The 110764-nt window shown below is 37.0% G+C and overlaps 9 protein-coding genes and 2 pseudogenes across 11 annotated transcripts in view; 4 read left to right on the plus strand and 7 right to left on the minus strand.

Annotated features, from left to right (window-relative positions):
* Positions 1-1270: 1270 nt before the first annotated feature.
* Positions 1271-2674, minus strand: LOC149006785 (pectate lyase-like; annotated as a pseudogene).
* A 2296-nt stretch (positions 2675-4970) lies between these two features.
* On the minus strand, positions 4971-6369 carry LOC149006786 (pectate lyase-like). The gene is made up of 2 exons (XM_089166092.1): positions 6185-6369; positions 4971-6105 (listed from the first exon to the last, which is right to left on the minus strand). The coding sequence occupies exons 1-2, from the start codon at positions 6367-6369 to the stop codon at positions 4971-4973; spliced, it is 1320 nt and encodes a 439-aa protein (XP_089022218.1).
* A 2306-nt stretch (positions 6370-8675) lies between these two features.
* On the minus strand, positions 8676-10075 carry LOC149006787 (pectate lyase-like; annotated as a pseudogene).
* Positions 10076-21750: 11675 nt separating this feature from the next.
* On the minus strand, positions 21751-23153 carry LOC149006788 (pectate lyase-like). The gene is made up of 2 exons (XM_089165869.1): positions 22969-23153; positions 21751-22885 (listed from the first exon to the last, which is right to left on the minus strand). Exons 1-2 carry the CDS (start codon positions 23151-23153, stop codon positions 21751-21753), a joined length of 1320 nt encoding a protein of 439 aa, XP_089021995.1.
* Positions 23154-26128: 2975 nt separating this feature from the next.
* On the plus strand, positions 26129-27231 carry LOC149006789 (uncharacterized). Its single transcript, XM_089165870.1, has 2 exons — positions 26129-26352; positions 26457-27231. Exons 1-2 carry the CDS (start codon positions 26217-26219, stop codon positions 27206-27208), a joined length of 888 nt encoding a protein of 295 aa, XP_089021996.1. The 5' UTR covers positions 26129-26216; the 3' UTR covers positions 27209-27231.
* Positions 27232-29954: 2723 nt separating this feature from the next.
* LOC149006790 (uncharacterized) lies at positions 29955-31009 on the plus strand. The gene is made up of 2 exons (XM_089166982.1): positions 29955-30169; positions 30282-31009. The coding sequence occupies exons 1-2, from the start codon at positions 30037-30039 to the stop codon at positions 30899-30901; spliced, it is 753 nt and encodes a 250-aa protein (XP_089023108.1). The 5' UTR covers positions 29955-30036; the 3' UTR covers positions 30902-31009.
* Positions 31010-31366: 357 nt separating this feature from the next.
* LOC149006791 (alpha-amylase 3, chloroplastic-like) lies at positions 31367-85673 on the minus strand. Of its 2 annotated transcripts, XM_089164701.1 has the most exons (16): positions 85385-85673; positions 79461-79608; positions 75323-75369; positions 72272-72598; positions 72021-72151; positions 71772-71826; positions 71575-71697; positions 71361-71481; positions 69845-70200; positions 55201-55910; positions 54669-54858; positions 51882-51988; positions 49320-49569; positions 34645-34767; positions 32332-32499; positions 31367-31906 (listed from the first exon to the last, which is right to left on the minus strand). In XM_089164701.1, the coding sequence occupies exons 4-16, from the start codon at positions 72533-72535 to the stop codon at positions 31748-31750; spliced, it is 2757 nt and encodes a 918-aa protein (XP_089020827.1). In that variant the 5' UTR covers positions 72536-72598; positions 75323-75369; positions 79461-79608; positions 85385-85673; the 3' UTR covers positions 31367-31747. The 2 variants fall into 2 exon arrangements, with proteins under 2 accessions (XP_089020827.1, XP_089020828.1); XM_089164702.1 differs by lacking the exons at positions 75323-75369; positions 79461-79608; positions 85385-85673 and having other exon boundaries at positions 72272-72767.
* PIN8 (Auxin efflux carrier family protein) lies at positions 76298-78461 on the plus strand. Its single transcript, XM_089164703.1, has 6 exons — positions 76298-76941; positions 77498-77669; positions 77748-77833; positions 77938-78095; positions 78187-78263; positions 78345-78461. The coding sequence occupies exons 1-6, from the start codon at positions 76434-76436 to the stop codon at positions 78409-78411; spliced, it is 1068 nt and encodes a 355-aa protein (XP_089020829.1). The 5' UTR covers positions 76298-76433; the 3' UTR covers positions 78412-78461.
* Positions 85674-91972: 6299 nt separating the features above from the next.
* Positions 91973-97819, plus strand: LOC149006793 (mitochondrial outer membrane protein porin of 36 kDa). The gene is made up of 6 exons (XM_089164846.1): positions 91973-92154; positions 92272-92339; positions 93208-93318; positions 93815-93901; positions 95496-95704; positions 97149-97819. The coding sequence occupies exons 1-6, from the start codon at positions 92106-92108 to the stop codon at positions 97453-97455; spliced, it is 831 nt and encodes a 276-aa protein (XP_089020972.1). The 5' UTR covers positions 91973-92105; the 3' UTR covers positions 97456-97819.
* A 765-nt stretch (positions 97820-98584) lies between these two features.
* On the minus strand, positions 98585-101384 carry LOC149006794 (hypersensitive-induced response protein-like protein 1). The gene is made up of 6 exons (XM_089164845.1): positions 101278-101384; positions 100450-100646; positions 100087-100207; positions 99908-99999; positions 99614-99710; positions 98585-99250 (listed from the first exon to the last, which is right to left on the minus strand). Exons 2-6 carry the CDS (start codon positions 100636-100638, stop codon positions 98889-98891), a joined length of 861 nt encoding a protein of 286 aa, XP_089020971.1. The 5' UTR covers positions 100639-100646; positions 101278-101384; the 3' UTR covers positions 98585-98888.
* A 9314-nt stretch (positions 101385-110698) lies between these two features.
* The window catches only part of LOC149006795 (hypersensitive-induced response protein 1-like), a 5592-nt gene continuing 5526 nt past the window's right edge, over positions 110699-110764 (minus strand). For both annotated transcript variants that reach the window (XM_089166508.1, XM_089166509.1), the window contains exon 6: positions 110699-110764. This exon is cut by the window's right edge and continues 603 nt beyond it. The gene's annotated coding sequence lies outside the window, so the exon portion shown is untranslated.

Below are 110764 nucleotides of genomic sequence, written 5' to 3' on the forward strand. Positions count from 1 at the left end.
TCTAAAGGAGATTTGAACTCATGCTACTTATTGCCTTACTCATCTCTGTATGGGATACTCTGAAGATCTGAGGCAAGTCTCATGGCTAACTTGGTAGGCCCAATAAGGTATCAATACTAGCATATATTCATTCTTATTAGGGATAATTACTATTGCCCCCTTATACTTTGGTTTTATTACTGATCAAACCCCATTCATTGTGAAATTACTATTGCCCCCTCACTTCTAAAGGTGTTATGTGGCTGTTAACATCAAATATGAAATGTCTATTTTCCTCTTAAAATTAAGAAGTAAAAAATATGGCATTACCCTTTTTTATAGAAAGTATATTGCATGTCAATTATATCCTTAAAATCTTATATTCTAAAATTAGTTTTGGATTTGGTGGGACCACATACTTATGATTGTTGAAACTATCACATTCCACTTAAATTTTTCATAATCACAATGATGAAAGTTTTACAAATAAATTAGCATAAAAGATCTAATTGATAGAAAATTTGGTAATATACATAATGGTCAACATATATTTGGTGATTTACAATTTTCAGCTTTGAATTAAATTTGATATTTCTTAATATTTTAGTTTCTATTTAATTACATCTTTCCTTTTTTTGGTGATTTATTTTTAGAGAAAAAAAAAACACATATTTCCTTTATTTGGTGGTTTCTTTTTAAAAAAGAAAAGTTAAATTAAAGTTAATTTTTTCCTATTTAGGGTAGTATTATAACTTGAAAAAAGAGCAAATAAGTAAAAAGATAATTGCAGGGTTATTTTTTGAATTTTGAAAAAATATATAGATGCCACATCATCAATAAACTAACGGAGATTAACGGTAGGGGGCATTAGTAATTATTGACAAAATTAAAGGTTGGAATAGTAATTTTAAAAGTACATCGGATAAAGTAGTAATAAAATCAAAGTATAAGGGGACAATAGTAATTATCCTTTTTGTTATTACCATTTTGTGTAGAAAGCATAAAAGCATAGAGAGATATACAGATTGATTGAAGAATAGAGAAGTATTAGCTATATAATAATCGGGTTCTTAAATTGAATCACTAATTGGTACAAATCAGTAAAAATAGACGACTGCCTTTAATGTTTTTTTTTCTTTCCATTCAGTTTCTTCTTGGCGCATGGAACGAAAGCCAAAGAGGAACAAACATAATAAGTAGAAAAAACAAGAAGAAGAAGGAAGAAGATCAAGCAGAATCCTCTGAATACCGATATACATGGAACCACTGAGGCAGAATCAGCAGAACCAATTTAGCAAGGCTTGCCTTCGAAACAGTTAAGACAACCAGCGAAGCGGGTAAGCCTGGTAACGTAGGTACCTGGCTTGTGTGAGATCACATCCTTTGTAGAGAATGGTTTGCGGCTGAAAGGAGATCCAGATTGAACAAAGAAAGCACCATTCATAAACAAATCTCCTTGAGACCTCCATGTCCAAGACTTCCAAACATCCTCGGTTGCATAATCCCTCTTTGTCACTTCTTTTCGCTGCCAGATTTGGTGGTGCTATGAATCTGTTACCTTGACTCACAATTGTCGGATGCCGACTTCCACCAATTGCATACATTTCCCAATGAGTGTAATCATTGTTGACAACATGAACAAATCCCCATCTGCATCTTGGCATCCTCTCGCACCAAGCCTCTTCCAAAATGATTGAATGCTACGATGTCGCATCTTCTCATCAGGGGAATAGCTATCACTTGCTCCAAAAAGCATCACTTCGTTGTGATTTGTGATATGGTTGTTGGAGATTGTAATTGCAAGTGGAACCCATGATTGCATCTATGATTCCATCGTTGCATTGAGACATGGACATGTGATCAATCCAAACATTGGTAGCACCGAAGAGGGAGATACCATCGCCGTCACTAGGTGTGCGAAGACCGTAATGATTGACGGAGTCACGGATCAAGCCACCGGAGCCGGAGACGGTATGGTGGATGTGGAGATTAGTAAGGATTACATTGTCGACGTATTGGAGAGTAATTCCCGCACCATAGGCGATATGAACAGTAACACCACGGCCATCAATGGTTTTGTTGGAAGTCACAATGAGTTCTTGATTGAGACGGATGTTCATGCTACGAGCAAAGATGATCCAAAGGGGTTCTGGTTGAATGACGGCATGCCGAAGGGTACCGCGTTTTGGGTTCACCAAATCATTGTCCGAAGGATCAGTGACCATATAGTAACGTCCCTTCATGCCTCCTCTCGGTTTTCCCCGCCAAAACCCGTAACGCACTTGGCATAGCTCTTTCGGTTCTTGTGCCAATCAGACTTGCATCTCCAAGCATCTATCAATTGGGTTCGTAGCCATGCATGGTCCGTTGTACTTCTTCAATTCTCTTCTAGTGCTGTTGCTCTCCGGTGTAATGAGTTGCTTTCAATGCACTGCACAACAGAGCAGTATGTTAGTAAAGAAAATTGCAAACAAAAACAAAGGATTTGAAAATTTTAGAGAGATACCCACTTGTCTACTCTGGTGACGAAACTGCTTGTGATCTTCTCTGGGTTAGGATCATAGTTTCTGAGAGTGCGTTCCTCGGCTTCTTTGGCACGTTTCTTCCACACCTCATCAAAATCTGCGATGTGGGCATTGACGACATAGGCCAAGAAAATGAAGGCAAATAAGATGTTAACCTTCATTGACTCCATTATTATCTGTGTCACTTATTCTCACTCTGTTTCTCTCTATTCCTATGAAGGATTTATAGGGTTTTCTCGTTTGGTTTCTTTTACTGGGAATTTAGTTTTTCTTGTTTCGAACGATTGGAATGCAAGAGACCGAGAAGGTTGTATTGGAAGGATGATGGCTATGGTCTTAAGACTCCTAACCGCTCCAGATCAGTGTGATTAGATCCAACAGTGAAACACCTTCCAATGAATGATACCCACTTTTGCCTTTCACAATGCAGAAAACATTTATGCTTATTAGGCTTGATGTGTTGAGTGATGAAGAACAACAATAATCCATCACTTTTTATATTGCAAAAGATAGCTAAATCTTGGTAAAGTAAAAGAGAGGTGAGATGTTTCAGGCGATAAGTCAGGCTATCTATTAATTTGACATATGTAACTGCTTCGTCTCTTTAGCTGTGCTTTCTCGTCTTAGAAATAATTCCCCGTTTTGGTTGTTGAAGAGAAGGGATTCAAACATTGAAGCTTTCTTGTTTTGCTATAAAAAGTTGAAACAGTGGACACTACTACGTACATCTTAATTATTTTATTTCACTATTTGATGAGGTCAGAATGTTAATTCAATATTTAGACAAAAAATGTTTTATACCAATAAATAAATAAAAAATGATTTCTATGCATGTGCAAAATTCAGTAATGTTTTCCTTATTAATAATTCTCTTTTATTTTTTTATTATATTTATTTCTGATTTCTATATATTCGTATCCCTTCTCAAGAGTTTCAACTATTTCTCCTTACTCAAAAAATTGAATTTTTTTAATTATTTTCTCTTTCAAACTGAATTTTTTAATTTTATTTCTTCCTTTTTTCTTGATTTTTCTATATATATATATATATATATATATATAGAGAGAGAGAGAGAGAGAGAGAGAGAGAGAGAGAGAGAGAGAGATTGGGTAAATGGGTTGAACCATTGGGTCAGGTCGTACCGTACTGTCGAGGCATAGCCATGCACTCCCTACATAGACCGAGATCAATGATGAGCAGCTCAAGTCCTCTATTTCCACCACTAATCTCTAAAAATGGGCCATTTAGGTCGCCCACCAAAATATGTTGATACAGGTCCATCTTCAAAATTTGGCACAAGAATTCAGATTACAACATAACAATGTCTAAATCCAAGTAGAGCAAAAAAGAGGACGTGAAATATTTCAGACAATAGGTGAGGCTATCTACTAATTTGACATGTATGTATCGTCCCCTGTGTTGTGCTTTCTCTTTTCTTAGAAATGATTTCCCAGTTTTGATGGTTGAAGAGAAGGGATTCAGAAGTTGAAGCATACTTGTTTTGCTATAAAAAGTTGAAACGATGAATACTACTACATACATCTCACAAATTTTATTGCCCTATATGATGAGGTCAGAATTGTAATTCGAGTTCAGTCCATGAGATTTCATAGAGCACCTTCAAATTTTCACAACTAAGCTCAGGGATGTCTCGAGTCTCAGCCTTATTATAGTTATGCAAGGAAGGTTTAAGACATTGAAGGATCTAACCACCTGAAATCAACCATGAGATTTTTTTTTTTGGTGTGTGAGGTTCATTTGGACCAGCTTGCGTGCAACTCGATTGCATTCTTAGAGGGAGCTTCGTCGTCTGTAAGGGTCAAACCCATGACCTCTCTATTGAGAAGTATGGATCTTACCACTCTACCAACCCTTCATTAACATTTCAGTGGTGGTGAATATCATTTTAGAATAGTGGATTTCATTTGATTGGTTTCTTAGCTGTCTTTCTCAGCTGTCTTGGACTTCCTTGTAGAAATCCGAAGGAGACTTTTTTTTTTCTTCCCTTGCTTTGATCAAAGTCTAAAGGAGATTTGAACTCATGCTACTTATTGCCTTACTCATCTCTGTATGGGATACTCTGGAGATCTGAGGCAAGTCTCATGGCTGACTTGGTAGGCACAGTGAGGTATCAATACTAGTATAGATTCATTATTCTTATTACCATTTTGTGTAGAAAGCATAAAAGCATAGAGAGATAGACAGATTGATAGAAGAATAGAGAAGTATTAGCTATATAATAATCGGGTTCTTAAATTGAATCACTAACTGGTACAAATCAGTAAGAATAGACGACTGCCTTTAATGTTTTTTTCCATTCAGTTTCTTCTTGGCGCATGGAACGTAAGCCAAAGAGGAACAAACATAATAAGTAGAAAAAACAAGAAGAAGAAGGAAGAAGATCAAGCAGAAGCCTCTGAATTCCGATATACACGGAACCACTAAAGCAGAATCAGCAGAACCAATTTAGCAAGGCTTGCCTTCGAAACAGTTGAGACAACCAGCGAAGCGGGTAAGCCTGGTAACGTAGGTACCTGGCTTGTGTGAGATCACATCCTTTGTAGAGAATGGTTTGCGGCTGAAAGGAGATCCAGATTGAACAAAGAAAGCACCATTCATAAACAAATCTCCTTGAGACCTCCATGTCCAAGACTTCCAAACATCCTCAGTTGCATAATCCCTCTTTGTCACTTCTTTCGCTGCCAGATTTGGTGGTGCTATGAATCTGTTACCTTGACTCACAATTGTCGGATGCTGACTTCCACCAATTGCATACATTTCCCAATGAGTGTAATCATTGTTGACAACATGAACAAATCCCCATCTGCATCTTGGCATCCTCTGCACCAAGCCTCTTCCAAAATGATTGAATGCTACAGTAATCTGCATCTTCTCATCAGGGGAATAGCTATCACTTGCTCCAAAAAGCATCACTTCGTTGTGATTTGTGATATGGTTGTTGGAGATTGTAATTGCAGTGGAACCCATGATTGCATCTATGATTCCATCGTTGCATTGAGACATGGACATGTGATCAATCCAAACATTGGTAGCACCGAAGAGGGAGATACCATCGCCGTCACTAGGTGTGCGAAGACCGTAATGATTGACGGAGTCACGGATCAAGCCACCGGAGCCGGAGACGGTATGGTGGATGTGGAGATTAGTAAGGATTACATTGTCGACGTATTGGAGAGTAATTCCCGCACCATAGGCGATATGAACAGTAACACCACGGCCATCAATGGTTTTGTTGGAAGTCACAATGAGTTCTTGATTGAGACGGATGTTCATGCTACGAGCAAAGATGATCCAAAGGGGTTCTGGTTGAATGACGGCATGCCGAAGGGTACCGCGTTTTGGGTTCACCAAATCATTGTCCGAAGGATCAGTGACCATATAGTAACGTCCCTTCATGCCTCCTCTGGTTTTCCTGCCAAAACCCAGAACGCACTTGGCATAGCTCTTTCGGTTCTTGTGCCAATCAGACTTGCATCTCCAGCATCTATCAATTGGGTTCGTAGCCATGCATGGTCCGTTGTACTTCTTCAATTCTCTTCTAGTGCTGTTGCTCTCCAGGTAATGAGTTGCTTTCAATGCACTGCACAACAGAGCAGTATGTTAGTAAAGAAAATTGCAAACAAAAACAAAGGATTTGAAAATTTTAGAGAGATACCCACTTGTCTACTCTGGTGACGAAACTGCTTGTGATCTTCTCTGGGTTAGGATCATAGTTTCTGAGAGTGCGTTCCTCGGCTTCTTTGGCACGTTTCTTCCACACCTCATCAAAATCTGCGATGTGGGCATTGACGACATAGGCCAAGAAAATGAAGGCAAATAAGATGTTAACCTTCATTGACTCCATTATTATCTGTGTCACTTATTCTCACTCTGTTTCTCTCTATTCCTATGAAGGATTTATAGGGTTTTCTCGTTTGGTTTCTTTTACTGGGAATTTAGTTTTCTTGTTTCGAACGATTGGAATGCAAGAGACCGAGAAGGTTGTATTGGAAGGATGATGGCTATGGTCTTAAGACTCCTAACCGCTCCAGATCAGTGTGATTAGATCCAACAGCTAAACACCTTCCAATGAATGATACCCACTTTTGCCTTTCACAATGCAGAAAACATTTATGCTTATTAGGCTTGATGTGTTGAGTGATGAAGAACAACAATAATCCATCACTTTTTATATTGCAAAAGATAGCTAAATCTTGGTAAAGTAAAAGAGAGGTGAGATGTTTCAGGCGATAAGTCAGGCTATCTATTAATTTGACATATGTAACTGCTTCGTCTCTTCTGCTGTGCTTTCTCATCTTAGAAATAATTCCCCGTTTTGGTTGTTGAAGAGAAGGGATTCAAACATTGAAGCTTTCTTGTTTTGCTATAAAAAGTTGAAACAGTGGACACTACTACGTACATCTTAATTATTTTATTTCACTATTTGATGAGGTCAGAATGTTAATTCAATATTTAGACAAAAAATGTTTTATACCAATAAATAAATAAAAAATGATTTCTATGCATGTGCAAAATTCAGTAATGTTTTCCTTATTAATAATTCTCTTTTATTTTTTTATTATATTTATTTCTAATTTCTATATATTCGTATCCCTTCTCAAGAGTTTCAACTATTTCTCCTTACTCAAAAAATTGAATTTTTTTAATTATTTTTTCTTTCAAACTGAATTTTTTAATTTTATTTCTTCCTTTTTTTCTTGATTTTTCTATATATATATATATATAGAGAGAGAGAGAGAGAGAGAGAGAGAGAGAGAGAGAGAGAGAGAGAGAGAGAGAGAGAGATTGGGTAAATGGGTTGAACCATTGGGTCAGGTCGTACTGCATCTTGTCGAGGCATAGCCATGCACTCCCTACATAGACCGAGATCAATGATGAGCAGCTCAAGTCCTCTATTTCCACCACTAATCTCTAAAAATGGGCCATTTAGGTCGTCCACCAAAATATGTTGATACAGGTCCATCTTCAAAATTTGGCACAAGAATTCAGATTACAACATAACAATGTCTAAATCCAAGTAGAGCAAAAAAGAGGACGTGAAATATTTCGGACAATAGGTGAGGCTATCTACTAATTTGACATGTATGTATCGTCCCCTGTGTTGTGCTTTCTCTTTTCTTAGAAATGATTTCCCAGTTTTGATGGTTGAAGAGAAGGGATTCAGAAGTTGAAGCATACTTGTTTTGCTATAAAAAGTTGAAACGATGAATACTACTACATACATCTCACAAATTTTATTGCCCTATATGATGAGGTCGAATTGTAATTCGAGTTCAGTCCATGAGATTTCATAGAGCACCTTCAAATTTTCACAACTAAGCTCGGGGATGTCTCGAGTCTCAGCCTTATTATAGTTATGCAAGGAAGGTTTAAGACATTGAAGGATCTAACCACCTGAAATCAACCATGAGATCTTTTTTTTTGGTGTGTGAGGTTCATTTGGATCAGCTTGCGTGCAACTCGATTGCATTCTTAGAGGGAGCTTAAGTGCCTCGCAAGGGTCAAACCCATGACCTCTCTATTGAGAAGTATGGATCTTACCACTCTACCAACCCTTCATTAACATTTCAGTGGTGGTGAATATCATTTTAGAATAGTGGATTTCATTTGATTGGTTTCTTAGTTTGTCTTTCTCAGCTGTCTTGGACTTCCTTGTAGAAATCCGAAGGAGACTTTTTTTTTTCTTCCCTTGCTTTGATCAAAGTCTAAAGGAGATTTGAACTCATGCTACTTATTGCCTTACTCATCTCTCGTATGGGATACTCTGGAGATCCGAGGCAAGTCTCATGGCTGACTTGGTAGGCACAGTGAGGTATCAATACTAGTATAGATTCATTATTCTTATTACCATTTTGTGTAGAAAGCATAAAAGCATAGAGAGATAGACAGATTGATAGAAGAATAGAGAAGTATTAGCTATATAATAATCGGGTTCTTAAATTGAATCACTAACTGGTACAAATCAGTAAGAATAGACGATTGCCTTTAATGTTTTTTTCCATTCAGTTTCTTCTTGGCGCATGGAACGTAAGCCAAAGAGGAACAAACATAATAAGTAGAAAAAACAAGAAGAAGAAGGAAGAAGATCAAGCAGAAGCCTCTGAATTCCGATATACACGGAACCACTAAAGCAGAATCAGCAGAACCAATTTAGCAAGGCTTGCCTTCGAAACAGTTGAGACAACCAGCGAAGCGGGTAAGCCCGGTAACGTAGGTACCTGGCTTGTGTGAGATCACATCCTTTGTAGAGAATGGTTTGCGGCTGAAAGGAGATCCAGATTGAACAAAGAAAGCACCATTCATAAACAAATCTCCTTGAGACCTCCATGTCCAAGACTTCCAAACATCCTCGGTTGCATAATCCCTCTTTGTCACTTCTTTCGCTGCCAGATTTGGTGGTGCTATGAATCTGTTACCTTGACTCACAATTGTCGGATGCTGACTTCCACCAATTGCATACATTTCCCAATGAGTGTAATCATTGTTGACAACATGAACAAATCCCCATCTGCATCTTGGCATCCTCTGCACCAAGCCTCTTCCAAAATGATTGAATGCTACAGTAATCTGCATCTTCTCATCAGGGGAATAGCTATCACTTGCTCCAAAAAGCATCACTTCGTTGTGATTTGTGATATGGTTGTTGGAGATTGTAATTGCAGTGGAACCCATGATTGCATCTATGATTCCATCGTTGCATTGAGACATGGACATGTGATCAATCCAAACATTGGTAGCACCGAAGAGGGAGATACCATCGCCGTCACTAGGTGTGCGAAGACCGTAATGATTGACGGAGTCACGGATCAAGCCACCGGAGCCGGAGACGGTATGGTGGATGTGGAGATTAGTAAGGATTACATTGTCGACGTATTGGAGAGTAATTCCCGCACCATAGGCGATATGAACAGTAACACCACGGCCATCAATGGTTTTGTTGGAAGTCACAATGAGTTCTTGATTGAGACGGATGTTCATGCTACGAGCAAAGATGATCCAAAGGGGTTCTGGTTGAATGACGGCATGCCGAAGGGTACCGCGTTTTGGGTTCACCAAATCATTGTCCGAAGGATCAGTGACCATATAGTAACGTCCCTTCATGCCTCCTCTGGTTTTCCCCGCCAAAACCCGTAACGCACTTGGCATAGCTCTTTCGGTTCTTGTGCCAATCGGACTTGCATCTCCAGCATCTATCAATTGGGTTCGTAGCCATGCATGGTCCGTTGTACTTCTTCAATTCTCTTCTAGTGCTGTTGCTCTCCAGGTAATGAGTTGCTTTCAATGCACTGCACAACAGAGCAGTATGTTAGTAAAGAAAATTGCAAACAAAAACAAAGGATTTGAAAATTTTAGAGAGATACCCACTTGTCTACTCTGGTGACGAAACTGCTTGTGATCTTCTCTGGGTTAGGATCATAGTTTCTGAGAGTGCGTTCCTCGGCTTCTTTGGCACGTTTCTTCCACACCTCATCAAAATCTGCGATGTGGGCATTGACGACATAGGCCAAGAAAATGAAGGCAAATAAGATGTTAACCTTCATTGACTCCATTATTATCTGTGTCACTTATTCTCACTCTGTTTCTCTCTATCCCTATGAAGGATTTATAGGGTTTTCTCGTTTGGTTTCTTTTACTGGGAATTTAGTTTTTCTTGTTTCGAACGATTGGGATGCAAGAGACCGAGAAGGTTTTATTGGAAGGATGATAGCTATCGTCTTAAGACTCCTAACCGCTCCAGATCAGTGTGATTAGACCCAACAGCCAAACACCTTCCAACGAATGATACCCACTTTCGCCTTTCACAATGCAGAAAACATTTATGCTTATTAGGCTTGATGTGTTAAGTGATGAAGAACAACAATAATCCATCACTTTTTATATTGCAAAAGATAGTTAAATCTTGGTAGAGTAAAAGAGAGGTGAGATGTTTCAGGCGATAAGTCAGGCTATCTATTAATTTGACATATGTAACTGCTTCGTCTCTTTAGCTGTGCTTTCTCGTCTTAGAAGTAATTTCCCGTTTTGGTTGTTGAAGAGAAGGGATTCAAACGTTGAAGCTTTCTTGTTTTGCTATAAAAAGTTGAAACAGTGGACACTACTACGTACATCTTAAATATTTTATTGCAAATAAGGTCAGAATGTTAATTCAATATTTAGACAAAAAAAAAGTTTTATACCAATAAATAAATAAAAAATGATTTCTATGCAAGTTCAAAATTCGGTAATGTTTTCCTTAATAAAAATTTTCTTTTATTTTTTTATTATATTTTTCTATTTTCTATGTTCTATTTATTCGCATCCCTTCTCAAGCTTATTTCTCCTTACCCTAAAAATTGAATTTTTTAAAATTATTTTTTCTTTGTTACTTATTTTTTTACATTTTATTTCTCCCTTTTTTCTCAATTTGCCTTCTCTCTTATATGGTCACGTTCATTTGCACAGTATCTAACTAGTGTATATATATATATTCACACACAGAGAGAGAGAGAGAGAGAGAGAGAGAGAGAGAGAGAGAGAGAGAGAGAGAGAGAGAGAGAGAGAGAGAGAGAGAGAGAGAGAGAGAGAGAGAGAGAGAGAGATCTAACTAGTGTATATATACCGTATTGTCGAGGCATAGCCCCCGCACTCCTTCCATAGACCGAGATCAATGATGAGCAACTTGTCCGTAGGTGCTGTAACAACCCTTGTTTTTCTAATTTGTAATCCGTATTGTAGGTCCGAGAACTCGAAGGTCTAGTCGGATTAAATTGTGGAGTTTCCGAATGGAAGTCCTTGATCCATAGGTTCTGGATTCTCTTGTTGAAGAACCTGCCTTACTGGGAAGTTGGATCTCTGGTAGAAAGCAAGTGGTGTTTGGAGATGAGCAACCTCTCCCATGTGGTTATTAGGGCTAGTTTGTGTTTGGGTTTCAACCCCCTGAGCAAATCACCCTTGTATAGCAATATACCTGGGGGCGGTTGATAGTAGCGGTTGATTAAACCAAGCGACCGCTCGGTTCTGCTTGCGGGAAAATGCCCTATTTTGCCCCCTGTTCGTTATAAATAGCATCCCTCGCCCTATTAACGCATTATTAGTTCGGGATTGCTATTTTGGGCGATTAGGCGGCAGTGGAAACGTGCTGGAAGGTGGGCGAAATGCTGTTAATGATCTGGAACATTTTCCCTTCTATTCTTGGTGATTTTGATTAAGGTACTGAATCTCCATCTGCAATTCTCTTCTTTTTAACCTCTAATTGATATGAACCCATCCCCATTTTGTTAGTGGTTACCCAATTGATTAGTTGTAGCTCTCTTTCCAATGTTCTTGATGAGATCCTGTGTAGAAACGAATCCCTGCATTTGTTAATGGATGGATCTCATCAAGGGGAATGATTTGGGTAATAAATTTTTGTTAATTTTAGGGTTTCTTGTTACCCCTTTGTTCTAGACCTATTAAGATTGAAATTCAGACTAAGATCATCCCAAAACGGATTGAAATCGGATGATCAAAAATCTAATTTTCAGAGTTGGAAACTATCTGAAACAGGGACGGTCGCTTATGGAGGTCGCTTAACCTAAGCGATCTGCACAAGCAACCGGTTGGTTTCCAGAGACTGTGTAGGTTTGATTTTGGATTTGTTTTGACTCTTGACTCTTATACACTCTTGTAACCCTGCATATAGGTGTCCTTTGTTTCTACTTAAAGTTTTATAATTGTGTTTGGATAGAAATTTAAAGGATTTCTACTAAATTACAGGTAAGGACATGCATTCTTATTTATATGCAATTACATATACATGATGATTCAGCTGTTCTATTTACTATTCTTTGATCATGTAACTTGCTATAATTGTATAAAGCATGTGGATCTTATTGTATACTTGTTGTTTGTGGTGTTCCTTGATGTACTTCATCTTTTATGATATTGCACAACTGTTTATGGTATGATAAAGAGTGATGTAGTGTAGTTGTGATGGAAAGGGTATTCCATTGGGATATCTTGGCTGGAGATATCAAAGGGCTGTGGTATGGGACACATGCTCACTGATGCCTCTAGCACTATCATGATTACTGGATGATATACCTAGGAGAATCTAGAATTGCATGGCTAGGTACCCCACATGCTATTACCCTTTCGGCAGGGGAATTGAAGCTGGGTGACCCGTGACAATGGTGACGTGACTCTATTTCATCCTACAGCGGTAACCAGTCCCGTGCGGAGACTCAGTGGTCCACTATTGGTCATGCAATGGTAGGGTTGCATATGTTAGGGTTGGGCTCATGGACGTCCAAGGAGCGGACCAGGTGTCGTGAGGAGTCATTAGAGCATCCGCCCCAATAATATATGGATGACCATAGGGTTAAGGAATGGAGTCCAACAGCGGAAGCCAGTCCGTGAGGGTTCTCACTCCTAGGTTGCGAAGGATACTGAACCGAGTTGGTTGGTGCCATAGGGGAAGTATCTGGACTTCATATAGCATGTTACCATTATGACTTGCATTGGGTTAGAAACCCCGACATGCGCCAGTACTCATTGCCAATTGTCGTGGTGAAAGAGTGTTGACTTATCCCCAGCCATGGTTTGAGAGACAGGTGTGGACTTACCCCTTTGCCCACGATCCCTACAGAGGTAACCAGTCCTTGTCGGATCAGAGTGACTAGACCTACCTAGAGGAGGGCTAGTGTATATCTTAAAGCATGTCAGCTGTTAGAGACTTGCATAGTTATATCTTAGTAGCATTCATATTTCTGCATACCATCCATATCATTTCATATATGCATTCGTGAATTGTATTGACATAGATATGAGAATTGTCTGTTCCTTACTGAGTTCGTCAGAACTCATTACTTTCATTGTATATATTATATGAGTTGTACTGATGGTGGCACAACATCAGAAGCTGGAGATGATTCGTATGAAAGAGTCTTCTCATATGAAGCTGATGTGGCACAGACAGTGGTTCATGAACTTGCAGAGCAGCGAAGCCTTCTGAAGATGCTTGATGTGCGCTTATAGCACCCATTGATGGCCGACGGAGGCAGATTGCTAGGATTTTGATGATCGTATGGAGAAAGATTGGAGGACCTCCTTTACTTGCTAATTTAGAAAAAACCAGTTTTTAGATTTAGAAAAGAAAACCGGAAAGAGGATTATTTATTTTGCTTCCGCTGAACTCGATATTACATTTGATTCTTGATTCTTTCATTTGATTCTTTCTTGGATATTTATTGGAGTATTTAGACTCTTGTAACCTTTTTATTAATTATTGCAATTATTCTTGCTCTTGATTGTCTATACTTGTGTTTATTATTATTGATGGGTAAGAACGTGGATCCTGTGATGGTTCACTCCCACGGGTTGTCGGGCGGATAACTGAGACCGGCAAGTGGGGTGTGACAGGAGCAGTCAAGGCACGAGCACGAAGCTTCGTGCACTTTCACTTCTTCCTCAATTGTATCTTCCAAAAAGCTTTCTTGCAATGAATCCTCCACTTGAAAGGGGGCCTCATATTCTGTAGAGAAACCTAAAGAAACATACACAAATAAAGGAATGAGTTCCACAGAACTCAGTGAAGTTAACTAACATCCATATCATGCATTCATCCAAATTTCTACGTCATATTCATAAGATAACCATGTATAATAATATAAATAAACTGATGCATGATTATGATATGATGTTCTTAACTCTATCATGTAGTCTCTAAGGTATACATGCATTAAATCTAAACATCAATTTCCTTTGGGCAGTCTCAGTCACTCTCCCTCAACAAGATAAATCTATTGGGTTCTTCGCGGTTGGTGGATAAAGTCTTGTCAAGCCATGGTTGGGGTATAGGTTACCACTCTCTCGCATCACCATTTGGTATGAGATTTGGCGCATGTCAAGGATAATCCTAGGCTCGGTGCAAAATCATACGGTCTCGTACTACATATGGTCCGGGTATCTCCCCTCATGCCTAGTGCCATTTTGGTTCGATTCCTTCCCACCTATGGATGAAATCCTCAACAGGAGGCATCTGTTAGATCTCATTCCTTAACCCAGTGGTCATCCACATATAATGGACAAGCTGCTCTCCATGTCCTCTCACGGGTTGGTTACCGGTCTTGAGCGCCATGAGCCTTTATCTATAATATGCAATCATACCGCTCTATGATGATAGTGGGCCTGCTCTCATGATCCAACCACTAACATCACTGGTTAACTGGCTTCAATACCCCTACTAGAAGGGTAGTAGTAATCATAGGAATTCTTAGCCCAACACTTCTAGACACCTATCATTCATGTAGTTTGGTCTAGATGCAATCACATTAGGGTAATGGGCTAACCTACAACCCTAATTAGTAAAATAGGATAAGCGAAGTAATATCATTCAACGTCATTCATCTTATACATTCTCATATCAATAATATAAGATTCAAGATAAAGAGTAAAGCTCAATCATTCCAACCTTACCTTCCGTTCGCGCAAAATTACACACAAGCATATCATGATAGGTATCAATTTAAAGCAATTTATATCACCAATAGAATTCAAAATAGCAACACTTAATAATACAAAACATAGTTAGTCATTCCTCACTTTTCAATTCGATTCCTTTCTCCAAAGTCCCAAATTTCACTCTCACAAGTTGGTGATTATAATCAAAATAAACATAATCATGTAAGAGAATTAATAAATATAAATTAGAAGTCAACTAGGTTTCAAAAGGTAATCCAAAAATCATCCCACAAAAACCCAATCTGACAACTAGGTTCAAACCCACCGTTCTCAACCTAATTCGGCGAAAAGTCACTATTTTGCCACCGATTTGATGTCGAATTGAAATGAAACGTTGGGAAAGTCTAATTGGCAGCAATAGGGTCTTAAGTACCTTCAATTTGACCCAATTCGTTTTAAAACAAAAAGCCCCAAAATTAGCTCTCTAAATTGCCCGCAGGTGTCTTAGAAAGTCAAAACGCGAAATCTTTTGCAACGATTTGCACAAACAACTCACGTACTAAAGGGAAGCATTAATACAAATATTTAAGAGCATTAAATATACCTAACATGCTTCAACTACCAAAATCCCACTTTCAAAGTAAAGAAAACCCCACAAAATTATGTTTAAAGAAGAGTGTTTAAAGATTCTCACCTTTTTCAATGTTCTCACGACGATCTGAGACACAAAGCACCTTCGGTTGGATGGAATCTACTGTTCTCCTTGGTTTCTCCTCTTCCCCAAGCCTCAGCCCCACTCTAGCATTAGAAAATGCATTTAGGGGTGACTTGAAACATAAATTAGGGTTTTAAAACCCGAAATCCCGATTCTGTCCTATCACTGGGGAGGGGAGGGGGTTGGGTCACCCAACCGGCCACTCACCCGGTCCATGTTTGGACTCCCATCCAGAGTCTGATTTCAGTGATTTTTGGCTTGAAAGAAAGGTCTTCCAATTATCTACATTTGGATATTTTTACCTCGTCAATCGGACTCTCCATTACCGGTCTATGAACGTGCCAAAATCGTCTTTTAACGTCGTTGTAATTGACCTTCTCTCTCCTCTTAAACTCCTAGAGAGATGTCGAATCATCATTAGGGTAATCCACAATCATTGGGTTCACTTTTGGGGCATGACTCGAATGGGCCATAGTTGTCGCCAACTTGAGGCCTGAGTTTTCGGTTCTGAAATCTTGGGCTAAAAAGGGTTAGAAATCCGGGGGATTTCACTATCATAGCTATTAGTCTGATGAAGCACCTCAGGCTTTAGATGTTATGCATTTGAATCCATAGGAGTCTGCATAGTGGTTCCCTGATTCTGGAGCTACGGATCATGTTACAACTGATCCAGGTAATCTATCTTCTCTTATTTCATTTCAAGGTTCTGGTTCTTTGATGGTTGGCAATGGGGATCCTTACCTATTACATATACTAGTTCTGGTTTTGTTAAATCTAGTCTTTCTTCTTTGCCTATACAAAATGTGCTTGTTGTTCTTGCTATCAAGAAGAATTTGTTCTCTGTGTCCAAATTAACAAGAGATCTTGGTTGTTTTGTTGAGTTCACTAATACTGGTTCTTCTGTTAAGGACCTTCACAATCAGCATGTTTTGGCATCAGGGAATAAGTGTGGTGATTTATATGTTCTGGATGGTGCTAACAATGTTTCTCTTTGTGGTGAAGTATTCTATTCTTCACATTTTTGTGCTGTTCTGGAGACTATTTGGCACAACAGAGTAGGTCATCCATTTTCTAAGATCACTGCTCTTTTGAAGAATAAGGGTTTTATTACTGTTACTACTAAGTCTACTACTGCTTGTTCTAGTTGCTATTATAGCAAGAGTTCTGCTACTACTAAGTCTACTACAGCTTGTTCTAGTTGCAAGTATAGCAAGAGTTCTGCTTTTCCTTTTGTTACTTCGTTTACTCGGTCTGTTGCCCCACTTGATTGAATTCGTTGTGACTTGTGGGGCAAAGCTCCTGTTACCAGTGTTCAAAAATATCACTACTATGCGTTGTTAGTTGATGACTATTCAAGATATTCTTGGTCGTATCATTTAAGCTATAAATTTGATTTTTTTGGCTGCTTTCTTCTTTTCAAATCTTTGGTGGAACGACAGTTTGGGACTCCTATTAAAGTGTTTCAATCTGATAGAGGAGAGGAGTTTTCTCTTGGGAATTTTCAGAAACATCTTGTTGATCATGGTATAATACACTTGTAGGTAATAACTCCATGTAATTTTCAATTCCATAATTGATAGGGGAAAGATTATTACCTGGATTCACTTTTCAAAGTATGAAGTATCTGCTGCGGAAGTAAATTTGGATCCACGTCCTCGTTCCTCCACCAAAGCTTCACCGGGATGATTCTACAATCACTAGGAAATGGAATAAGTTCCACAACCCAAATGCCATGTGGCAAGGATGGAAGAGTGATCTAAAGCAGGGAACTCTTTTCCTACATTTCTAGGAGAGAGGGAGAGAGAGATGGGAGCCGCCGTTTGTGGAAAACTTACGTAATGCAATCACACTCAATTATGCGGTGGTTACCAAAATATATAACCCTATTTTGTAACCACCCTAATAGTGAGTTTCCAATATTGCCATTGGGCATATAATTAAATTAATAATTATAAATTCCCAACATCACCATTTGTCATTTCCAAAATCTTCAGCTCAGAATGGGGTAGTAGAAAGGAAACATAGGCACATTGTAGAGTTGGGTCTTGCTATGCTTTTTCTTGCATCAGTTACTCTTCGGTTCTGGGTTGAGGCTTTTCTTACTACAATTTTTCTCGTTAACAAGTTACCTTCCTCTGTTATTGGTATGCAATCCCCTCTTAAAGTACTTTTTCATCAAGATCCTCAATATTATGCTTTTAGAGTGTTTGACTGTGCTTGTTTTCCTTGTTTGCCATCTTATGCTTCCACTAAGTTTGATCCAAGGTCATTGTTATGTGCTTTCTTGGGATATAGTGATAGACAAAAGTGTTATCGCTGTTATCATAAGTCTACTAGCAGAGTATACATTTCCAGGAGTGTTGTTTTTTATGAACAAGTTTTCCCTTTTACTGCACATTCTGATTCTGTTTTTCCTGGTGACGATCTGGATATTTGTACTTTTGAGGGTTGGATTCCTATATCGAACCTTTTGTTTCTCCATCCTCTGCTTCCTCTGTTGGTTCTGCTTCTGTTAGGCCATGGTTTGTAGTTGATTCTAGTGGAAATGGTAGTGATGGTAACTCTAATGGTGCTGTTGTTGTACTTGCTGCTGACTGTTTTTCTATGCCTTATCATGGTTGTGCTACTTCCAATTGTGGTGATGTGGCTGATGGTATTACTCGACTTGCTGCTGATGCAGTTATTCATGGTGTTGCTAATGGTAGTGTTTCTAATTCTGGTTCAGTTTCATGTAACAATTTGATGGGTTCATCTGTTGTTGATTCTACATTGGATTGTATTGGGACTGTAATGGACTTAAATCAATTTTCACCTGTTCATAAGAATGTGGTTCAGCCCATTACTAGTTTGGACCCATCTTCTTCTCTTGATTTAGGCTTTACAGTACCTAATATTCCTATGATGAAGCCATGAAGGAAGAAATGATGGCTCTTGCTCAAAATAATACTTGGACCTTGGTGCCACGAAAGTTTGAGATGAATATTGTGAGTTGTAAGTGGCTTTTTAAAGCCAAAATAAAAGTTTATGGTTCTTTGGAGAGACTCAAGGCTCGCTTAGTTGCTCGTGGTTTTACCTGACAAGAAGGTATAAATTTTTTTGAGACTTTCAGTCCCGTGATCAAACCGGGTACTATTCGACTTGTTTTAAGCATTGCAACAGTGTTGGGATGGTCCATTAGACAGCTTGATGTCAAGAATGCCTTTCTACATGGCACCTTGACTATACCAGTGTGTATGACACAATCCCCTAGGTTTATTGACTCTACACGTACTACGAATGTTTGTCATCTTCATCATTCTTTATATGGCCTGCGACAAGTGCCGCGGGCTTGGTTTGATCGTTTCAGCAGTTTTTTATTGGACTTTGAATTTACATGTAGTATTTCGAATAGTTCCCATTCATCTACCGGTCCCGTGGGAAGGTTCTTTTGCTGCTCTTACATGTTGATGATTCAATTTTTATGATGGATTCTATTGATAAGCTCCACTCTCCTTTTGCAATGAAAGTTTTAGGTGAGTTGCATTATTTTTTGGGTATGAAGTCTCTCATTCTCCAAGTGGGCTTTTTCTATCTCAAAGAAAATATGCTTTGGATCTTCTTCGTCGTGCTCATATGGAGGATGTTAAGCCTATGTCTATGCCTTTTTTTGTCCCGACCTCCTCTTTTTCAATTGATGCTTCACCTTTTACCAATGTCACTTTGTTTCGGAATATAGTGGGTGGTCTTCAATATTTGACGATGACACGTCCTAACTTGTCTTATGCCATGAAGGCGGTTTGTCAATCCATGCATAAGCCAATGGTGGGTGATTTTGTTCTTGTCAAACGATTTCTTCAATATGTGAAGGGTACTTTGGATTATGGTCTTCATATCTGACAAGAGAGTTCTTTTAAGTTGTATGGGTTTTCAGATGTCGATTGGGCTGGGATCCCATTTCTCATCGCTCTACTACCAGCTTTTGCACTTTCCTTGGGTTTAACTGTATTTCCTAGAGTGCAAAGAAGCAGCCCACTGTCTCTTGTTCTAGTACAAAGGCGGAATATCGGGTTATGGCATCCACTATAGTGGAGTTGACTTGGCTCAATTTCCTTTTACGTGACATTGGCATTCCACAACCTTCCGCTACTTTGTTATTTTATGATAATCTAAGTGTGCTGCATATGACGGTGAACCCGGTGTTTCTGCACGCACGAAACACATCGAGTTGGATTTATCATTTTGTGTGAAAGAAGGTCGCCCTAGGACATTTACAGACTCGATTTGTTTCTTCATCACAGCAGCTGCAGATCTTTCTATAAAGCTTTTGCCACATTGAGAGTTTCAGGTTTTGTGTTCCAAACTGGGCCTCATACACTAGCCTAGTTTGCGCGGGGGGAGGGGATAAGGTGATAAGCATGTATTTACCATTATTTATTTGATTTAATTCCCCATACTTATTTAATTAAAGAGAGCTAATTGAGTATTTTTGTGTATTTTTTAGGAATAAGGTGATTTTGGTTATTAGAGATAATATGAAGTAAAGTTGGCAAATATTTTAAATATTGGTGGATTTTAAATCATGGCATTCAATCTTGCTGCCCAAAAAATCATGAAAAGTGAGATCCTTGCCAAATTGGAAACAAGTGGAGGCCTAAGGAACAAAATTGGTAATAAATCTGAAAATCGGGTAAACAGACCTACCTTCAGTATTTTGAGCATGTCTCTCTCGTATGAGCTTGGATTGCAGTGATTCAAGATGCTATGGAACGATATTGCAAATCTCTACAACTTTCTAGTTTTGAGTTTTTCCAAAATCCGAACAAATAAAGGTCAAATCTATGGGTAAAGAGAGGGGATTCATTGTGTGTGGGAGACATAAAAGAGAAGCTAGCCACAGAGAAGAGAAAGAAGACGGCGAACACAGCTCTCATCTCTCTCATTGCTGAAGAAGAATACCACACTCTCTCTCTCTCTCTCTCTCCCTATGTTTCATCTTTATTTTTCTTATGAACTTTGTGACAATGAGTAGCTAGTTTCTTTTCTTTGGGATGTAGACGAACCATGCTTATTTTATTAATTTGATTGTTCTATATCTTCTAGTTGATTGTGTTTGAGTTTGGCCAAAGATGTTCTATAACTCAGCAAACTAAGCGTGCCAAGCTTCCGCGAAGGACGATAGTCTTGCGAAGATAGGGCATATCTAGGAAGACCATCCCTAATTTGCTTTGAAGTGTAGAGTTATATTGGTTAGGAAAAAACATTGGGGATTCGAAATTCCAAAGATCTTCACATATTCATAGTTAATGTTTTTGCATTAACTAGTAGATTTAGTTTAAATTTAGTTTTGTTGAATTCAATCTTAGTGACTTAACCTTTCAGTTCCCCAAGTTCGACCCTGTGCTTTCTGCTTGCTAGATTAGTATGGGATTTTATTTTTGATTGGTTAGCGATACGATCATAAGGGTAGTATTGTCTTTTCAAGTATCTATATATTGCTGTAAATAGAACAGAATTATCAATCAAAGGATTAAATCTCAAGTCTGGTCTTTCACATTCTCAAGTATACTTCTTCTTCTTTTTTCCCCTATTTCTATTTTGATCAAAGCCTAAGGAGATTTGAACTCATGCTAGTTATTGCCCTGCATGCTTATGTCCGCATGGGATACTTTGGAGTTCGAGGCAAGTCCCATACGTGACTTCTACCTAAGAAAAAAAGAAGTCCCACGGCTGATTGATAGGCACACTAAGGTTAATTTTGGTGATTATTATAATTTTATTTTGTTATTATTATTATTATTTTGGTTGGGGTGAGGTGGGGGATGTGGAGAAAGCGTAAAAGCATCTGAGATATGGAGACAGATCGTTAGAAGAATAGAGAAGTATTAGCCAAATAATAGTCAGGTTCTTGAATTGAATTAGTAACGGGTGCCAATCAATGAGAGTAAACAAGTGCTTTCAATGGTTATTTTTCCTTTCAATTTCTTTTTGGTGCATGGAACGAAAGCTAAAGACGTACAAACATGATAAGAAGAAAAAGAAAGAACACGATAAAGTATAAGCCTCTGAATTCTGATATACACGGAAGAGTGAAGCAGCATCAGCAGAACCCATTTAGCAAGGCTTGCCTTTGAAACAGTTGAGACAACCAGCGAAGCGAGTAAGCCTTCTAACAAAGCTCCCTTTCTTGTATGAAATCATATCACTCTTGGAGTATGGTCTGTGGCTGAAAGCAGATCCAGATTGAACGAAGAAAGCACCATTCATAAACAAATCTCCTTGAGACCTCCATGTCCAAGACTTCCAAACATCCTCAGTTGCATAATCCCTCTTTGTCACTTCTTTCGCTGCCTGATTTGGTGGTGCGATGAATCTGTTACCCTGACTAACGATTGTCGGATGCTGACTTCCACCAATTGCATACATAAGCCAATGAGTGTAATCATTGTTGACAACATGAACAAATCCCCATCTGCATCTTGGCATCCTCTGCACCAAGCCTTTTCCAAAATGATTGAATGCTACAGTAATCTGCATCTTCTCATCAGGGGCATAGCTATCACTTGCTCCAAAAAGCATCACTTCGTTGTGATCAGTCATATGGTTGTTGGAGATTGTAATTGCAGTGGAACCCATGATTGCATCTACGATTCCATCCGTGCAGTGAGACATGGACATGTGGTCAATCCAGACATTGGTAGCACCGTAGAGGGAGATACCATCGCCGTCACTGGCTGTGCGAAGACCGTAATGATTGATGGAATCACGGATCATACCACCATTGCCAGCGGAGATATGGTGGATGTGGAGATTAGTAAGGATTACATTGTTGACGTATTGGAGAGTAATTCCAGCACCATGTGAGATATGAACATTAACACCACGGCCATCAATGGTTTTGTTAGAAGCCACCATGAGTTCTTGATTGAGACGGATGATCATGCTACGACCAAAGATGATCCAAAGGGGTTCTTGTTGAATAACGGCATGCCGAAGGGTTCCACGTTTTGGGTTCACCATATCATTGTCTGAAGGATCAGTGACAATATAGTAACGTCCCTTCATGCCTCCTCTGGTTTTCCTGCCAAAACCCAGAACGCATTTCGCATAGCTCTTTCTGTTCTTGTGCCAATCAGGCTTGCATCTCCAGCATCTATCAATTGGGTTCGTAGCCAGGCATGGTCCGGTGTACTTCTTCAATTCTCTTCTGGTGCTGTTGCTCTCCAGGTAATGAGTTGCTTGCAGTGCTCTGCAACAACAACAGGGCAATACGTTAGTAAAGAAATTTGCAAACAAAAACAGATAATTTGAAAAATCTACGGAGACACCCACTTGTCTACTTTGGCGACGAAACTGTCTGTGATCTTCTCTGGGTTAGGATCATAGTTACTTAGAGTACGTTCCTCGGCTTCCTTGGCACGTCTCTGCCACTCCTCATCAAATTCTGCTATGTGGGCATTGACGACATACGCCAAGAAAATGAAGGAAAATAAGATGGTAACCTTCATTGATTCCATTATTTTCTGTCTCTCTGTGTTTCTGTCTATCCCTCTGTTCTGAACGAAGGGATTGCGAGAGACAGAGAAGGTTGTATTGGAAGGATGATGGCTATGGTCTTAATCGCTCCAGATCAGTATGATCAGAACCAACAGCCAATTACCTTCCAATTATACCCACTTTTGCCTTCTACAATGCAGAAGACGTTTCTGCTTATTAGGCTTGAGTGATGAAAACAACAATAGTCCATCTCCTTATATACTGTAGAAGATAGCTAATTCCATGTAGAGAAAAACAGAGGTGAGATATTTCGGGCGATAGCTGAGGCCATCCATTAATTTGAGAGGTGACTGTTTCATCCCTTGTTTTGTGCGTTCTGTTCCTTCTCCTGGCCCAGAGATGATTCTCCGTTTTGATCGTCGAAGAGAAGGGATTCAAAAGTTGAAACATTCTTGTTTTACTATAAAAAGTTGAAGCACATACTCTTACAAATTTCATTACCCTATTTGATGAGGTCAAAAGTGTTATTTAAATTCAATCTCTCTTATATGGCACTTTCATCATTCCACTAGGATGTCTCGAGTCTTAGCCTCATCTTGGGTGTCGACGAGGATTGGAAATTGGAACTAATTCAGTTGATTTCATAATAATGCGACTAGCCCAACTTAATCCTGAGCCTGGTCCTTATTTTAATTTTTCATCCCAAAAGGTAGATTTGGGTTACAAAATAACTCGGGTGGGGTAGGTTTTAAGTTTAGCCCTCAAAACAGACCCGAACAAACCAGCCTGGCCATACCCAATCATGTATTAATTAAATTAACTTATAGTATATGTATATATTCACATTTGTATGTCATTAAATTTATTTATTTAGCTTTAAAATAAAAAAATACATATTTACCCTTGCTAAATATTTTTATAAGTGAGAAAAAATAAAAATAAAAACTTAAGATTTAGTCATGGTTGTTCTTCACGCGCTCGTCTTTTCTCTTTCTTTTTTAATTTTCTTACGAGTTTGAGGGTAAACAAGGGCAATTTAAAAAGTCATCACTTAACCCCATTATTCTAACAGTATGGGTGTGTTTGATACATACGTTGAACCATACGGGATGAAACATAATTGGATAAACTTCAGGGGGTGTAATACAACTCCAAGGGATTAGCTTATATCGCAAAGACCAACACAAGAGTTTAATTTTCAATGGGGACACTAAGCCATGCTTGGTCAGGGTAAATCAAAGTAGGTAAAACTTCGAAGAACCTTGGGTAAGGTTTGGTTTGGCGGTCGTGCTTCAGTGCTGCGCATTAAATGCGCAGAACTGTGAAGCCAACTGTCGAGGTCGAAATCTTGACGGAGATTTCGATCTCAACCGTCCGTCTCGGTGTAAAAACACCTCGAGACGGACGGTCGAGATCGAAATTTCGATCGAGATTTTGATCTCGACCGTTTGCTGCATATGCTGCGCATTAAATGCGCAGCATACAAGTCACAGCGTTGGTTTGGGAGGTTCTTAAGCCCTTGTAAGATTGGAAAGGGCTTGGGTTTAGGTCTAGGTCTTGGCCCGACCAAACCAGGCCCATAAACACCCTATATAATACAAATAGGACACATATGCAAGTGCTGTCCAATATTGGGCCAACTCAAAGCCTAACCCGAAGCTCAAAATGTTAGTGCGGCTGGCTATGATGGGCTTTTTTCTGACTTGTCCTACCGTACAATAAATAAGATGGGCCTTCCAAGCCCAAGTGCCCATCCAATGCTTGGGTTTTTTAAACAAATGTGGTCCCTGGATTCACATCCTCCACAACTCCCACCCCCTGCAATTTCCTATAATTCCTATTTGAGATTGTAACATGTGGTAGTTAATTATCCAATATTCAAAATTAAAACCCAATTAAGAACTAAATCTAATAAATTCCTAAAATTAAGGTTGAAGAAAAAAAGAGTAAAGACCCACCCTTCTACGGGGAGGTCCTAGGTTCGAACCCATTCGGCAGCGTATATTAGTAATTTAGTTCCTACCTCATAGTAACAAGCTACCTTTCAAAAAAAAAAAAGGAGAGACGAAATTGGAAAATTTTTTTGGGATTTATTAGATTCAATTCTTAGTCGGGTTTTAATTGTGACGGTTGAATAATTAGCTATCACATGTCACAATCCTAGATAGGAATTATAGGGAATTGTAGAGAATGTGAAAGCACTGTGGACTTGAACCCATTGCTTGCATTGTGCCATTTTAAGAAAGAAAAAAAAAAAAAAAAAAATTTATTTCAGCACGTGTCTTTTATGCATGTAGGATAAGAGCTTGAACCCATTGGTTGCATGGGTGGAGATTGCAAACCCATTTTAAGATTTAAGAAAAAAAAAAAAACATAAATTTTCCTTTAAACGCACGTGTCTTATTATGCATGTAATATAAGAGTTTTAGGGCCTGTTTGGTTACATGAGTGTGGAGATTTTAAATATCTAGAGATTTCAAATCTATAGAGTTATAATTTATAAAATTAGATGTTTGGTTGTGGAATAAAATCTTTGGATTCATCCTAAAAAACTATTTGATCGACGTGATTTTTGTGAATGTGCAAATGTATAACTTTTTTGAAATCTCTGGATTTCACCCCTTATTCATAAATCTTCAGATTCACGTTTTTAGTGTAAAAAAATGAATCTCTAGATTTCATGGAATCTAGAGATTTTTACAACCAAACAGGTATAATTCTTAGATTCATGAATCTAGACATGTAACCAAACAGGCCCTTAGATCATCCGAAAGCATAAGAATATTGTGGTCCCCTCAAGTTACGTAGAAACTACAATGGGAAGAGAGACCACCGACCCTTAGCTAGAAGAAATGTTTTGGAATAAGCATCATTGATCCTACAAGAAAAGCTATTGAAATTGGAGATAATACGTTTTCATGCTTTTACAAGATGTGACCCTCCTCTCAATATAAGAGGATTTAAACTCTGAGATCATTCACAGGTTCACCTCACCAGGTATCCGTGCCAACTTAAAAAAAAAACCCTGATATTACAAATTCTGAAAGTCTTTTGAGTTCTTCTTAGTTCATCAAACAGCTTTCATGAAGACGAACATCAGAGGAAGAAGAGGCGCTGGAGAAAGAACCAACAGCCGTCAGGTTGTCTATGAGGATTTTCAACCAGTTTCAGATTGGACCAGTGACTCAAATAGCCATGTCCTCCTTGTTGATATTATTGGTATGTAATTTCATTAACTAATACATAGCTTCCATCTGTTTTGACTTAACAAAGTTAATTTTCCTTCTGGAAACTGATCTCTCTTTCTGTGGTTCTTAACATAGGCTTCAAGAAGGAACAGCTAAAGGTAGAAGTGGACAACAATGGTAAATTAGTTGTCAGGGGAGAGAAGCAGTTGAGTGAGAACAAATATAAGAGATTCGAGCAGGTTCATAGCTTGCCGATAGATTCAGACACCGAGAAGATCGAAAGTAAATTTACTGATATTGTTCTTTCTGTGATCATCCCAAAGAAAGGGAAAGCACCAAAGGAGCAGCAGCCTGTTGCAGATGGAATTGCTGAGGAGCAAAAAGGAGGAACATCCGAAACTAAAGAAAAGCCAGAGGGAGGAGAGCCCAAACAGGAAGCGATAACCAATGCTGAAGAGAAACCAAAGACAAGTGGCAAAGACACTGATGTTAAACATGAAAATGAAAATGGGATTCATGGGGAAAGGAAGAGAGCAGAAGGGAAAGATGGAACAAATGAAGGCACAATAAGAGAGAAGGAAGAGAGAGAAATTAAGTTTGGTTCTGCAAAAAGTGCAGTTGAGATGACCATTTGGAACAAGGGGATGATGGTCATAGCTACCATCTTAGGGCTTGTAGCAGTTGCTATATATTTAGGAATTTGGATTTCATCCACCCAACTTTATGTTTCACAACCCATCACTTATTGTCAGGTGGACTGTGAGACAAAATTTTGGATGAAAGGTGCATCAGAGTGGAGAGGACCTGGACTTTATATTGGATTTTTATTTGCTATAGCGGTTGCAGCCTGTGGCAAACAGTGGTTGGGATTGTCACGTGTACAATAATAGATCTTACGATTATAAATCAAATGCAGGACTAAAGTATAAATTATACTTTTTCTTTTAATTTTTGAAGAATCACATACTTCAAATTTACAAGGCTGTGTCCCTAGATTGGATTCAACCTCCCTTGAGGAAGAACGTAAAGACCGTCTTTGACGAAGAAATTCACTCCCATCCATGGAAACCCTCGCAAACCTTAGAAGGATCCAAAACCAAGCAATGGCTAAAGAGGATTTTCGGCGGAAGACACCATTTTACCGACGATCGTGAGAAACCCTTTATTGCTGACAAATCCGTTGATTGGTTAGAAATCAATAGAGTTACAAGTCAATATGGTTTAAATCCTCAAGCTTTTCACCAGCTGCCCCAATCCGTTGTGGATTTTTTATTTGCCAAGGCTGCTTCAAAAACGCCTTCTTGTCCGTGGATCTGAACTAAGCTTCACAACTTGTCAGCCCTGCTGCCAAATCTGAGCACATCTGCAGTTACATTTCTCAATTACTTCTTCATTCATCAATGAGGAAAGGTAATCAATGTATATTTAAGTTTAATTCACATAATAGGTTGTGATGACACTGGAAAAATAGAATCCGACAAGCTTGAGCTTCATACTAAACCACCCAAATCTGCATCTATCTTTTGTTTGAAACACACATGTTTTCTCACAGGACAAATAGTATATCAATAACATCACATATCAACTGTTTGCTACAAGCTATAGCTGTTGCAGCAAATAAAAATCTCTCTATATCTACCTAATAAACTCAAACCAATTGATGTGACTGAAAATAAACCAGCTGGCCCGACCCAACCATGCATTAATTTTATTAAACTATCATGCAAATTAAATATACACCCTTGAATTTGCAAACTATTATATTTACATCTTTTTAAATTTATTTTATTACAAATGCCTCCCTATACCTAACACCATTAGCTTTAAAATAGAAAAAGACATTCATCCTTGTTAAACCTTTTTATAAGAGAAAAAATTTTGGATCTACCAAATTATAAGAATGCTCTGAGATTCAATCATAAACCACTTTGCCTCGGTTGTATGTAAACCCCCCAGCCACCGGTTCCCGTGGTTTATAGAATGATTCTTTCGTCCCAATCCATATGTTTTGGTGGGGTGAAAACAAAAAATTCTTAAGAATCAGTCATGGTTGTTCTTCACGCTCTCCTCTTTTCTTTTCTTTTTTTCCTTCTTTTTTTTTCCCCTTGAAAGTCAAAGCAAGTTTGGGGGTAAACAAGGGCAATTTGAAATTTTTTGAAAGTAAAGAAAGATGTCGAGTTATCATTTAGCCCCATTATTCTAATAGTAGGAATGTGCTTGATATATACGTTTAAACATAGGAGATATAAATGTAATTAAATAGATTTTAGGGGGTCTAAACATAATAACTTGCAAACTTAAGGGTATCCATATATAATTTGCTTCAAATTATGACTATATATAAATTGAGTTTGAAAAATTATTTAGCCAAGTATTTCATTAACTGCCACTCCAAAGGATTAACTCAGTTGGCAAAGACCAATACTTCATTAGTAAGATCGAGAACTTAATTTTCTTTGGGCCCACTAGCCCATGCCTCTTGTTTTGTTTTCTATAGAACACAGCTTTGTCAGGGTAAATCAAAGAAGGTCAAGCTTTGAAGAACTAGTGGTAAGGTTTGAGTTTGGGTTCTTAAACCCTAGTAAGGAAAATTGTGAGATAAAAGGTAGATTAAGATGGGAATGCAAAATGCAGATTCGGTTGATTACTTTGTTGGTCATTCATTAACTTCGTCCATCTGCTTTGATTTCTGAAATCAACCTAATAGACAAAAAAACATGCAAATTAATAATTAAGAGAGTGATTGATAGTTGAAGGTAAGGAGATAACATGATTCTGTAAATAAAGAAAACAGATAGAGAAGTTGCAAAGTTAACAACCTTACAAAATCAGTCTTCAACAATGGGTTTGAAACAAGAGGTAGAAGAACGAAAGTGAAATAGCTAAAAGAGTATTCTGGCACTAGGTATTTGCCTTCTGAGGTGAAGAAGAGGAAGAGCTTTCTTAAGCTTATTGGGATCTCAATGTTATTAAAAAAGTGATGGAATTTCTACAATTATATTCGAATCAAATTTCCACCACTCTTTTTTTGCCTCTAGGGATTTTCAGCTGGAGAGCTTTATATAAGCTTACTTTTGGACGAAAAAAAAAAAAATTATCGAATATTGAAGAGTTTTCCAAGATGAGCGTAAGAAAAATAAGAACTATTTGTGTTTTTTTTTCTTTCAAATGAATATTTTTTAAAGTTGGGCCTACCACACAATAAATAAGATGGGCCTTCCAAGCCCAAGTGCCTAACCCAAGCCCAGCCAATACTGGGGGTTTAGTTTTTAAACAAATGTGCATGGCGCTGACTTTACCCCCACTGCTTGCATTGTGCCTTTTTCAGAAGGCAAAAAATAATCTTAAATTTTCCTTTAAACGCACGTGTCTTATTATGCATGTAATATAAGAGTTCTAGACAGTAGGAAAAGCATAGGAATATTGTGTTTCCCTCTAGTTACGTAGAAACTAAAATGGGAAGAGAGACCACCAACCCTTACCTACAGGAAATGTTTTGGAATAAGCATCATTTATGATTCCACAAGAGAAGCTATTGAAATTGGAGATAACACGTCTTCATGCTTTTTCAAGATGTGAACCTCTCAATATAAGAGGATTTGAACTCAGAGGCCATTTACAGGTTCACATCACCAGGTATCCACACCAACTTAAAGAAACACAGATATCAAATTCTGAGTCTTTTGAGTTCTTCTTAGTTCATCAAAGAGATTTCATGGAGAACATCAGAGGAAGAAGAAGCGCTAGAGAAAGAACCAACAGCCGTCAGGTTGTCTATGAGGATTTTCAACCAGTTTCAGATTGGAGCAGTGACTCAAATAGCCATGTCCTCCTTGTTGATCTTCCTGGTATATAATGTCATTAAGTTATATATATATATATAGCTTCCATCTGTTTTGAGTTCACAAAGTTACTTTTTCTTCTGGAAACTGATCTCTTTTTCTGTGATTCTTAACATAGGCTTCAAGAAAGAAGAGCTAAAGGTAGAAGTGGACAACAATGGTAAATTAATTGTCAGGGGAGAGACGCAATTGAGTGAGAACAAATATAAGAGATTCGAGAAGGTACATAGCTTGCCGATGGATTCGGACATCGAGAAGATCAGTGGTAAATTTGATGCTGGTCTTCTTTTTCTGATCATCCCAAAGAAAGAAAATGTTATAAGGGAAGCACCAAAGGAGCAGCAGCCTGTTGCAGATGGAATTGCTGAGGAGCACAGAGGAGGAACATCTGAAACTAAAGAAAAGCCAAAGGAAGGAGAGCCCAAACAGAAAGCTACAACCACTGCTGAAGAGAAACCAAAGTTAAGTGGCAAAGACACTCATGTTAAACATGACCATGAAAATGGGATTCATGAGGAAAGGAAGGGAGCAGAAGAGAAAGGTGGAACAAATGAAGGTACAATAAGAGAGGAAGACAGAGGATCAATTAAGTTTGGTTATGCAAAAAGTGCAGTTGACATGATCAGTAGGAACAAGGGGATGGTCATAGCTACCATCTTAGGACTTGCAGTTGGTATATATCTAGCTAATAAACTCAGACCAAGTGATGTGACTGAGACCTTTGCCCCCACTAGTTAATCTCAAATTAAGAACAAACCCCTTGCCAAAGGCTTCTGCACACAAGCAGAGGCAAGTGTAAGGTGAGGGGTGTGAGATTCTATTTCTGTAATATGTGAATTATGCAAAACAGTGAATCCTTGTGAAAATAAAGTAACTGATTCTTTGGAAGATTCCTGTTTGCTTTCTTTTCCTCTCTCTTTAGCTCCTCACAGAATGGCGTTTCTTCAAGCTCTGCCATCATCAAAACTGAAAATTTTTCACAAAGCAAGGGAAAAATTAATCGAGTTGAGAGTGTCCCTCATTGCCCTGGTTTCCATATTACATTTCTGAAAAATAATTTTGTCTGGGTTATGCCAGATGGGAAGAGAAGATGTAACAACAACTACCTGGTGCAATTGGTGAGCCGAGGTGCTTCTAAGGCTCATGCTCAGCAGAAGGCCTTAGCTTACCCACCCCCTTAAACTACCCATAATAAACACATTCACTGCGACCAAGATATCTGGGATCTATGTATTTATTCCAATAATTAAAAAATGATAAATACATTTTTGTATCTTTGTTTAACGAAAGCTTTTTTGGGGTGGAGGGGTTAACAGCAGAGACAGTATCCACATCATATGTATTTCTAGAAGGCTTATTAGCCCCCTTCAGCATCTGTATATGCAATCCTCTCCCAAGTTGATATTATCCACTCAAAGCCCTCACTTCAGCCAAAGCCTGGTAAAGGCTGTGGCAGGTTGAAGCATAACTGCTGTATTATCCTCCAGATGTAGTCTACGTTTATTTTCCTGAGCGTATCAATGGATCTTCGAAGCAAAAATGTAGACCAATTGGAGAACATGAAACTAGGGCGAACAAAGAGTGTCATAATGCCTCCCAAACCTTATAATCAAATCCTTGAAGAACCAAAGCCCATCTCTCTGAACCACTAGGAGGCTCATAATGACCAGGTCCAATCTTCATCGCTATTTTCCCATCAATGATAGCGGCATACACATCATGTTCTGCCTTGGCTATCTTAACCTGGATCACACAAACCACAAACAGAAGTTGAATAATTTGCATATCAAAAGACAAGTCCCTTGTGTGAATGTATCAGAAATTCGCAGTTTCAAAAAGAGAACTCATGTGGACCATTAAAGAACCACGTGCATATATAGAGTGTCCTACTACTGCATGAGGCTCCTGCTACCACAGGTTCTGGGATGAGAAAGCAAATGCACGTAGCCTCTATTTCCATGTGCATCAGGTAAATGTGAGAAAGCATTTCAATGCATCAAAATGGGAGGAAGAGACTTTGCAATTGCTAAGAGATAGATGTTAGTAATATTATGACATAATTAAAATGCTCGGTCAAATGAATCCTAAATTCTTACTAAAATATCAATATTACTAGCAATAGTTCACAACACAAATGGAAAGTTAAATGAAAATTGCAAAATACATACTGTGCTGCGACAATGGATCCCCATTTGACGTCGGAGAGATATAAGTGCAGAAATTTCAGACTGGTAATGAGAGAAAATGTGATCGTAAAAAACAGTTGGTGTTCCAGGGTGTGTCAGGATGTAGGCATACCCCTGCATTTCCGTTCCACCAGGGAACCTCCAATGACCCTTCAGAGAAAACAAAAAGGCCCAGTGAGTATATTGTTTAACAATACTAGCCAGGGATGTCAGCATTAGAAATCTCAAAGGACTTTCCTCTTCTTATAATTGATGAGTCAAAAATGATGATCAGTAACCAGATCAGGGCATGCTATACCAAGGCAGAACCAGTTAAGATGAAGCTGTCATATCATAGTTACCAAAGTGACCAAGGAGTTGGAAAGGGTCCAAAAGCAAGGCAACACCAGCAAGGTGAACCTCAGGGTGCCTGCCTAGACAACCAAGGAGCCTGCACACCTAGGCAACACCTCGAAAACTATGCATAAGATAGTTGTTTCAAGCATTGCATGAGTTTTCTATTCTGAACAGCATAAAATGCTCTTTGCTGGTTTATATTAATCTACATTGCTTGTTAATGACTTGAACTAAACTGTGCACTCAGCAAGACTCATCTTTTTTACGAGCCAGCTAAATTCAAATAAGCCTTTTGCCAACTTAATGTGGTTCATGTACCAAATTCACAATTCAAATCTAAGATTATGTTAGTTGTCAAGCCAAAGCCCTTCTTATCTTTTCTCACTTCTTCCCAAAGTCAATTTTAGTATAGCCCTTACTCATTTAACTCCTAAATCTGTATCAATCATTTCTCTTCACTGCTTCACTCAGCGACCACAGTTGCAAATTCCTATAAATAAGTTGTTCAACTTGTCTCCCATTAGGGCCAGTCCTAAAGCACCTTGACTTTTTTTTTCTTGTTCTTATCTTTTCTAGTTTTTCAATTCATTGATTAATCCATTCATATCCAAGCTAAGCTACCTCACTTTATCAAAGAGCTTTTGTTTCTTCAAACATTCAGCTCCATATAAAATTGCTCATGATATATATCTGTCTACATAAGGAAACCAGTTCTAGTGGGATACATCTATAACATAACATTGAGGAAGTACCTTTCAACTTCACCCATCCTACATTATTACTGTTGGCAACATCTTATTCAATTCCTCATTTTTTTAATTGACGGTTGATACTAGTAGTGGAAGCTATCAATCTAAGGTATCTCCACACAATCAGGCCTAGACATTAAATTGCCACACACAATATTACCATATTTACAGTCATTATATCCCATTTTAGTCCTCATTCTATAACATTTTGGTTCCAGCATATTCGTCAATTGTTGATTTGGTATCTGTGCCTTCCTTTGTTTCAACAAACAAACTATACTGTTAAGCAACCAGGCTTATTCTTGACCACACAAAAAAGAGATATCTTTACCATCTACCAAAGAGTACATGTGCTCATTAACCGAGCTTGGCTTGTTTGCGACCTCAAGTCACCTAGATTTGTGACTATTTTACCAAAACCCAAGTACCAGGTGGCCAAGGACATTCAAAAACATGTAGATGGGTCATTTTCCCTGATATGTGATGGACAACCTGTGCCTGTGGAGAAAGAAAACGCATATTCCTCAAGTAATTAGAAAAAACATCAGATGATGTGAAAATATGTCAAAGTATTATCTGGTGAACACAAACTTTTTTTTTTTCCCTTTCAAAATTCATCTGATCCTGTAAATGTCAAACTGCATAAATTGTGGTTTTACTGCACAGTATACATTCATCAATGGTGCACCCACCAACTATCACTCGCAATAAAATTAAACACCTCACATTTTCTACGAAAGGAGAATATTTACTTTCATTTGGGGAGAACAGAAAATGGTAGTTTCCACAATTTTCAACCATATATATGCACGTAAATCTGAAAAGCACCACCAATCCTAAGAGAACATACACTCAATTGCAAGCAAAATTGAAATTTAATTGCTTTCTCACCATGAACTGGTCATTTGCTTTTGGAATGGGAAAATTTTGAATAAAGAGAAAGACCCATGGAGGAGTATCTATTATTTATCTATAGGGAAATTATCAGCACCACCCCTTGGGTTACCCCCTAATATCAATGTCACACTCAAATATTAGGTAGACCCCCTATCAACAATTTATTTCTTAACAATAGACAAAATTACCCGTCCAATAATGTGAAGTACCTATTTCACCCTTTTGCCCCTTATAGCTATTCAGATATGTAACATGAATATCAGGAAGTAGAAAGCATGACTTTGTGGCATACTAGGTGTAAAGAAATCCAAACCTGAGTTGAGCCTGTATCATGGTTCTCTACAAAGGTAACAGCACGTGATGGCCACCACCCGACAACACCGGGAGGTTTTCCCTTTTGGTCTGACAATCGCCAATATTGGCATCTTTTTATTGCCTATTTAAAAGAAGATGTTTTGTGTAAGTCCAGCTTGGCACTTGATGGAAAATCTCAAATATCAAAATATCAATCCCAACATATAGATATGAATGCAGAATGCCAGAAATAACACATAAAAATCACAGAAACTTGTTTTACCAATTATAGTTGCATCATGCATAAGAAGTGAGCAAGGATTATTCAATAGAAGCATGATGAAACTGTCCTGCAAACTAAAGTTAGAAAGAAGGAAACTGAGGAATTAAGTATTCTATGCAGAGACCCCAAAAGAAGGCATGCGAGTCCACCAAAAGTGAGGGTACATGCTTCAATCACCTTTTAGGACAAGTAAATCTAATATTAGAGAAGAATTGACCCAAAAGCATTACAATGGAGCCCAAATAGGTATTGACAGGGAGATGCTTTAGTTCTTCAAAGTTAAGAGTCTTTCAGTAGAGTCCATTAGTTGTGGTCGGCAAGTCAAACTATCTCATTATTTGGACACAGAGAGAAAGAAAATAAGCATTGAGAGTAGCTAGAGCTCATATAATGAGGGTACTTCAGGAACTAGGGTATTGATTAATTGCCTTATAGAGTAATGCTACTTTTTTTCACCTGTTACCTCCCAATGGAGGCTTATGCAATTCGTCTTTTTGGCATTAGTAAAGTAACATAGGTGTGATGGAGACAATACTCCAACACACATAACAGTCGATGAAACTCTTCTCTTCTATATTTCTTTATCTTCTTCTCCCATCGTCTTCTCCCTTCTTTTCTTACATCTACTACTCGAATTCCAACTTGGTCTTAGTCCTTTAGTGTCAGAAAATATGATATCTTTTCCTCTCTTCAGGACCCTAGGGTACAAAGGGTACCGACAAAGAGATGAGTATGGGCATTGATTGAAGCAAACAACAAGACCTGCTGATGAAGTATGAGCTCCTTGTGTTATGAAACACAATGTTTGGCTGAATCGCTTATTGATCAATGATCTCAAGCCCTCTATTTATAATTAAGTAGAAGGTACACTATTACAAGGAATAAAATTTTACATGAATACAAACTCTAATTTAACTCCTATACAAACTCTAATTGAACTCCTAATAGAATCCAACACTCCCCCTCAAGTTGAGGCATAGATATTAGTCATGCCCAACTTGCCTACAATAGGAAGGAAATCTCTTTCTTTCAAACCCTTAGTGAAAACATCTGCTACTTGGTCTCCAGATCTTACAAAAGGCATGCAGATGAGCCCTTGTTCCAACTTTCCTTTGACAAAAAACCTGTCAATTTCAATGTGTTTAGTTCGATCATGTTACACCGGATTATTAGCAATACTAATAGCAGCCTTGTTGTCACAATATAACATCATAGGGTTTGGAACTTGGACTCCAATACCTTGCAGCAAACCTTTCAACCATAGTAGCTCACAAACTCCACGAACCATAGCTTTATATTCAGCTTCGGTACTAGATAAAGCTACCACATTCTGTTTCTTACTTCTCCAAGTAACTAGATTACCTCCAACAAAGATACAGTAACCTGAAATGGACTTCCTGTCTGGAGATCCAACCCAATCTGCATCAATGTATGCTTCTACTTTTAGATTATCAGTGGGTGACAAAAGTATTCCTTTTCCAGGAGTTCCCTTCAAATATTGTAGTATTCTGATAATAGCCTTCATATGAGCTAAATATGGATCATGCATGAATTGGCTCACTATACCTACAGCATAAGCGATGTCTGGCCTAGTGTGGGACAAGATAAATAAGCTTCCCTACCAGCCTTCGGTATCTTCCTTTGTCCACTGGTTCTCCCTCTTTTTCTTTAAGTTTAGCTCTAGCTTCAATAGGGGTATCAACTGCTTTACACCCCAAAATTCCCACTTCTGATAATAAATCTAGGACATACTTTCTTTGGGATAGGAATATACCTTTCTTTGGTCGAGCCACCTTAATCCCTAAGAAATATTGTAACTTCCCTAGATCTTTAATTTCAAACTCTCTGTCAAGAAAGTCCTTCAACTTTTGAATTTCTTCTCCATCATTCCTTGTGATGACAATATCGTCTACATAGACAATAAGAAGTGTGATGTTAGTACTTAACTTCTTGACAAATAGTGTATGATCAGCATTGCTTTGCTTGTACCCAATAGAAGTCATTGCCTTGAGGAGGCATCCAAACCAGCATCTAGGAGACTATTTTAACCCATAAATTGACCCCTTCAACCGACAAACTTTCCCTGCAGTATTGTCATCGGAGAAACCATGTGGGATTTCCATATAGACCTCTTCTGCTAACTCCCCATGTAAGAAGGCATTATTTACGTCTAGTTGGTGCAAGTTCCAGTCTTTGTTCACAGCTACAGACAACAGAACTCTGACAGTGTTTAGTTTCGCAACAGGGGCAAAGGTCTCCTAATAATGAATCCCATAGGTCTGGGTAAACCCCTTTGCAACTAGTCTAGCTTTCAACTTGTTGACTGATCCATCCATATTTTGTTTAACCACAAATACCAATTTGCAGCCCACTGGTTTTTTTCCTGGAGGAAGTGTAACCAGCTCCCAAGTGTTATTTTTTTCATTGCCTGCATTTCCTCTATCATAGCTGCCTTCATCTCTTATCAGCATAGGCTTCCTGCCAACTTTTAGAAACAGATACAGATGACAAAGAGGATATAAAAGCACGGTAGGAGTCAGACAAAGAGTTATAAGAAACATATTTAGCTATGGGATGTTGAGTACAAGATCTGACCCCTTTTCTAACAGCAATAGGAAGATCAAAAGAAGATACCTTAAGGGGAATAGTAGAATCCGATTCTGGAGCAGGAGACTGAAGTGGTAACATATCACATTTCTCCACCTGCTTTAGCCAGTTGTATTTCTTCCTCTGATAAGTCTGCAGCTCCTTATTTTGGTCAATCTAGTTTTGAAAGACCCCAACAATGTGTCTCACAGGAGTGGTCTCCCCCTGGCTAAGTTCTTCACATGGTTCAGAAATCAAAGGGGGAGAATTAGAGTCCTTAGGTATACTGGCCGAAGTCTCCCCTTGGTCAGGAAACTCTTCTAGGACTCTTAAGTTGTGTTGGTGTGTGATAGGAAGATCTAGAGTCGGAAAGAACACCTCTCCTCTAGGACTCTCCCCCTGGAGAGGTGTATAGTAAAGGCAAAACTCATGAAAAATTACATCCATGGATACAATGGTTTTCCTGGAAGGAGGATGATAACATTTGTACCCTTTCTGAGTAGCAGAATACCCCAAAAATATGCAGCGTAGGCCGCGGGGAGCCAGCTTACTCTGGTGGACTGTGATTCTGGCATAACACAGGCATCCAAAAACCTTTGGGGGAATAACAAAAGAAGAGGCTCCCTGAAGAATCTCATTAGGACATTTAAAACCAAGTATTCTATTGGGCATCCTATTCATAAGGTAAGAAGCAGTGAGTATAGCATCACTCCAGTATTGGTCAGGTACATTCATAAAAATCATAATGGAACGGGCTATCTCTAAAAGATGCCGATTCTTCCTTTCGGCCACCCCATTTTGGGCAGCCGTATCAATGCAACTAATCTGATGTATTATGCCAGAGTCAAAGAGATATCTTTGAAATTCACCATCAATATACTCTGTGCCATTGTCACTGTGGAGGATCTTCACAATGCCATTGAACTGAGTTTTAATCATATTATGAAAATCACGAAAACATCGGAAAACCTCATTTTTTTTGTTTTAAAAGATATATCCATATAGAACGAGAGTGACAATCAATAAAAGCAACAAAGTACCTATGGCCAGTAATAGACACACATCGGTAGGGACCCCACACATCAGTATGAATTAGCATAAAAGGAATAGGTTTTCTATTATGAAGAGAAGGTAAATAAGGTAGAACAAGTCTGCTTCTCAAAAATGCATGCTTCACAAAAAAAATTATCCTCATTACAAGAAGAAACCAAATCAGGAAATATTTTCTTAAGAGTTCCTAGAGGGGGTGACCTAGCCTATGGTGCCATTAATGAAGGTCTAATATTACCGAATGGACCGGATTAGAAGATGTAGTCAAAGCAAACACAGATTCTCCAATCGGCTTGAGCAAATAAAGTCCATTGTCTAGTTTACCACGTCTAATCTCCTTCCTTGTGACCAGATCCTGGAAGACATAGTAAGATGGGAAAAAAACCACTTTACAATTTAAGTCATGTGTAAGACTACTGATAGAGAGCAAGTTAGTAGAAAAAGAGGGAACATGTAAAACTTTAGACAAGGAAAGTGATGAAGAATGCTGAATGGTCCCTTTTCCAGCAATGGAAGAATAGGAGCTATCAGCAATTTGAACTTTATCCTTTCCAAAAGTTGGAGAATATTGTAAAAAAGAGGAGGATAAACCTGTCATATGATCTGTGGCTCCTGTATCAATAATCCAAGGAGTAGAAACTGAAGAAGCTTGAAAGCTTGTAAAAGTTTTACCTGAAGTAGCAAGGTAGGAGTTGGTATGGGTAGTAGAGGAAGCAGTGGTCGGGGATGTACCGGCAGTAGAAGACTGCAGAATACATCGCAGAGTAGAGAACTCCTCCTGTGAAAAACCAACGTCTGCAGAGGGTGTGGTGGAAACTGTCTTAGAAAGATTAGCCTTTGGTTTTCCCTTTCTTTATGCTTGTTTTTGCTCAAAATTAGCAGGCTTCCCATGCAGTTTCCAACAATTTGCCTTGGTATGATATGGTTTATGACAGTGCTCACATTTGACAATCTCCTTAGCCGAATCAGATTTAGTGTGAACAGACTGTAAAGCTGATTTCTCCATAATGGAGTATGAAGCATGGTTAATCGACGACTTCCCTCACACTGAACAAGAGCATAAGACTGTTCTAGTGTAGGAAAGGGAGAATGACTTAAGACTTGCACTTTGATCTGATAGTACTCCACGTTCAAACTTGCCAAGAAGTCATATACTTGAATCTTATCAATGTGCTTCTTATAAGTCGCCACATCATCTGGATTAGTGGGGTGATAATCCCCATAATGATCCAACTCTTGCCAAAAAGATCATAACTCAGCATAATAGTGGGCCACAGTCAATTCCTTTTGGATAGTCTCATGAAGCTTCTTTCGTGGCTCATAAACCTGTGCATCATTCCCTAACTGTTCATATGTTTCAATAGTAGCCTTCTAGATTTGGGCAGAAGTATCAAGTAATAGATATCCACGAGCAATATTTGGAATCATGGAATTCAAGAGAAATGACATAATAAGAGAGTCATTCGAGATCCATTTATCTTGTGAAATGCCTGTGGTAGTAGGTTTGATAGTGGTGTCCGTAATGTGTTCAACAAGTCCTCTTCCAGCAATAGTCAAGTAAGCAGATCGGGACTAGCAGAGGTGATGTCGATGGTGATAGTGGAGGCGATGGTGATGGCAGGCGATGGCGATGGTTAGATGCAGAGATCGATCGAAACTCAGAAGATGTAAAAGGCTGTAAAGCTATCGTTACGATTTACGAAACCAGAATCGCGATGGAGATGGAGTCTAGTTTCAGAACTGCGATGGAGTTTGCGATGGAGATGGAGTATGGGTTTAGAATTTCAGAACAAAAGAAAACCAAAGAAGAAGAATCGACACTCTTTCTGCGACAGCGACAGCGAGAGAGAGGCGAGGAGGTAGGTTCGACACTCCCTTTTTTGTTTTTCTCACTTCCCTAATCGTATTTAGGCTTTGATACCATGTTGTGAAACAGAATGTTTGGCGGAATGGCTTATTGATCAATGATCTCAAGCCCTCTATTTATAATTAAGTAGAAAGTACACTATTACAAGGAATAGAATTTTACATGAATACAAACTCTAATTTAACTCCTATACAAACTCTAATTTAACTCCTAAAAAAACCCAAAAAAAACCCCAAAAAAAAAAAACACCGCGGGGGGGGGAAAATAAAACTCCTGGGCCCCCCGGGGGGGGATTGTCCTTTTGGGGGGGGGGGGGTCAATAAAAAAAAAAAAAAAAAAAAAAAAATTTTTTTTGTTGGTAATTAATAAAAAAAAAAATTATAATATTATAAAGGGTAATAGTTCTTTTTTTTTTTTAAATTATTTTCTTTTTATTATTTTTTTATTTTTTTTTTAACACCCGCAACTAAAGCATAGGGGTAGTCTTGGCATTTTGTATTGATATTCAAATAATTACCGTTAAAAGCCGAACTAGTATGGGATTAACATAGTTACTAGGATTTATTTGCTAAATTCAATCATAGGTTGAGAATTAGCTAGATGGTTAACAAGCTCCTTGAATAAAGAAAGAGGTCCAGGGTTCAATGCCTCATAGCTACATAAATTATATTACACATTTTGATATTGTTTGCATGGAAGTCAAAAACATTGCATAAATAAAAGAATGATTAAATGATAAAGAAAATAATGCATAAATAGGGAATAAAAGACAAATCAAATATTGCATAAGAGATAAAATATGTAATCAAATAAAAAGAGGAATCTAATATTGAGGGAATCAAGTATTGAGAGCAACTAAGTATGGGAATATAAGGAAAACCTGGGAATTCAGGAGGAGATGGTTGATGGAATCGTGGAGGTTAAGAGGAGGGAACATTGAGGAGAGAGAAATGGATGGTAAGAGGAGGGAATATTAAGAGGAGAGAGAAATTGATGGTGAAAGAAACGTGGAGTTTAGGAGGATTTAGGTGTAGTTTAGGAAGAGACAATATTGAGGAATCTTGAGGAATATTGAGGGGAGAGAAGAAAGATGATGAGAACGTGGTATATTAAAGAAGAGAATTGAGAGCCTATATTGGTTATTAAAGAAGAGAATTGAGAGCCTATATTGGTTATGCAAGAATAGAAAAGAAAGACAAGGGTGCAGAGAAAAGAAGAAGATAATTTAGAGCGTTGAAGGCCCTCTATCGAAGGGTGATATTCTTTTTGTGATTTCTCCACTGTAAGTACAATCTTCACACTTTCAATATGTTATTGTCTTCTTTTTCTATGATCTAATTTATAGTTTTACGTGACTTCTTAGTGATTGACTCTTTTATTGAATTTATAACTTATATTGATTATTAATACGTTTTATATGATGTTTGATTTACATAGTTTATTGGTATATGATTTATTTCTTTGATTTAATAATTTGATTTTGAGTATGAATACGTTTTAAATTTTGTCTATCTTGATTTATTAGTATCTTGTCTTTGAGTATATAAATATGTATTCTTTTAGATTATATTTTATGAAATTATTATGATCTATCAATAACTAATCTCTCCCTTGAATTTATTAATCTTTTCTATAAGCATGAATGTATCTTTATATTTGTGTTTTATTGGGTTATTTATTATTGTATTATGCATTGATTTTTATAATGGACTATATCCAAAATTCATCATTTTCATATGATCTTGCATTGTTTGCATATGATTCATCAAGACATGTCATGGTCATATTAGCATTATGTGTGATGTTGAGTTAGTAGATGTTTTGGATGAGAATGTATGTTAAGGCTGTGTAATGCGCGCAGGCCATGTAACGGCATGGAACATACATTGATTCTAAAACATTTGGTTAAGGTAGATGGATGTTGGGCTGTGTAAACTCGCACAGCCATGTAACGGCATGGGACATCCGATCTACCTTAGGCCATGTATGCATGAGAGATGGTAGTTGTGTTTTTGGATGAGAATGTATGTTAAGGCTGTGTAACGCGCGCAGGCCATGTAACGGCATGGAACATACATTGAGTTTGGAAACATTTGGGTTAGGGTATATGGATGTTGGGGCTGTGTAACGCGCATGAGCCATGTAACGGCATGGGACATCCTATCGACCCTAGATCAGTGAGGGTGTGGTTTATTTCTTTCTTCTTGGCATCATTGAGTCTCATTCATATCATTGGGCATATCATGACTTTATTTTCTCATTTATACATGTTAGTTAATTTTATTTGTATAAGATTCTATTTAATTAAATATTAAATATAAAAAGAAAGGAAACTGTTGATATGTGTTAGGTTGTACTTGCTAAGTTTCTTCCCGAAACTTACCCCTTACTTCTACAGATGATGGACTTGATCAGGGGGATGATGGATATTCAGAGGATGAAGATCAAGATCATGTCTACTACATCTCTTAGGATAGATAAATATTGAAATTTCCTATTAGTTGTAAATCTTGGATTCTAGACCTTTACTTGGATTTCATTAAAATTATGAGACAATTCATGGAAGCATTTTAAATCACAATTCATGGAAGCATTTTGATTTATATTTGAATATTTTCCGCTGCGATCATTTGTAGTTTTGGTGGATTTTATTATTCACATTGTCTGTGGAAACCCTCTTAGTGTATTTTGGTTCACTACCTAAGTAACGTCGATCCTTGATCAATGACGACTTTCTCCTTACATGGAGATTGGGGCGTTATAGTTGTTTCCTGGGGTCTTGATAGTTCTTTACTTGTGCCCTCCAGGTATTTTTAGCCTGGTTCCCCCCCCCCTTCCCCCTCCCCCTTCTCCTCTTTCCCCCTCATGTACTTTCTTCCCCTTTAGGTTGTTTATATTTTTATATCCATCCAAAAAAAGATCACCTGTATGTAGATGCATATACAGATGTTGACAGGGTAGGCTCGCCAGATGATGCATGTCTACATCAGTTATTGTTCTCACTGTTGGTGGAAACTTGTAGCCTGACAAAGCTAGAAATAAGCTTGTCCTAGTGCAGAGGCAAAATTCCATGCCACAGCAGAAGAGTAGCTCCAGGGTTTTCTACAAGATCTTTATGTTAGCTCTAGTAATCCAATGAAGCTGTATTATGACAGTAAATCTAGTATTAGAATTTCCCACCATCTAGTTCTGCATGACAGAACAAAGCATGTGGAATCAGATTATCATTTCATCAAGGAGAAGCTCGACCAAGGACTTTTTTGTATTCCATTTGTTTAGTGTGATCACTTGGCTGAATGTCTCGCCAAAGGGCTTAGTAGTGAACTTTTCACTCTACTGTGAACATTGGGCATGTGTGACATCTATGCCCCAACTTGAGGTGGACTACTCTGAGGTGAACTATCATACTCTTCGCTAATCCTATCTCCCCAATCTACAATCAAAATTTCACCTAAGTGCAAATCCAACATCATAGTACTTATGTTCATGGTGGGAGATCTCGCGAAATCACGCAAGATATCTCGCTATCATCAGATAGCGAGACTAGAGGGCCAGCAAGAGTGGAGAGATGGGAGATCTCGCCATCTCACGAGATCTCGCTAACAAGACAATTTTGAGTGCTTTAGGGGCTTTAAAAAGCCCTTGTCTCGCTTGAGAGAGGTGATGCCTCTCTCTCGCCCTTCTCTTGCTGGAGCTTCAATTTTGGCCGGAAAACTCGATTTTTGACCGGAATTTGTTGGGGAATCAACATAGCAACATCATCAACTCATCTACAACAGCAGATTCAAGCATATTTCAAGTGATCTTCAAAAAATGTAAGATTTTCCCCCAATTTTTTGAATTTTTTCAAATACAAGGTTCTACAATGGTTGTATGAGTGTGGTATAAATATATGTTGATGATCAAGATTTGATCTACACTTTCATGGAAAAAAATTTTAATTTTCTGTTATTAATTTTTTTTTGAATTTTCGTATTTAAAAATATATTATCTAAAATTTTAAAATTATAAATTATAAATAAAAATTTATGATATGAATGTGATTATTATTTATGTTAAACTACATTTAGAGGGCTACAATCTCATGTATTAATATTTTGATTATCATGCTTGCTGCATTTATTTAAATAATTAAATAAAAAAATTATGAAAAATTATATTTTATTAAAAAATTATCTTCTTCTTTTTTTTAAATGATGCTTATATTATGTAGTTTATTTTAAAAATACAAACATGTCTGTTTGAGCATTGTATATATGTTATCTTAAAACAAAGTGTGTTTTGTTGTTTTATAAATTGTTTTTACATGTTTTTATGTATCTAAAAATTATTCTAATGATTATTTGGGAACGTTCATGTATGTATTTCAGACTTTCAGTACTGTACATTTGAATCTTAAATGGCAACTAGTGGGAGTGGCGGCACTGGTAGCGGGACTCAGGACATTGCTTGGCAACATTAGGATCCACTAACTGCTGACAAGAAGAAATCCCGATGCAAGTATTGCCTCAAGACTTTGAATTCTGGTGGTTCGACCAGATTAAAGCAACATTTGGCTGGTGCTTACAAAGATGTTTCCAAGTGTCCCAAGGTTCCTTATGAAGTGCAAAAAGCAATTGCAGCAACTTTAAGGGGAGGGAAACAAAAAAAGGACGAGATGACACAAAAGCAAAGGGAATTTGAGGATACAGTGCTATCTAGACCTATTCTTGATGTTGATGAGGAGTCAAGCGACGATGAAGAGAGGAGGGTTATGGGTGCTGAGTCACGGGCCGAGTGGAGACAGATGAAGGTTGCAATGGAAGCTAGCAGACAGTCCTTACATGTTGAGAACGTGAGGCAATATGAACAGACAAGGGGAGCAGGTGGTTCGGGGTCAGGGGCATCCATGCCACCTAGACATAGTTTTCAGGGAACTAAGACTAAGAGGACCGAAAGGAGGAGGAAGAAGACTAGACATTATGATTCCACATTTGACCAAGACCCTCCCTCTTCAAGCAATAAGACATCTATCAAAGAAGCATTCCATATATGTTTGCTGGAGGTAGAGAAGGCAGTAGGGAGGAGGAAGCTAGGTTAGCAATCAGCAAATTCATGCTCCAACAACATTGCACCCAATGTAGCCAAAACACCATACTATCAGGGGATGATCAATGCAATTGCTAGGGCAGGTGTAGGGTTAAAGGCCCAACAGCTTGGGAAGTAATGAATAAATATTTACCCAAAGTAAAGCAAGAGGTGGATGAATACATTGGTTCATTAAAGGAAAAATGGAGTACATATGGTGTTACTATGATGGCTGATGGATGGACTGGTCCTACTAGACAGTCCATCATTAATTTCATGGCAAGCTGCAATGGAAAAACATCCTTCCTTAAGTCAGTGGATGCCTCAGATAAGATCAAAGATGCTAACTACCTTTACAAGCTTCTTAAGGAGGTGGTCCTCGAAGTAGGGCCAAAGAATGTTATCCAAATTGTCACAGATAATGGTGCTAACTTCAAAAAAGTTGATGAAATGTTGATGAGGAAAAAGAGCAACAGGATCCACCTCTTTTGGACACCATGTGCAGCACATTCGATTGATCTTATGTTGAAGGACTTAGGGAAAAGAAAGTCAATCAATACTGTGGTTGAGAGAGCTAGAAGGGTTAGTAATTTTATTTATAACCATGGTTATGTGCTGAAGATGATGAGGAACCACTGTAAGGGTGATCTAGTCAAACCTGGATTGACTAGATTCGCCACCAACTATGTAGCTCTGAAAAGCTTTCAGAAGAAAGTGGTGGGTCTACGACACATGTTTGCAAGTGAGGAGTGGTTTGGTAGAGTGGATCTAGCCATCCTGATGCAGTACTAGCCCAACAAACCATTGCTGATGATTCCTTTTGGAGGCAGCTGAATAGGACACTGGGCATTATAAAGCCTATTGTGTTTATTTTAAGGATGGTGGATTCGGAGAAGAAGCCCACAATGCCCCACATATATGCTGCCCTCCAGAAAATGAAAGAGTTGGTTAGAGCTGCTGACCCTAGCTCCTTCAAATCCTACAAGAGGATCATCGATAATAGATGGGAGATGCACTTGATGCATTCTTTGCACTTGGCTGGTGAGTCACTTTTAAGTCTGTAAGTTTTTGTTGTATACTTTAATTTACATTCTTAATTTGTTATAACTTATAAGTTAAAATTTATAACTTATAATTTATAAACAAGTAAACAACCAAATCATTAAGTCACTTTTTATTTCCACAATACAAGCTTACTACCTCAACCCAAAGTACCATTACAAGAATGATCTAGGGCTTGATGTAAAGTTGATGAATGCGGTGCAAGACGTGGTGGAGAAGCTTATGTCAAATCCCATCATGCAAGGGACAATTAATGGAGAGGTGAGAACTTATTCAATTGTTTCTTCAACTTCTTACATTAGTGCATTAAGCATATACATAATACAATAATTGAAGAATTGGTGTACAGATCAGGGAGTTCAGGGATGCCTTTGGGAGTTTCGGAAAGCCTTCTGCAGTTGCAACTAGTCAAAAAAATGATCCTGGTAAATAGTCCATTACTCTATAAGTCATTAAGTCTATAAGTTTATAACTCTATAAATGATAACTGATAAGTTATATAAATATAAAGATTTACTTGCCAAATGCATTCTTAATTTTGGTTATGCAGCTGACTGGTGGGTGCTATATGGAACTAGTGCACCAAATCTCAGGGACATAGCAATTAAAGTACTCTCACGAGACTTGCTCATCCTCTGGTTACCAGAGGAACTGGAGCACCTTCTCGCTCATCTATAGTAAGGTACGGAACAGATTGGGGAGTAAAAGGCTCAAGGACTTAGTGTATGTGCATTACAACATGAGATTGAGAGTAGGGCACATACAAGATGATATAGATGACGAAAATCGTGAACCGATTGAGTTGACTGATATATTCTACGAGCCCCCTACAGAAGATGAGGAAGATGATGTCATATATCAGTGGGTTAGGGATCGAGGTGGCCCAATGCTGGATGGGCCAGGAGGGCAGCCTAATCCTACCATTCCTGCTGCTAAGGGCCCAGATGGTGTGGTTGAGCATGTATCTTCTGATAAGGGTCGGATGGCTGTAGCAACATCAAAAGGACCAACTGTACCATTTGTGGAGCCACCTGGTCGACTTGAAACAATTGAGGTGACAACTAGTAGTGGGGATTCAAATGATGCCAATGATACCAGAGGGCCAAGTGGCCGAAGTCAGCCATCGAGTTCGAGACATGGAGGCAGTCAGGCTGGTCGTGTTTCTGGTGGAAGTCAGCGTCAACAAAGGGAGTCACCTCCACCAGGTCCGAGTCCATCCGACACATGCAAGCCACAGTTCCCCTATCTCTCGGACTTATGCTAGGAGTAAGAAGAGCAGATCAAACCAAGGGCAGGGGCAAACGAACGATGATGCGAGCATGCATGATCTTGAATTCAACATGGGAAGCATGAGCCTAGATCATGGTCAGAGTGATTCACAACAGCAGAGTTTGGACAGTTGGCAGTTATCGGGGTACCAATACGGGGATCACAGCACCAGGTCAGATTACAGTGGGTATTCTTCTTATGGAGGTCATACTATTCCTCAAGACCCTGCACCTAGAGAGTACACATATGGAAGTGAAGATGGGTTGTTAAATGAGTGGTTTAGAAACCCCTACCCACATACTCAACAACAATATGAACAACAACAACAAGAATGGCACTTTCACCCACCCACGATTGACGGTTATCCCAGAGAGCTATTCCTCCAGAGATTCGACATGGAGACATATTAGTTCCATATAAACCGATATGTGACATATACAATGATGGGTTGACTTGGGAGTCATATGTGGCGACCGTTCAAAATCAATTGATGCAGAATGCTGAGTGATACTCTTAGTCTTAGTCTTGTAAGTTGTAAGTTGTAATCTTCTAATCTTGTTACTCTTATCTCTAGTACTCTTGTGATCTTGTCAGTCTTGTGACTTGTGAACTTATGGATTATGATTTATGACTTACTAAAAGTCTAAAACTTCTTAATTCTTATGGTTGTAAAATTTTGAAGACATTTAACAATTTATTACTTTGAATCTTTGATATGAACTTTGATCACTTGTTGACTTGAATACTTGATGTGTAATGTTATTGTATTTGATACTTGATAGTTGATAACTCATTAACTTGAATTACTTGATATCTTTACATTACATGTTGTCTCTAACCTTGCATTCACAGAACTTCGGTTTTACACATAGGGTCGACTTATGAGACATAGTTAGGGTTATTTTCTCACAAATCTAAGGCCACCAATGTGTTCAAAAGGCCTTAAATAGGCTAAATACCAAGTTTCAGCCCAACCAGAGCCCTAAAACCCCCACCGAGACTACGCCATTTTTTTTGTAGATCTCGACCGAGATCTCGCCATCTTGGTCGAGATCTCGCCTTTTCTTAGTGGCGAGATCTCGCTAGAGAGCAAGATCTCCCACCATGCTCCTGTTAACCCCCAATCCCCATGGCAGCCCCTTCCATCCAAGCAAAACCCTAATCCGTTGCTGCCCGAGATTCTTAAAGCCTCAGCCTATACCCCTATACCCCTTACAGCCCTAATGCGAGACCTCTAAGACCTTAACCCTAGCCCCTTCAAGCCCTAACGCAAGGCCCTTAAAACCCTATCCCTAATTCCAGCATACAAGGGGACTATTCCAGCATTTGGGCATCTAAAATTTTTCAGAAAACAGAAATCTTAGATTGAGATCAGACAGGAATTATGACACTGTTTTGAACCTAAACAGAACTCTTGAAACCCTTTTTATTCTTACTGCTGTGTCTAAATATCTTGGACTTTTGGCCCTCATAACTTGAGACTACATTATAAACATAACTAGAATCTTACATCATGAAGGATGCCTTTTGTAGTGACATCAAATGCCCCAGCTGTCCCTTTGGTAGCATTAATCCAGTCAATAATCCTCTGTCGGTGTGCATCTTGATTGTAATCCAATTCTCCATACTTATAGCTGAGAGAATCCCAGTATTCACCGACTGCAAAGTAGGGTCCACTCGCTTCCAAGTAATCCTTTACGTAACCACCCCAGAAGCCTCGAACAAAATCAAGCCTCCACCCGTCATATCCAATCTCTTTCCTGCATTTAAATATCAGTGGCAAGCATACAACAATCATCTTTAGTATAACCAGATATGAAAGGAAACATGAAAAAAAACATGGGAGATAAATCAAAAGCAGATTAATAGGATGAAGATGTGTTTCACTCTTGAATCCAAGAGTTATATATAAAATTACAACAGATCAAAATGGCAAAGTTACATTTTTCCTATTGAGCTTGTTACAAAATCAGATTATACAACCAGAATAGAGGAAGAAAAGAAGAAAAAGAGAGACAGAGATAGAAGGGAAGAGCTCATAGAATCTGAGCAGCGATGAACGGTAGCATGCATTAATAAGAACCTTAATCTATGAGAACAAGATAATGCCCATCGTAACTTGAACACCACCATAGTTTCTGAACAACACCATGATTCAATAGAATACCTAAACACTACCAAAAAATTATAATCGTCAACACGAACACCAAAACATCACCACATATTTAACAAATCTCAAACATAGCTTATCATTTTGGACAGTAGATTTTTATCTCTTCCATATCGTTTATTAAGATGTGGAAGTATTATATTGTTTCCCAGGGCTCACACACAAATTAAGACAACAGCATTGTTCTAAACTATTTCAAATGTTGACAAAAACAGCTCAATGGGGGTTCTTTAATGAAGGGCAAACGACCCGATTTTAGAATCCTGCCACTGGTTTGAGAACCCAGGTAGAGTCAAGCTGAAGATCACCATGTTTCAGCTGGCTAGGTGATGGATGGATGTGTCCTAAAGAGTCCTGGTCCAATATATTCTAACTCCAGTTTCCAAAAGTCCAAAAAAAATAAGATTGATAATCCCCCACCCCACCACACCCCCACCCCCCCCAAAAAAAAAAAAAAAAAAAAAAAAGAGAGATGGATATGAAAAAGGGGTGGGTTTCCTCAGTGACCACTCGCCCAGATGGCATGATTGGACGGAGCCCAAAGTTTGTTGATAGTTGATTCCAACGTCCAGTGAGGACAAGTCAATTCTCATCCTAAAAAGAATTTGCAAGTGGAAAAATAAATCACTAAAAAAATCACACCTGCCAAATTGGTGGATGGGATCATGGGACTACAAGTTGGATGTACTAATATCAAGTTATATTAGTTGTATTGGATATAAAGTGAGAAGTGGTGGATCAGTCTCTTACTTAAATAGGGGCATACGTTAGGAGTTTTATTTATAAATAAATATAGAGCCCAATATGTTTGGCTGACAAAAATGGCTGGAAAAGGAAAATAGGATATCAAAATTCTTAGCATGCTGAAATTCAGATCATGACCATATGTAAACTGTCAATCAGATGGAATTGGCTCGTCTGTCAATTGGTTTCGGAATGGATCTGGCTCCATCCACCTTGAATTTGATTTGTTGAAATCCTCAAACTAAGTGGACATATTATCCACTTCATCTAATAGTCATGGATAAATTTTTGGTCTCTCTAGCTTTTAATTTTTCGTCTCTCTAGTTTTTCTATGTATAAATTCAATGCTCTGAGAATTGTATAAGTCAAGACTGCTTGGGCTTAACAAAAGGAAAAGTGAACACAACAGCCCCAAGGTTGACATAGGCATCCATGTTTTTCAATGTCCTGTTTAGGTAAATCCCCAGCAATCAGCTGTTAATAATAACTGTATAGTCTATATAAACAATCCCCAGTATCTGTAACCAGAACCAGAAAGAGAGGAGAATGAGAGATTGAGAGAGATTGAGAGAGAAGAAGAGTAAACAACTTGAGAACAGACATGGGCGATAGAATATTTCTTCTATCTTACCACCCACCACATGTATATATATATAATAAGCTAAAACAGACTTACATAAGGAATATGAGTCCTAACTCTTATCTAAGTAAGCCTAAAGCTTAACAGTAAACTCACTTAGACTGGGAAACTAATATGTGAAGACCTAAAGCTATAAAGAAACCACGATAGGTGGACTCCCCTTCTCATCATCTCTAACAGTCTACATCCCAAAAATAGATGACTAAGCCAGGAAAATTTCTCGCTTTGCTGGAGCCCAGTAGTGGATGTCCCTTTTGTCTCTCTTTTACTTCATTATTTTACCCTTTTCTGCATTTTAATCATTTTTTGCATATCATGCTGGTGTGAAAAGTTGATGGGTTGACAAGACCGCTAACTGTTGACTCATGAACTGGTCCTCAACCAGTCAACACATGAGCCAGGACTGGAAACAGTCCCTGTTGTTTCACAGCATAGGTTGAGAAAGAAAATTTAGTAAATAAATATATGAAATATCAAAGTGATTTTTAGAAATGACAAGAGAGTAGACTTGGAAAAACCTCAACCAGCAGAGCCACTCTTTCAGATCGTCCCTCACAAACGCTTGTGAATGATCAATATTTGGAGCAGCATGGAAGCTATCCCCACTACTTTTATTGCCCCTGCCCTGTCAGACAAAAAAAAATGACAATCTTATTGATCCCAGAATGCGTATGCAAAGAAAAGAATGTAGAGACAATGGATGTACAAAATGATGGTTTATGACAGTTTTTACTGACAAGAATGATGAGGGATTGTAACTCTTGATATCCAAATAGTATGGTTTACTGAGTACATGTGACAAGACTGCCATGAACAAACAAAGGCTACCCATTAAAATATCCAATATTTGGTGGAGGTGACAAGAGCTTTATGTCTTAAATGCCAACAAGCATAATATATGCAAGTAATATGGAAAACAAGATATAACTAGGAGCAATTGAAAATGATATATCAAAAGACAGACCAGAAAAATAAACTTACACTGCTCAGATCAATCATTAAAAAAAAAGGTGTACTGGATTCCCTCGTGTCCCTTTAATTTTGTATGGTTCTTCCCAGAAGCAACACAAAAGGAAGAAATTACAATGGACCAGCAGAACTGAACAATCACAAGCCATCTGATTTTTATTTAGAAAGGACCTAAACCTTGGTGCAAGTGCCGCTGCTCGCTTAATGAGCAGACTCAGCAGAGAGGTATGAATGGGAGGTGCAAGTCCATCTTGCTTAGGTATACTGGATCCGCTCGTACCTTTTAATTTGTGTGCTGCTACTCAGACACAACAACAAAAGAAGTAATTACAACACTCTTCAGATTTGAACACAAGCCATCTGGTTTCTATTTTAAAAAGACCCAAAGCTTGGTAGGAGTCCCGTTTGCTTAGTGAGCCGAGAGTTATTACCTGGAGATTCTCCAAACCATTGGCATTTTGCATAAATTAGTTGTTCTCCCACTTGAATCAGCATCCTCAAGCTGACCACCAGAGCTTTTACCATCACCAAGTGAAGGCCCTAGGGTTATATTTCCTGATGCAGCTAATACCAGAAATAATTACCACCTCACTTACCAGTCAATCCAGGTTCAGGGATCCAAACGGATGGGTGACGATGGGTGGCATGGTACCAAAAAGAAACTAGCTACAGTCCTACAATAATTAGATCATAGGATAAATCAACTTAAAACATGATGATAAAAGGTCAGATTCCCCCTCATGTTGTTGGTGAAGACCAATTTTGCTAAACCACAATGCTTTTGGGGCCATTTTGGGGGTCCAAAAGCCCCTTTGATGAACACCACCGCCAGGGACAATGACTCATGTACAGAATTTCAAGATCTGCAAATTGCCCTCAAATGTTAAGAGGTGGTTTTGGGGTGCTTATGGGCAGGAGTGTCTCAGTAATTTTCTGGTTTTAGGGTTTCTTCCTATTTTGCTACAAATAGATGTATCCTCATCTTGAGAAGGGCAGTTCAAGAACCTAGGTCTCTCTCTATTCTCTGTTTTTGTGTTTGAATTAAGTAGCTTTGCTAACACCCCAGCGGGGCAAGAATCAATCAACAGCTCTGCTACATCTGGTTGAAGTGCAAGCATGCACAAATCTATCTGCAGTGGATATCTCAGCATCATTTACAGATCAGAATCTGCACAGTTATCCTAGTCTCTTTTCGTTGGTATGCGAACATGGAAAGCTGTAATAACTAGTGGAAAACAACAATATATGTAAAACAATACTTGACTTTTTGACTTATCAACAGAACAACTATATTTCTCAAGCCATTACTTAAAATCTGAATCATTGCAGACAATTAATCGCAAAGTCTTGAGTGCATCCAGTAAGTTGAGCTCTGGTTAGCATCTCCCTGACGGATCTTGTTAAAGATAAGGTTCCTGTATCTGTATGCTGGATAATGCCTATTGAGTCAGCTCTAGATTGCAAACCTTACTTTTAATCCTCTATTTTGACTATAGATAAATGAAGAAATGAACACTAAGTACCATGAACACAATGGGTATTATGAAAATGTGGACTTAATAGATAAAAGTCCAATGCTAAGTCTTACATGAACGAACTTGTAAGTGGTATCATGAATAGAAAATGATACCTCATCACTTAGGCTCTTTTTGGTATCAATTATCATTCTCAATTATGAGAATTTTTCATTATTTTAAATTGTTTGGCATCTATTCTCAGTTTTATTTTTATTTAAAATAATAGAAAAACCTCCAAAATCCATAATAGACTTTTGTCTATTATGGATTATGGTGAGAATTTCATTCTCTTCATTTATGTGCAAGTTTACTTAGAGTTTTATAGTTAAGATGAGGGTAAAATAGTCAATATACATTTTTTTGAAAACCATACTTTTTCCCTCTTTTCTCACTTGCTCACTATCATTTTCTAACAATTTTTTATTTTGACACCAAACTTATTTTTCATTTCATAATTTATTTTTGACAAAATTGACCAAATCATTTTTCATTCTTGACCAATAATGAATTCTTGTACTTATTTCTTTTAAATAGGCATAACAGAGAATGAGAATTGATACCAATAAGAGCCTTAACTGCATGAAAACTATTTTACAATAGCAGATGAAAACAGTAAACCCAAAATCTAACTAGGAAAGAACCTTCTTCAAGACACATCTGAGAAGACGGATGTGGCAAGAATAACCAAAACAATCACCTAGCCATTGAAGTAGTTGCTAAAATAAGCGTTCAATTTTTAAATGCTGAACATCAAAAGCAGTGCTAATATCATCTGACTTTTTACAATGAAATACGGACATACCATAAAAAATTTCATACCTGGAAATGCGGATCATCTGCAACGATTGCACGGTCATCCCAATTCAATTTGCCACCAAAAATATTCCAGACTCCTTCGTCGTTCTGATATTGAGCACAGCGGTGATTCAAGACAACATCACCCATAACTTTAAGGCCAACTTCATGGAAACTCTTCACAAGAATCTTTAGTTCTTTTTTACTTCCATATCTAGTGATAACCAGAAGTCAAAATGAGTATACGAACAATGCATTACAATTCACGTCTTAGAATAGAATGAACAATTGTATGTTCCATACAAACAAAGGGATGTAAGTGAATTACAAGAAGAACCCATGGCCCCTGAAATTAAATGAAGCTATGTGAAATTAAATAAGGTAATCAGGTTCTAATGTGGGACCAGTCAGGACATCAAGGTCCTACAGAAGCCCTTAATCCTTTCTAATATGGCATCAAAATCCATAATGTGTAGTTAATTTTCATCCAGAAAGGATCCAACCAAGAAGAGTATATGAAAAACTTGAAGGCAGAAAAATCAGTTGACAGGAGTACCTGGAATCCAAGTTATATAGGTCCGTTGGCATGTAACCCTCAGGTGATACAGAATCTGTAGGCGGTGGTAACCATACCACAGTGAAACCAAGTGAAGCTAGTTCTTTTACTTTCTCTTTGAGTTCCATGTACCATCCTCTAGATTTATTAGACTCCCAGTTAAATCCCTGGAGAAGTATTTCATATCCAGAACCAGTACCTGAGGAAACTTCTGCTGGGGGTCTAAGTGCTTTTTCTGGGGGTCTAAGTGCTTCTTCTGGGGGTTTCAGTGTCTCAGTTTCTGGAGTAGACTCCTCCACAACTGCCGGGCTGGAGCCTTTAAAGATGCTATAGGCTTCTGCAGCCAACTTTTGAATCTCTTGAAGGATGTATTCATGCCATTCTTTGGATTTTGTTTTACGACTCTTTTCAGAAGATATGTCACTCACCAAATCCCTTATCTCACTGATGATTCCATCAGGTTCAGAAGCATTGGAAGCCATGGTATTTTCCTCTGTAGTCTTCCCAGGTACACCAACAGAACTCGACCCAGGTACTTTAATTGAGGAATCATTCTTGGCAAAGTTACCAACATTTGAGAGTGGAATATAGAAGTCACTATCCATATCTTTCAGCCAAGTCTTGTCATTTATATTAAGCACAAAAAGAAACCCCATAAGCTTCTCATCTAAAGAGAATACTCCACAACTTCCTTGCCCATCTTCCTTAGGCTGCCAAAATAACAATACATTGATATAATGGGCTACGATACAGAAATGAATGTTACACTAGTTGCAACTAGAATTAAGAACAACAAATCAAAGAGTGAAGCAACTCCAATGGGTGATAGAGACATACTGTACAAGTAGATGAAAACGGTACCAGACCTTGAACTAAGAGTTAGACAGTGACAAAGAACAACAAAAATGTAGAAAAAACAGATACTTAAATTATGAATTACTATCAGCCATATGTCATGACTCATGAGGGAGACAAAAAATGGCCCATGTAGATCAGAAGTCCATATGTACCTGTAGGAACAAGCCCCAGACCAGCCCTTCAAGGTTGTGGCTGCTGCTGCTGTAAGAGGCAGTTTGGTCTAATGATTTGGCAAGTTCTTGTTGGTCCAATGGAGCATCCCATGAGGCATTCAACCTCCATATAAAAGTATAGATGAAGAACCAAAAAGACCAGAACAATGTTCATGTTACTGTTCACAAATAGTGTCACAACCCCATATCTGATTTAAATGGAGATATCCTTGGAATATTTGTGGGGCCCAAGGTCAGATTACATGAAAAAGAAAATTTGGGGGGGGGTGGGTGGGTGAGGGGAACGCCTAGATTAGTTTTTGTTTTAATTATCTACACACATGGCTGAATTATAAAGCCTAATAGTTTCTAGTTCTAGTTAGTTTATTTTTTTCCATGAGATTCTATTGTTCACTAATTACTACACTCATGGTTTCTATTTTCAGTTTAGAAAGTTTCTATTTCTTGTAAAGCTTTAGACAATTTATAAATAGGACATTTCACTGCAATAATATAGAAGACTTTTGGAGAAATTGATTTGTGGCCTATAGCCTCAGTTGTGAAGTAAAATCCTCATTCAAAAGCTAAGATATAGCTCTAGGTGAGAAACCCAGCACTGAGATAGCCCATCACCTCCCCCCCCCCCCGGGGAGGGTCTTCTATTATCTACCCAATACTTTTTCTATTATTATATTGATCATGGCTGCAAGTGATCTCCCACAGGTTTTCTGGATTGAGGTCGACTTTTTGCATCAGTGGCTTTGCTTCATCTTACAGTCAGTCATATCATTACACAGCCTCATCATTTGTAAAGATAAATTTTGAGAAAACCCTTGCTACCTCATAGCAGTTAATCTTTAATTCTCCAAAAGAAGAAAGAGTTAATTTTCTCAAAAATGGAACTTCTTCTCCATGATATCATTATACATTGAGATAGAAATTTGGCTCAACTAAGCAAGCTAGAGAATCAACTCAGGACAGAACTCATCAAATTAACTTTATTCATCTCATTGTTTGTAGATTGTGAAAAAATTGAGAAATCAAAAGAATTCTATTTCTGTAAAAGATAAGCTTCTGGTTAATTTCTTAATATTACTGGAAGTAGGAAAATATTCAACTGAAATGTGGATAACAATTTGCATAGAAGCACCTCTGATTTTCAGGTTTCATAAAACAAAGACATCATGATAAATACCCATGAACAGCTTCATTGGTCGAAGAACTCGGTTTCCTGTACCTCGTCTTATTTGCATCCATGTAGCCATTGCTGCTGACTAGGTTCAAATAAGTTTAGGTAACGTTTGCATGTTGATGATGCTTCAGCTACTTTTCTAGCCAGGAAAATGTAAAAAATGCTGGCAGATGACAGGTTGCCCGCCTATTATAAGGAAATAGCCAGCAGAAAACTGTTCATCAAACATGCTGATTTCACAGAAGATCCAACATGCAGGAAGAAAGTGAAAGAAAGTTCTGACCCAGCCACAGCCACAATGGGCAGAACAAGACTTCTCTCTTATCACACCAGCAGGTAAAGCCACCTCAGTAGTAATTGTCTTAGCTATAATCCACTCATTTGATGTCTAGCTTTTTAATCTTTACACACAAGTAGAAGAAATCGGACAGCCAACAAACAGCTTTGGCACGATTATCTGAGTCTAGTAAAGATCTGCCTTGTCAACGAAGAAAGAGAGATGGAGGTTAGGTATTAGGAAAATATCCATAGAAATTTAGCATTGCTTTGTTGGAGGTCTTAGATGACCTGCATCTATTTGAATCCAAGACTTATCAAGTTTTCTCTAACTTGATTCCATTGGTAGTCAGAAGCCTCCATAATGGATCCACAGGAATGGAAAAAGCGACACACTGAATCCTGGTATTGAGGCTGGATTTGACCCTCGCAGAAACCAAGACTTCCCAGGTTTTAATTGAAGATTGATTGAAACTTGGTATGTCACGTGCTGTCAAAACTGGTCGAAACTAGCAAAAGCAAAATTGATTGAACATACCAAATTTGCAAAATATGGTCTAAAGTCTAAACTTAGTATAAGTCAGTTTTAAAAGATATCTAAGTCAAAAACTACAAGCTTTGAAAGAGATTTAGAACGATGAGGGAGAGTATTTTCAAAAAAAAAAAAAAAGTATATGGTGGAATGTGGCTAGTGGGGACTTGGCACAGTGGTCATGTTGAAACATGGAAACAGCCTTTCCACAAAGCAGGGGAAAGGATGCATGCATTCGCCCCTCCTAGACCCTGCAATAACAGGAAGTCTCATGCAGTAGCCACTAAGTTGTTCCTTTTCTAGGGTTTGGCTCATTAATTGGATATTAACATTAAGATTAGCATTTTGGTTCCTCCAATTCCTGCTTTTAGAGTACCCGACTCTGATCCATGAGTTCCAGTATGGAAAGTGTACTACTTGAAACATAGAGTTTGTTTCTGGATGATATTATATGGAAATAATGATCTATATGCCCCGGCACATGTTGTGAGTGAAGAGGAACTACTGTTACTATTCACCATGAGTCTAAAGCCGCCGGTGACTTCAAAATAGATCCCCAATCTAAGATAAACCTCTATGACCCAACTTAATCCAATAATATGCCCTTCAAATGGAAAATAACAGTATCACCATGAGAATAATATCAAATAATATGCCCTTCAAATGGAAAATAGCAGTAGCACCAAGTATCATTATTCTCCAATGGAAATTACTACTGAATATTGCTCCAACCCATAGTCTTATCAACCAAAAGTTGTCCATATTAACTTGCAGCATTCAGGCAGCCTGACCACTAGTCAGTCATGCTAAATCTTCATAATATGGCAATCCCAGTGCATTATGGAAGATTTGGAACGAATTGTAGCCAGTTTATACTTTCTTATAGATTTGGAACAAACTGTAGCCAGTTTATACTTTCTATCGGTCAGAAGTTTTTACAATCAAACGCCACATGGAGCAAGGATACTGGCACATATACATGTGTCAGGATCTGAAGATATGGATAAAAGGGTGAACCTGGTGCTGAAGGCTTTCACACAAGCAGAGTCTAGAGGCAGGTTTCTTATGTAGCTTATCCCAGCAATTTTTGCGGAGAGGTTGTTTCGATGCCTTGACCTCAAGCTACAACTGTGGTCCATCGACCACTACGCCAAGGCCCAACCCTTGGGATCTAACGATTCAAAATATTCATACATGACAAATAGTTTTAAGTGCTATCACAAATATAAAGTGTTTCATGAGCAAAAGTTAGAAACTATGGATTTATTTCTTCAGGTTAAAGGAACAGTAGGTTGTCCTTAAGGAAGGAGGAAGAAGAGAAAATTTGGGAGAATCCATTATGTGAGAGTTAGTTCTCTCATTCACACACATTTCATTCACTAACAAAGTTTTAAATATTACACCAGCCTCCCTAGGGAGGTAAAAGGAGAAAAGGAAAAATTGCAACTTAAACATGTCCAATGACAAAAATATCCTTCAAAAAAATCTCTAACGAAAGTGTGCACAAGGAAAATAAATTCTTTTTGCTAAATGGTTGTTTTCATATTAGAAAAAGGGGGGATATAGAAAAGGCAATATCCTAGAACCCCAATTGGGGGAAGAGATTTCATCAAAGGAGGGCATTCCCTCCTACCCAAGGTCCCACACAAGAAAAAGAAAAAACAAAAACAAAACCCATTACATCCTCTTGAATAAGGTAAAGCGTACACAATTTATTTATACTTTCTTCACATAATTTCTTTAGGGGCAGTCTAAGCAGAATATACATCAATTAACTTGATTCTTCAAGCAACTTTGTACAAAATTCAGCATCCAATCATGGTGCAACATGCAAAAATAAAAGTTAAACTACTAATCATGAAGACAATTCTCCCTCCCAACATCGGAGTGGTAGTACTCTAAAGTGTATAGGCAATAAAGGTGGCGACTCAATTTTTAGAAGGTTTTAATGGGTTTGGGTGGCAAAAAGAAGGATATTGATCGAAGAGGAAGCTATGGTAAATGAGATACGGTGGAGAGATAGCAATCAAATATTTTTTGTGGATGCTAGTCTAACCCTAGGTTCTTATAGATAGGGTAGTCTCAGCGATGCAGGGCTGAAGACATATGCTAGAAATAAGAAGCCCAATGGGTCACAAGGGTATGATCCAAATCAGCCCATGGCTTTCATGGGCTAGGACTATTTTGGTGGGTTAAACTCATAGTTGTTAAGGCGTCGCCTAAGCATCGCCTCGGCATCTGGGCTCCTTCGGAACGCCTCAAATTGGCGTTGCCTTATTTTTAGGCAATAAGGCGTCCGCTTTTTTTTTTTTCTTTCCCTTTTTTAAATAACAAGAAAGATGCCTAATCGAAGGCATATATTGAAATACTTCTTAGATTCCGATTGTAAAGTATCTATTATTTGAACCTATATATGTATAATGACGCTATATGGAGGAGAAGTGTTGTGGTTTCAATTTACAAAAATAAAGGAGATATTCAAAGTTGTAATAACTATAGAGGCATTAAATTGATGAGCCATACGATGAAATTATGGGAGAGAATAATTGAAACCCGTTTGAGACACTTAACTACAGTTACGGAGAACCAATTTGGGTTTATGCCGGGAAGATCTACAACGGAGGCTATTTACTTAATTAGGAGACTTATGGAAAGGTATAGAGAATGTAGGAAAGACCTTCATATGGTATTTACTGACCTAGAAAAAGCTTATGATAGAGTCCCTAGAGCGTTAATTTGGCAAGTACTAGAGAAAAGAAGTGTTGCAAGTAAATATGTAGATATAGTTAAGGATATGTATGATGGTTTGTTAGGACCCCTTCTCACTAGCCTAACTTATCTCCCTATCAAACTCCTCAACAGCAGCAAAGATTACTCAGATTGATAAACAAAGAATATGAACAGATGAAGAAGTTGAATATCATTGCATATATATTAAGATGACAATCCAACTTGAATCACTACAACAGACTCTATTCATCTGCTAACTATTTCTTGGAATGATAAAACAGAAATAAAGTAAAGCTGCAACTAACACCAGAAGGTTATACCCTTCTCCTGAGAGGCTCCCTCTCCCCGCAAGATCAACTTGCCTTTCTCCTCTTCCTCCTCCCCCTTACTATTCGGCTATTCCCCTTATATTATTCTCCCATCCCCTGGTACTTTAACAAACTTGATTCTCTTATCCACTGTCTTGCTGCCATCTGGTCTACAGTTCTGTCTTTTAGTGCATAATAAAGATGGTGGTATTTGCCCACTCCTGGGTTGCCACTTGGCCTTTCTCTACACCTGTTGCTGGTGTAGCTACCACATCTCCCCTGTTTCACCTATGTTCTGCCCTGTTCCAGCCAATGTCTCTGCTGTTCTTCTCTGTTTCTTCTTTCGTTGATACACTTGTGTAATCAGGGGCGTATCAACACTCCCTCCCTTCAGTTTCACCTTGTCCTCAAGGTTAAATTCAGGAAATTGATTGTGGAGCTCACGAAAATCTTCCCAGGAGTTCTCACAACTGGGTAATTGTTGCCATTGAATCAGCACTTCCAATGACCCTTGAGTTGAATAGCGAGTATCTAGGAGTGTTTGTGGGGTAAGTTGAAGTTCCCCATCTTCGGTTAAACATGTTGGTAAGGGCTGAGTTGTGATGTTGAGACCCACTACCTTCTTTAATTGTGAAACATGAAACACCGGATGTACCTTGGAGTCAGGTGGGAGTGTAAGTTTGTAGGCAACTGGACCCATTTGGGCTTCAATGGGATATGGACCGTAGTAGCGGTGGCTGAGCTTCTCATTGGGACGTTTGGCAAACTTCTCGAAGCGGTATGGTTGGAGTTTGAGAAAAACCTCCTCGCCTACTTGATAAGTCACCTCTCTTCGGTGTTAATTGGAAGAAGACCGCATACGGTCTTGGGCTACCCGCAGATTGTCTTTCAGCTCAGTTATAATCTGATCTCGTTCCCTCAGGTAAATGTCAACTTTAGCTACTTTGGAAGGATTCCCTTCCCACTTGAGTAAAGGTGGGGGCTTCCGTCCATAGACTATTTGGAATGGTGTCATCTTGGTAGAAGAATGATATGTAGTATTGTACCAATATTCAGCCCAAGGAAGCCAAGTGATCCAAGTTTTTGGTTGTCTCGCACAAAAGCAACGGAGATATATCTCAAGGCCTTGATTCACCACTTCCGTTTGGCCATCTGTTTGAGGATGATAAGCACTACTGAATTTCAGGTTGGTCCCAGCTAAACTGAACAGCTCTTTCCAAAAGTTACTCATGAAGACCCTGTCCCGATCTGAAACGATGGATTTTGGAAATCCATGGAGCCATACTATCTCCCTGGTGAAGGTTACAGCCACATCTCTTGCTGAATATGGGTGTGTAAGTGCCATGAAGTGGCCGTATTTCGAAAGTCGATCCACTACCACCAATATGGTGTCTCCACCACGACCTTTAGGCAATCCAACGATAAAATCCAGACTGATATCTTCCCAGATTTGGTCCGGTATTGGGAGAGGCTGTAACAACCCTGCTGGTTTCATGGCTTGATGTTTGCTCCGTTGACATGTGTCACAACTTGCCACATAATTTTTGACAGCTTTCTTCATACCTACCCAATACACAACTGCTGAAATTCTTTTGTAGGTGCGAAAATAGCCGGAGTGGCCCCCAAATGGAGTAGAGTGAAATTCAGCCAACAATTTAGGAATCATTTGAGAACCCTCAGGAATGACCAACCGTTCTTTAAAGAAAAGAGTCCCATTCTTCAACTTATAATCTGAAAATGCAGTCGAACCACTAAGTAATGATTGCATCAGCTGCCTATAGTGGTTAGATGTTTGAAGTTCAGCTTCTAATTCTTCTCCACCTTCCCACATTGCTGCAGATAGACTAGAACAGTGGATTGGGCCCTCCATTTGCCGGGATAGTGCGTCGGCAGCTTTGTTGTCACACCCTGGTTTGTAAAGGATTTCGAAATCGAATCCTAATAACTTCATAATCCATTTCTGCTGATCTTCAGCCACGAGTTTTTGATCCAATAAATATTTGAGGCTCCTTTGGTCGGTACGAACTTTGAAGTGTCTTCCCAAGAGGTAATGGCGCCATTTTTGAATTGATAACACCACTGCCATTAACTCTTTCTCATAGACTGATTTGGCGCGGGCTCGTGGTGATAAGGCTTTACTCCAATAGGCGATAGGATGCCCTTCTTGCATGAGGACAGCTCCTAACCCTACGCCTGAGGCATCCGTTTCCACCAAAAATTCTTTCGAAAAATCAGGCATAGCAAGTACAGGTACGGAAGTCATTGCTGCCTTCAGTGCTTCAAAGGTTGTGGTAGTTAAATCATCCCACTGGTAAGCATCTTTCTTCAACAGCTTGGTGAGTGGGGTGGCTATTTTCCCATAATCTCGAACGAATCGCCGATAATACCCCGTGAGACCAAGGAATCCTCTAAGCGCCCGGACATTCTTCGGAAGTGGCCATTCGACCATGCAGCGGATCTTTTGTGGATCTGCTGAGACTCCTTCAGCAGAAATTATGTGCCCCAAATAATCCAATGTGGTGACAGCAAAGGAGCATTTTTTTTGATTCACTACCAAATGATTTTGTGATAAGATGTATAAAACACACCGTAAGTGATCTAAATGATCTTCCATGGTACTGTTGTAGACAAGAATATCATCAAAAAACACTAGTACAAATTTACGTAGGTATTTGCGGAATACCTCATTCATTAGTGCTTGGAAAGTTGCTGGTGCATTTGAAAGCCCAAAGGGCATTACGAGGAACTCGTAATGTCCATCATGTGTGCGGAATGCCGTCTTCTCTTTATCATTTTCAGCAACTCGGATTTGGTGATACCCGGATCTGAGATCGAGTTTGCTGAATACCTGTGCGCCTCCTAATTCATCAAGCAACTCATCTATCGCTGGAATAGGAAATTTGTCGGGTATAGTGAGTTTATTAAGTGCCCGATAATCGACACAAAACCTCCATCCTCCGTCTTTCTTCCTCACCAACAACACTGGACTGGAATATGGACTTACACTGGGTCGAATTAGTCCAGCAGCTAACATCTCACCGACTAATCTCTCCACCTCATTTTTTTGTGAATGTGGGTACCTGTATGGCCTGAGGTTTGGTGGGTTACTGCCCTCGATCAAACGTATCGAATGATCCTGTTGTCTTCTTGGCGGTAAGTCCCTGGGTTCTGCAAATAGGGAGTTGAAATATTCCAGTAAAGCACTAACTCTGCTGTCAAGATTTACTGGCTTCGAAACATCTGCTTGCATAGGTTTCAGCCACATTCCACTACCCTCTTGTTGTGCTGCCTTCCAGAATTGATGTAGAGACGTCTCCAGTCTGAGTAGTGCAGGATCCCCTCTTAGTGTCACTGGTTTGTTCTCCCATTTGAACTTCAGAGTTTGGAGCTTCCAGTTGCTCTGAATATCCCCTAAAGAGGAGAGCCATTCCACCCCTAAAATGACATCGATTCCACCAGTTCGAATGGTAAGAGCTCCTGTACAAACTGCACGTCTCCGATGCGTATGGTAATGTCACGACATACTCCCTGGCCCTGTACATGCTTACCGTCTCCTAAAGTGACTTGAAATTGCTTCTTCCCTTCAACCTTCAACCTAATCTATTGTACCAGTTGTTGTGAAATAAAGTTGTGTGTTGCGCCACAGTCTACTAGCAACACCATCGGATTTCCTTTGATCGACCCTCTCAATTTCAGCGTACGGGGTGAATAAAGCCCTGCGAGAGAGGTGTATGATAGTTCAGTCTCTGTCAATGGCTCAGGTGGCTCTTCCCCAACTTCGATAGGTGTCTCTGCGAGTACCGTTGTTCCTTCCTGGGTTTCGTCTTCGTGGAAAAGCAGAATCTTCAGTTGTTTCAATGGACACTGGTGACCACGACTGTAGGGACCATCGCACCAGAAGCATAAGCCTTTATCCATTTTCACTTTTAGTTCTTCAGGTGTCAACCATTTACGGCCGCTGCTACTGCTACTTGCTCCGCCGGATGTAGCAGACGAGACCCCCTTTGAGGACGACGAACTATTCACTATGGTTTGCCCTACATTAGTTTGATTCACCACATTCGAACCGGTACTGGTTTGAGTCACTGGACCTGAGTGATTGGACCGTGAACTTACAGGGTTTGTGCGGTTCAGCGATACCGTCCTCTGGGCCGTATTCTGTCCCAAACCATTAATGGGCTGCGCTACTGGGATCTTCTTAAGCCCACGAAGGGTGTCGTTTTTGGACTCGATGGATTGGGCCATATCCATTGCCTGGGCTAAATTTTTAGGTTGAAATAAGCGCAACTCAGCCTTAACTTCATCGCCCAATCCAGACAAAAATGCCCCTTGTAACCATTCTTCTTCCTTAGCTCCGGCAGCGGCGGTAAGGGCCTCAAATTGGTTGCGATACTCAGCAACCATGCTTCCTTGCCGCAATTCCATCATCGCCTCCTGTGGTGTTCTTGCCTGTGATGAACCGAATCGCTTTCGCAACTCCTGCTTCAACTCTTCCCATGTATGGAAGGGATTTTGTAATTCTCGGAATTGTACCCACCCGATTGCAGGTCCTTCGAAGCAAATCAGTGCTGCCTGTAACTTCTCTGCATCGGTGAGCCCTTGTAGCCCGAAATATCTCTCCGCTCTAGCCGACCATCCATTTGGATCTTCGCCATTGAAAATAGGTAACTCCAGATACCTCGGAAAGAAATCACGACACCCTAAGGAAGTTGTGGTTTGCGGTGTCTCTTGTACGACAGCACTCTGCGAGTAATCCCTCACGGATGTTGGTGCCGCTTCAGCCTGCCTTCCCATAGTAATTTCAGGCGATGGACTATCGATCTCTAGGGCTTTTCCTTTTGCCAGGTATGTTCTCAGTTCACTCATGAATGCCACCTGACTTTGTTCTACCTTGTCTATTTTCAAGTCGATCAATGCGAGTTGGGTTTGCAGGTCTTTCACACTGTCTTCCAATAATTCAACTCTGGACTCCATTCTACTTCTTACCATTCCCTGAGTCGACGTGCTCTGATACCAGAATGTTAGGACCCCTTCTCACTAGCCTAACTTATCTCCCTACCAAACTCCTCAACAGCAGCAAAGATTACTCAGATTGATAAACAAAGAATATGAACAGATGAAGAAGTTGAATATCATTGCATATATATTAAGATGACAATCCAACTTGAATCACTACAACAGACTCTATTCATCTGCTAACTATTTCTTGGAATGATAAAACATAAATAAAGTAAAGCTGCAACTAACACCAGAAGGTTATACCCTTCTCCTGAGAGGCTCCCTCTCCCCGCAAGATCAACTTGCCTTTCTCCTCTTCCTCCTCCCCCTTACTATTCGGCTATTCCCCTTATATTATTCTCCCATCCCCTAGTACTCTAACAAACTTGATTCTCTTATCCACTGTCCTGCTGCCATCTGGTCTACAGTTCTGTCTTTTAGTGCATAATAAAGATGGTGGTATTTGCCCACTCCTGGGTTGCCACTTGGCCTTTCTCTACACCTGCTGCTGGTGTAGCTACCACATCTCCCCTGTTTCACCTATGTTCTGCCATGTTCCAACCAATGTCTCTGCTGTTCTTCTCTGTTTCTTCTTTCGTTGATACACTTGTGTAATGGGGGAGATGGTGGTATGCCCACTGGTTGCACTTGGCCTTCTCCACCGCGCTGCACGTTTCACCGTGTTGCCCTGTTCAGCCAATGTGGGGGACAAAGTAATGAATTCCCAATAACAGTTGGGCTACATCAAGGGTCAACTTTAAGCCCATATTTATTTGCACTGGTAATGGATGAATTAACCAAAGACATTCAAGATGAGGTCCCCTGGTGTTTTCTTTTTGCAAATGATATTGTGTTGATTGATGAGACCCAAGTGGGGATTAATACCAAATTAGAATCATGGAGAGTAGCTTTGGAATCAAAAGGCTTTAAACTTAGTAGATCGAGACAGAATATCTAGTTTGTAACTTTAGTCATGATCGGGCAGATGATGAAGTGGTGATACTTGACGATAAAGAGATTCCTCAGAGTGATTGTTTTAGGTACCTAGGTTCAATCATAAGTAAAAGAGGTGATTTAGAGGATGAGGTTTCCCAAAGAATAAAAATAGGGTGGATGAAGTGGAGAGGTGCGTCCGGGGTCTTATGTGATCGGCGTATTCCATTAAACCTTAAAGGAAAATTTTATAAGACCGTTATTCAACCAACTATGATGTACGGTGCAGAGTGTTGGGCTGTTAAAAAGAATCATATAAATAAACTCAGTGTAGCAGAAATGAGGATGCTAAGATGGATGAGTGGCAAAACTAGGATGGATAAGATAAGAAACGATCATATTAGAGTTGGTCTGGGAGTTGCTCCCATAAGTGATAAGCTTAGAGAAAGTCGTTTGAGGTGGCACGGCCACGTTCAACGGAGACCTATAAATGCTCTTGTTTGGAGAAGTGATATAATCCATATTGAAGGAACTAGAAGAGCTAAGGGTAGACCTAAGATAACCTTAGGAGAAGTGGTGAGAAAGGATATGTATAGCTTAGGATATGTATAGCTTAGGCCTTGTATCTAGCATGGCCTCGAACAGAACTGATTGGAGGGCAAGAATCCATGTAGCCGACCCCATTTAGTTGGGACAAGGCTTATTGTTGTTGTTGTTGTTGTTGTATATGTATAATGACGCTACATGTGATCAAATGTTAAAATAAAAATAAAAACAAACAAAATCGAAAGAGAATAAGTTCTTGACTCAAGTCTCACACTCTCACTCTCACTCTAATCCCTAATCTCTTCCTCTCTTCTTCTCTTCCATTCCCGTGACGACACTCCGGCATGCAATGGCCAGCGACAAACAACTTCTTCTCTTCCTTTCTTCTCGCGACTTTTTATTTAGGACCTATTATGTGTGGTTTGTAGTATGTTGGATGACTTGAGATAGTCTAATATTAGTTTTTTTTTTCATTATATAAGATATGATAGATTTAGAGTGAATGAGATGTACACTAAAAATTTCACTTAAAACGCCTCAACCGCCTCAAAAGCGCCTCGAAGGGCGCCTCGTCGACTCATCGCCTCAATTAGCCTAAACCGCCTTGCATCGCCTCGTCGCCATGACAACTATGGTTAAACTCCGCTACATATTATGATCTTCATGATCTAGACTTAAGCCCAAGTCTAGTTCTGAAGAAACTCATCTAAGTCAATAAAAGGGTTGTAGTTTGATAATAAGGACTCATTGTCGAAAGAAGTTTTCCTTTGTCAAGAGTTAGCAAGTGGTTGATAGGTGGGTGTTAGCTAGAGGTTGGATGATGCATTTAATGTTTATATCTATACTCTTTAGAATGGCTATTAAGAGGGACTTATGTAAGAGGGTGGATCACTCACTCATCAATTGAATTCAAAGTATTCTCTATAGAGAAACCTTGTGTTTGATCAAGGTAGGTTGGTACGATCCAATTGATCCACCTTGCAGTGTGAAGCCCTGGTATTATTTTCTTGCTATTATTGTTTTATCAATTCCCCCATGTTGTTCCCACACTTTCTTCTTCTATGTAGCCTACTTTAGTGATCATTTTCTGTTTCGGTTACCATCATATTTGCCATCTACTTGATATCAGATCTCATGGTGCCATTCTTTTTCATGTTAGTAATCTACACTTCAGCCTAACTCAAATCTGGTTCCTAGTTCTATCCTTATTTGAAGAACTATTTTGTCCCTGTTTCATGTTATTTTCATTGTGATATTAGTTTGTTTCTTTCTTTTTTTTTGCAATCTGAATTTTGCTTCATACTTAGTCTGTCAAATCTGAAACTCATTCCCTGGGAAAAGATCTTGATTGGTTACTGTTTTAATCATTCAAATACCGTACTGCATCACTCGGCCATACAACGAAGAACTCAACTGGGTCGCAAAGAGTGCAGGAGCTCCATCATATAGAGACAAGAACAGTCAAATTTTCCAAACAGTATGAGTAATGGTTGCCTAAAATTGGAATATGTTTATTTATGGCATATGCTTTTTTTCGTAGCTGCCAGACAGATATTACTCCAAGAAAATTACAGAATAACTTTTTAGGCTAGAGTTGATCAACATAACTAGATGGAGAAGTAAATCCAAACTTCCTTCTGTACCGAAGAAAAAAAAAAAATTCTAAACTTCCTTGAGTCTAATTATATTTGTAACTCTTAAAGATTACATAAATATACTACATTAACAAGTTTGACTCTACAGTAACAAATTCAGGGGAAACAAGATTTCTAAGAGGGCTAGTTTTCACAGAAATGAGTCATCCCATTAGTTTCTCCACATACCATGTGCAATCAGCAAACTGGAAAACTTGATCCTTTTTTTCCCCATAGATTCACTTTTCTTATTGTTAGATGTGTTCCTCTTGTTGGTAGTTTTGTTTGCTTTGATTGGGTCCTCGCTTTGGCTAGGCTACTTTGCAATTGTATCGTTCTTTTCTTCTTCTAAAAATCCTCCCCCCAACAACCCCCCACACACACACACCATACCCAAAATATAAAAGATTAAAAAAAAAAAGTTTCAGGATTTAAAAGCTAGTGATATATAATGTAGTTTCACATGTAGGAAAAGATTTAAATACCTGCAACAAAGTCTGCAAAGCCATATTCCGATACATTTTGGTTTGCGGTGGATAAGGGCCTGTTGGAATTTCCCACCTTCTACTATCATCTCTGCAAACTCCCCAGTGAACAACTACGTCTCCAGGCATGTCAGTTTCTAAACGAACAATATTCTTATCCTTATCCAGGCTTTTTGCAACAGAAACAGTCATATAACTTTCAACACGAACTTCTTTAAAGATAGAATGTTCATCACAGAATCCTTGAAGATTCCTTTTTTTTTGCTTCAGATCCACCGGTTCACTGCTGTTATCCTGATCTTTAGGCTGAGAACCTTCTGGTTTGAAAAGCATTGTCGACAATTGGCTAAGAGCTCCTGGGATTCATGAAAAACTTATGTAATTGATCTGTTCACTTGTTCATCAAGTATAAACAACAAACTCAGTTTATTTGAGACAACAGAAAAACTGTAGTGTCCATGATGAACACAAACTCTTATTCATCTCAATCCAAGACATTGTTCAGTGGTTGCCAAATCCCCTGAAATCACTTTCTTGGCCATCTGCTCATCTCCCCTCTTATATGGACAGGGAAAGGAAACTTATGGATATCTGTTAAAGATGAAGGGCATTTCAGGTGGCCTACTAGCTGCTGCTCAATCAGTTAGTTATGAAATACCATTAACTCTATGTATGTTATCAATATCTCTAACGTACGATTCATTAGGACATAAACTTTTACTTTAATTTACAAATTCACTTTAAATTTCTAATTTACTATAATTTTATTTGAACTATGACTTCACTTTCTCTAGTAAAGAAGTTGAATGTACTGACTAAATAACTTTCTTTTTTAATTAATCGTTCCAGTTAATGAATATGCCTTTTCATGCAAAAGTTTAGGAGACAGAGAAACTGGAGGTAGTGTAGCAGCATGTGATCTCCCAGTCCATTGGCCTAGAAATACATAAAATTGAATTGCCAAACATCAACAATGATCAGCTATAACTGAATGTAATGTACTTTGATGATGCTAATGAACCTTATGGATTTTTTTTTTTTTTTTCTCCCTTTCTGAACTTTTTTTATTCACTTTTTCAACCAAGTAATATCAATGTTGGGTATGGATGGTCCAATAAGCATGACTTGCCACTAAGGCTTGCATCATGGTCTCCCCACTCAAGCAAAAGAGGTTATAACTTATTTTACCATTCCTTCAAACATGACACGGTGATGAAAGTCTCATGGCAAGATTTCCTTTTTTTTTCTTTTTCTCAAATGTAAATGTTAGATAAAATTAAGATCGAATTTTAGAGAAACTTGGTCTACTGAAAACCAAGCAATGACAAAAGATTGATTGAAGAAGAAATGTACGAATTAAAGTTGACAAAATCAATGCATATCAGAATACACAACACTACCTTAATTTTAAAGAAACTTGGTCTACTGAAAACCAAGCAATGACAAAATGATTGATTGAAAAAGAAATGGATGAATTAAAGTTGACAAAATCAATGCATATCAGAATACACAAAACCTGGCCATATGCTAAAGCTTTTTTCGCTGCTTTTAAGATAGCTATCCTCACTAAGGTAGTCCGTGAGGAACACTTTGAAATCTCTCCCTTTTTTCCGACACCAAGCTCCAGTTTCTTCATCCTACACCCCCAAAATCCAAGGGTGAAACATGGAAACACTATATAGAAAGGGGTAAAAATGTGTTTTAAACTTAATATAACAAAAAGTTGGAACCTTCAGGACAAAATTTATAGTTGCAATTGAACTGTGGGTGTTAAAATTGATCTGCAATTCGTGGAACACATTCCCCTCGGAAGTTGGTGACAACTTCTTCAAAGGTGTCTCTATTGCATAGTCCTGAAGACACCAAATGAGTGATAACCGTTAGATACCATACACCCATCTCCACCAAAAGCACCATACATGAATACCTTCACGCCAATAGAACCAGGGGGTCTCATTCCAGGTGGTGGACGATTCCATTCCCTGCCAATTAGAAAATAAAGGCGTCAAGAGGAATATCCATAAAGAGCAAACATCAGTAGTAATCTAAACATAGAAACACGTACTTCAAATTGAACTCTCTTAATCCAATTTTCTTATTGAAAGGTAAACATAAATTCAAAATAAAAAACAAAAAAGGACGGATTGGAAGAAGAATGCAGTGAAACAATTCAAACCTGCCAACTTCATCAATATAATTTACTCCCCAATGCAAAACCCATTTTCCTGGAAGATTGCATCCTACTGTAAGCTTCCAATTCTCTTCATCCTTACCTTTCTCAAATTTCACAGATACTTTTCCTTCCACCTAACAACGCCAATTGAGTAAATTGCAAACCCTCGTCTTCCAGAACAATCCAAAGAACTGAAAAACAAGATTTTTATATTCCTTTCTTTAAAATAGAAATAAAAATATATGTATGTATACCGTTTTAGTACTTGTCAATGTGAAAGTCTTCTGAAACGTAACCTCGGAAGCTTCAGAGGTCTCCAAGGTAGCAGTATCAATAGAAGTAGCAGCCCTGATCACCGGAAAAGTATGTGGCTTGGAATTGAAGATGCTTCCGCCATTGAAGGCTAGCTTTGCAGGAGAGAATTTCAAATAGGATAGTTTTGGTTGCTTTGGTTGCTGTAATTTCGAACGAATCGTTAAAGACCCAACGTGAAGTACATCTAGTTTTAAGGTAGGCATATTGGATCAACCAAACTGATCAGAGAATTAGCAGAGTGAGGCAGTGAACTCGGATTAATTAATCTGAAAGACGAAAATGACAGAGAACTCAGAGAGAATTAGTGAGATTCGCTCCAGATATAAATCACAATTACATGAGCTGAAATTTTTCTGTATTGTAACACTTGTCAATAGCAACTGTACTCTCCTTATTTTTTTCCATTTCTGTTTTCTGAAAAGATCTGTTTTTCTTGGGTTCAGAACTTTACGTGAATTCTAACTGGTCAACCACCAACGTTTTACCAAAAAAAAACCACCAACGTTCGAACTCCGAATAATAAACCTTTTAGAATTTATCACGTTTCATTTCTATGGAAGAGATCGTCTATTTCGTTGCCACCGCATCCGACGAGGCATTCAACTGCCGAACTGGCTGGTATACGTTGCCAATTATGTCCAGTCAGCATGTCCATTTTGGTAAATGACATTATTATAGTTTGGAGAGGATTTCCATCTAATTTTTTATTCAATTTTAAAAATTTCAATTTCAATTTTTGGAGATAATTTCCATCCAATGCAGGATTGGTAAAATGGTAGAGATTCATACTTCTTAGTAGAGAGGTCGTAGGTTCCATTGTTGCAGACAGTATCTCCCCATGTAATCAAGGTGCACACAAGCTGGCCTGAATGAACCTCAACTTTTAAAAAAATAAATAAATAAAAGAATTTAAGAAATGGACCACCCATTTCTTTTTAAATTATGGACACATGTCCATATATCACATCCAAAAGTTTAGTCTAAATCTTACTTCAACCTTTGGATGTAACTAATGGACATGTGTCCTTCATCTAGAGGGAAATGAATAGTATATTTTTTGTCAAAAATAAATTTAATAAAAATTGGTTCTGCAACAGAAAAAGAGTTTGAAGGAATGGACGGTATAAAATAAGACCAAAGTATTTGAATTAGAAATAAAATACCAATGAGAACATTGACAAGGATTGATAGTGATCAGACTCTTTGAGATAGGGTTTGCACTCGTTAACTTGATCAAGAAGGCACTAGTGAGTGCTGATAAACTGATAATGATTGTAGTAAATGTTTTGTTCTTTTCTTCTACTTTTGTACTCGGTTTCTAATGGACGGATGAATTTATTCGTTCTTTCTGTTACCAGTTCTTTCCATCTCTAGTGAAAGAGATCTGAATTGACTAGGGTTTAAATCTCTAGACTTTGCTTGGGATAACATGTTCACTTCTTTGGGCTTCTATTGAATTGAGAAATAGATTTGATTGTATATCTTTTGATATACATAAGGTATCCTCTAGACAATTCAAATCGAAGCAATTGGACGTCCAAAAAATAACGGTCCAATTCAACATTGACTAACATGGAGTTAGAACACAGATTTGGGCTAAATAAATCAATGGACGGGCTTGCTATTATTTCCAAATGAATTAGTGTTAAAAATAAGAATTTTAGTTAGTTAAGGCAAGAATGGTCTTAGTCATAGTCTCTTTTTGGTATCAATTCTCATTATCTATTATGCCAATTTAAAATGAATTAAATACAAGAATTCATTACTGGTCAAGAATGAAAAAATGATTTGGTGAATTTTGACAAAAATAAATTATGAAATGAAAAATAAGTTTCGTGTATTAAAATAAAAAATTGTTAGAAAATGATAATGAGCATGAGAGAAGAGGAAAAAAAATGATAATGCTTTTGAAGGGTAAATATATAATAAAAATTTAATTTTTATTATAAAAACAAAGACAATTCCATTTAACCAGGACCGGTTCAAGATGATCTGGACCAGTATTCGTGAAGACCAAACTCAACTTCAATGTAAATACCATGAAAATATAAATCTGTTAAGAGGCCACAGAAGTTAAGTTGCAAAATTGCAGCCGCACTGATCGGAAGCAGAGAGATTCTTATGACTCCAGGAGTCATGGGCCAAACCTTGACCGATCAACGAGGTGGTGGAGTGTGAATCGGTTGAACCAGGCCGATCCAACCAATTACCATGCTTCCAAGACAAAAGGGCTTCAGTCCCACCCCAAATAGGAAAATGAGTGGGCCTCCATGGTCAAACCATTTTGGGCCCAAAAATCAATCAAAGCCCATTAAACTAGCGGAGTCTGCACAGAGAGAAAATGGGTGTTTGTTTGTAGAGGAAACCAACTAGTATAGTACAAATGTTGGAACTTTTCCCAACTTCTTTGCTTCTGAAATTTCTCTTAGGTTAACCCCCAAAAAAACCGATTGAACTTCAATGCTGTGCATTCATGTGCTGCCGACGGTCGAGATCAAATCTAGACCAAGATTTTAATTTAGACCATCCATTTCAAACGTGTTAAAATCCGAAATGGAGCGTCAGCAGCACAATGTTGTGCATTAAAGTTCAACCCCAAAAAGACATTCTAGTTCCAGCAGTTAGCTAGGGATGCCCAAGTCATCCAAAGTTAATCACAGAAGCCATTGATGGCTGAGATTTCTTCTTCCCCAAAGACAAAAGTGAACTTGAGGAAAGAGCAACAGTCCTGCACTGATTTGCCCAAATTGTCAGATTTAAAAGCAAATCCGACACCACAATGATCCTTCCACTTTAGACCATTTGTAGCAAAAATTCCATTCTTTGCCCCCACTGTTACTAACGCTTGACTTCATTTTACTTCCCTTACAATTCACATCTTTATTCGGTTCTTCCTCTCTTCTTTGATAAAAGAAAATGAAGAGAATAAGTTTTCATTTTTTTTTTCCTTCCCTTTTTTTAAGGTAAGAAGAGAATAAGTATTCACTTACCAGCCTTTCAGTAAAGTAGAGGACCAAGGATAATTTCGGGAATTAACCTGTTTAGGAAACATAAGAGAAGGAAATGGACCGGATGGTTAGAGCTTGTATACCTCCAGACACAAATTCTTTATCATGCTGAATGACTTAAGTACCCCTATAACTTACCTCAATAGAAATAGCAACAAATGATTTGTATAATCACAAATTCTCTTCTGGAGTCTATGTAAGTCTGATGATTGATAGGCCGGTCATATAGAATCCTAGATTTATCCCCAACCCCCCCCCCCCCCAACTTTCTCTCTTTTTCTTAAGAAATGTAATTTCCTCAACAGGAAAGAATCAGGTAGGTATCAAAGTTGAAAAGAGCTACATGACCTAAGGTGGAAAGTTATAACTTTGTTATTTTTGGTGATGAAAAAATATAGCCTGACCTTTCATTAAATTAGCAGGGACAGGGTTCTGTGATCAAATGAAGATGCAATGGTTTCATAAACAATGGGTAGAGAGGTCATTTTATATGAGCAGACAAATATGAAATATAAGGGCAATAGCATACCCTCCGCCGCTTCACATGATGTGTGCAGCACAAGATGTAACTTTTAAAAATAAAAAATAAAGAAGAAAGTCATTCTAATGATGAAGAGCAAAGCCTAAGCAAAATTTTAAACCAAGCATGAAGGGATAATTTCTACATATATGAAGCGTGTGGGTGGCAAACCAGATACCCCATCAGCTCCATTCTTCACCTGTTAATATAGCATCAACTCTACCCTTCTCCTGTTAATCAATATTAACAACTAATTTCAGTTCAACACCTCCCTCCAGAGAGTTTGTTTGCTTTGTTTATGCTTTTTCTACCAAAACTAGAGACTAGCTGCATTTTTCCCTTGAGATACCCTAAAAAAACATAAAAACCAAGGTCATTCTAGGTACTAGTGAACTGTTCTGAAGGTATTTACTTTGTCAAGAGAGATTCTCTGCCATTCATGTCTTTACCTTCAACAAGCCAACAATCCCATCTAGGGAATGCAGAAGAGTTCACAACACACACCAACAATTCATATAAAGGAAACAACACAGAAAATCCACAGCCTACCTTAACTCCTTAACAGTAGATGATATGATTTCACTGGCTGATGTTTATCATGTCTTGGAAGCGTCAATCCCCTTGTATGTTGCCATGATCTTAGCCTACATGTCTGCAAAATGGTGGAAGCTCTTCACCTTGGAACAGTGTTCAGGCATAAACAAGTTTGTGGCAAAATTTTCCATCCCACTGTTGTCTTTCCATGTGATCTCAACCACTAATCCCTACCAGATTAACCTGAAAGTCATGCTCTCAGACTCCCTCCAAAAAGTTCTTGCTTTTCTGCTTTTGGCAGTCCTCAACAAACTTAGCTCTAGAGGAAACTTAGATTGGGTTATAACTGGTCTCTCCGTGTCAACACTTCCAAACACCTTGATCCTGGGAATTCCACTGCTGAAAGCTATGTATGGCGATGAAGCAACTGCCCTGCTTGCACAGATAATTGTCTTACAAAGCTTAATTTGGTACAATTTACTGCTGTTTCTATATGAATTCAGGGCCGCCAAAGCAGTCTCTGTGACTCCGTCACTAGAAGCCACTGGTAGGTGCTCATGGTTGACGTTTCAATAGAGCATATTTGTTCTGAATAATAAGTAGTCAATTATATAGCTATATTTTGAAAATCCAACCCCAGCCTTCCAGCCCCACCTACAAACCATCTTCTGAGAATTTCCTAGCTGGAGCTCTCTGTCATTATTTCAGTGTGAAGATAATATGACAGGGATGAATTTCACAATAGGAAATCTTACTGATGGGACCAGTATATGGAGGGTCCCAACTCATGGTCACATGAAAAATCACCAACATGTCTGATAACAAATTTGGATTCTATTTTCGGCTTAATCCAACAACCACACATTTGCTCTAAGACATAATCATCACATTACCATATTAGAATGCTTTATATTTTTAGGGGGCCAAACCACTAGCATATTCATGAACATTTGAGCTTGCTACATTTTCTTGCATTTAGTTATAACTTATAACCTACAACATATGAGAATTATGAGACTGCGAACTACAACAATTGGATTTCCTGTTTGCTTTAGGGTAATAAATTTTGAACTAACTTATTGGTTCACTTTTTATGCTTTAAGGGCAACCGCTAGCTCCACAGGAAGAACAGAAAGAGGGGGATGAAACAACAGCCACCACCACAAGAAAACTAAAAACCAAACAGATTCTCATGACAGTGGGGAGAAAGCTCTTAAGCAATCCAAATACTTATTCAAGTTTTCTTGGACTCATTTGGGCATTCATCCACTTCAGGTAAACTTCAAGGAAGAACACTATGAGCACCTAGACAAGAATGTTGGAACTCACTAAGCATAGAGTCTTTTGTTGCAGATGGGGAACCAATCTACCGATGATTGTTGAAAAGTCAATATCAATATTGTCAGACGGGGGACTTGGCATGGCCATGTTCAGCTTAGGTGCAAGTTTTGCATCATTAGCCGCCAAGCTACGTAAATTATGGGATGAAATCTTCGATACACAGATCCTACCTTCTAACCCTTCAATTTTTGGTACTTGATAGGTCTTTTCATGGCATCACAGACTAGAATAATAGCTTGTGGGACTTGGATGGCAACCTTAGCCATGGGAACAAGATTTCTGGTTGGACCTGCTCTAATGGCAATCTCCTCCCTTGCTGTTGGACTGAGGAGTAAACTGTTCAAGGTGGCAGTCTTGCAGGTACATGCACAGCTCTCAAGTTCTAATTTACCTATCTATGTTTCTATCTAGTTTCAGGATAGAAGGCTAAATATGTCCAATGCTATTGCAGGCAGCTCTTCCTCAAGGGATCGTCCCATTTGTGTTTGCAAAAGAGTATAATGTGCATCCAAGCATCCTGAGCACTGGGTAATCAATGTCTCCACTCGACATAAGAACATCTACATCTTACCATCAGACTCATGCCATTTGTACTCGTTCTGGTTGCAGGGTAATCCTTGGCTTGCTTATTGCAATTCCGATAGCACTATCCTACTATTTGCTGCTAGCATTGTAGTTCCCCCTCAGCAATGGCAAATGATTCCAAAACCAGGAAAAGCACAATAAAGGCTCAACATGAAACATGGGGACCGTAATTATTTTATACAACCTTCTTTGTACTATACAAGGAGAAAAAGAAAAAGATGAATAAATGCAAAGAATTTATATTAAGATTGCCATCATGATTTCATTGTGAATGGAAAGTTAAAACCTTTCTCTGCACTTGGCATGAAATCACAAGTCAAAGAACCAAGATATACTGACTGTTGATTTACCTTGCATGAACATTCAAGAAGTAGAATCCTAAACCAAGGGTGGAAATCAATTCAAAATCCTACTGATTATTCTGAACTATATTCTTATTGCTAACTATTGTCTGAACCTGTGGGATCAAAATTCTTCATGGCATGTCATAACATTGTGCCATATAAAGCTTCATATTTTAGCTTTGGCAGATGGGGTTCCACCATAACTTCTCTCCTCACTGATCAGCTTTTAAGGACAACACAGTGCAGTCAGAGGCAGTTAAGACATTAGCACCTTCCTACTAACCTCAAAAGCCACTACACCTTGTATCTCACAAAGGGTTCAAAGATAATGACAACATCATTGGACATAATCGATGCTCTTAGTCTTAGTAGCAATAGGCAAACTTTTGTCGTGAGGGAACACAGGGCTTTATAAATTAGTGTTGCATGCCGTCCAGGTGCCCTGTGAAAAACTTAACTGTCTAATTGGGAGGATAAACCACAAGTGTCAGTGTCAACAAAAAGGGGTACTAAAAAGACAATAAGAAGAGCATATGAACAAAATGCCAAAAACATATTTGTATTGACATAACAATTTATATTCACTTAAGTAGATCAATGGCATTTCAGTCCTGCCAAATATTTACAACCTAGAAGCAATATATTATAAAAAAGAATGAAGAAATTCCATCTTCTTACTATCAGAGATTCAGTGGTAATTACAGAAACCTTCAACCTTGAAATTCTATGTCATATTCTATTTCTTTTGTTGGAAAGCAAAATAAATTATAAATTCAAGGACACCAACTATGCAGACCTCTTATTGAACATGTGGTAGATGGGGGGTGAGTTTCCCTTTTCAGCCCTAGCCCAAGCGTGTTGCATGACTCCAAATATTCATTCTTCCAGCCCTCCCGCAGCTCCGCAGAATCTGTGTACCACTGCCTGAAAAATTGTTCAACAAACTGTGACACGAATTACAAATTTGTGCTATTGCTGAGAGATGTCTCAAAATGAGAATCCTCCAAGATTTTCCATTTCAAGGTATTCAGTTTATGACTTCAAGTGAACACACAAATCATCAAAGTAAGAAATCAAAGAATGACATCACTGACTCATTAAATATAAAGGGTACACTACTTTTTTATTTTTCCTGTCTTGTATGGGATGGATCCAAAAATGGTATAAAAGTGTGAAAATCATGCTGGCTACATAATCAAGCAATTCCTATAACACATTTCAAAGCATATCCACAACAGTCAAAGTGGAAGATACATATTCAAAAACTAAATAGTTGCAATTTAGTTTACTAGTAAGGTTACACGTGCAAATGAAAGTGGTGGTATCTACTTGAATATGATTAGTAAAATGAACCATGCAGTTCACTTTTACATTGCATATTTTCTAAACTAAAATTGGACAAGTTCTATCTTTTAATTGAAACAATTTACATCAGCCATATGTGTATCTTGATTATTAGTCATTTTTTTATATTAGCCATCACTTTTATTTTATATTTTATTTATTTATTTATTCTTTTTTGGTTCTTTCTTTTGGTTTTATGTGGGTTTTCCTTGTTTTTCTTTTTTAAAGTTGAAGAGGGATTGGGCCTTGGGGATCTATCACATTCTTCAATTTGCTACATAAGGGAATGTTTTATGTGACAATTCTCTTGTAAATCAGCAATTTAGTATGGTTTCTTGTATATGAGGGGGAAAAAAAGAATACAAAGAGTTTTATTTATTAATAATTAACTGGAGAGAGACCTCTGTTTTATGGGGGAAAAAGAGAGACATCGGATTTAAGATGTCAAGTAATTAATTTTGTTAGAAATGGGAAGGAAAGCAAATATCAAGTAATTATATTTTATTTGAGAAATGTGAAGGAGAGAAATAATCATGAGAAGATATCAGGTAATTAATTTTCTTTCAAATGGGAAGGAGAGGAAAAAATCAAGTAAATTAGTTTCTTTTTCTTTTTTTCTTTTTTCTTTTTTTGGGAGAAATGGGAAGGAGGGAAATAATGGCGAGAATTAATTACAATGAAGTGAGGAAAGAATTCAGAATTATGATTTTGGACATAATTAATTATAACCTTTTAATGAATATTTGAGGGTATTCTTGGAAGAAAAAATGTAGCCATCCTCTATAAATTCGTGCTTTTATAGTACTACTAGTATGATAGTATGATATGTTATATAGTGAATACCTACTAGATCTGTCTAACGATACAAACTAAAAGGAAAATAATCTCCACCTTAAAACGTATTTTGGTTACACTTGACTCTAACAGCTTATTTTCAACAGGTAACACTTTCTAGATAAGTTTTCTTTTTCAGTTAATTTCTGAGGATAAGTGTTTGTGTGTTTTTCTTTCTTCTTCTTCTTTTTTTTTTTTTTTTTTGGGGGGGGGGGGGGGTGGGGTGGGGGGAAGAAACCTTTCACACCCCTATTCTCTTTTCCTTCTACGTATGTTTCAGAATAAACTAATATGGATCCATTAGGCATAATAAAGCACTAAGCAACAGTTATTTTGCTAATAGAATTACTAGTTTATAATTATATAAATATTTTGTGTGTGCAATTATTTGTTTATTATTGGAATAAATGTCTGTGATCATATTGAGGATGGCAACAAGGCAGGCTAGATTGACCCACTCCTCAATTGGCCTTAGGTTGGTGTTAGCCGTCCTTTTTTTTTTTTTTTGGGGGGGGGGGGTGTAAAACCGTCCAACTTAATATAGTTAGACTAGCTGAGAGAGTTCGGCTCAGATTTGGGTTTATCAAGGACCTTTACAAAACATTTAAGTGGTTTCACAAACAGACGCTTTAAAATGTAGGATTGTTTTAGCACAAATGGATCCAGTGAAATTTGGCAAATTTCAAATAGGAAATAAAACAAAAAAGTAAGACATTTATGCATTATCTAATCCCATTCCCTTCGTAAGGGCATTGCCACCTTAAACTGTCTCCAACAAACATCCATGAGGAATTTGCAGACAACAAGAAATAAAAAATGCAGCCATTCTGGTATTAATACCTATGCTCAAAACCTCTACTGTATAAGAAGGATATATAAGTTATAGACAAATCAACAAACAAACCGTGAAACATAGCCAGGTCATCTACAATACATAAAAATTACCTCACTTCATAGAAGAAGCTCTGGCATATATATTTCAACTTTTCTTTCTACCTTTACTTCAGTTAATGCATTAGTTGAGGAATTTGCAGCTCTTAATCTCCAAGAAAACAAGATGTCACCTTAGACAAGTTATTACTATATCTGTAAAAATTTTATGAAGATCAGATATCATTAATCTTCTTAATTTATCAGTTCACCAAAACCAATCTCTACTGTTCTCACCAATCATGGAAAAATGGCCCCTTTGTTATATTATAATCCTTTTAATTTTATATTCTCAAACCCTGTTTTAGGTTACTTTCACCATCTCCTACACCACTAAAACCAGTATGTCTATTGCCATTTCCAGGCCCACTTCAAGGCTGGTTTAGGGTGAATTCAGACTCAGTTCGATCAAAGTCTACTTGTTTCCATTACTAGATAATAGTTATGTATGTTCAGGGAAATTCTTCTGGTAAAGAAACAAAGATCTAAAAAATAAAGTAGTCCTTGAGAAGGTGGACTACATACCTTTTATTCAATATCCTGAAAAGACTATATATTTATAATCATCAAATAGCTTCGATAGCTAATACATTTTAATTCCACCAAAACCATTAACATTAGAAGGTCAGTTGTAGACAAAACCATTCAGCCATTCTGGCAACTTTGGCCTATCCTAATGCAAGAAATTAATCAACAATATGGAAGAATTTTCCTCTTTTTTTTCATATATATACGAAACAATTTTAGGGGAAATTGGTTTTCACAACACACATATATTCAAATTATATTTAAAATATTAAAAAAGATTAAAAATTTTAAAAATTTTAAATAATAAAAATAATAATAATAATAATAAAATAAAAAAAAAAAAGAAGAAGAAGAACATAAAATATATACAAAATAAATTTTGGATCAACGTAAGGAAGGACAGCAGGCACAGACACTGCAGACAATTATTCATCTTGAAAGGTAAAAGATGTTACCAAAGCAAGAAGACCTTTATGCACTTTACAAAGAACAAGCGCATAAATAAACCGCAGGGCAATACATTGCATCGTCACCAAGCCACTTGGAGTGATGTTTCTGAGCCCATATTCAAGACAACATAAAGTAAGGGTTTGCACCATCATGAAGAAACTAAGCATAATAGATACAGTAGCTGAAATGTCTCAACCTAAAAATCTCTTTCCCCAAGCTGTTTTTCAACTACTAACCATCCAACCCAGTGATTTGAGACTAGTTTTCTTCTATCATGTCTTGGCACTTGGGAGCTGGGACCCAGTTTATATAAACCAAAAACCTACCTGTTAAGAAATCAAGCTTCTCTTCAGGATTGGCAACCTTCATGGGGTCCAAATTCAATGGGAGGTCCTAATCCAAAGAACATGAGATGTCCGGCAACTCACGCCTATCTATTGAAAAATCAGACCATTAAGTAGTCAGATAGATGATGGGTATTAGGCCTTTACCTCTTCAAAACGCTAGAACAAGCAAAAACCTCAGCCAATAACAGCTTTGTGAATGACAAGCACCTTTAGGTAGTCAGATAGATTATGGGTATTAGAGATTTACCTCTTTAAAAGGCTAGAACAAGCAGAAACCTCAGCTTTTGTCAATGAAAAGCAGCTTTTTTGTACTACAGGTGGAAAAAAAGAGACCAAAACAGTGACCAGGTTGGCTTAGATTGGTGACAGCTAGATGTTGCACAATCATCATATAAAATAAAAGAGTTTGATTCTGTTAACCTTCCTCATTTGCTTTCAAATGGGTCTGGAGTGACAATTGATGAACCCAGAAGCTTTCATGGCAAACACTTCGGTATAGCAAGATAATCAAAATGTAGACATGGAGTACATGATTCATGTTTATCTTCTCTTGAATGATTTGAGGAGTAGTGATCAGTAATTCAGTATTTGGTAAAAATGAGCTTGCAAATTATTCTCTCTGGCGCAATTGAAACTGTTTTATAGTAAATAAAGACAAACATTTTGAAAGTCAATCATTCAAAAGGAATCTCTGCATAACATGTAATATAATGTTTTTTTGCAGAGCTGGAGGCATGCCACTCCTTAAATTGATCCAGTGCCTGGTCACACTCAAAATCCAACTAGTACACATAAACCAAGAAATTGAAGGGAAAAAAAAAATTTCTTTTTCTTTTTTCTTTTTTCCTTCCTTTGGTTAACTGGGGGATGAGGAGAGATATAAACACTTTATGCATTCGACAATGACTAATCTTTTATCACCACACACTACTTATTAGTATATGTTAATGGTAAGAACCTCTGAATTTTCATGACAATTCAAAGGGCAGGATGTGAGAAAACATGACAAAGCATAACATCAATGCATCTTTATAGTCTTATTGTTCTAGGTTCCTTTTCATGTTCAATGAGTTCAGAGGCAGTGTCATCCCTTAAATGAGAAATAATTAGGCATCTCACTATTTACTGACAGAAAATTAAGCATATGATCTATTCGGTGTAAACCTCCATTATGTGCAGAGCTAACACAACAAGGTATTTTGTGATCCATAACCTGAAAGTTCTATTAACACAGCACTGACACACCCAATCTACCCACTTGTAGAATCTACAAAATCTTAGATGTCTCCCCTATATTCTTGAATCTCAATTGTTGATTTACTTCCTTAATTCAAAGAAAAATTCCTCCAAAGAACTAACTAGATGGACGGAGCTCACAACTTCGTCACCGAATCTCTAACCTTTATAACTAGCAATTTAAAAGAAAAAATCCCCCTCCACGTTGGAATCGAACTATATCTTAGGATGAAAATTATATTACAGTAGAATTTGTCACCAACAAGGTAATGTAATCATAGAACTTCATTTAGAAGAAATAAACCCAGTTGATAAATGTTTCATTTTTCATAAATGCTAGTAAAAACATTTCCTCCCCTGAAAGGCGTCAGAGGAGATGAGAACTTCTTTTAATCTATACCAAAACTCTTACATAAATCCAACTTGAAGCACAAACACCTTGTCCCTTGTTACACACTGTCGTACTTTTCAGTTTCGATTGTTCATCCACATTCTCAATACACTAAAGCAAAAGCAGTTAACAAAGTTTAAACAATTTGTCCAATTTACCCAGGTAGGTCCCTCTCCACCCCCACCCCCCAAAAAAAAACCCATCCGAAGTACTAATTTAACAGTACCAAAGGTGCAAGCTTTTGGTAAAGCGATTGACTCTGTTTTTGTCGTCCACTAGGTTCTAGAATTAGGTGCATTCTCAGCCAACGCCTTCCTCTTAGAGAGAGACCAAAATAAGTAAGAGATACCCCTGTCGCTAATCATGCGATAATACAAGTCAACCATAGAAAGGGAGTGGAAAGGGGAACAAAAAAGAAAAGCCGTGAGCTTTATCGTTTCAGCTTCCAGATCTTTCAGATAATTAATTGAAACAATAATTTCTTCTTCGAGCTCAGACAATGCTTAACATTAAAGTCAAATAATTCTTTCAGTTTGAGCAAAGAAAAAAACGATATGCCAAAGATTAGGTCTAGCATGTGGAAAACTAAAGTATCACCATTACAGCTGAATCCAAACTAGGGAACTGCTCTATTCAAGAGAACAAGATAAAGAGACTTACTTGCAGACGATAGAACATTGGAGAAGATCGATACAGTCAAGCTGAGAAAATATGCGAGTGATGACATGAGTGGGAGCGGTGAAAGCTGGTGTCAGTGATCTCACTTCTTCATCTACCTTTCGAATTTTACTTTCGTTTTCAATTACTAACCCTTCTCCTCTGACCACCATTTTGATTAATGATTCCCAAATCGCGAGTTCCTTACGCTGTTCTCCAATTTGCATTTTCGCCTCAGGTAATCTGGATTTTCGAGATTTAAACTTTCCGACACGTCACTACTTATTGCCGAAATTACACCAAAACTCTTATCGGAAATGAAAATTAGTGAAGATTTTTGCAAATGAATAAGGGCTTTTCTGGTAAATTGAGTATAGACACATAAATCCTTAAACTCACCAAGTGTGATAACGATATTTTTATCCATATGCACGAAGCATCTTGTAAGTCTTGTAAGTTCTTCTCTCCTGCTTATTATACAAGACATGTTCAGGTCATTGGTGTCAATATGTTGAATGGTAGGATTAAAAATTTGACATCATTTTGATTAATGATTCTTAAACTCGAGTTCATTGAACTGTTTTCTCTAATTTGCATTTTCAACTCAAAACAAAAAAAGAATCTGAATTTTTTGGTAGAGTGGTACATATCCATATTTTTCAGTGGAGATGTAGTGGATTCGATCCTTGCAGACAACGTCTCCTCCTGAGTCCTGATGATGTAATCAAGGTGCGCCCAAGCCGGCTCAAATGAACCTCAACTTTAAAATAAAAAAAAAATCTAGATTTTTTGGATTTTACACTTTTTTACATGTCATTACTTAATACTGAAATTTTATTATCAAAAATGAAAATTAGTGAAGATTTTTTATAGTGGAGAAGGGCTTTTGTGGTAAATCGAGTATATACACATTAATCCTTTACTTGTGGTAACGATACTTTTCTCCAATGCATGAAGCATCTTCGTAAGTTTTGTAAGTTTATTCTCCTCGTCTTATTATCCGAGACATCCACTTTTTTAGGTCATTGGTGTCGATATGCTAAATAGAAGGACTCAAAATTCGACACCATTTTGATTAATAATTTCCCAAATGCGAGTTCTTTGCGATTATCTCTCTAATTTGCATTTTCAATTGAAACCAAAAAAAATTATCGATTTTCGGGATTGGAAATGAAAATTAGTGAAGAATTTTTCAAGCTGATAAGGGCTTTTCTAGTAAATCAAGTATATACACATTAATCCTCAAACTGTGATAATAATACTTTTCTCCATATGCACGAGGCATTCTTGTAAGTTTTGTAAGTTTCTTCTCCTCTGCTTATATGAGACATCCACTTATTCAGGCCATTAGCATCAATATGTTGGATGGTAGAATTCGAGATTCGAATTGATTAGAACTCGAGACAACCAACAATTAATAAGAACCAATTTTATGGATTAGTAGCATACAATGTGACATTACCTTCTCACTTATTTTGTGATCCATGGTGATTAGTGGGTCATTTTTGCTTTTAATAAGCAAATTGTGATAATAGGCTTAACCGACTTCGCGCTCGAAATCCACTCTTTATCGAGACTAATTGTGTCATGGCTTACAAGGTCAGAATTACTTGGGAGAAAAAGAAGAAGAAAGAAGGATTTTGAACATATTTATATAAAAGGCTTACACATCTCTGGTCAATTACAGAGATCAGTTTTTTCTTTACCTTTTCTTTTCATTTTTATCAGAGATAGAAGCTCTCTTACTGCTCAAATGGGAGAAACCAATACAGAAAATGAAGCTTCAAGCAAGGTGGAAAAGGAAGAGAAACATGCAGAGAATGGAAAGACTAAGGAAGAAAAAGACAAGAAGGATAAGAAGAAGAAAGACAAGCATGCAGAGGAAAACAAAGAAGGTGGTGGGAAAGATAAGGAGAAGAAAAAGAAGGATCCAGCAAAACTAAAACAAAAACTGGAAAAGATTGAGACGCAGATGCAAGAATTGGTTGCAAAGAAAGAAGAGATCTTGAAACTTATCAAAGAAGCTGAACAGAATTCCGGCAATTCAGTGGCCACAACTGTTGATGCTGGAGCTACCATTCCTAGTTCTTGATCTCTCTCTCATGAGAAACTAGGTGACCTTTTATAATAATTTCCTTATCACTTATTTGTGTTAGGCGAATGCAATTATCCAACATTCGAACCAATAACCTTGATGCACAAGCCATTAGGGCTTGGCTTATAGGATTTTAATTTTTAAGTTCCATTTCCTGATATAGTGATATTCTAGCATTTAAGAGGAGTTATTTTGTTCTCACAAAAAAAAAAAGTTTTTATTTGTTTATTTATTTATTTTCACCAAAGCTGCGTTTGTTTGTTGGAATAAAGGTGGGGTGGGAAAAAAAGGGTGGAAAAAAATTTGTTTTCCATTAAATCTCAAATGTATGATTTGTTTTGTTGATAGGAATGGGAAAGCTGGAGACAAGTTTTCTTACATTAAGAAAGTTTGTTTGATAAAATGATATGCTAACCTTCCTCCATGTCTTTTCAAAACCCTATAAAATATATAGGTTTTTGTGGAAAAGTGAAACCCACATTTAAAATTTTGGCATTGTATTAAAATGAAGACAATTTTGTGACGTTTTAGTAAACTTCTTTGTGCAAATGCACGAGTAGCCATATACGAGGGTATAGAGAAATATCAAATAGAGGAAAATAGTAATATATTTAATATATATGAAATCATAATAATTTATTAAAAAAATATAACTAATTAGTTTTTAGATTTGTGTACAAATTACTAGTAGATTTCATAATATACTCATTCCATAAAGTTTGAACATTTGACGAAACTTGGCAAGCTTAAGTTGGGTCAACTCTCAACCATATAAATTAATTCCTTATATGATCATTCATCATGCTATTGTTGGATGTGTTAAGAAGACAGATATTAAGTAATAAATATAAAATAATTAAATGAACACAAAAAAATGTTTAAAATTGTGATATTTATTAAGAATACTATTCACGAGTATTTTAGTTTTTTTTTTTGGAAGGTAGCTTATTACTATGGGGTGGGAATTAAATTACTAATATACGACCACTGGGAGGGCGGGTCTTTAACCACTTAACTAACCCATCATTGACTTCTTTTAATTTCTTGCTAATAAATTGGAACCATTTTGTTCATACATTATGCATGATTTATTTTTGAAAAAATTCTCATTGACACCCCAAGAAAAGAAAAAAAAAAAATTCCCAAACTGTGACAAATTGGCAATTATGCTTAAAATAAACAATGAATATACCCTCCATTTTACTACCCTTTATCTCATAATATAGAATGAGAATGAATTGAGGAACAAATAAAATAAAATTTATGATTCAATTTTAGTAGGGGCAACATTGTAAAGTCACATGATATTAATGGTAATATAATAATTATGAAATTATCTAACTATGGCTTAATGAAGTATGCTAACAAGAGTATACTATTATGAAAGTTAAGAGACACTTTGGCGTGTCTTTGCCAAGTTGATATATATTTTTTTTGTATTTATGTTTTTTTGCCAATTCTCTTAATGTGAATGTGATTTTTTTTTTAAATACATTATACATGGTTGAGGATAATAAATAATCATACAAAACTGGCATTGATAATTGGAATATTTGTGGTATTTTTTATGATTATTCTATATATTTAGTCATAATTTAACACAATGATTTTCAAATTATTATTATTTTTTGAATAAATTTGATATACTAGAGACAATTGAAATAATATTAATCTATAAAAAAAAAATTTAGGTAAATTTTTATTTATAATTTCATAGTAATATGAACTAAATTATACTATTTATTTTTAATGAATTGAGTAATTATTCAAAATTTTCAATTACATAATTATACATATTTTAGTATACATATTAGGTGTTTATTTATATATTTGTTTATTCTCTCTAAATGTTAGTAGGTGTAATTTATCTTTTTTTCATATAATTAAGTGGGAAGAGAATAAATAGTTAGTTAAATTAAACACAACGATAAGAAAGAAAAAAAAAAAAAAATGGTATTACCAAATTTAATTAACTTAGAAGAAAAAAAAAACAATCAACAAGTAATTGTATATTATTGAACATCGGATTGCTATTAATATTGAATATTATTATATTGTGAAATATAATTACAATTTTGTGTATTATTTATTATTCCATCAAATCAATTGATTAATGACTTCTAAGGAAATATGAATGCAGTCATTTTCTCTCGATTTCATGCTTTTACGATAATACAATAATGGTGAGAGTTAATTTCATATTAGTATATATTTTTATTCCCATTAGAGGTAATGTAATCAACTTAATAGGTAAAACAAAAGGATAAAATCTATTATTTCAAAATATTGGGGAGAAAACAAGATAATAATTTAACATTTTGCAGAAAATCAAATGTGAAAAGTTGAGAGAACGATTGCTGTCTTATTTTTATATTCCTCGTTTTAGAAATACTGTTGCTCACCGTTTAGCAAAGAGAGTCATGTGTATCCAAAAATTTATAGATTTCATGGGGCTTTTTCCTTTGGGGTTTTTAAGTGTCAACTTAATAGAAAACTTATTTTCGGAACCTAAGATCTAGTTGAGTTTAATCTACTTTGTATAAAAAGAAGATGAATAAATCATCATTCTTATGTGTAATTAGTTGTGCAAACCACATAACTTAACTAGATGCCTAGATGACTCAACTATTCAACTAGGAATTTTCGTATATATTATTCTTTTGTCACGATATCAATTTTTTTTTGTTGGGTTGGTAATTAGAGTCACAAACATAGTCGCAGTTTTTTTCCCCATGGCATTTTAGGAGAGAAGTAATCCATATTTTGAATATTTAAGAATTAATCTCATTTAATTGTATAATTCGTTATGGAGTTAGGGAGACTAATAGGTGTGCCGATTTACTTGCAGGCAGGGACGGAGTCAGGATTGAATATTGGGAGGGGTCGAATATGCGTGGGCCAATGTGGGACCCACGGATAAAATCGTATTATATTTTGACATGTGGGGCCTACATAAAAAATTTAGGTAAATGAAGCTGAAATTCTAAGTGAGATTTGAATTTCCATTAATATGAATGAAATTTTAGAAAAAAGTTGAAGGATGAAAAAAAAAAAATCAATGATTATGATTAGATCTGATAAAATTTATGATTGAATTCTAACGAGATTCAAATTGCTATTAGTATAATCAAATTTTAGGAAAAAGAAAGAACAACTAAATAAAAAAAAAAAATTATACTTTATTAAATGAATATTAGAAAAATAGTAATGAATGTGAGAGAGAGTGTGAGTACTGTAATTGTGGAGAAGATTTCAAAAAATTTCAATGTCTGCAAACTACTCCAATATTTTGTGAGACGTGTGAGAAAAAAAGAGAGAAGAAATAAGAATAAAATAGGAGATTCATTAGAGAATAAATAGGAATGAAAATATGAGAGAGAATATAGGGAGAAATTCATAGATCGTGAGTTAGTTTTTAATTATAATTTAATCATTTATTCCTTAAAATTAGGGGTTTAATAATAACAATTTGATTATGATTGAGAATGACATTTGTACCCATCATCTACATCTTAGATTTTTATTTTTAATTTTTGGAGGGAGGCAAAATAGTGGTATTTCACATGTAAAGTAAGAAAAATTAGGAAAATATGTAGGTATTTTTAAATTTTCAAAAATCTGGGGCCGTGGCCCCCATCCGGTCATTCTTAATATTGAACAAATAATTGCTTTTGACCTTGACATAATTTATGATCGTCCTTGTCCTCTTCGGTCATGAAAGAAGGTCATGAAGAGAGACGAGGTCTATGTTTCTACAGAATGTAACACCTCCTCATATTCAATATAAGTCTCTTTTTTGGCAAAAAAATAAAAACCTTTTGTTAAACTTCTGATTTATATTAAAACATCACTTCTATTTGAAAAATAATTAAAAAAGGTTCAGCAAAGAAAAAGGAAAATAAAAGAATACGAATACGAGTGCACCGTTACGGAGGATATTCAACCCATTTAATAAAATTTTTATTTATTTCTTTTTGGACAAGAAATTGATTTTATTTTATTTTAATTTTTGACAGAAACAAATTGATACTTTTTTATTGGTTTGGAAAAGAAATGCGCTGTGTCAGCGAATAAACCCTTTTGAGATGCTTGGTGCCACTGTAGACCCACGAGATATCTTCCCAACAACACCTCATTTAATCATATCGTTTACGACGATCACGTTGAATTTGCCCGTACAAATATGCTTTTGTACGATATCAGATACCAACTTAACGGTGGAAACAGTGTTCTGGAATTTCAAACGATTTCGATCGGTTGGTTGTAAACAATCACAACGATTTTTTGACAAAAAATATCATTCCGACAAATTGAATTTCTCCCGAGACAATGGTGTGGTGGACATCGTAGCTGAACGTGTTCCTCGTTGGACTCGCCCATTTATTTTCAGATGTTGTAACATAAATCGACGGCTCAAATAGAGCATCTACTTCCCATCCTTCAATCGGACCATCCATATTGTCCAAAGAAATTGATACAGAGAGACACCCACATCCTAACCGAAGACCGATCAAAATTAGGGTTTTATTTAATTTCGACCAGACACATTTCTGTGTTACTGCTCTGGTTTTGCTCTCTCTGTTCTTCTACCGCTCAATCTATCAAATCCCCATTTTCGTTGGAGAAAAGATGGGAAAAGGTCCAGGACTTTACACTGAGATTGGCAAGAAGACCAGAGGTGGAAATCTCTTCTTCCTTGTTGTCGTATGAGTTTTTCATCAAGTCTGTCTTTCGATTTCATTTTTCATGAATTTGTGTTAATGTATTGTATTTCCTACTGTATGTTCTGCTTTAGATCTTCTCTATAAGGATTACCAGAGTGATCACAAGTTCACCCTCACAACTTACACATCAAATGGCGTGGTAAGTTTCTCTTCTGTAGTGAAGTTCCGGACTGATCATCGATTAGTTTAGTCTTTCAGCATTTTATTTTTCGATATTTATGCGCCGTGACTCGTTGTTTTGTATTTCCTTATTTTTTTTTCAAATATATGCTCATATCTTACGATGATCTGCATTTTTTCAACCTGTGTTTGGATTTGCAGATATGAACTGCTTATTGTATTGTTGATTTTCCTTTTTTACCGGTGCTTTTCTTCCTTGGTTGATATTGCAATGTATCCGTATCGAACTATTGACTTTCATGAGATGTTCTCTGAACAATTGACTGTTGCATTGTAACTTTCCGCAGCAGTTCAATTACTAGTTTTTATATGTATCTATTGTCTTTTTAAACTGTAATCTTCTTCAATAATGCGCTTGAATTATATATAAATAGAATAGTATTTGTCAAGGTGGCTGGGCGACCAGTGGTGTTGGAGGGCCCGATGCCTTGGTGACCCAAGCTGGCCTAGATGCATCCCTAGGTGGGGACTTGAGAACTATGAATTTGCTGATGGAAGTTCTAAATGTCTAGTTAGTGGAAGAAGGGGAATCTGATGCTAGTTTTTGGTTAGATATTGAAAGTCTGGAACAGAAGTAGTAATTTTAAGTGATACTAACGAAGAGATCTAAATGACTGCCCTATCTGCTAAGCATCGTTCTTTGAAGTCAACATTGCATTGTGCTAAACTGATCATGATATGATCAGTTTGTCCTCCCAGGCTGATAACTTTTAAGTTCTATTTGGATGTATTTCATTCTTCTGATTTTATTTTATTTTATTTATTTATTTATTTATTTTGGTTCTTTGAATTTATTTTATGTTGGTTCTAATTTGACATTTTTGCAGGCCCTCACTTCTACAGGAGTCAAGAAAGGCGAGCAGTTTTTGGCCGATGTCAGTACACAGCTTAAGAACAAGAACATCACAACTGACATCAAAGTGGACACAAACTCCAATGTAATTTATTATAATATGCTGTCCAACACATAGAGCATTTCAATTTGTTGAATTAACTATTTCATGATGTCTTGGCTGAAATTGGGTACGGTGCCTAGTTGGTTTGGTTATGGATCTTACTTCATAACTGAGTCATAGGTTATATTACTCTGTACTTACCATGTGGCTGGCACATCAGTTTTGACCTTCTGAAGTTTGCTTTTTTGATTTAGAGGTCTGGATTAGGCCCCAAGGAGGTAGCCAAGCTGGCATGGGTTCTGGTCTAAATTGACAGGCAACCTGTATTCTCCGCCTCTCTTACCCTTTTGGGGCATCTCACCTATACATAACTGGCTTTACTCTTAAATCCTTGAGTTGTCTGTATCCTTGTTTAGCTGCTTTTTTTTTTTTTTTGGGGGGGGGGGGGTTTGTTGTTCAGAAGATATAAATCTAATTTAATTTTTTCTGGTCTTCAGTTGTTTTTTAATTATTAGTTTAAAATATTTGATTTTCCCAGCTTGTAACAACCATTACTGTGGATGAACCTGCACCTGGGCTGAAGACAATCTTTAGCTTCATCGTTCCTGACCAAAGGTCTGGTAAGGTGAGTAGTTTATTGTCATTTTGTTGCCTCTACGATATAATGCTTTTGCCTGATTCACCTTACTTTTTTCCCATGACTGGTGATAAATTTGATGTAGGTGTGTGTATACCTTTGTTCTTTATTTATTCCGTGGCACTAAAGTGGATCATTCTTACATTTGGTGCATGTTGTTAGAAAATAGTATTTATTTCAGATAATCATTTTTGTTCATGTGGTAATTTTGATGTTAGTTATTGTTTGAAATGGTTAAATATTTTTTTAAAGATGAAAAATAAGTATTTTCTGGATGGTGGGGGTGTTGTAGACACATCTCAGAGGTTGGGATTTATGGAGCCTTGGAAATTCTAGGATCACTAGAAAGTAAGGAACCACAGTTAGGAGAAGAATATCAGAAGATCTATGGGTGGTGTTGTGCCAATTTTTGGTCAAGTGCTGTTTAATTAGCAGAGTATTATAGCAGATTGTAAGATTTAATTCAAAATCCTTCTTGCTTAACATTTATTAGCAAAACAGAGTTAACAAGTAAAGAACTAAAACACGCACATTTTCAGGTTTCAGATCTGACCTGTATCTGTAGAAGGAAGAATAAGAAGACAGAAGGGGGGACCCGGGGGGGGCCCCCCACGGGGGCGGGGAGGGCTCTGGGGCCTCCCCGCTGCAGGGGCTGTCGACCCGCGACCTCCAGCGCACAATGGAGAGACTCCACCATTGCACCAGGCCCGCCCTAAGAATAAGAAGACAGAATCATATATAAATCACATGAAGAACTAAAACATGTGTGGTATTCAGCTTTCAGCGATGACCATTTTCTATGGAAGAGTAAGAGAAAACAATGATATAAAAGCATCCAACCTGGCCCCAAGAGTGGAATCCCACCAGTATATCAGTAGTGTCTCCTTCATCTCACAATACTCACTGAAGCCTCAAGAACTCTGCTGGAAACAAACTTCTCTCATCAGATTATGGCTATTGTCTCTAGAAAATGCTCGACTGAACCAATGTAGGACTCTAAACTTGCAAATTGGTTGGCTGAGTTGGCAGTGTCCTAATCAAATAATATATCAAGGAAAAAATACAGCTTACATAAACAATTGGCAGTGTCCTAATCGAATAATATAGCAAGGAAAAGGATAGCTTAATGTAAACAAATTCCTTCAGCCTCTAATTTTGCATTTGAAGTAAATATTAGACCGAATAAAAACTGAATTTTTCTGTCGTAAGATGATGCTGTGATTAGAGCTTGGTAGGGCATTTATTGTGTTTTTAGAACCACCAGAATTGGACTAGCTCTTGAACCATGGTTCCGGTTGTGAACCAGACTGTACCAAGTTGAGCTGGAGCAATGCAAGCTCCTGAAGTGTTCCTTTCTTGCCTCTAGTGTGGTGGATTCTGAACCACTGAATTTTATTGCATCTTCTTCAACAAATAGGGTCAAAAATGTTTTATGGAAACAAAGATTCATGTCTGTATACTTTCAATGATATTTTATCCTGATTTGGTATTTTAGACCTGTTTTTTAAATTCTGTCAATTTAGTGCATTTAAAGCCTTTATTTATGCTAATTTCTGTTGAATAATTGTGGTGGTCATAACAGGTGGAACTCCAGTACTTGCATGACTATGCAGCCATCAGCACCAGCATTGGGTTGACTGCAAGCCCCGTTGTTAACTTTTCTGGTGTAGTTGGAAGCAATACTCTTGCCCTTGGGACTGATGTTGCTTTTGACACTGCTACTGGAAACTTCATCAAATGCAATGCTGGCTTGAATTTTACTAATGCTGATCTCATTGCTTCCCTGACCTTGTGAGTATCCTTATTTTCTTTGCTACATGATAACATATTGCTGAAGCAATCTACAATCTAGCTTGTCTGATGTGTATTAATATTGATTAGTTTAGGTTTGGATGGCAGGGTGGTCCTTTTGATTTAAAGTTTGTGGGCAATTATGCAATGTCATTTTTAAATTAAAATTTTAAGGCAGGTTACAGGTTTCTTGTTCAGCAATTGATTAGGTTTGTTGGAGTGTAAAATATGATATTTTACTTGTTTATGGTGTTTGATATTTGAAAATTTAGCCTTTGGTTTTTCTTGGTTAGCTTTCTGAAGTCCGCTCTGAAAAAAACCAATTGATAGTTTAGTTTAGGAAACAGTGGTTTTTTTTTTTTTTATGGTTTATCGAAGGGTGCATAGCACATGCTTCTCAGGATTTCGATAGAGGTTGACCTTGGCTACCTGTTGTCTCAGTCGCTATGTTATGGGTGTGGATCTGCTATGACTTGGCAGGGTGTCTGCTGCACATCAACGGCCCTACTGGTTCTAGTAGAGTCAAGGTGCATGTGGCAGTATGCTGGTACCTGCAGGGATGGTTGGCTGTGGGCTTCCTGCTGCTCAACAGAGGATCTAAGTCCCTCATTATGTACTGTTTTTCCCAATTTTCTCACTAATAACTCTGTTATTACTTTGCAGTCTTCTCACTCCTTTACAATCCACCCAAAACCCGCTTCCTTTGAGAACCCACTTATCTTAGTGACTGACTGTTGTCTCATTTATCTTTTTCTTGCATATTGGAGTGCTTTCCATTCTATTGGCTTTCCTTCAGTCAAATGATAGTTCCATATTCTGAATTTTGGGATAAACTTCCCTGATTTTTTTCACAGTGCCCAATGATCTCTATGTAATACATTTATTTCTTTTTTTTTTTCCCCAAAAAAAATTTGGAAAATAATCTTGACAGTCTGATACTTTCACTAATACTTTCACTATTTAGTTAGATTGTGATTAAATGTAAGTTATGATCAAATCTGATTGGTACCTAGGCAATTTTGAATTTGAATCTTGGAGATAGGCCAAGCATCTTTTTGTTGCTTCTCTTGCAACTTTGCATTGTTTTCATTTGGACATATCTTGTGCTCGGGATATGATTGGAAGCTTCATGAGCATGGGTTATGCACAATGTGCTTTTTGCCCCATTGTTGGTGTGTCCATACTCCTCTGAGTTCCCTTAACCCGGGGACTCAAATGTTGCACTATGGGCCCACTCAGGGCTGAACAGTGGATATGTTGCATTTGATTTTTTGTAGATATCATGTCAAGTCTATGCTGAGTGATAAAATGAAACTTAGTGCCAAAGGGTTTGCATGTTTCAAAAGTCTATGGGAAATATGATAAAAGAAAGCTTAGTCAATGATAAGAGTTTGATCAATTTTCAGATTTTGACATCATCAATTTATTGTTGTATTCTCTCCAGGAATGATAAGGGTGATACTCTGACTGGTGCATACTATCACTCCGTGAGCCCGTTGACGAACACTGCTGTCGGTGCTGAATTGAGTCACAGTTTCTCAACAAACGAGAACACATTAACAATTGGAACCCAGAAGGCATTGGACCCATTGACTACAGTGAAGGCTCGGTTCAATAACTACGGAAAGGCTAGTGCTCTTATTCAGCATGAGTGGCGACCCAAGTCCCTCTTCACCATTTCCAGTGAGGTGGACACTAGAGCCATTGAGAAGAGTGCCAAGATTGGACTGGCTTTAGCTCTCAAGCCTTAGGTGATGGGTTCATTTGTTTTTTGAGTTGGGGGGGGGGGGGGTGTTAAGTAGAGAGACAAGGTAAACACAAGACTCTTGTCAATTGACATTCATCTTTGTTTTCTATCATGGGTCAACAAAAATAATTGTAGCTGGTGTCATGGTCCAGCGTCATTCCCTCCCTACGTTATTCATCATCATCTTGTTGTTTTTGACTTTTGAGGACGACACAGTCGAGCTAGGGCAGTGGTTTTTATCCGGAAGTTTGGCTCATTTTTTTAGGTGCTTGTGATTCTGCCAAATTTTGTTGGAATTCAGAGAATGTAAAATAGTCGTGCTGTAGCACGATTCTTGTTTGAATTAGAGTGCAAATTTCTGTTTTACATGTGTTGTGTATCTAAAATATGCATTGGCAAATGGTCAATATTTTTAAGCTGGGAACGGGTTATCATTCATCATCTTTGTTTGTGGGAACTTCAAATTTTTTCTAGAGAGTTGATGTCAGGTATCGAATCGGCCAACTTTCTTGAATCAGACAGCTGCGGGTAGCTTAGCAGCCTGATTTTTTTACATATACAGCCCCCTCTGCCATTTTGAGTTTTAAATCTTGGATGTTCTGTTGACACTTTGAAGCTTTAGATTTTTAGGAACGCTTGATGCCGGTGGTGCTTTGCAGTTTACTGTTTTACTCTCCATGTGGAAGTATTATTTCAAGACCTTCGGTGGTCATTGTTTCTGGGCTTTCTGGAAGTGGTCATGAATTGTCTGGTAATGCCTGAAATTTACTGTAACCCGATACAGGGATAACTTAGACATAAGTTTCATCTTGCTTTGCGTCAAGTTATAACTAAGAAAACTGGTGGGCTAGATAAGTTTTCGTATTGATTTTTCTTAATACCTCGTTCTGGTTTTCTGATGAGGACTATTTCCTGGTAAAACTAGGCAAGGAAGCAGTACTGAATCTTTGATTTTGTTTTCGAACGCGAAGGGGCTAAACATTGAATGTGATAGTTTAATGGAAAGTTGCATCGTTATCCTAGTAAATCTAAAGAAATGTTTCTTAATTTTCAGACATGCCTACAAGCAAGATAGCTGAAGACTTCCTTGAAAATATTCACCAAAAGTTTTCCATTTAAATTGTTCTTGGGATGTTCAGTTAAAGTCACCGACTGCTGTAAACTGTAACAGTTTATTGTATATATATGTATATGACATGGTTCTCACATAGGGACTATGAAATTCAGTCATTAAACACTATCTTCTAACATGAAAGCTGTTCAAAGTCCACAATCATTATTTACTTACACAATCAAATTTTATAAAGGACAAACTAGTATGGATGGCTACTGTTGCCACATCTTGACTTCAAACAAACTCCCACAAAAGAAGACAAAATACGGTGCAGGTAAGTTTATTCACATATATTTGGTAGTTGAGCATCATTAGTTCCTCAATTACTGGGTGATTTCTGATGCCTGGAGCAGTCCCTCACGAATTTGAGTTGCGACATCACGTACAGCACCAGGTCCATGAGGGAGAAAAACTGCATTTGTTTTAGAGGAAGCACCAATCTCCTTCATGGTGTCAAAATACTGAGTGACAAGGACCATGTCCAAAACATCTTTTGCAGTTGTCCCTGGAACATTCACTGAGAAGCCTAATACACTGTCTCTCAGACCATCCACAATTGCCTGGCGCTGTCGAGCAATACCCAACCCTGCCAAATATTTTGCTTCAGCTTCTCCCTCAGCTCGTTTGATTTGAACAATCTTCTCAGCTTCTGCCTTATCAGAAGCTGCTGCCCTCAGTCTTGTAGCTGAAAGAAATTTTATTCATTCAGAAAATTTGAAGGAAAATGAAATCATAGTAGAGCTAAAACCCTCTTCAAAAATTGATAAGTGGTATTAGATGCTGTCTTCTGCATCAAAGGGAGTTAGTTGAAGACTACATATATGGCTAATCTAGAGGATCTCCTATTCAGGGAATGTCATAAGTTGGCTATTGCATCCTTCAATGGGGCTGGCTGCACTACAAATGGTCAACTAGCAAAGAATCTTAGCAAAGAGTTGTAACACTGCTGTTTCACCACTCTTTCAACATGCAAGTGCAGCATCTAATAGTACTGGGATGAACTAAGATTTTATAACTGATCAAATTATCTATGAATAAAGGTACTTACCAGCATTGATTTCATTCATTGCTCGCTTCACATGCTCGTCAGGCTCTATATCAACAATTAAAGTCTGAACAATCTCGAAGCCATAGGCAGACATAGCCTGGAGATCACAGAGGAACAAGTTCAGCTTCAATGATTTTTGTTGTGTAGTTATTTAGATTAGGGCATAAGCTTTTATATGTAACTTCTAAACAAAAGATCAAACACATTTCTAGAATACAGCATTGACTTATGTGGGTTACTTCCCAAAAGCACATGTTATATGCTCATACTTCCATTTGTCCATAAACAGCTTACCTTTTCAAGCTCCTCTTCTACAGCTTTGGCAATTCCAGTCTTCTGCACAAAAACTTCATCTAGATCAAGCTTGGGGACACTTGCTCTGATCACTGAAAATTTGTAAAGGCACTATTAGTCCATGGTGATCAGTTTCAGACGTTTGCACGTAATAAAATTTTCTAGTTTATACTTCATACCATCAAAAACATAAGCCTGGATTTGGGATTTTGTATTGCTTAGTTTGTAGAAAGCATCACTTGCATTATTAGCCAAGGCTCGGTATTGGATAGATGCAACAACATTGACAAACACATTATCCTGCAAAATGATTCAGAAGAAGAAATATCAATTCAGTAATGAATGCAATCTTTAAGGCAGCTTCATAACAATGTTTTCTGGTTTGAAGGTCAAGAAGTGTACAGCAGCTCACTTGGACTCATAAAACATGTCACCAGCTTTTCTTTTCACCTAAATTATAGCTCTTGGGTGGAAATGGATTTGAATTGGAAAAAGAACAACAAATTACAGGGGAAAAGAAATGAATTAAATAACTGACAAACCTTAGTCTTGGTCTCACAACGCACGTCCAATTGTTGCAACCTAAGGGAGAGATGCCCAGCTACCTGGCTTCCCAGGACCCAAGGCACACAATGGCATCCCGGCTCAAGGACATCATCAAACTTCCCAAATGTCTCCTTGATAGCTACATTGGATTGATCGACTTGAACACAGCAGAGAAGGTTACCCATTTTTCTATCTGCATACCATCAAAAGAAAATGTTCACATCAGCAACAATTGAACTCTTCTTCTAGTTCCAAATAAGAGAATATATCCATAAAATACACAGAAAAACATGAGAAATCAATCAACCCTAAAAGCGCTCGTCTCCCCAATTCACAAATTTAAAACTTGTGTTTCAGAACCCAACAAATTAAAGGGGAAAAAAGCAATTTACTCATAGAATAAAAAGGCTATCAAGAAACGACGACATGCCAACAAGATATTTTGAGAATTTCCCACCCCATTCGAGAAAATAGGTGGTGAAAATTCTGGGTACAGAAGTTCAACAAAGGTTTTCAGGAAGAACATAAGAGAGTCCTTTTTCACCTATTCAAGAGCAATGGGTTCAGGAAGAAATATAGAAAGAAGCAAAAAAATTTCAGTTTTTACACACATAAATTCCAGCATCTCTAACCCTGCAATTCTTAGAATTATAGCTCTAAACCCCATCTAGCAATTTTCTTGTTACCCAAAAAAAAGAAAAAGAAAAGAATAGCAGATTTTCTTGAAAACATATCCTTTCAAATTCAAAAAACTATCAAATCGGGGTCCAACAGGAAACCCATAATGGATTTAAGGCGAAACCCGACCAACAACCAGAACTTACTTGAAGTCTTGAAGCTGTGTCTCGTCAACAAGATAGAAGCAGAGCTGCAGAGGAACTAAATAATAGAAGATCGTTTCTTTTTCTTTAGAAACTGAATAATGAAAGATGAGTTGTCAAAGACAGCTATTTATAGAGCCACTTAGTTTTTTGTGGAAAGTTCATACAAGTTTTGTTTAAACTTGAAGAAGTTAACAGCCAAACCGAATGCGGGTCAGATTCAAAAAAAAAAAAAAAAAAAAAAAAAAAAAAAAAAAAAGAATGCTGGTCAACTGGTATTTGATATTTTAAATTATATCAAATATTTATATTTTACATAATTAACACCCAACGTCACACATAGAATCCAGTAAAAAACAAAACAAAACAAAATAAAGAAAAAACTAATTTAGCCCAGTCAACATATCAGCCTTGAGAAAGTCCTTTAATTTCGAAAATGGGTTTTGTAATAATGTTCTCAAACTTTCATTGAATCTTTGAATAAGGATGAAGTAGTAGGATAGCCTGGCGGGACTCAGGTTCCATTCATTATAATTAAAATCTAACTTGTAAGGAGAAACAATTAACTTTCAATTAGAAACTAACTCACCATCCTTAAAATTTTCCTTATTTATTCTCTTATCTTATCTCTTCTTCTTTCTTAAAAAAAAAACTTTGATTTGAAAAAAGTTAAGACTTTTTTCCTAAACTTTCTCCATAGGACTACAATCAGATATTCTTATTTTTCTCTCCTTTGCAAGTTGTTTTCTTCCTTTTTCTCTGAGTTTTTTCTTTGACTCTTTCTCAGTTTTGATACGTATGAGAGTAAGAGTATGAAAGTTTCTTCTACCAAAGAAAAAAAAGAGTATGAAAATTTCTTGCTATGAGAGAGCATATATTTTTAACACACCAAATTAAATTCAAACAAAAAAAAATACAAACTCTGTTCTTTGATTCAAAACACAACAGAATATGAGAGTTTGTATTATATCTAGATTCTAATACGTGCAATGTTGGATAAAAAAATTTGTTGTAAATGAAATCAATCATTAGGACTTTTGTAAAAATCGTCGCCTGTTTTGTGGCTTTTCACTTGTTCCTAAGAATTTAATATAAATTTTAAATTATTACCGAACGATTTTCTTTCTGAATATTAATACTATACATTTTGTAATTATTGCTTTCCCCATATTAAATCATAGGTCTACCCACTTTTTTCGTCAAAGAGAACTTCATTGAAAAAAAGATAATTTCATATACATCTCTTAAATTTATAAATTATTACATTTACATACTCTATGTTGGATTCATATCAAAGTATCCCTTATTCTTACAACACTTGGGTTTTGGGATGATTTAGGTTTTATATATTTTCTAAATTTTCAAACTGCCCTCTTCTACCCTTAACCTCATTTTAACTTTCAAGGAAAAGCTTTTAAAAGAAAAAGAAAAAAGGAAAAGAAAAAAGGAAAAAAAAAAAAAAAAAAAAAAAAGGAAAAAGGAAAAGTGGAGGATAATCATGATCGATTTTTAAGTGTCTTTTTATTTCTTTTCACTTATAAGAAGACAGAGAAAAGTATATATGTCTTTATTTATGCGAGACTATAGGCAATTAGGCACTAGGCATATGGGATAATTTGTATATAATATTTTACTTTTAAAAAAAGAGCTGCTATTTCAAGCAATAGCATTTGCGTATAGCATGATGTCAACTAGAAGAGAAAACATTTTTGAAAGTATTTGAGTGTATGAATTTTTTTGGGTAGAGTTTTGAGTGTTTGAATGTAGAATTTGTTCAATCTACCATATGACAAATATAAATTTCTATCATTATTTGGTTATGTAAGTTGGTAGATCAGAACACGGTTTATCATAATAAAGATATGTAAGTAGAAAGGATCCTGCCAGTATGTAACTGGAGAAGGTTATGATGGAATTTGGATCTTCAACCTGTCAGGGTAAAGCTCTGTGCTTTCTTCACATTTCAATCTCTACCACATATTAGGAAAGGGAATGATAAACATGCGTTTATCATTCTTTATTTGATTTTTTTTAAAATTAATTGGAAGAAAGGTAATTGAATATTTTTGTATTTTTTTTAAGGATTAAGATGACTTTGGTTATTACAAATACTATAGAATAAAGTTGAAAAATATATTAGATATTGGTGGATTTTAGTCAAAATAAAATCATGAGATTCAACCTTGTTGCCTAAGAATCGTGATTGCTGATATTCAATATTAATTCATGCATGAAAAGCACAAATCTTAGCCAAATTGAAAAGATTTAGAGGTTCAAGGAACAGAATTATTAACAAGATTTGAAAATCTTGTAAAGAGACTTATTTTCAGTATTTTGGGTATAAATATAACTTTTTGTTGGAACTTAGATTGTGATGATTCAAGATGCTATGGAAAGAGAACGAAAAAATATTCAACTTTCTAGTTTTGAGTTTTTCCAAAATAAGAACGAATAAGAGTCAAATTAATGGATAAAGAAGATAAACTCATAGTGTATAGGAGATGGATGATAGTCTTGCGAAGATAGGGCATATCTAGGAGATACCATCTTTTGTTGTGATTTGTAGAGTTGAATCTATTAGTGAATAGCATTGGGGATTTTTTCTACAAAAAAAAAATAAAAGAATAGCATTGGGGATTCAAAATCCAAAAAATCTTCATTTATTCATGGTTAAAGTATTCACATTAATTAATAGTTTAATTTATGTAAGGTCGTAATTTCTGTGTTTCTAAAAGTAGAATAAAAACAATTCAAATTTTTTAAATTAGGTTTTGTTGAATTCAATCCTGGTAACTTAGCCTTTTTTTTTGGTAACTTAGCCTTTTAGTTCCACGTAGTTCGACCTCATACTTCTACTAGCTAGGTTGGTATAAGACTTCATATTTGATTGGTTAGCGACACACGATCAAGGACCCACCTATAAATTTTGGCAAAATGTATTAGGGCCTGTTTGGTTACATGAGTCCGGAGATTTCAAATATCTAGAGATTTCAAATTGATTTCAAATTTGTGGAGTTATAATTTATAAAATTAGATGTTTGGTTGTGGAATGAAATTTGTGGATTCATCCTAAAAAACTATTTGATCGACGTGATTTTGTGAATGTGCAAATGTATAGCTTTTTTGAAATCTCTGGATTTCACCCCTTACCAATAAATCTACAGATTCACGTTTTTAGTGTAAAAAGGTGAATCTCTAGATTTCATGAATCTAGAGATTTTTACAACGAAACGGGTATAATTCTCAGATTCATGAATCCAGAGATTTGAAATCTCTGGATTCATGTAACCATACAAGCCCTTAGAGATTGGACCGCCAATAGATCTGGTGGACCCCTTGTTAATATGTGATGTAAATGTGTAAGGAGAGCACAAACCTCTATCTTGATAGGTTGAAAATTTAGAGGCATTATAATGCACCGTTTAGTGGATAGGATGTTTCTTGACTTAAACCTGCATGACCAGATCAACCGTGAGACTTTATTGTGTAATATTAATTAAATAGACAACCCAATACTACTACATATTATATCAACGTTCATAGATTGATTAGACAGCTTGGGTTTTTATTTTTTATTATTATTATTTTTGGCTGTATGAGGTTTATCTAGGCAGCTTGCGCGCACCTAGATTACATCTTCAGAGGAACCTTTGTCGTTCACAAAGATCGAACCCATGACCGCTCCATTGAAAAGTATGAATCTTACCCGGCTATCAACCCTGCGTTGACAACTTGGGCTTTTTTCTTTTATTTTCTTGAAAAATAGAATCAATTGATCGGCATGATTCATTCGATAATTCATGGTCAAATCCAATTGTATCTGAGTTTCTTTTAAATATTTAAAAAAATCTTAACCATATCTGGTTTCCTTACAATCATTCATTATCATGATTATTATTATTATCATCATCATTATTATTAAAATAACAGCTGTGATGTAGGGTTTTTTATTTTATTTTTTCGTGGTGTAAATATGCTGTTCATTTTTTATTATTTTATAATTTCATAATATACAAATAAAGGGGTATATAATGGATCATTGAACCATCCATAAATTTCTTAATATACAAATAAAGATATACATGTCGTTCTTATTTTCAATCTAACCGTATAATTAAAATATAATTTTTAAAGAGAAACAAGTAACTTCCAATTTCGCCAATGCAGGGTTGGTTGAGTAGTAAAGATCTATGCTTTTCAGTGAGAGGTCATGGGTTCGACCCTTGCGGACGGTATTAAATTTCCAGTATTAAAAAAGCACCAGTACCTTAAAAAAAAAAAAAAAACTTCCAATTTCAATCATCCTTTCTTCTAATTTATTTTCTTATCTTCTCTCTTTACTCTCCTAAAGAAAATTTTGGATTTGAAAAAGTTAGACTTTTCTCTTAAACCTTTTTCATAGGATTACAATCAGGTATGCTTATTTTTCTCTCTTTGACTCTTTCTCATTTTTTTAAAAATGTTGAATACGTATGAGTAAGAGTATGAAAGTTTCTTACTTTTTTTTATTTATAATTGACGAGCATATATTTTTAACACACCAAATCAAATTCAAATTTTAAATTTTGAATTCAAACCTAATGAAATACAAACTCTATCTTAAAATTCAAAACACAACACAATATGAGAGTTTGTATTATATGATTTATATCTAGACTCTAACACGTAAAATGTTGGATAAGAAAATTTGTTGTAAATCAAATCAATCATTAAGGATTTTGCAAAAATCGACGAATGTTTTGTGGCTTTTCACTTGTTCCTAAGAATTTAATATAGATTTTGGATTATTACCGGTACTGTTTTCTTTTTGAATAAATATTATATATTACAAAAAAAAAAAAAACTACTAATAATAATAATAATAATAATAATAATAATAATAATAATAATAATAATAATAATAATAATTATTATATTATTATTATTATTATTATTATTATTATTATTATTATTATTATTACTTATTATTACTTATTATTTATTTTTGTCTGAGATTCATCCGCCAGTTTGCGCACACCTTGATTATATCCTCAAAAGGATAGTATTATAATTTTTTTTACTTATTGCTTCCCCTCATATTGATTCTTAGGTCTATCCTCAAGGTGATTATATTTCCGCTTTTTTTGTCAAAGGGAACTTCATTGAAAAATGATAATTACATTTACATTCCTTAAATTTACAAATTATTACATTTACATTATACATCAAAGTATCCGTTATGGTTACAATATTTGGGTTAAGGCTCTTTTTGGTATCAATTCTCATTCTCTATTATGCATATTTAAAATAAATAAGTACAAGAATTCATTGTTGGTCAAGAATGAAAAATGATTTGGTGAATTTTATCGAAAATAAATTATAGAATGAAAAATAAGTTTGGTATGTCATAATAAAAAATTGTTAGAAAATGATAGTGAACAAAAAAGAGAAGAACCACGGGGGGCCAAGGAGGGCCGGCAGGCGGACGCGGGCCAAAAAATCCCCGCTTGGGCCACCCACCACAACCAGGCGACACCGGAAAATCGGGGTTGGCAAACAAAAAAAAAGGGGGGAAATATGATTTTTATATAAAAAAAATAATTAATTTACTCTCATTTTAACTATAAAATTTAAGTAAACTTGCGCATAAATGAAGATAATGAAATTCTCACCATAATCCATAATAAACAAAAAGGCCCTTATAGATTTTGGAAAAAAATTTCTATTATTTTAAATAAAAATTAAACTAATAATAGATGTCAAATAATTTCAAATAATAAAATTTTTTCATAATTGAGAAAGATTATTTTCTACTGTTCTCTACCCTTAACCTCATTTTAACTTTCAACGAAAAAGGTAGAAAAAAAAAAAATTAAAAAAAAAGAAAGAAAGAAAAGTGGAGGATAATTAATTTTGATGGATTTTTAATCTTTTCTTCTTGGTAGACTTGTCGATTTTGAAAGTGTTTTTAATTTCTTTTCACTTATAAGAAGATCCAACAAAGTATATGTCTGTTTTTGCCCTAGGCACTAGAGATCGTTTTTATATAATATTTTATTCTTAAAAGAAGAGTTATTACAAGCAATAGCATTTGTGTTTAGCATGATGTCAATTAGAAGAGAAAACCTTTTTAAAGTATTTGAGTGTAGAATTTGTTCAATCTACCATATGACAAATATAAATTTCATCAATAATCGATTATGTAAGTTGGTAGACCAAACACGGTTTATCATAATAAAGATTAGTAAGTAGACAGGATCCTGCCAACATGTAACTGGAGGAGGTTATGGTGGAATTTGGATCTTCAACCCGTCAAGGTAAAGTTCTATATTTTCTTCACATCTCAATCTCCACATATTAGGAAAATGAATGATAACCATGCATTTATCATTATTTATTTGATTTATTTTTTCATAATTAATTAAAAAGAGAACTAATTGAATATCTTTGTGTTTCTTTCAAGGATAAGATGTTTTAATTTGGTTATTACAGATAATATAGAGCAAATTTGACAAATATATTAGATATTGGTGGATTTTAATCAAAATAAAATTATGCATGAGATTCAATCTTTTTGCCCAAGAATGGTGATTGCTGAGATTCAATCTTAATTCATGCAAGAGCACAAATTTTAGCCAAATTAAAAACAGTTAGAGGTCCAAGGAACATAATTGGTATCAATATTTGAAAATCTTGCAAACAAACTTTTTCTTTTTCCGTTATAGAAACGATTTCATTTCATTCAAAAGAAACAAAGGCCAACATTGGATTCATGATTACAAAGCTCCCAAATACAGGAAGAGGATATTGGCCAAGAGGTCTTAGCACAAACAGACTTACTTTGAGTATTTTGGATATAACTCTTTCATCAGAACTTGAATTGAAATGATTCAAGATGTTATGGAAAAATAACGAAAAAAATATACAACTTTTTAGTTTTGAGTTTTCCCAAAATAAGAATGAATAATGGTCAAATTAATGGGTAAAAATGACAAACTCATAGTGTATGTGAGAGATAAAAAGGAGGAGTCAACCATGGATAGAGAGGAGACGGTGAAAGGGATCTTGGCTTTCATCTATCTCTCGCATTGTGCAAGAAGAAGACCACGAACCCCTTTATAAATTCCATTATTATTTGTTTTATGAACTTTGTTATAATGGCTGTGTCTTTGCTGGGGCGGTTGGGGGCCCCTGGGGGGGGGGGGGGGCCCCCCCCCCCCGGCCCCTCCCCGCCCGGGGCGGGGGGCCGCCGCCCGGCCGGGGCGTTTGTGGGGGTGGGGGGGGCCGGCTCTCTCCCCCCCCCCCCCAAAAAAACCCCCGGGCGGGGGGGGGGGGCGCCCCCCCCCCCCCCCCCCCCCCCTTTTTTAAAAAGCTAGTTCTTTTTTATTTAAGATGTCGATGATCCATTGTTTATTTCATTAATTTAATAGTTACATGCCTTCAAGTTTGTGCTTTAAATTATGAGTTTGACCAATGATGCTCTACAGCTAAACAAACTAAGCGTGCCAAGCTTCGGCAATGAACGATAGTCTTGCGAAAATAGGGTATATCTAGGAGAAACCATATTTTGTTGTGATTTGTAGAGTTGAATCCACTAGTGAAAAGCATTGAAGATTCAAAATCCCAAAAATCCTCACATATTCATGGTTAAAGTTTTTGAATTAATTAATAGTTTAATTTCTGTATTTTTTAAAGTAGAATAAAAATAATTAAAATTTTTTAAATTAGGTTTTGTTGAATTTAATCCTAGTAACATAGCCTTTTAGTTTCCCCTAGTTCGACCCTATACTTTTACCAGCTAAGTTAATATACAACTTTATATTTGATTGTTAGCGACACGATCAACGACCCACCTCTAAATTAAGGAGAACACAAACTTCTACCTTGACAGGTGAAGGTTCCATTTGGTGAGAAGAATGTTCTTGACTTAAACCTGCATGACGGTCTACAATTAGACTTTATTGTTTAATATTAATTAAATAGATAACCCCAATAATATTACATATTATATTAATATTTATAGATTATTTATACAGCTTGGGCCTTTTTTTCGATGTTGGGAAATAGAATCTATTGGTCGTCATGCATTGCATGAACCTAACCATTTGATTAATCCATGGGGTCAAACCAAATTGTATGATTTGTATCTGGGTTTCTTTTAAATATTTAAAAAAAAATCCTAACTATATCTGATTTTCCTACAATAATCATCATTATTATTATAAAAATAACAGCTGTAATGTGGGGTTTTTTTTATTTTTTATTATTTTGCTGGTGTAAGTATGCTATTCATTTTCTTTTATTTTTTAGTTTCATAATATACAAATAAAGGGTTATATAATGGATCGTTGACCATAGAAAGAGACCACCTAAAATGAAAGTCCTTTTCCAAATATAATGGAGAAGCGACACTTAGGGCATGTTTGGTTACTTAAGTCTGGAGATTTCAAAAATCTAGAAATTTCAAATCTATGAAGTCATGATTCATAGAATTAACTCTTTGAAATCTGTAGATTTATCTTGAAAAAACATTTATGGAATCATGGTTCAAATGTTTAATGCTTTTATGGTAGCCATCTCATACCCATAAATCTACAGATTCACATTTTTAGTGTAAAAAGGTGAATCTCTAGATTCCATGATTCAAAGAATTCACACAATCAAATGGATATAAATCTCCCATTTGTGAATCTAGAAATTTAAAATCTTTGGACTCATGCAACCAAACATTGCCCTTAGGTAATGTTTGGTTGATAAGAATATTATACTTAATTGACGTGGATTATAAGTTAGAGGGGGTTATTTCAGTTTGACCAAATGTTGTAGCAGAAACTTGACAAGAGTTCACTTGCAACATCCTGGAAATTCACGGAAAATCACTTGAACAGATTTATCAAATCAATTGTTTAGTCTACCTTTAGCGTCCACTTCAAGATCACAGCACATATGCAACCTTTGAATGGCGAAAAGATACATCAAGTCATAAACCACCTCAAATCAGATACTCCCTTCACCAAGAAAACCAGTTTTCCATGAAGCCCAACTGAAAAGATTTAGTTCAATTTTAATTGAGGTTAGCGTGGATTAGTAGGAGTTGGGAACGATTACACATATTATAGGGAGAGTCAATATAATGGAATTGCAATACATTTGAAAATTGAAGATCCTTAGCTGATATGGAGAACTTGATGTTATAATCAAACCAACCATCAACAAACTAGATTGAATCACATTAGATTTGTAAATGGATAGCCGAAATCTGCTTCTAAATTCTTTTAAGGGTGTTTGTATTCGAAAATTTTCTTATAGAAAAATATCCGTATCCATCCCTAAGCAACTGAATTCATATCCGGATAATAAATTATTCAAACATTTTTTTCTCTAAAAATGGATGATAATCTGATTCGAAACTGTATTCGGTAACTGAATAATTGAAAATTATCCGATTAGAATAAAGTATTAAACACTTTTCTCTTAAAAATAGGCTAATAATAAGATTCAAAAACCGGTA

This window comes from Hakea prostrata, chromosome 8 (genome assembly GCF_041222555.1).
Source record: "Hakea prostrata isolate BN-2017 chromosome 8, UWA_Hpros_2, whole genome shotgun sequence".
Lineage (NCBI taxonomy): Eukaryota > Viridiplantae > Streptophyta > Magnoliopsida > Proteales > Proteaceae > Hakea > Hakea prostrata.

Bases quoted from the DNA above. Each gene is read 5' to 3' on its own strand.
- LOC149006786 (XM_089166092.1), bottom strand. From the start codon at position 6,369: ATGGAGTCAATGAAGGTTAACATCTTATTTGCCTTCATTTTCTTGGCC. The intron at 6,106-6,184 runs GTGGGTATCTCT...TCTGTTGTGCAG, and splicing joins TTCGTCACCAGAGTAGACAA to TGCATTGAAAGCAACTCATT.
- LOC149006788 (XM_089165869.1), bottom strand. From the start codon at position 23,153: ATGGAATCAATGAAGGTTACCATCTTATTTTCCTTCATTTTCTTGGCG. The intron at 22,886-22,968 runs GTGGGTGTCTCC...TTGTTGTTGCAG, and splicing joins TTCGTCGCCAAAGTAGACAA to AGCACTGCAAGCAACTCATT.
- LOC149006789 (XM_089165870.1), top strand. From the start codon at position 26,217: ATGAAGACGAACATCAGAGGAAGAAGAGGCGCTGGAGAAAGAACCAAC. The intron at 26,353-26,456 runs GTATGTAATTTC...TTCTTAACATAG, and splicing joins CCTCCTTGTTGATATTATTG to GCTTCAAGAAGGAACAGCTA.
- LOC149006790 (XM_089166982.1), top strand. From the start codon at position 30,037: ATGGAGAACATCAGAGGAAGAAGAAGCGCTAGAGAAAGAACCAACAGC. The intron at 30,170-30,281 runs GTATATAATGTC...TTCTTAACATAG, and splicing joins CCTCCTTGTTGATCTTCCTG to GCTTCAAGAAAGAAGAGCTA.
- LOC149006791 (XM_089164701.1), bottom strand. From the start codon at position 72,535: ATGCCTACCTTAAAACTAGATGTACTTCACGTTGGGTCTTTAACGATT. The intron at 71,827-72,020 runs GTTTGAATTGTT...TCTAATTGGCAG, and splicing joins TATATTGATGAAGTTGGCAG to GGAATGGAATCGTCCACCAC. The intron at 32,500-34,644 runs GTTTGGATTTCT...TTTTCTCTGAAG, and splicing joins ATGATACAGGCTCAACTCAG to GGTCATTGGAGGTTCCCTGG.
- PIN8 (XM_089164703.1), top strand. From the start codon at position 76,434: ATGATTTCACTGGCTGATGTTTATCATGTCTTGGAAGCGTCAATCCCC. The intron at 77,834-77,937 runs GTGCAAGTTTTG...GGTACTTGATAG, and splicing joins CATGGCCATGTTCAGCTTAG to GTCTTTTCATGGCATCACAG. The intron at 78,264-78,344 runs GTAATCAATGTC...TTCTGGTTGCAG, and splicing joins CCAAGCATCCTGAGCACTGG to GGTAATCCTTGGCTTGCTTA.
- LOC149006793 (XM_089164846.1), top strand. From the start codon at position 92,106: ATGGGAAAAGGTCCAGGACTTTACACTGAGATTGGCAAGAAGACCAGA. The intron at 92,340-93,207 runs GTAAGTTTCTCT...ACATTTTTGCAG, and splicing joins CTTACACATCAAATGGCGTG to GCCCTCACTTCTACAGGAGT. The intron at 95,705-97,148 runs GTGAGTATCCTT...TATTCTCTCCAG, and splicing joins CTCATTGCTTCCCTGACCTT to GAATGATAAGGGTGATACTC.
- LOC149006794 (XM_089164845.1), bottom strand. From the start codon at position 100,638: ATGGGTAACCTTCTCTGCTGTGTTCAAGTCGATCAATCCAATGTAGCT. The intron at 100,208-100,449 runs GTTTGTCAGTTA...ATCATTTTGCAG, and splicing joins GTTGTGAGACCAAGACTAAG to GATAATGTGTTTGTCAATGT. The intron at 99,711-99,907 runs GTAAGCTGTTTA...TGTGATCTCCAG, and splicing joins TAGAAGAGGAGCTTGAAAAG to GCTATGTCTGCCTATGGCTT.